At 36.0% G+C, this 144,179-nt stretch overlaps 4 protein-coding genes across 8 annotated transcripts; all 4 read right to left on the bottom strand.

Moving 5' to 3' along the window:
* Nucleotides 1-25,755: 25,755 nt before the first annotated feature.
* LOC141428648 (outer dynein arm-docking complex subunit 4-like) lies at nucleotides 25,756-46,903 on the bottom strand. Of its 5 annotated transcripts, none has more exons than XM_074088655.1 (15): nucleotides 46,801-46,903; nucleotides 46,235-46,435; nucleotides 45,151-45,220; nucleotides 43,804-43,897; nucleotides 42,923-43,080; nucleotides 41,224-41,376; nucleotides 40,178-40,384; nucleotides 37,815-37,993; nucleotides 37,414-37,537; nucleotides 37,015-37,151; nucleotides 31,248-31,393; nucleotides 30,749-30,915; nucleotides 29,314-29,465; nucleotides 26,408-26,565; nucleotides 25,756-26,082 (listed from the first exon to the last, which is right to left on the bottom strand). In XM_074088655.1, exons 2-14 carry the CDS (start codon nucleotides 46,303-46,305, stop codon nucleotides 26,418-26,420), a joined length of 1,806 nt encoding a protein of 601 aa, XP_073944756.1. In that variant the 5' UTR covers nucleotides 46,306-46,435; nucleotides 46,801-46,903; the 3' UTR covers nucleotides 25,756-26,082; nucleotides 26,408-26,417. The 5 variants fall into 5 exon arrangements, with proteins under 5 accessions (XP_073944756.1, XP_073944758.1, XP_073944754.1 ...); XM_074088657.1 differs by having other exon boundaries at nucleotides 25,756-26,079; XM_074088653.1 differs by having other exon boundaries at nucleotides 25,756-26,565.
* Nucleotides 46,904-64,368: 17,465 nt separating this feature from the next.
* On the bottom strand, nucleotides 64,369-66,226 carry LOC141428647 (dynein intermediate chain 3, ciliary-like). The gene has a single exon (XM_074088652.1). It carries the CDS (start codon nucleotides 66,204-66,206, stop codon nucleotides 64,449-64,451), a length of 1,758 nt encoding a protein of 585 aa, XP_073944753.1. The 5' UTR covers nucleotides 66,207-66,226; the 3' UTR covers nucleotides 64,369-64,448.
* A 7,365-nt stretch (nucleotides 66,227-73,591) lies between these two features.
* On the bottom strand, nucleotides 73,592-85,179 carry LOC141429086 (uncharacterized). Its single transcript, XM_074089274.1, has 4 exons — nucleotides 85,023-85,179; nucleotides 76,797-76,877; nucleotides 74,899-74,976; nucleotides 73,592-74,570 (listed from the first exon to the last, which is right to left on the bottom strand). The coding sequence occupies exons 2-4, from the start codon at nucleotides 76,855-76,857 to the stop codon at nucleotides 74,047-74,049; spliced, it is 663 nt and encodes a 220-aa protein (XP_073945375.1). The 5' UTR covers nucleotides 76,858-76,877; nucleotides 85,023-85,179; the 3' UTR covers nucleotides 73,592-74,046.
* A 56,782-nt stretch (nucleotides 85,180-141,961) lies between these two features.
* On the bottom strand, nucleotides 141,962-142,672 carry LOC141428688 (uncharacterized). The gene has a single exon (XM_074088693.1). It carries the CDS (start codon nucleotides 142,670-142,672, stop codon nucleotides 141,962-141,964), a length of 711 nt encoding a protein of 236 aa, XP_073944794.1.
* Nucleotides 142,673-144,179: the final 1,507 nt, after the last annotated feature.

The following is a 144,179-nucleotide window of genomic DNA, read 5'->3' as shown; positions in this document are numbered from 1 at the left end:
GTATTCCCAACTACGATCAGCTTCTCTAGGCTCTCATCACTCCTTCGCATTTAGTGGCCAAAATATGAAAGGATTCGTTGGTGAAATATCTTTGCGCGATAGAAATCCAGAATACGGAAATTCGCCGAAGAATTAAAGTTGCCGACATAGCTCAATAGCTATGTCGGCAACTTTAGGTGTGTAGTCTTCAATAAGACTATGCAAGTTGAAGTGGCAATGGGCGGGCCATAGCGCTCGAAGAACAAATAACCGTTGGGGGAGATTAAGTCCATGAGTAGCGACCGCGAACCAGAAGATAAAGCGTTAGCAGGCACTAGGTGTACGAGTACTAACGACACCGTGAGAGTTGCGGGCAACCAGTAAGAGTAAGTGGCGATTTGTCGTTCATTGTAGCGTTCTGGAGGGGAGGCTTTTATTGTGGACAGTCCCGGCTGATGATAATGATTCAATTTCCAAGATTGTAATGCATCATGCATGCCAGTACAATAATATAAATCTTTATTGAACGTAACAAACAATTCAGATAAATGGTAAGGACCTATACTTATTGAGAAAATGTACCAGGAAAACAAAGCAATCTCTTTAAACAACCTTTTAATAGTCTGTTCGTATATAACATAAAATATGTTGACTCCAAGTTATTAACTTTATATCCACAGAAAGCGTATTTTTTTCTCATTCTACAACTCAGAACTACTTTCAATCACCCTTTGATATTACTTATAGCAAGAAGTGTGGTTGAAGACACAAATTTCCACTGTAATTTCAATTACTGCATACCGGATTCCTGGTTACTCTCGTGATGGTCTAGCGGAGAGCGTTCAATGGCTTGGTAAATTTGTCATTGCCTCGTCCACTCTCCGTGAAATGCATAGTCCAATAGCTCTCAGCGTGCTTTACCGTTTATATGTATATTGAAGTGGGGACAAACCTTGCTAAAAAACCTTGGAACAGAAAGTATTATCTTAAAAATGCGATTATAACCAATGTTTCCCTTCTACAGTTAGGACTAACATATTATTTTATTCGTATATCTAAAAATCTTCAAATCTCTATTCATAGCTTCAAAAAATCTTTAAAGCTCTGTCTTAAAATTCTATGTGTATAAAGTTACATGCTAACAGGCCGCCTATTTTGTAAGAATTTTAAGTTATATAATAGTTTTCAGCCTTACCATAGCACATTGCAATACAAGACATGCAGAAGTCCTCAAATTTGCAACTTATACGAGTAGGTATGTATGTCAGTAGGAAACAATTTCCAAGACTGTGAAAGCCTCAAAGACAACGTTTCCGTTGTGATGTGACCGAGTTTTAGCGAGCGCTACTATATACTTGCTCATAGTTTCATACCAAACAGCGAAGCAAATACTGCGACGCTGTTAGGCAAACTTAAAACTTAATACGTGGGAATTCAAAACATGCTTTTGGTGAGGACTTTCTCTATACAATACGAGTAGTAGGTATTGTGTACATTTAAAGATATTGCTTATAAATATGAATGAAAACCCTATTGTTTCAACGTCGGAGTCGGACACAGGCTTACGCTCAGGGTGGCTCAGGCACGGAATCGCTAATGCAAATGAAATTTGAAAAACGTTGAAAAATAATAAATGCGTACCGTAAATTTTTCAATTAAAAGAACACTGTTTATAACGTTTCACGGTCTCGATTGGGTACGCAGTCACGCAATGCCGAAGAGAATAAAATAATAAATTATCATACTACTTTTTATGTATTTTGTCGTAAATAAAAGGGACTGCGATCCTATAAAACAGTGAAATTGAATCTCGCAAAAGAAAATTACATTTTTGTTTTTATTTACGCTGTATTGGCTTAAAGCGAGGGGCAATAAAATATTTGCCTTTAAAATCGCAGTTTTGTCCTTAATGAAACAGGGGGAATGAAAATATCATTCCTTTCCAGTTTACTGACAAATTTACGGTGATATTACATTAGTGTTATGTTGTTATTGTTATTATTATTGTTAGTCAGGTCTGGAAATGTGGAAGTATAGCGATAAATGTATGAGTAAAAATAACATTGTGGTTTCGTAAATAAAATAAATATCTCAGGCCAACAAAACACAAGTAGGTGTAGGTAAATACAGATAATTTACTGACATCAGGACTTAAAGATGTACCCACTATTTATTTAGTTTGCAATTATAGCCTTTTTTTAATTTACTGAGTAAATTATTAGATTGGTCAAAAATAGGTAGAAGCAATCAACAAGCCAAGCAAGCAAACAGTGAGGTAGGTAGGTAGGTTAAAGCAACTTGCACAAAACTTTTACGCGGTGACTTAGTGGATGTACTCCAAAAATACCGTAGGACTTAAGAGTCTGTCTCCGCAGGCGTTACGGCGTATGGGTCAGTGCTAAGTTTATAATAACTTCATGTAGGTACTTCGCCACCACTATCGTCGACATGTAGTCATTCTATACTTTCTGGCTGGTTGTCCCTCGAAAATGTACCTACTCTTAGCGGTGAGCCACGTGGCTAAGTAGGTAAATAAAGCGGCTGTGAAACGCGAGGAATAAATCTAGCATCCAGACCGCCATAGAAGAAGGTCAACTACTTCAACAAAGAACGAGTACAAGCACTCGCCGGCGGGGCCGGACAGCTAGGACCCAAAACTGAAAAGGAAAGAAAAAGCGATGGCAAAGTTGTAACCATGACAACACCAACAGTATCATCACGCATGAAAGAGTAATAAATGTTACATAGTAATTATTAAGTAATTTGTGCTATAGAGGTCAGTAGGTATGGATATGTGATACCGATCGACGGGCGTAATAATTGCCAATCCCTACCTCAATTCATAATTGGAATTATATTGTCAGCGCTGATTTAAACCGCCATTATGCCCTGTTGGAATAGAATCAATGACGGATAGCAAATTAGAGCAAATTGGTAACTTACCGTCATTTACCTTTCCATAGTATGCTTTATGGATGTTCAAAATGATCAAAAACTTTGCGTCTGGATGATTTCTTGTAGGTATAATGATATTAGGTGAGTTTTTGTTGCAGATTGTGTTGTTTGTTTGGATAGAGTACTGTCTGTGGAGAATGGGTTAGATGAGGGGTTTGTTGGTAGCGAAAGAGTATGGAAGAGTATGGATAGCGATCCTGAGTTGATCCCGAGTGGATTTAAAACACCTTTTACCACAGGAGAAAATACTCTCTCCAGGCGGTTGTTCAGAAGTGAATTTTCAGGATCCCAGTGCCTCACATGAACCCGTTTTTGGTAAAAAGAACAGTTCGCACCTTCACCCTTTCATCTTAAAATAAGATAAAGTTAACGGTCTCTTGAAAACCGTTACTTTGACGCAACTACTAGCACGTCAAAGGCCCATTTGTGCTCATAAAAGTCCCACCGGGTTTTACTTTGAGACTTACGTCGTGGTCAAGGTCTGTTCAAAGGTAATCATGTGTCTGTAAGCTTGGTTAAAGCTCGAGGAAGTTAGTAACATTGGATAGAACACGCGTTTTGTTTGTTGAAGTTCTAAAGGACAAGCAAATTACTAAAATTTAATGTACATACGAAATTTTATTTTAAATTCCAGGTTATAAATTATAGTAATAACGCTACGTCAGCTTTATTCTCATAGATTCACTTACTAAACGCATTAGGTGATATTTTAAAAATGCCTAGCAACTTAAAGATTCGAATTAAAGATTTTTATGGGAACAAGGTAGGTAGGTACATAATAATGTGGGTTATGTTACACTAATATGCAATAGGTGTATAGAAGGTGTAGTAATAATTATGTTTTTATATTGTAGTTTGTTTTTATCAATTTCTTTATCCAAATGCTTAACTCGTAGAGGTTGTTTTTTAAAGATAACGTGGCGATAACAGCGCCTATTAGCTGTCCTGAATTCCTATTTTTATAACTTCGCTGTACTTGTAATTTATTATAGCATTTGGAAAAGAAAGGTTCTCGACAATTTATCACGAATCTATAAATGACTAGGTGGACCAACGACATTACGAGTACGCGAGTTGTGGGCTACGGTAACGGGTGAATGCAGCTGGGAAATGGGAAATGGTCACTGTGGCGTTCTAGGGGAAACGCCTTTATTCAAACTAGACAGCTTCCAGCTGATGATGATAATGATATTTTACAATATAATGTCCAAGTAGGTTAAAATATCATGAGATTAAAACCATTTAACGTCTAAAATCTCTCCTGATTTCATACCAAACAACTGACGTTGATAACGAAAAGCTTCAAAAACAATTATGTAATTTAATTTCCTCCGAGTAAAGTGGAAACTGTGATATTTCCGTAAAAGTCCATCTCATTTTATTTTTAAACTTCGTTAATATTTAAGTTTTGGCGAAAAGCTTGCACGAGGTTAAAAAGAGTTAATCCCATTTCATTGCTGGTCGCACTTTAAAATGGTTTCCAATTTTATAGCATTTTTGAACGCCATTTGTCACAGACGAACAAGTTTTATAGCCTTTGTATTGTATTGTACCTCGATAAAAAGCGAACAAGAGAAAAGCTGTTGATGAGCACAAATACAACGGACAATAAATACGTCAATAGTGACATTGTTGCAGTCGTGACGTGTTGTAAACTGTGTAGGTAGTTTGAAATAAAAACTTTTCAATATATTTTAGTACAGTCACCAGCACCAATATCTGACAACAAGCGTGCATAAATATCTGATACAACTCTATTACTAGGGCCGTAAGGACGTGTCAGATATTTTTGCACGCTCCGCAGTGGCAGATATTAATGCTGGTGACTGTACAACATTGGGATTTTCGACAAAGGTACTATTTATTATTGACTAGCCTTTACCCGCGGCTTCAACGCGTAACATTTAGGCCTAGCAATTGAATTGAAATTCCGGGATTTCACAAAAATTCCCTTGGGAATTCCCGAAAATTTTAATCTTCTCTAATCCTAGGTTGAAAATTTGTGATTTTATCCCGATCCCTTAAGAAATTTTGAGGTATGTGCTAGTCCAGTTGCAACCATCTAGGTACCTATATAAAATTTCTTTCAAAATTCCATTATGCCCCGGAAATTTCCGTGGGAATTTCTAAAAATTACATTTTTAATTTCTTAACGTTGCATAAAAAGTCCGAACACAATTTCATATCTCAAATTGCATTTGCAATTTAACGTGCTAAGGTTACATTACAAATGTTTATATCTACAGTCGTCGTCTAGTGTTCTTAAATTTTCTAATTTTAGAATAGAATAGAATAGAAATATTTTATTCGCTACTCGCACATTACATAAAAAATAGTAAAAATACATTAAAAAAATAAAACAATAGTATTAACATAAAAACAAGCATTATGTATAAGCGAAATCGCGAAGCGACCGCAGCTCAGCATAGTGTACGAGTAATCAGCATAATTTTGGGTGCAACATTCTCGATTTTTTTTCGAAGAACCTTCTACAAAGTACGTACGTAAGTTAAACGCACCCTAGATCTACCTACTGCAATTTTAATTTTGCAATTCGGAGTTTTAGATAAATAATAGGTTTTTTTGAATTGCTCATTCAAAATATTATTGAACGATAAGATCAACCAATTATATGTTCATAAGAAATGGCTGTAAATAGAGTATTCAAGAAAGTTTTAGTCTATCATTATCTCATTTTTGCTCATGCTCATGCTCAAAAATATTCCAACAAAATACTGTAATAATTCCTTTTATTTCTACTTTGTTCTGTTTCATTTTTGTTTACTTTTAACAGTAGGTAATTCCTAAGTAAATAATTGCCACACATTCGTAACCTGAACTCAATATACCACATACAATACATTAAGATAACCATACTGGGGGCCATTATTGTTGGAGCTAGGCTTTGTGGTGGATCCTTTTGTGAGTTAATAACCTATACCAACCTATTCATATTAACCTACATACAGGTAATTCCATTCGGTCTAAATATTAAGTAACAAGTTAAAAGACTGATACCTACGATCGATGAACTGACTTTGCTACGGTTTATTCAAATGGTAATATACTTAATAATATTTTTGGTTATCTCGTAAAGTAATCTAACTATAACTGAGATTAAAGACTCGCTCTTTCCGAAAATAATAAGTGATAACATGTCATTTTGTTTTAAAGTAAAAGGTGACCAATTGTTTTTAATCGGTAATACACTTGAAAATACGAGTACGTTTGTAGGTAACTATCCACTTTTTCATACTAATTGCATAGAAAAGTGGATAATTATATTAGGGCACCGGCTGTACATACTTACCTAGAACCAATATTCAGATGAATTTTATCTTAGCTCTCTTTAAGTTTGCAGTCTGAAAGCCATAGCCGGTAAAATTTTAAACCATGCTCAATATGAATCAGGCTCCGTATTTTTTAAACGTTAAACATTTTTTCAACCTGTTAGTCTATCTAAGTGCTCTTAAGAGATCTTTTTAATCTGCTCTCACTAGTATAGACTAGCTTTTGCCCGCGGCTTCGCCCCCGTGGATTTCGGTTATCGCGCGCTGTTCCCTCGGGAACTGCATTTTTCCGGTTTAAAAGTAGCCTATGTCACTCTCTGGCCCATAAACTATCACTATGCCAAAAATCACGTCGAGCCGTCGCTCTGTTTTGACGTGAAAGACGAACAAACATGCAAACATACAAACACACATTTTCGCATTTATAATATTAGTATGGATTAGATAGATTAGATTTAATCCTGCGGGTAGGTTTACGTTGTGCATAATAGGTATCTTTGTAACACTAAGAAAGGGTTTAAGGTTTTATCAGTAAATAAATCAGTTTAGAAGCGTCTAGACATTAAGTACCTAATCTATGAGAAGCAAAGCCAATCTCTTATCACGCTAACCAACTCAATCCTTTATTAACTTGAGTGCTCGTGTAATTCCATCAAATATACTTTTTCATTTCGAATCCATATCGTTCGTTTACTTAGATGTTTCCGGCTCCGTAGAGCTAAGCATATTTACCTTTTGCTAAAAGCCGACCGCCTGCATCCGCAATCTGTAAATGTGTACTTTATACATTTTCATTTCTGTTCCTAAGTCATAAAAATAGTTTTTTTTTTAAATTAGCTACCTTTTATTTCACACAGCTGGGCAAACGCCTCTCCTCTTCACTATGAAATAAATGTTCTTATTTAAACCAACCTGACGAACTTAGTGCGTGTTTAGTTCGAAATAATTTTCCAACTAAGCTAGTAGCAGACTTGACGCCCCACTTAGTGCTAGTTCGAAATACTCGCGCTGCTAGGCAGACTTGACGCCCCACACTGCAGTCTACTCGTGACCACGGCCACTGCAATGTGGTCGAAACGTCGAGGACGTCGATTACTCGTGTGTTTAGCGTGATAGGTTCTGTGAGTTGTATTTTGACTAAGAGTAAAAATCACGAAAGTTCGTATGTAGCTTGATTTTATAACTAGCTTACTAAAATTTATTAAAGGTAATAATTGAGAAATCAAGATAAATACGAACTTATCCGACAATATACGATGGAATAACATTAATCACTAGATCTGTACGTAACAAGTAAGCTTCTAATTTTTCTTATACAAGTTAAGAAGAAATAAACTAAAAGAAATTCAGAGCAACACAACCGTACACCATGCTACCAGATGTTAGACTAGCATGGTATACGGTTGTGTTGCTCTGAAGATGAGCTCTGGTTGAGTTTGAAACGCGACAGTGTAGTGTGGTGGTGGTGATAGATGGGTTTGTGTGATGTGTGTGTGTTCTTGAGTGTGGAGGTGGAGGACTGTATCAACACATTTCTTGCATTTAATAAATGTAGCTATCATAAGGTGAGCGTGAGCAAAGCTTCAGTTCATTAATTGGACCTCCACGGCCGCAAAGTAACGCCTAATTCAATTAATTAAAATATATTATATTATTATTTACAAGAGAATTTATACAGAAATTATTCAGGTTTCCTTGCTTCTTATTCCTATACCCTTAGCGTGTACCTACAACTGCATGAACACGCATATTATGCATAAATTTAGCTATCATAAGGTTGCGGGTGAGTAAAGAAATTCTTTAAGTTCATTGATATGGACCTTCGCAAAGTAACGCCTGATTAAACAAAAATTATTTACTTATAGAAATACTTAGCTAATATGATTGTAGAGGTTTATTTGATACAAACCATGAAAAAAGTTTAGGCAGGACGGCGTTCTACTTTTTGATTTGCGAAACGTTTGACGCAACCTATTCCAAATATACCTAACGAAGTCAAATGAATGCCACAAACATTCTTGTTTACCTGGAAACAAATACGAATTCGGAAAATAAATACGACTTTTAAGCGTTATTTTATTTGGAACAAATGGCTTAACTCTAGTAAACACTATTTTAAAGCTTTAAGTAAAACTCTACCAACCTTTATGTTTTATGTTTCAAAATAAAATTGATGAAGTCAGATTAAGACACACACATTTTAAAAAAGAAAACCGTTGTATCTACTTAATGAAATCACGAGGATGATACTGTGTTTTTTGTATATTTTAGTTTGAAAGAGGGCGAGTTCTATAAGAAGCCTTGAGTAATCTTTTAAGAGCACGCTCTCGGATCTGAATGGATAAAATTGTCAGAACATGACTCGGTCTTAGATTGTATTGATTGAATGAAAATGCGAACTAAAGCTGATTAATCAAGTAAAATATCGTCTCAGTTTCGTTATTTATTTTGTTATAAACTCATAATCTTTTTATTAAATATTAATTTACGTTATATTTGGTACTATACAGATAATTTGGAAGAGTTTGGTAGTAATTAGAGTAATGTTCTTAAAAGTATTTAGTTTTTCGCCGTTTGACATGTGGGTTAGTAAAACTCTATATAGTAATCTTCATCAGTAAATTAATATTGTATATGTAGTGTATGAATGTTTAAGAGGGGGGGGGAAGGTTTTAAAGGTGAAAAAAAAAGCATATTTTTGTGAGTTTTTGCGGCGACATGAGTATAATTTAATTAAATTTAATATTATTGTACAACTTTTGAAGTATGTCAGAAAAAAAAATCAATGAAAAATATTAGTAAATAAGCCGGTGACGGTGAATCTCCAGAGGTGCCTCGTTACCGGATCATCTGAAACAAAAAAAATTATAAGCATTTTAAAGGTGATGTATTTCTTGAGGTAATCAGGAAGAGTTTTTTTTTCTATTTTTAATAACAACATTTTTCACTTCCAAGTGCTGCAAAAATTAGGAAAAAAAACTCTTCCTGATTACCGCGAGAAATATACATCACCATTAAAATGCATATCAGTTTTTTGTTTCAGATGATCCGGTAACGAGTTAGGTTATAATGTTCACCGCAAAACCACTTTTTTTTCAAGGCGCCTCTGGAGGCTCTAGAGATTCACCATCACCGGCTTATTAACGTACTCGTAAACACGGCTGCAAGCGATTTATATGTGTAAATATACTCAGTCGTGTAGGATTGATCTCGAAAACGTGACCAGAATCACCTGTACACCTGTACTTTATTTGATATTATAGTCCTTAATTCCTTTATCCTTATCCAATTCCTTCAAGCTCGCATCATTCCTTTATTAAGGTTGACATCACAGATATAGATTACACTAGATTATGCAAATGCATCTACCTCGCGTGTCCGAACCCCGACCAAACGTCGGGGTTAGCCCCATACAAAGACTGACCGCTAACTGACTAATCATGACTAGTGACTGACTCGAGCCCCACGGTGCGAGCGGGCGGCGCATTTGAATCGATTTTGCGCGGACATTGGGGAACTCACATCGCTAATTCGCTCTTGAGACGTCACAGTAGATATAAAAAAGTGACACGGTTGGTTTTCATACAGATTTAGGTGTTTGCGTTATCTAGTGTAAGTAATCAATATCTGTGGTTGACATAATATTTTGTTATCAATATATTATTCGTTATTAATAACAACGTATAACATTTGTTTTATAATAACTTGCTATTATTATGTCCCGAAGGAAAGGGTAGACAAAATATCATCATCAGCCGGAAGACGTTCACTGCTGAACAAATGCCTCCCCCTTACGCCACAACGAACGACAACTCACCACTTGCATCCACCTGCAACTCTGATGATACCCTCAGTCCACCTAGTTGGAGGCCTGTCGCATTGCCTTCGTTCGTCTTCGTTAGACAAATAAACAAAAGAAATCATTACAAGCAAATGAAAGTTCAATTAAAACTAAACAGTCGACAAACGAACTTATTTATTTCTATTCATAGGCTCTAACTCCTTTTCCCGTTTGGTTAACAATGGTCATTCCAATATAACGTATCCAGCCAACCAGCGAGGCTGCAACGTATCTCGCAAACGAAGCGCTATGTGGAAAATATCTTCAATTCCGTCGAGCTTCGGAGAGTTCGACGTCTTCAAGGCATCTCTATTATTATTGTATTTCCACAATAGAACGGGGCTCCATAACTGTTTATTTTAACCAGCCTTTGTGCAAGCGATGCGAAAATATTTCGCGTCCCTCGATTTGGAGATACCGCAGTCATTTTAAGATTGGGTTTCATCGTCTTTCTGTATGTGAGTATAGGATTACGCTCTTCAGTATGAAACTGGCTTTCGTGAACCATTATACATAACTGATTAGGTATGTCCCTTTCACTCTCGTATTAAATAACATAAGGATCAGCGGGACGGCAATATACGAAGTTAAAATTTTGCACTTCGTAGTATTGGGAGGGTGCGAAGTACTAGGTGGGGGTAACGAAATCTATCGCAGCGCTCATAGTGGCCAAAAGAAGAAATAATCCAGGCTCTGTCATCTGTCATACAAAGCAATTTGTATAGACTTTAACTACCTAATTTTAGTAATAGATGTTTGTGTTATGATGCGAGCTTGAATTATTGAACACTAGTCCTGTTTTGTTCTTAATTCCTCTACATCTCGGACATGTCCAGCAACAATTTTCCTTATGAAACGGTTTGTGGTTGAAATTTTATATTGAGTGATACTCACAAAACCGGTCTTCAAAATGATACTCATTTTGATCTGAAAACGATATTTAATTTATAACTAGCGATATAAGAACAATTATATAATTTTACTATTATTCTAAGAAACCAATAAGATAGCTTTATCTTTTCGTTTTACAGTAAAAGTACAACTAAACATGAAGTAAACAAACCCTGACATAACGAAAATAAAACACACTTTTTGAATAAATTTTACTTACCTCATTTAATTTTAATGACTAAAAATGAATTCACAACCTTTTGTCCACCCAAATTGCGGTATCACAGTAATTTTGTATTATAAATTAATTAATACGTTATAGGTTTGATTTTTGTCACAATGTCGCGATGAAATTTCAAAACGTAAGAGCATCAGAGCCAAAAAAGTTGCGGACGCTAGGTGGCGCTGATGTCGTGCACAGAACCAATAGGGCCAGTCCCGTTGGAATAACATAACGGCATAAAACGTAGCCTGTATGTTATTTCAGAGATATAGTCTATCTTAATAATAATAAGCGTTATCTAGCAATTTTAGTATGAAAGAGTAACACATACACGCACACACTCATTCACACTTATAAATATACTTAATGGAGTAGAGTTTTTGGAGGATAATAGGATTACTGGCATTGGAGGTATCCCATCTTAGGCCTCTAGGTTGGTAACGCATCTGCAATACCCCCGGTCTTGCAGATGTTTATGGGCGGTGGTGATCTCTTACCATCAGGAGACCCACTTGCTCATTTGCCATTCAGTCGAATAATAATATAAATATATATATATATTCTACCTACCTATTAAATTAAAACCGATGTTTGCGGCAGTTATTAATACTAATAGCCAAAGCCCCTTTACGACCGCGTAGTTAATTGAATGTTTTATATTAGACTTGTACACGCTAAGGGTAGGAATAAGAAGCAAGGAAACCTGAATAATTTCTGTATAAATTCTCTTGTAAATAATAATATATATTTTAATTAATTGAATTAGGCGTTACTTTGCGGCCGTGGAGGTCCATATTAATGAACTGAAGCTTTGCTCACGCGACCTTATGATAGCTACATTTATTAAATGCAAGAAATGTGTGTTCATACAGTCCTCCACCTCCACTTAAGAACACACACACATCACACAAACCCATCTATCACCACCACCACGCTACACTGACGCGTTTCAAACTCAACCAGAGCTCATCTTCAAAGCATCACACGCAAACGTAGTGATCATAAGGTCATGGGTAAGCAAAGTAATTGTTTCAGTTCTTGTAAATATAACATGTTCACTTCCAACCGGCGAGTCTTCATGTTCAATTATTCACAGCAGTTATGTTAATAACAGGCGCCGCACACAATTAGTTTCAGCATCACGGCCATTAAAATTGTTCTGGTCTCGTGAAAGTTGTGAACCGCAACATTTGGCGGTCGGAATGCCAACAGACTGAATAACATGACTGTAACATAACAGTTGAAACTCTACGCTGTGTCGGAAATGTTAAGTTTGCACAAGAAGCATAAAATATAGCGGCAAGGCGAGATTGGTTTTATTTTCCTCCCTATACTTACAGGTGGTTTTCATGGTAGGTACAAGATAACTTCTACAAGGCCATGTCGGCTGCATACAAATGTCAAATTGTAATATTCCTAACTTATACCGCTTCTCACCGCAAAATGTATTGATATTCCGGGATTTTGGTAAATTCCCATGAGACTTCCCTAAAATCACATTGTAGATTTCATTAATGTTATGTCTCTAATCTTAGCGCTTTTTCTACATTTTATCTCGATCCCGCGGGAACATCCGAAGAAAAAGTAGCCTATGTGTTAAATTTAACATAAACATTTAACGCAGATACTGAAGGTTCAACCTCCTTAAGTTCCTACATCGTTATTTCGGTAAGAAGGTCATTACTTGAAAAATATAGCAAAAAACAACTCGCGGCGCACTTTATTAATCTTGCTCTTACTGCTTATGGACGGTATTTTGTGTAATAACCCTATTTTTTACCGAGTGGGTTGACATATTTATCGTTGTTTAACACCATCCATATGACAATATTAATGTTCGAGTTATGTTTGTTTGCTCCCTGTTAGATTTAAGACCACCGTTGGTCGAGAAAATCGACGCATGGTTAGCTTGTGATACGGAGACGAGAGTAAAACCATTTAAATGGAATAAATACAGTCAGTATCTCCGTGATATAATGTGCAACCAGGTGTCTCCAATTATTTTTAAATATCTCAGCATGTGGTTGGTTTCGTCTGGCAGATAATTTTGTAAATGTCTTTCGGGACTTTTTAATTGTTAACAAATTATGAAATTGATCGGCATCAATTGGGTATTTGGTTAAAAAAAAATGCAAGCATTTTTTGCTGATTGTACTTTTGTTGACTGTGTTTGCATTATAATCAAATAGTTATTTGTGCAACAAGAGAGCAAAGTTGTTTTTTGTTGCGAGTGTTGATTTTGAATCCCGAGTAAGCGAAGGATTCTATAATTGAAACACGAGCGTCACCGAGTGATTCTAGGTTAGAATCCTGAGATCAATCAGCAAGGGATTCAAATACACGAGATGCAAAAAAACTTTGGTCTCGTGTGACACCTGCAATTTTTCACCTCAGCAGCGAGAACATAATTTAAATGTAACATAAGAATAAAACCACATATACCTACCTGTTTACAAAACAAACACATTTTTTTTAAAATAGAATCCGATTATTATCAAATATAATAATCACATTTAAAACCATAAAAAAGAGTCCAGTAGCTACAATACAAATCTCATACTCATAACATGCAACATGCATTGTAATTTGAGAACTTCTTGTACTAATGTCACACTTATTTTTTAATACTGCAAAAAGCCTCAATTTGGGGGTAATTGAAAAGGTTGAACAATTAAACCTTTAAATATGAATTTTATTAAGATTTCTATTACATAAACATAAATAGATTTGTTAAAAATTCATTCAATTTAACAAATATTTATTCCAACTGTAGAGGCAGTAGGTATACGGAATTCTTTTATAAAAAAAAAACAAGAGAAGCGGCTTTCGTGCAACGAGGTTGCATACTTTATTAAAAGATCGGGAAAATTTACATTTTGGAAATATTTCGTTATATTTTTAATACCAAAATGACAGATCAAAGTAAAGTTCAAATATTTGGAATTCAGTGAGTAGACCCAACACTGTACTCAGCATTTTAAAAAAATAATTAAAAAGTTACTTTGTCTCACGGAGTGAGCAAAATGCGATTTTGCTCACTGATTTCTCATAGCAAAACCTGCCTGTTTGAGGTGCTGAGGTGAAAAATATATTTCCGTACCATGCGGAGACGATCCTAGCTGGACCACAAGGATGTCACTACCAGATTATTGCATTGTCACCAAATTTACATAAGTATGCCAATTTTCTAGTCAATCGGACTACTGGTCGGACATTGGGTCATATTTAGCATCCAAGATTTGACCCAAATAAATAAGCAGGGCAAGCTACTTTAAGTCAAAAATGTCAATAAAAAACCTTTTCGAGTTCAGTCAAATCAATCCAAAAACTGCGTCAATATTCCGGAGTAATTTGAAAACACCTGTATTTTAACTTATGAGGTTTTAATTGATCATTTCTAAAAAAAACAGATTTTTGTTGCATTACATTCACTCACATTACAATAAAATAATATGATATTTAATGAAAATATTATAGGTACTCAACATTTGCAAAGAAATCGGAATCCAATTAATCATTTCATACAATTTCTGTGTTTCAAAAATATTAAATAATATATATATTATAATAAAAAAAAATACAAAACTGTTACAATAATTTTGCATTTAATTTTATAATTAATATTGGGAAAATATAAACTTAATGGGCATCTTGGGTTATTCTTTTTATCTTCTTTTTAACTGTTAATTTCATGTGTTTTATGCTATATTATGTATAGTTGTCAAAATTAAATATGTTATTCAATTTATTTAATGGTAGTGACACTTATTTCAACGATTTATAGGTATTGATCGATTTGTGGCAAAATATCCGTATGCGACCTTCCCGCGGTACCTAAGCCTTCGGAAAACTGGCCTTTAATCTTAGCAATTATGGGATTAAACCATTTTCCTTATACACTATACACTATAAGGGAATCTGATTAATGTAATAGTTCCTACATCTGTAGATTACAAATTGAAACGAAGCAAGAAAATGCCGATTGATTTTAAATTCGAGTCTTCTTAAATAGGTAAGCTTTTGTTAAAAAAATATTTCACGTCTAATTCTCGTAAATTTCGTATTTATGAATTCAACTAGTGAGAATTTTAAGAGCTATAAATAAAAGCCTGTACAAAAAAGATAAGTACGCTTAATAAATATGCTATTTATCACAACCGTATTCCGAATTATCTCGTTCTGCGACAACAATAACGTAAATTTCAAATGGCCCATTAATCATGGGTAAATGTAACGAATTTGTCAGTTCTGGTCGGCCGTGGTCTGACGTAGCGCGATAATAATTAATGAACCTATCCCGAAACAAGTCATTAGGACGAAGGACGCGAATTATCTGCGTTGAGGGTCGCAGTTTTTGGAGTCCCTTAAAGGTAACAGTAAACTTGTACTTCCTTTCAAACGTTTTTCTTCAAAGTCAAAGTCAAAATATCTTTATTCCATTTTTTAGGCTATAACAAGCACTTATCAATGTCAAAAAAAATCTACCTCTGGTTCGGAAAAACCACTGTTGAGAGGAATCCGGCAAGAAACTCAACAAGGTAAATAAGTATTTTTTTTAACAGATTTACTATATTATTAAATGTTATCTATACATCATAAGTATTTAACACTACTTTATTTTTACCACTGTAGGTTCGCTATTTTAAGTAAGGGATGCCGCCAATGCGGATTGGAACTATTTCCAAATATCCCCGTCCATTATAATTATATCATTAGCTTTATAATATTCCTTAGATATTAATGTCGTCTTGAAAATAGATCTGAATTTTGTATCCGTTTCATTTGTAATATTTTTTGGAATTTTATTATAAAACGTATGCAATTTCCCAGAAACAACTTTTTGGTTCTAGCCAGTCTGTAAGATGGAACTTTAAGCTTCCCTGTGTTTCTAGTAGCCTTTGGCTTATCAACGTTAGTGGGAAAATGATATTATGTTCTTCCTAACATACATGATTATTTCAAAAACATAAAGCAAAGGCAGGGTTAGGATACCAGTTTCCTCAAAAAAAGATCTTAAAGATTCACGCTTAATCAACCTTGCCGATTTTAACGAGATCTACCAAAAATTAAATATATCAAATATTAAATATGAAGTACCTATTTACGGTTACATAAATAAAAGCATTCGCCCATTTGGAAAAGAAATCATTTAGAAAAATATTTTCGGCGAAAAATTAGCGACTCATATTGGATACGGACGAACGAGTTTTTTTAAACTGTGAGTACCTCAGGATTGTTATAAAATTAACCTAAATTAACATATAGGCTTCAACAGAGTAGTAAAATATCCAGAATAGTTTACAGTTTAAAAAAAATCGTTCGTTCATATGAAACAGGAAATTAATCATTTGGGAAAAATATTTTCAACAAAAAGCCAGGATTCAATCCAACACATAAAATAAGAATTACATTGCCCTTTTTTAATTGGACCGCTGGAACATTTCAGCGGGTGGTTGGGTTAAACAGTTTAACTTAACACTCGTGGAAATGTTTTTCAAGATTTTTTAATGCGGTTGACAAATGTTTCCATACAATGATCGATGTTAAAATAGTACCACATTAAAGGCGCGATTAAATACTGATTAAAAATTTCGATGAAAACCTTTACAGGGGTGTTCAGTGAAAACTAAATCAACTGTTTGCTGAAATATTTTGGAATAATATGAGTACAGTCGACGTAAAGATATCATTACACTTTAGTACCTTGTTACTGCACGCCTTATGACAATTTTGTAAAAAAGTTAAAACATAAAGTGACAACGACAACGACGTAAAGAGTAAATAATATATCCTTAACCTACATCTACCTCTACCTCTCTTGGCGATTTTCATTCAACACAAATTTTTCACGACGAGATGTTACATTCTTTGATAAGAGAATGAAAAACTTTTGACTTTGCAAAAGATGATAATTTATTTTAGGTATTAATATCACAATTAATAGGTCCAAATTAAATTTGCTTTCATATTTCGTACACTGAATCAAGAATGCTTCTTAAAGTACAACATTTACTCGATCAAAGAATGATTTGCATATTATAAAAAGTTAAACTAAAAATTGTTTGATTTCAGATAACCTCGCCAAACAAATCCATCGGTAGGTAGGTATATCAAACGATGTGCACTCAACATTAAGCATTGATAATTAATCAGTAGCAAAAACTGTCATGGCCTCCTGACGGCTCAGTAATACGGTTTGCTCATTTTCCAATCCATTTCGAAGTGAAATCAGTAAATAACGGCGGGTAAACCAGTTGTAATGTCGTGCTAGACTATATTCAGGGACAGTGCTTCAGTTCAGTGTGGAATAAGCTTTCCAAGTGTTTATTTTAATTTCAATAATTACTAGCCTGTTTCCGCGACATCAATTATGAAGAATTCTATTATCGCAAAGAACTATAAAATTTACTGGGATCAAAACTGTCATTATGTCTTCTGGGTGTAAACTATTTCCATGTATACTAAATCTCATCATAATCGGTTGAGTACTTTAAGCGCTGAAGTGTACAAACAAACCAACAAACATACTCCCATTCGCTTTTATAATATTATAAAGTTAAGGATGTTATGAACAATACTTGCAAGTCGAAATTCACCCATTTTTTGTGATCGGAATACCACAGTCAGCAAAGCTTGCACTTTTGGACTCCGTAGGTACTTACATCAAAAGAAAAAGACTAAATCATTTTAGGATCACTGTGTGTGTATATATAAGTTTGTTTATCATAACATTTTCTCTGAATCTGGACCCATTACATTGAAATCTGGCATTCATGCGCTATCTGTGACCATTAAATCTAATGATTTATTTACATAAAAAAAGAGTTAAATTAAATAAAGCGAACCTAAACTTAAAATACCAATATAAAACAAAAATAAATTTAAATACACCAGGGTCACTTTTGGGGGGAAAAAATGCAGGTTTTCGGGGGGATCTATTTCGTTCGCCTTTTTTTCTGAGCTATCTTCATTGTACGCATACCTTTTTTAGGGTTCCGGAGCCAAAATGGCATGTCTGTCTGTCTGTCCGTCTGTCCGTCCGTCCGCGGCTTTGCTCAAGGACTATCAATGCTAGAAAGCTGTAATTTTGCACGGATATATATGTAAACTATGCCGACAAAATAGTACAATAAAAAAATAAAAATATTTTTTTTGGGGTACCTCCCATAGACGTAAAGTGGGGTTTTTTTTCTCATCCAACCCTATAGTGTGGGGTATTGTTGGATAGGTCTTTAAAAACCATTAGGGGTTTGCTAAGACGATTTTTCGATTCATTGATTTTTTTTGCGAAATATTCAACTCAAAAAAAATCGGTCAAGCCGTTTCGAAGGAGTTTGGTTACAAATACTGTGACAAGAGAATTTTATACATTAGATATATATTTGTGATTCCACTGATTAATCAGTTTGTCTGTGCCCTCATTATTTCACAAAGCCAATACGTGTCAGCTTCCAACGTGTCGCATTGTACTTGCACTATCCAATAATGATATGTTCAGTGCTAAATAGGCACTTTAACTAGAGCTTTTAGCCCAATTGGTTTCCTATATACACCACTCATAAAATACATTATATTTACCTACTAATTTTAAACCACTTTGTGTTAAGTGTGTAAGTAACATTGGGGGGAAACTGGAAAGAGGTAGGTCAGGTGCAGTACCTAATCTTAATGTCTCGTTACCTATAGGTACCTACTTTGTATTTGCGGAGGTCCTTATCAATGTACAACAACCTTTGACGTAGCAACTTACCTATATCAATATACTCCGCAAATTACGAGTAAGTAAACATAATATAATTAAAATAGTAATAAGTAGTAATAGGTAGTGTAGGCAATAATGTGTAGATTAGTCTGTCCGATTCTTTCTTTCTAGCTGGTCAGATCCATTTTTACTTATTTTTTATTATACAGGTTGTTTTTTTTGGAATATTGTATGATATGGTTGGGTAAATTTTTATCAGGAAATTTGAATTGAAGTCGATGAATGTTAGAAATCATTGGTGCATCTGCAAAGCGTATTCTCGTCTCTATAATTTGAATCAAACGTTCCGTTTTAAAAGTTTTAAAGGGCATATTAATCGAGCTGTACTGTTTCGTGAAGTGTCAAAGCATTCTGTTCAAGTCATTGTCATAATAACAAGAATGAAATAAAAAAATATATATATGACAGAAAATTGAACCAACTAGGTACAAAAAAAAACATGAAATAATTATCTACCAGTTTGAAGTCGGAGCCTCAGCACGATCCAGTACGAGTGTGCCTACCTCACCTAAGTACATACTACTCGTATGTATATTATTATATTGGGTTTCAATCACTCCGGCTGGCTCGGGCTGAGGCAACGACTTAACAAAAAAACAACCGAATTGATAACCTCCTCCTTTTTTGAAGTCTGCTAAAAATGGTTTTTCATGATGTTGCGGTAGGTACCTATATAAGTAGATATATTATTTAGCAATTGTCAGGCACGTTTAAAAATAGGAGCAATAGTAAATAGCGTTTACGTTACTAAATCTATAATCGGGGTTGTTTGCATTATTTTACCAGATATATATCGGGTATTTTATTATAATAGATGTTTTTGGATTCATGGGTTACGCATGTTGTACCTATAACCTAATTAAAAAAATCTGCCGCGTGTAGGTACATACTTTTGAAAATGAGGAAACATTTTGTAAATGTTTAATAATATTTTATTTTATTTTTAAAAATGTTAAAAATAAATAATGTTAAATGTTTTAATGTGTTATTAGAAATGTTTATGTTAACTATTAATCCCCCCATCTATCCTCCATCTATTATTATCCCTCTCAATTTGAGTGGAGGCCTGTGCCCAGCAGTAGGACGTATAAAGGCTGGGATGATGTTAATTATTAATGCTAACTATTAATGTTACTGTACTTTAGTTATCCAGGTAATACCAGATTGTATCTAGTAGCTTACCAATGGCGATCCGGTCGCAGGTCTACAGCCAAGTCTAATCTAAATTCAAATCTCATACAGCTTTACTCTAAACTCGAGCTCAGGTACTACACTAAATAATCGCACAAGGCTAGCGCTCCTACAGGTCTCATTTATTATTTGCATTTCAAGTCTGCATTTAAAGTCAATTTATAGAGCTGGTCAAATAGCCTGAAAACTTAAGCGTCATCAATTTTTACCTACAAATTAGCTTATTACGCTAGTTTAGTCACGAAAAACAATAAGTAAACACGGAGCCGCAAACTAGTTTTCGAATTTAGTAATGACCGAATGATGAGTTGAGCAGTGTTGAATGGAAGGCCAGGCGTCCTGTCACTATTTTTTGAATTTAGATCTTCTGTTGGCCGAAACGTCTAAAATGTGATTGGTAGATAGACGCGCAGTAGCTCTATCCAACGACATTTAAATGTAAAAACCTTCGATCAAAAATTAGGTAAAAACCGCCAATTTTAGACTTGTGTGGTGTTGTTAGATAAGCGACGATAGGTATTAAAAAAAATATAAAAAGCTGTTAACCTTAACAGGAAACTTAACAGTTTCGCCTGTCCTTCGGTCCTTAAATTAGGAAAAAAAACTTCTTTGACATATAGTTAATTTAATCTGCTGCATTTTTGGTACCAACATAGGCTTAGAGGTGCACAGGCGACACCGATACTTTTGCCAATATTACTACTACACTACTATTCTAATACAGTACACTTTAATATTATGTTACTACTACACTAAGGGGCAGAAGATGAGAAGACACAAACTTAACCATCAATAATCTTGCTACTTAGCAATATCATGTGACTAACTTCACTTCAGTCAGTGGCGTAACTAGGAGGGGGCGGGGGGCGGTCCGCCCCGGGTGCAGTGTTGCCAACCGTACGAGGTGCGAGAACTCTTATATCAACCTCGTTTAGATAATATGGCCATACGAAATTTTTTTTGTAATAATATAGACAAATTTAGTTTTTTGTAATTTTACTTGAGCTTTGAGTCTTGAGAAAAGATTTTTTGAGATACATAGTGATGTTTTATTTAGTAGGAAACTTACAATAGTTTATTTCATTGAGTAAAAAGCCCTAAATCCAATAGCCCACCCCCTTAGGGGTGACACCCGACAGTGAATATCAGTAGTGCCACCTATAAAAAATCCTTTTGTAAAACTGTGGCAGATTGCATAACTGCCACTAATAAAATAATTTGTATGTATATGTAACAGTAATAAGTACCTACTTACTTAATCAGTGCCTACTTGCATAGTAAGTTTTATTCATACGAGTACGAGTTTTGGGGTGACACCTACAATATCCGCCCCGGGTGCCACCTGTGCTAGCTTAGCTACGTCACTGACTTCAGTGCTTTCCTTAATTTCTTGTGCCGTTCCCGGACTATTTATTTCAACCACCCATTATTTTGCCCACAGTCAAGCTAGACACCAACACCAAAGTAAGATTGGCTGAATTATCAACCTTAGTCTTTTATCGGATGGATTCAGTTTCCGTAGTAATTTTGGTTCTGTGATATTTTTGTCAGTTTCAAGTACTCTGAGTTAAATAGTTGTTTTAGGTAGATATGTGAAAAAAAACATCAGTATGTACCTACTACATAATAATGAATAAAGAAAGTGACGTAATTTATTCAAAAATAAAAACAATACATATAGCTCATTAGCTGCATATTAGTATGACACCTTACAAATCGCTCGCTGGTTTTTTCTTCTACTTGTTAATAATGTTTTGAATAAATAATCCAGAAGCGTCAATTGGTTTTGCGGCGCCATTGCATTTTTTTAAAGCGCGATATGTCAACTATGTCTGCAGGCTAAAAAAGCTTCCAAACGTGGCTCGTATTAAAAACATTCGTTAAACCGCACGGCCCGGTATTTTAGGAAGACTATACTGCACTAAAACTGTCTCCTGCCAGCAACTACAATTACATACCAACACGATTTACATAAAGCACGCTACAGCGTGTTCTAAGCTGCTTTGTCGTTGTCGTATAAATTCTTCATGAATGTGGCGGAACGTGCAAGAGAACATTAGTGGGCCTAATGCAATATTCTAACCGCAGAACAAAGCAGAACTTGTCTTTGTTATACTGGCTGTTTAGTCATTTTGCACATTGTAGTGGTTTAATTATTATGAAAACAATGAGATTGAATTTTGTGCAGTCAGGGGCAAAGATATCGACGGTCAAAGTAACAAAAATATGTATGCACTACCTACGAATTTGCCGCATTGTCGTACGTACTGTTTAAGTACAATATTTAGAACGGTCAACAGGGTAATTTTAAAATCGTCATTTAACGTTTAACGAGACTATTTGCATTGCATAATATTATACGAGTACTATTCCCTTTCAATTGTCTAGTAAAAAACAATCGGCCACAAAAATTGGCCTACGACTCAAAATCGCACACTGCCTCAGGTGCCGTGCATTTACCACCGAACTTTATTTTAAATGATGCATGCTACTATTTTTTTTTTATTGGAACGATACTTAGTACCATACACTGAGACTTTCCGTTGCAGAACAGAGAAAATAAAGAAAACATGGGAAGTGAGAAAATGGCAGCCTGTTACAATGACGACCTCACTTACAGTAATTTCTCTGTAGCTTACTATACACGAGTTGTTATGTACAACAGCCTATATTAGATCTGACTAATATTATAAATTCAAAAGTTCGTATGTGTGTATGTATGTTTGTGGCTCCTTCGCGCTAAAGCGGTTTTACGGATTTGTATGAAATTTGTTATGTAGAGAGCTGGACATAAGGAATAACACATAAGCCACTTTTTATCCCAACATTATATAGTAATAAGAATAAGAATAAGAAACATTTATTTCATAACTATCATAATCAATTAGGAAGTAACAAATAATCCAATAACTATCTAAATACTTTTGTTATGAAAAAGGAATCCATTCAGAATTTGTCAGGCCACGGAAGGTGACGCGAGGCTGATATTATGTGAATCCTAGTTGGCATACGATACAGACCTACTAAAAAAAAAACTCACAGATAGAAATGCTGCTATAACACCCGCTACTGCCTATACTAATCTCTAAATTTCATGCGCTGGGGCATCATAAAGTCATGAAAATTAGCGCAGGTATTTTTGTAACGTAAATTAAATCCATGTTGTAAAATATTTTATAGTTCAACTGATTATGAATATGGATAAGTCCACTTTTGTACTTTTTACTTCTCTCTATGTAACCTACCTATCTGTATTTCCATTTTGTATACAATTAGGAGTTTTACTACTACCTACTACTACTACGTGTACGTTTTACGTGGCATGCGAAGCCACGTGTCCCACTAATATTAAAAAAGCGTATGTTTGTAAGTCTGTTTGTATATTTGTTACCTTATCACGTCTAAACCGCTGAACCGATTTAAATGAAATTCGGTATACTCACTCACGGGACTCAAAGTCTCGGGGAAGAACACAGGATAGTTTTATCCCGGGAAATTGAATACTCCCAAAGGAAAGCGATCAAACATTGCGGATGGAGGCGCGGGCAAGAGCTAGTTGTACGTACATAAATAGAAGACAACGGTGTCACAAAAGGACTAGCACTATTTATCGCGGCTGCCACACACGCGGCCAATTACGCGCGAGCTGCCTGACGCCTCTCTTGACACGTTTCCATTTGCGCCTATTAACTTCATGTACAGAAAAAAAGTGGGTACGTGTTTAAGTATCATTGTCATTAATATTGCAAAGTAAAATACGCCGATAGTATAATGTGACCATTGAACTTCCAAAAGTAGGATCGCGGGTTTGAGCACTTGCTCGCAGCTCTGAGTTTTTCGGATTTTAATTGTGAAATTACTTGATAATTTTAACATAGCCGAGCTTTTGGTCTATAGTAATAATGACAAACAACAAAACTGATTAGATTATAAACAAATTGTTTCCGGTTTAGTTATGTATTTTACGCCTATTGAATTTGTTCTTTTTTTTTTGAAACGGGTGGGTACTTTAAGATTTTTTATAAAAAATTATCTAATTCTCATACATACTGAAATTTGTAAAAAAAAACTTATGTTATAATAAATAATTCATATTTTTTCTATCAAGCTATAGAAAAAATTGTCATTTAGGTACTGACGTGACTAATAATGAACATTTCCAAAAAGTAGAGCATAGGAAATATCGTATTTTCTCAAATTGATAATGTATGTAACTATGGGTAATGGATTGGAAATCTACCTTCACCAATTCACTTTGTAACTGTATGGTCTTCAATAAGTTAGTGTCCATAAATAACACAAAGTGCCCCTAAACTTGTCTTCTGGCTCGTAAAATTAGTCTCGTGCAATTTTGTTTGGCAGCATTCATTCTTATCTTACCTATCTCTACAAATGCCTTTGACAAGAAGACTTACTTAGCCAACATTCGAAAGCTAAAAAATGTTTTTAGTTTACGCAATTTGAGTAAAGAACCACCACCACCATACCATGCCATTCATTGCTATGGCATAGGTAGTAAACATGTTAGTAGAATATATGAAATGAAAAAGAGGATAGGTTTATGAGTTATTTAGTGTATAGTGGGTTGGTTTTCGCAACTCGATGACTCTTTGCGCCTATTTTGCGTGATCGCAAAAAGGAGTATACTCATAGGTAGTTAGATTCATCTAGTTTTTTGGCACAATTGTACAGTAAACTCCCAATCTGATAGAAAACTCTTAAAGTCATATCATATAAATGAAGTTCCAAATCCTTTACATTTAAAATCAAACCGAATCAAATACAAGTAGTTAAAAACAATGTTGATACAATAAAATAAACAAAAGAATAATACAAACATTTCCATAAATCCGTAACTTTAGTACTAATGAACGTCGCGATGAGGAGAACAAATAAAACGAAATAACAATAACTTACCGCATGTAAAACACAAACTGTGTTGTGTCCATTAATTTGTCGCTAGGATTGCAGGCAAAACTGCGGGCCATAGCAGAGTAAAATTATCCAGATAGGTATAGATTGCAGGGTACCAAAGCAGTTTTGTTATGATGGATTATTTAAAGCCCGCAATGTATTGAAACTCGGATTAAACTCGTGTTGCGGAGCGGACTAATTGCTTGTTTCTCGTCAAGCATGGGGATTGCGTATGATTTAGGACACCTCACGCCACGCTGTGACCGTTAGCTGGTTAATTCCCAATTAAGCTCACCAATTTCAATTTGTGGTTACATTTGTTGTTTAGTGGCTTACCTTTGCGGGTTTGCAAATAGCATTAGGTGTATGTTCAGGTGTTTATTTTGTAAAGAGATTGAATTATTAAGTATTCAGTATTAACTTAATTAGAAAAACCATAAGAATTTATTCCAGTTCTTGGCATATTTTGTACCTACTCTGATAGAGAGTGGGTGTATAATGTACTGCACTGCCTTAAAATGTCTGTTGCACGGATGTAATAAAAGCCATTTAATTTAATTAAAACACAATATTTATTAATTTGCACCAACGTCAATTTCAAAATTTATCAGATTTTATAAACCTACGCATATTTACCGGACATTTCTACTCTGGTACACAAAAAAATTTTGCTCCACAGTAAACTCCAAGCTCCAAGAAGATCTTTTAGAGTCAGATTTATAATATCATAGTATTTGGAAGTATGAAATAGCTTCAGAAACAGAACCTGATGTACCAATAACCACCGCGAAGTTAAATTCGGGTTAGTTTGGGTGTTCGATCATACTAAAGTAGGTATTTGCCATAGCGTAATTAAGCAGGTACAGGTTTAACGAGGAAGTTACTAGTAAGTTTCAAACAGGAATAGGTAAATTCTTTACAAACATGTCGAGTTAGTTTGTAAATCAGGTGACTCAATAATTGTGAGGTACTCAGCCGTGGACCGGTATCTTCTAGACGGTTCCCCAAGTGGTCCCCAGCACTATCGTAGAAGCTTCTAGAACAATGTTATGGTTCAATAGAGACACTCAGCTCCAGGGAGTAAGCGACGTGCAGCCAAGTTTTTGGACCCTCTCTTCCCAGTTATCCGTTATGGATTTTTCCCGACTGCACGCCCGCACCTCCAATAAAACACCACATAGATAAGAAATGCAAAAACTAAAAACAAGTTGACAAAAGCAAGGACCTGTGTTGGCTCTTAAAGCGACTCAAACAAAAAAAATAGAAACACTCACTAGACTAGGGTATATCGTAGCAGGGTAAAGTAGGGTAGAGTAGGTACTTAAGATTCTGGGCCTAATATATAGCTAAGAACACGTTACCGAAACCAAACTAATTATCGAAGTCCTGGAAGCCAAGTGGTAGATGAGCCTTGCGAACGAGACGAGCTGGCTGTGCACCACGGGGCATGATGGATGCACGACGTCCCGCCGTTGGCGTTGTGTCTTCTGGGTGTGTCCCCGGCATTATTGAGAAGCGTCTAGAACAATGTCACACATAACATAATAGTAACAGCCTGTATACCAACAGATACCAGCTCTGCCAAAGACGATATCAACGATAGCAGCGGGAACGTAGCTTTTTGATGGAGTGACAAGCACGGATTAGTTTTAGTATTCAATTATGGTGAAACACTTTTCGACCAAAAAACTTAGAACTGGTTTTGCAAGTCTCATTATAGCCGCTGTAGCTTCCCTTTCTTTACAGCCCTTAATTGGAGGGAGGTTAGCTGTTGTTACTTCTGATATAAACAATATTCGCTCTATCTGCTATCACGCTCTGTCTGGCTAAATGGCGTAAAAACGAAGCTAAAATTCACAATCTCCGTAGATTTTACTTTTACGCTTAAGTTGTTCTGATGAAAATTCGTTAAATGTATTGTAAATAAACAATGTCTGCCGCGAAAACTGACGTACATAAATTTATGTGGCAAAAAGAAAATTTGCCTTATCGCTCAAAAAATACGCGCGAAAAATTTGTCTGTCAGGTGAAAACCAAATTGCTGGAATATATTTATCCGCTGGTAGTTATTGCCTCATTTGTATTTGCTGTCATGTCCATAATTCAGCTGGTCATATGAAAACATTGCAGTACAATAGGTAATAATTATATTGTATTAAGTATTAAAAGGCTTATTTGGTCATACCAAGAGGCAGTCATTCCTAATTTGTTTCAAATAAATTTAATAAAATGAAGAAAAAAAAAACTTCAACTGATAGACTTGGTTTACGAGTACGTAAAGCCGTGGTTGAAAGTTCGTGATTCTATAAATTGTGAAAAATCCTGAGAATCTTACAAGGCTTAATAATAAATCTCGCAAATTTTAAAATATTATGAGCACGCCGCTGAAGTAAGAACTTAGTAGAGCACTGAAAATTTTCCACGCAATAAACCGAGTTTCTTTCGAGTTCCTCGTAAATACTTGATTGTGGAGTTATTGGTTTTGTTCCATAATTTATTGTTAAAGACTTCCTGTGTAAGTTTGATGCTCCGTTAACTTTAAGTTTTTAAAACTTTGCCAAGCGAACTGTAAGTATTGGAAACTGCTTGGTTTGGCAAACGGTTATAAACGAGTGCATGTCTGAACAACTTGATAAAGTTCCGCTTTAAAATAATCGTACATAAATAATAATTGCACGAGAATGTAGCCAAGCCATATTTTTGTGTTCGGTCGGTACGAGTTTTTGAAGTCGGTTAAAAAATAAGTTTTATTTTTGTTTTATTTTTTGTTTTATTCTTTCTTTACAAAATTTATAAATAAGTTTTTGATTGATTTAAGTGTTACTTTGTGGAGATCCATATCAATGAACTATAAAAGTTTTTCTTGTTGCTATTAGCGGAGAAGCAAGGCAAAAATATTTTAGTGCACAAAAACAAACATTACAAGTGAAATAAAATCTTGTAAAAACTGTTCGATGCAGGTATGTAGCTATGAGGTTGATAATTTTAGCTCGGTATTTGTGTTCCGAATTTATCGAAAAGTCGCTGCTCTTATATTAATAACAAATTGCATGTTTTGGTATTATTAACCTTGTACAAACATACAATTTATGGTGAATAAATAAATAAATAAAAAACCTTATATGTAACGAATTTATTGAGAGAAGACGTAATGCTGCTCCGAAATATCCTCGCTCGCGACTGTATAAAGCTGATCCACATGCAATTTCATGCGATTTCTCAGGGCAGCGGCAGCGCTAGCTTTTTGAAACAAAAGGCTAAGTGAAACGCGGCTGCATCACCGTTATTGCATGCATGATGCATGAAAAGCTCAGTGTCACCGCATGTTAATCCCGACGTCATAAATGCATTTGAGTAACAAGCCACACGTCCTTACACTGTTATCTACACAATGCCTTTGTAGCGATGGTCAAAATTACGGCAGCAAAACAGTATGTTTTTATTTAATGTTCATTCAATTTGTATGGTTTGCGAAAATAATATATGGCACGCGTGCAAGTCGCAACCACTAAAAATAATTTGGACACGTCGCTTATGTCTGTACTTCGTTGACAAATTTATTTTCATCCTTTCTTCTTCTTTCTTTGATGTAAATCTTTGATGTCACGTCATATAGTCGTGCACGGAGGGTAGGCAGCGAGCGCTAGTTGCTTACCGTGCTGCGGGAGGGTGGCGTACTGCTGCAGGCGCAAACTACCAGTTGCCTACCCTGGAATTGACCTAATGCACGCCAATGAGTCAGACTACTTATGTGTTTTTCTCAAACATGACATGAAATATTGACGTAGTGTTACATATAATAGGCCGAGAAGTATCGCACTGCAGGCGCTGTGGCTCAGTTGCGTGCGCGCGGTCACTCTAGCGGTCTGCAAAGAGATTTTATACAACCTTGCAGGCCGCTGGTGGGCAATGTGACCGTCTTTTGTTTCAACGCGCGCTATGCGACACGCACGCGGCCCACACCCAGCACCACCGACCGCAGCCGCCCGCCGCCCGCCAACAGCCAGCGCGACACGCAACACCGCGACCAGACTAGCGTCCCGCCAGCTTCATTTCTTTTTATTTTATTTTATTTTATTTCATGTAATGTTTGAGAAAAACACTATACAAGCCTCGGCCGGAACCAGGGGTTGCCGGCCTCGCATCCCTATCTGGCCTCGCTACGCTCGGCCGTCTATATCTGCTTGGCCGGCAACCCCCTACTTCCCGACCTCTACAGTAATGTACTATTCTATTACTGTCCAGTTATTTGTCGCCATAATGCTACCTTGCAGCTGGGACGGTAGACATCCGTTTGAAGAGATGCTGAGCAGCCGAGCGCAAGTCATCGTCTTGCATCAAACTGACCATCGCTTTCTCTCGCTTTTCAAGAGACGCTTCGCCCGCTAAAAGTTCACCCTCCGTAGCCACCGTGGCGCACTACAAACATAGAACACCATGTAAACAAATCTTATAAAAATCACGATGCACTAAATGGTTTACATTTGTAAAAGAGAGATCATTTTGAACATGAAACTACCGTGAGACTCTCATATTACCTAATTGATATTGTCCCGGATAACTCACGTCTTAAATCGAGTTTAGCTCGACATGTTTCGGTCTAATCCGTAGCCCTTCTTCTTAGGAGCAACGTGACTCGGCGGCTGCTGCAACACGCGCACTGCGCGCCACCGCTCTGCTCGTGCGACTCAATCTCAACTCGATTTAAGACGTGAGTTATCCGGGACAATATCAATTAATATGAGAGATACTTCATCTAAAGCGCTGTGTACAATTTTTTTCAAGATTTAAAACATTGATTGTTGTTGATAGAGTATCTGCTACCGTCACTTCATTTTGAAGCTAGCAAGAAATAAATAGTACCCAAACTATCTGCTGAAATAAGTACGGGTCCGGGTTATGGACCTATAATCTACTCCTTGTCTGGCTGGTGACTATATTATACTATGCATAATATCCATGCTGTAACTACTCATAGTCGCTGTTTGCAGTATTAAAACACCTGATATGTATAAAATTAATTATATCTATGCCCCTAAATCAAAAAGGATCATACCTAACGGAGCTAATTTGAGTCAAATAATTCTTTAGTAAAATCTCCCTTAAAATCCTAACCCCGCATCCAAATGAAATAGAACACCGCAATAGAAACCTAACCAATCTACTTACTATGCGTTGTGACAAAGTTCAATAGCATAACTACAACTGAAGTGCCCGAAGCAGAAATCCAGAAATCAGAGTTGAACAGAATCAGGGTGAAGTTTGACTAGACGGAGAAGTGGTCGCTTCTTGTTATGCACACCATTGTATTACGTGCATTTAACAAACTTTGATTGTTTTGGCAAAACAAGAAAGTACAGTAGGAGATACAATCTTCTGTCATTGTGTTTTGATGATAAGAAACTTTATATGATAGGTAATAAGTACATTAATTGGAAATAGGTTGCCTGGCTAAATATGGGCTTTAAGTTTCAAGATCTAAGCTAAAATGACTGAAATAGTTTGTGTGCAACTTTGTTATAATAAATAAAATAAGTCTTGATTGAAACAAACACGTAAATAGACATAAGTAATTAAAAAGATACTCTCATCAGGAAAGCGTACTATGAGATGTTAAAACCACGTTTCATTCAAATGAAATATTATACTCATAGGAAGGTGTAGAATTTTACGAGGGAATCTGATAATATCATTTATGTTACCGTATCAAAGAACTCAGAGACGTCGTCAAACTTAAACGAGCGAGCCAAGGCTGCGCCTTCCAATAAAGCAGCCCGGCCTTCGGGACGGTTGTTCTGGAGCACGTGCCCTCGCGCCAGCAGGAACGTCGCATTGAGCAGCCACACCCACTGCCCGGATCCTCTAGCCTCTATATTGCAAGTAAATTTATGAATGAAGCTTATTGGAAACAAGCACTGCATGCGGCATTAGAATAACATCAGTACACTCAGCGTGTACCTACTAGGAATTTTTCGAAGTTCATATCCCAAATTACATTAGAAATTTACGACGAGCTTACGGCGAAGGAAAATATCGTCTAGAAAGCTGCACAAAACCTGCGCAACAATTCAATGGCGTGTGTGAAGCTCCCAATCCCCACTGAGCCCGCGTGGGAACTACAAGGCTTATTCTTGTTATTTTCCTCATTCTTTTTCTTATTTTCTTTTGCTTGAGTAGGTAAATATTGCCTTTTGGCATTACCTGCTTGGCATTTGATGGAATAGAACCGCGCTTTGTGCGCTTGCTTAGTGTCGACGTACAGTCGAGCCAATTCGTGCAGAAGATAGCAGCGCTCCGCTGCGCGTACGCTAAGCTTCAGCGCACGGTCCAGTGTGCGCAGGCGGCTCCTGCAACATGACAGTAGGTACTGTGTCTTAAGGGCGGTAAATAAGGAATTACGAACGAGTCTATTAGAAGCTTGTAAGTCAAAGACTGAGGACTGTAATGAGTCGATGATCGTAATTCCAGTAGCGCCCATGTGACAACGCCTCCCCCCGCACCCCTCTTAGCAGCGCACCTGAGCTGCGCGCTCCAGTACCTAGTAGGTACATACTTACATCAAACTCCTTACGCCCATAGGCATAATACGCAAAAACAGGTCCTTGGGTTTTAAATGAGAGTTGCACCAAATTTAACCTGTATGTTACAACACTTATTTAGGTAATTTTAAATTGAATTTAATTTGATCAATAATAATAAATTACATTTATCAATTTCCCATAATAATGCACAATAGGTTTATGATACCTGTGGTGATGGCGCTAAAAGGCAGATTTGATATCTTGATATTTCTTTTCAACTTTACTACGCGCCAAAAGACTCATATCTCTCTAGTGATTTTACCACAGAACTATTAAGAAGGATAGAAACGTCACGCGAGCCGCTTATCTGCCAGAAGCCAGATATTTATTTTCCCGGCTTAGTCTGCAACGAAGCGCCGCTTGAGTTAATTGTTCCAAAAACTGGTTGTTGCTGAGATTGTGCTTTTGCAAAATTAAACAATATAATTGGTTCAACTAACGATTATAAGTCCGACTAGTGTCGATGTTTTCAGTAGATCATTTTCAAAGGTGAATGCGTTCATCACGTGCTTTGAACCCGTTAATTAGATAGTGTAATTGTCCCAATATGTCTCACGAGAGCCTAAGTATTATAAAATGTATTACATTTTACTGCAGCGCCTTCTGTAATTTAGTAAAATCCATATACTTAAACACAGAGTTGTGTACACAAGTACGAGTATAGCAAGAGAGGCGAAAAGTGACCTTAATTAATTCTAGAAGAAAATACAAACGAAACGTGTTCATTCCTCTCATTAATAGTTCTGTGGATTTTACCTGTACATACAGTACATACGTAAGTATAATTTTCAGCGAGGGGAAAATCGCCATAGATACCGGGCGTGGTGGTAGGTACGGAGAAATACGTAACTAAGAAGCTGTGACAAGGCGAAAGGACGATCAAAGGGGAGTGGTAGAATGTCAAAGGAACAGTAACACCAGATTTTTAATTAAAGTGTCTCCCTTGTGCCCCGAATAAATTACAAGTGTCGTATACTTATTAAAAAAAATAGTCTAAGAATTACGTCACTCACTGAAAAAAACTCGTAGATCCAACCTTATTGCAAAAACAAATCCTGTTTTTTTTTATTTGAATGGATGGCAAACGAGGAAGTGGGTGTTGGGGTTATAAGTGGGAAACGTTGTAAGTGTATGTGCGCGCGTGTTCTTGTGTACTTATGTGTTTGTTACTCTATCACACTAAACTTGCTGGACGTATTTGGATGAAATTTTGTATATAGTGTAGATGGTTTGATCACGGTAGGTACGGGGACTACACATAGACATATAATTTTCGATATTTCGATTGAAATCCAAAAATCTGAATCTAGAAATATGATATAAGAGTTTTCTCCATGAGGGGTTAATGAAGACCACGATGTAAGTTTTAGAAACTCCTATGGAAATATAGCAATAACATAATGTAAATCCTAAAATCTCCGTTTTTTTATTTTATTGCTATACAATACAAATATTCTTTGTTGCACACTACAAACCAGTACAAAAATTATAAACAGACTAGACAACCATATAGTGTAATACATAAATACTTCATGCGAGTGAAACTGCGGGTAAAGGCTAATATTAATAAACACTTAACTCGACATTGTGAATGTGCATCCCGTTAGTATTTACCGGAGCTATACATTACATTATTTTACATATAGGATAGAAGCTTCCACTGGTACATGTATGACATGACGTGGCTTTGTTGTGCTCTCGACATAGGTTGTCAATCATCTATCTATACAGCCCATACAGCCCATTTTGTTTGTGCCTGACTAACTTATCTGTGACTGTAGAGGCTCGTTATAAAATTACACCTGTATTTTTTTTAAATGTCATGAAATTATAATAGTAGAAGGTGCCACAACCGTCATTCATATCAGATTATTTTGCAGTACACCCTACATCATTTATCGGTCATCCTCTATTAAGTTGTACCTCACATATTTCGTTTTGAGTAAAATGAATAGAAAAACAAAAATTAAAATAAATACAAAAATCAGAAAGACCATTTTTTCAAATTTGATAGTGAGTGATCTATCTATTGAAGAACAGCGCCATCTCTCGTTCTAGTTTAGCAGTATAAACATTATTATGTTCTTTGGAAAATGTCTTTCACCTCAAAATTTCTCCTGACTCTTCGAAATCCATCGCCATGTTAAGTCAAAGTTGACCCCTAAATTTCTAAGCATCTTCCTTTTCAAAACTTGCGGGTCCTTCAGGGTAAGCGTCCAAGCTTCACATCCGTACAGCAAGATTACCTAGTCTTGTAGCGACTCCTAGCACCATCTAGTGAGCAAATATAGAAACTCGGACCGAATCCTACAACGCGCTATCGAAGTTTCTCAACTCAGACGCATATTATACAAGTTCCGACGCTTTTCCTTGGGACTTCTTAGTCTCCATAACACCTGTCTAATCTTTCTATTGTAGCCTATCCCCCAATTTTATCGCAATACGTAATTATGTTTTCATCATACGTCAATCGGCCAATCAACTATTTTACTGACACTTTGGGTGTCTCCTGCGTTACCAAAATTGTCTCTGGCGTTACCAAAAAATCGTACTTCCAACAAGATATTTCACGGTTTAATAGGTTGAACTTACGTAGGATGGCATGAATTCATGTACACCATCTATTAAATTATAGAAAAAACATGTTTACTTCCAAAAATCTGCAATTGTTTGAAAAATGTCGCGGACAGATTTAGTGTGGGTAAAAAAGTTGATTGGCCCCAATACCTGTATCGCTTACAATGATGATGATGAATACATCGACACATTTGCATTAATGTCACGCTCCAGAAATCACGCACAATTACCTTAGTGAGACATCAGTCAACCTAATTACTCATGCGCCTTCAAGAATACAAAATAGTCTGTACTGTACGTCAACAAATTTGATTCCTAAGCCACTTGAGAACCGGGTCGTAATAAATAAAAATACCTGAACTTTTGCGTATGACCAAAGGGAGTTTTGCCCCTTGAATATTCCGCGTCCAAAACGGCTTCGATATTTGGACAAAAAGAAGTGATGAAAACATTTGCGATTCTGAGTGCGTTGGAGAGCGTTAGGCCTCTGTGGCCGTAATGTCTAACGCTTTGACTTTCGCGATTGCATTCACCATCTCGTTCAACCCTCATCTTACACCGTGTGACAAAGAGAAGTGGTGAAAACGATAATTTCTAGTGTGTTAAACAATAAGGCCTCTGATCTTAAACATAATCTCATTGTACCAAGAATCATGAACACTGTTTTTGACAAATGTCATACGAACTTCATACGAAGAACGGGTCTAAGAAAATAAACCAAACATTAAGTCGAACACAATATCGGATGTTTATTTTCCAATAAGGTACTATTATTTTCAAAGATTTCCCATAAATTTTCTGGATTGTACTAGAATAAAAAAAGTCTTCGCAATTTAGCTAGGTATAAAAACATTTTAATCCTCTGCAGAAATCTAGAGATTTGAAACTTGAAAGTCAGCTATTTCTTTACACACTTCTTGTTTATAGCATAAGCAATCCCCGCTGAGAGGGCTAAGCCGTTATTTGAACCTATTCAAGATGTTCTCGAAATCTTAAGGCGAAGTAAAAGTGGAGCAGATATAAAAGGAGCCATCAAAGCGCATAGAATTTAATCCTCTAAAATTATATAACTTTGAAAAGTTTTACTCTTTGCTCTTTGAAAATTTAACCAGTACAGAATTGAGTTATTTTTATGCATCCTGCTGTTAAAAATTAAAAATTATAAAGAAAGCGGCGAAAACTTTGCACAAGTGCTGTATTAAGTTTGAATAAGGTAAATATTATTCGTGTGCTTAGCGCGCGTGTGTGGTATTTTAACTATTATTTGACAACGCTAAACAATTGGCATACATTTTATAAGCTGTCAAAACGCTATTCCCCTTACATTTTATTTGATATTACTATACTGTGACGAACGTGTTAATCAAGCCGACTGTTAAATTATTTCAACTTATTTAAATTTTGAATAGCTCTACAAGCGTTTCAACCGCTTCTGATTCTCCCCGGGCTCTCCCTGTCGCTTATATTGAAGGAATGCCCCACATGTTGCGGAAGGTTTATATAAATCTATACAATGTGATTGCGATTATAATAGATGAAATTTAGTATGGAGATAATTTGAGACCCTAAGAAGGACATAGGATAGTTTTTATCTCAGAAAATTGCATTAGTTCTCGTGTGATAGCGATAAACGAATTCAAAGATGATGATGATGATCGTCAAATAATGTTTACATAGCATTTACGCCAAATAGAGAAGTTATTTATTTCTCACATTGAAACGAACGCCTGTATCAGGTTAATAAAAAAAAAATGCCGACACAGTGCAGATCGTTTGTAAAGCAATACAATTCTCTAGTGTACAAGGTATTGAAAACAACAGTCTTCCCGATATCCAGTAGCTACCGTCTCTTTGTCCCAGAGGACTCTACTGGCATTTGGGAACTTTAGGGAAAATAAATTGGCACAAAGAGTTGCCGGTATAGCATTGCTCTTTTTGTCAGAACTATATACTATATTTTGCGTTCATAAAAATCGTTACTGAATAAAGCGTAATGCATAGATATTGGCCGCAAAGAAAGCCGCGGCTAGATTTTGTCATACATTACACAGGATTTTATTTATCCCTAAGTAGGTACCGTAGTACAGTACGATTACTTGGAGTAAACACTTGACAGATGGGCGTGCCTTTAGTCAATTTTCAACTTTAACGTCATACAAATAAAGCCATTTTTAGTATACCGCTACCCACGTTTACAGATTATGTAAAAACTATTTTATTACTCGAATTAATCAAACTGTATATAGATTCAATTTATACATGATTGATCACGATACTCTTAGGACGAACGATATTTCACCGCGCGATATTTATTCTCCCGAATTACATATCCGTATAATATACTTTTTTTATTTGTGTTTCTATTTCTATCTAGCCAGCATACAATAAACGTGTATTATTTATTTAAATAGATACCTATCTGAAACACTAAAAATATCCGTTTTCCGTTTCGACAAAAACGTAATTTTTTTTTTGTTTGTCCTAAAATTAATCTCGAATTCTTAAGATTAGGCCTTAATTGTTTCGGTTTATTAATCATTCAACAAATTATATTTTTCACTTAATCGCATTTGTTCGTAATATGTGTGTGTGTATGGGTGTTCGTGATTTCATTTGTCCGAAGTTTCGGTTTTTTTAAACTAGGTACTCGGCTTTTCTGAAATATACTTTATGGGGACGCAGTTCTAACCTAACCTACTTTACTGAAAGCAGTTCGGTTCTTTAGGATCGCAGTTCCGCTGCTTCGTGAAAGGTGGACAAACAAACAAACATACACACAATGGCATTTATAACATTAGTGTGGCTATTACTTGGCATCCCGTGGCGGGGCTAGAGGTCGCATCCTCAGCAGCGAATCTCTGCTTGGTTCCCGGGACACCGCAATACCAAGCATTATAAAAGCCTTGGTTTCGCGATCAGCCTCGCTCATTTGTTCCGTTACACGTTTCTGTGGAAGAAATTGTATTTTAATAAGCGTTTCTGCTGGGCGCAATCGCTAGATGGCGTTAATATCGACAAGTCCGTTTGACGTTACACTCTTGCTTATGATTGGCTCATTCAATGATATAGCCCATCACAAACGTGACGTAAATGTCAAAATTGTCAACGGACCTCACGATACTGGCGCCAATTAGCGTGTCATAGAAACACTCATGAGGGAATTTAGGACAAATTTCAATCATTTGCTTCTAGTCATAATGAATACTCGCCTGGTCTAGGAAAGCTAGCCCGACGATATCATGCAGCTGCTGTAGGAATTTCTCCTTTCCAGGCAGCAATTTCGGTGGTTTGCGTGAAATTTGCTCCATTGCAAACTCGGCTTGCTCCAAACACCTGATATTTTAAAAAAATATATAGAACATCCCTAGCCGGGAGTAGGGATGTTCGATATCGATTCGATTGACCGATTAATCCATGTAAAATTATTATTATGATTTTTTCAAAGTGAAATAAAATGGGTGACATTATTTCCCGGCCGTAAAATATCGACATGGAAATACCGACATGATATTGGTGTACACGCCCATAGAAACTCTTGTCAGTTTGACACCAGTTTGTATGGGCTCATGACCCGCACCCGTTCTTTGTGTTTTTTTTAAACCAGGCTTACTTTAAAGTATCCTGTGTCTCGGCAACAGCTGCAACAGCGTGGACCAGCCGCTGCGCGTCCGTGATGTTCTGCTTCTGAGCGCGTGCAAGTTGCTTTCGTCTCGCCTGGTAGAGACGAGCACGCGCCGCTGCCTCAGACGCTCTTGCGGCGTACATAGGTCGCCTCTCACGAAGGACACACTAAAGATACTACTCTGGTAAAGATTTTGTAATAGATGATCAAGGGTAGTAAGTAGTTGTTATCCCACATTTTGCTAATAGCAAATGTAGGACAACAAATTGCTATAGGATTAAATTGTGATTAATTTTAATGAGTCAACATTCGATCATATACCCTAATTTGGTTGTAGTCTTGTATTCAAAATGTCGTGATACCGCCCTTTTTACAAGAACCGTATGTATATTTCTGTATTTTTAAATATTCTGCCGTTATGCTATCTACATTGCTCCATAACATAAATTATCTAATTTGGAGCAAAAGGCAAGTCTAATCCTAGTTGCGATATAATACAAGTTTTGCTTATTAGACTGTAAGAATTTTATGAGACAGATTCAGAAAGCAAAACATAAATAAATGCGCTGGCTGCGTCTATGTAAGCGGCATTAAGCAAACTCCATTCCTCGTAACGGATGTCTTTTTGTGCCAAAATGTTTTTGATTTTGCATCTATTGAAACAGCTTGGCAACTTGCCTCGGAATTTGTTACAGAATGATGCTAAGGCGCCCTTTAAACCCTAAACTTTCCAAGTAGACTGCCAGATATTTTTTCATAATATATATTTTCTTTTTCGTCTTTAATATAGTTAAGCCTTTTACCACCAAATTGAAATTGATTCATTTACTTCTCAAGAAGAACACAATACCTACGTTGAATTATAAAAATTATGTATCAAAATCACAAATCATTCCTAACCTAAGCACAGGTTATAGAATTGAATACCTATTGATAAACATTAAAAATAACTTTTTCTAAAAAAAAAAAATTAGAACAAGGTTTTTGCTGACTGTGCTTTGTGTTGACTATACTTGCATTGTATATCTATCCTACATATCCCTGCCTCGTGTCAGTTTGTTCGAGATAGGTACTTACATACATACAAACATGACAAATTAAATAAAATCTAGTAAAAATGTCAATAGCATGCGGATAGTGGCGCATTACTATCTACATATTTAAGTAAAGGAGCGCAGTGGTTGAAATCTAATTTTGGGTGCATGTCTTGGTAGTCTTGGTACAGACTTAACATTAAGCTTGGCTTATAACTTGCCACAATGAGAGTTCATGACAACGAACTCTGTGCATACAATTACTAAGCTAACCAAGGATGATCTGAGACATACTAGAATACCTACTACTTGATTTAAAGGGATTACAGTGTTATTGCAGAAATCGGACTCCAAGTGAACTCTATCTCTAACTTAAACAGTCTTAGCTGCCACATAAAGGACAAAATAATTTTAAGAATAACTGCTGAATACTATATAAAGTACAAATTATATTATAAACTTTAAACACGCTTAAATCATTTTCAAAATTACAAAACTCATGTCGTATGACATTACAGCAATAATACAGCATAATAGTTAGAAAAAGTTAGATCTCAGGAGGCTATCCCCATGAAAGGCCATTACAGCCAAATTAACCTAACCATCTTTAAAAATATTCCCAACTAGTTTTACAAGACCTTAATAATTTACGTTATACTATAACCCGATTATAGGTGTACGCATATACTTTTAAGATAAGTTCAAAAATTCTATAATAAAGCTCTATATGAATTTCCAGCTTCAAATAACTATCATCTCTCATTGCGAAAAATGTCTCTATTAAAATCGCTAATGCAGGCTGGTATACTTGACCGGAATCAACGCTACACAGCTCAGTAAAAATAAGTCGCCATTTTTGTTTTTGGAGAGTCTCATATGTCAAAAGACTTAAAATAAAAGAACAGTATTCTCACTAATTGCTGTAACAAAAGCCATAATTAATTAAGTTGGTTAGGGCTGGTACTGTTGAAATATCCAGTATCGCCCTGTATTTATGCACGCTGATCTCCGAAACCACCTAACTGATTTTTAATTAAATTTTTTGAATGTATATTGTATATAGTTGCTCCTAGCTTGAAAAATAGGATAGGTAGTTTTGGACCGCTGAGGTGAAATTGTTCAGGTACCTACTATTATTGAATGAGATCACAGAGAAAGAGTTCGTAAATTATAATATAGCTACTTATGTATTTACCTACGAAATTTTTTTTTGTCCCAGAAATATTCGTATGGGTGCATTTACGTTATAATTATTATTTATCACCTTTATAAATAAAGGAGGTCCAAATTTTTATTATATTTAGGCAAATTACCTACCTGCCTGTTTTCGACGTCTGCCAGGGCATTGTTGGCCAGTTCCTGCAATTTCATCGAACCTTTTTTGTTAGCAGACGCCAATCGCTCGTCCTTACACAGGTCTACGAGGAAATACTTGTCATGCGCCATACGCTGCAAATACTTTGAGGCCATCAAACGGGCCATTTGTATTTTTTTCTGTTTCTCTACTCGCGAAATTTCTTGAACCTGCAAATAAAATAAAATATCTAAAAAGTACTCAGTAAAACTCCTCAAAACAAAGAATACGCGATGCACCTGCAAAACATCCCAAAATAAAGAATACCCGACACTCCATAGCTAAGACATTAAAATGGCTTAAAACGCTGCAATGTAAAAACTCTTAGAAAACAAATAACCAGAAATAATTTAAAACTTTTGCGATTTTCACTCATATTGAAAACCACACCTGTAACTTAATTGGGACTACCTGGACGTTTCAACTACAGTCTAGCATAGTCTACTCGTAAACACGACCGAAACGTGTAGGTAAGTAATTTTAGCAATATATAGACGAGATGAAATCCCGGGAAAACAAGATTCATCATCATCATTCCAGCCTATATACGTCCCACTGCAGGGCAGAGACCTCCTCTCAGAACAAGAGGGCTTGGGCCATAGTTCCCACGCGGGCCCAGTGCGGGTTGGGAACTTCAGACGCACCATTGAAAGCAAGAAAACAAGAAAGCCTTAAATATAATTGGGTCTTCAAAGTTTACTGCTTTAAAGAACAATTTTTTATGAACAAAACTGTGTCATAACAAATTTTAACGATTAACGACTATTTACGTTAGACATATTCACTACGGAACGACGTGCAAAAAGGGTAGACCGAGCACGGTCTGCGTAAGGTTATCTACCTCCAAATTTTGGTGCTATTTCACGATATGCCTAGGAATTTCGTGATCTGGCGGATTTCACGATCGGCCGCCGACACACACACACTGTGTCGGCATATCGGAAGATCAGTAAAGGTATTCAGGGTCTACATCCCGTAGCAAATATGTAAGATGTGATTACTACGATACCTGATGCGTATCCTGTCGAAGCATACGGCTACGGCGCTTTACGGTCTTAGGTGCCAATTCCCCCGTTGAATCTCGCTTGAGGTCGTCTGATTGAAAGAGAGCTATTGCTGACTGTAACACCGGGCCGGCACTGCTTCCAGTACAATCTCTGACCTAGTATAACACAGATCACGTTTGTTCCAAAAACAAGAAAAAAATATTCAGTGAATAGGAGTGATAAATAATTCTTATTCTTATTTTTAAATGCGAGATGTCATGAATTTAGGGTAATATTCGGTGTGTGGCCTATTTGGCCACGTATTTATTGTACAATCTTGATGACTTCATTCTACCAACAAAACAATAGAACTGATACTTAAAAAAAGTATCTTTTGAAGATATCAGATACAATAAACATATTTAATATCTGAAAGGAAAACAATTTTTTACTTAAATTCCCAACATTATGCTGTTTATACAAAAAACTGCAACAACCTTAGTTTATATGAGAAAATCCCGCAAACACTCTGGGATGGTACAATTTTAATCCGTCCTATCACATTAGAATAATTCTCAACTCTCAGGCGATAAAAGGGAAGTAGCTGAAAGCAGACGGTTTATTTATTGTTATTATGCACAATGTTAATTCCGAACAGCAAAGCCTTCGACGTCAAGCCCTAATAAACTTAATTGCTGATTCTCAGATTACGCTGATAGGTAGGCAGACTTATTCCGAGTACAGCGGTAAAATAACAGCAAGATAGATCACTTGGATTACGTGACAAAGTCGTGCGAAAGGACTTGCCTTAATCTCGCTATTCTCGCTGGAAATTGATTTAGATGCCCAGAATTCAGCCTGTTATTTAACTTATAATTCAAATGTCAGTTTGAAAAAAGAACAGCAAACTCAAAATGTTATTAAACATGAACAATAGACTCCTTCTTTTATTAAATTCTCGAATGCTATAAAAAGTCGAGAGGTGTTCTATCTTATTACTTCTTTGTTTACGACAACTGCTACAAATATAACTCGCGGCGACATAGGCTGGCAATCAGAGAGTTCGTAGAACTTGTAATAAAGTTAGAATGACAACAAATGTGAACTCACGAAGGGCCCCAAGGAGTAGTCAAAGAGTTTACGCTTCGCGTTTAAAAAGTAATATCTTCACCTTGGATTTTGCTTCACCCTTTTTGCGAGAACAAGCCTTGGGAGGACCTAAACCGGGTTCACTTAAACGTCTGGCTTTTATTGAAATAGAGTAGTTCTTTTAATAACTAGACGTGCGAAGGACGTGACGCTTAAAAGACAGGAAACTGACAGAGTCAGCAAACGTGTCTTGAGAATTTCGCATTATACGTAGTACATATTTGTAGAAGTGTCTTACGAGATTAGCCTGATATACTTTTGTCATATAGTGCTACGAGTACATATTTGAAATAAATTCATCAACGCCATTTTATGGGCTTTTACAAATGTAGTCACAACATCCAAACATAACTCATATCACACAGCTAACAAATGAACGCGGTATTCGTATCTGGACAGCAAAATTAGATTTCTCTTCTGAAAACAATGTCGATAAATTTATAAAAAATAACCGCGGATGGGTAGATGATAAAAATATTCGAGCTTTCAATGTTGTTTAAGAACTTAGTTGGTTCAATATTTTTTTTAATAAGCATTCCTACCGAACTATTTTAAAATTCAAGTTCTTATTACCGTTTCTTCTGCGTGCCTGGCGCACTCTGCAAAGTCCGGTGGTAACTTCCGCAAGAATCTTCCTCGATGAGCAAGTACAAGCGAACGCTCGAAAGCGCATTTCTCATATTCTGTCTGAGCTCGAATCTGCAGGGCCGTCAGATTTTCAGGCTCCAATTCTAAAGTATACAATACGATTTAAGACTAACAAGTTAGGTACAATCTCGTGGAGGACTTTTTTCTTTGCTTTTCAATTCGTTAAATTTCAATACGTGACCTGCAATTGTTTATTGCCTCAGTGGAAACACACTGTTTATTCAATTACTTATACAGCTTTCACAAAAAGTTGGTATTCCCAAAAGGAAAACCCCTGGCCGCATTGGATCACCACTTCCTTGATAAGTTAAGGGATCCGCGTTTTATTTGCTAGAAAAGAAAATCTCCAAAAAAATTACAATATTGACAAAATAGATTTTTAAAAATAGTACCATTAGCATAAAAAGCGTTTTTGTTATAATAAAAATAACGAAAATATGGCAAATTGGAGAATCTCAGAAAGGGTATCTGCAGACAATTTTGATTTTACATTACCGTCGTTTAACTTTTATTTTTTAATTTGTGTCCTCACGTGGATATTTGACACCATTACACAATAATTTTAGATATTTTTTTCAGTCGACTGTAAAATATGTTTTTTGATTTGATATTTATTTCCTTTAAACCAAATAAATATCAAATCAATTGAGTTGAAATAAAAAATGGTGTAGCAGTTAAATAATGCCCTAATAATGCCATACAAAATGTACGGAAGCATCGCGTTTTGACAGCGTGGAAAAAGCACGTCAATTGGTGATGTGATGTGATGTCCAATACTTTAAACGTCAACAAATGATTATACAAACCAGCAGCGCGAGCAGCATCAGCCAACGCGCCTGCGTAGTACGTCGCTTTTGCCCGCGCAAGGCTACGACCAAGTAGAGAACGAACGTCAGAGCTCTGAAACAAAAAACCCTCGCAATGGTAGTGCTGGCTATTTCACAAAAGGGCAGAAAAGTGCGACAGAACAGTCCGAATGGGCGGCGGCGTTTAATAGTAGGTAGATTTGCCCAAGACGTTCGTCATATAGCCACCCAAGCCGGTACGGCGAGGGTGGATAGACACCTCGAGCGGAAAATGGATTTAATGCTCGAGTTTTACACTCTGCTTTTCACTTCGATTGCGAGGAGATGAAATAACAACAGTGGAAACATTTTCACTTACTAGGTACCTTTTATTTTTCATGCATTGCTAATAATTATAAATTTTTAGTATTCTTGATTTATTTCATTAATTTTTTATTTTTATTTGTGGTTGTTTGCTGTGGCCTGATTGCCTTGGTATTTTAAGAAGATTTTACTTTATGCATGCCGAGAACCAGCATAAACACGAACTTTACGAGCATAGGAAGTGAAAATACTTATAGTTAGGAGCCAGATAAGAGAGTCTGCGAGTGTTAGCGATTAAGTGCGCACTATCCTGCTCATGCTGCATTGCACAACCCCCTATGTTCACACGAGCCGAAACGAAACACAAAACAATCGAGCAAGAAAGGTGTTAAAAAAAGCAAACAAACCCGAAAAAATGGACTAGCGAGATTTTAATGATTCTGCCTTGATTACTGTCGGACAGGCAGAACTGTTCTGTCTTTGGCATGTGCGTTCCGTTCAAACAGTAGCAGTTACTTTATGCTGTCTACTGTTCTGCCGTACTGTTTTGCCGTATTGTTCTGCCCTCGTGTGAAATAAAGATCAGAGGTCACACCATCGACGCACAAGTATGTATAAGGATAAATCCCCATCTAGTAACTATAGGGTCTACAAATTCTTCAGTCTACCCGTGATCATGATGCTAATAGATGCGAAAAAATATCGGGAGCTCAAAAAGTAATCATGAAAGATTTTTTTTTCTAGTGGCGTGAATATATAGAGGTTTTTAGGGTGTACCTTAATAGAAGTAAAGCGATTGGAGACTTGAAGAGTCATCACACATAACAAGGGATGCGAGGGATTTTAACTAATGTAAATGATACCGATTCAGATCTCTGTTCCACTTCTATTGAACCCTTGCCCTAGATGTGGATGGATGTTTGGCTGTTCTTACTGTTTGATTGTACACTTAGTGGCTAGCACGAGAATATTTGAGCCTAGACGTTGGAGTGCTAAAAACGGCCATGAGTTTTCTTTTAAATGGCTAAATGAAGAAATACTTACGTTCCATCTCAGTGCTTCATTGTAAGATTGTATGGCTTTATCAAATTGTTCGAGTCGTTGCAAGTAGTTACTGGGAACCATAAAGGAATGCATTTAAATAATTTATATTTAGGCCAAGACACGTTAAGAAGTAATAGCTAAAAATCCTATCTAAAGCCAAGTTTAGACTTGCAAGAAAAATATTGCAAGTTGCATTACATTGCGGCACTCGATTGACCACTACAAACTCGTTGACTTTACGGCCTCGAAACGACGATTTTTCTTGCAAGTCTAAACTCGGCTTAATATTATAAATGTGAATGTGAGTTTGTTTGCTTTGGACAGGAAAGGACGTAGGTAAGATAGTTTACGAGTATGTCCCGGAAAAATACCCGCAGACAAAATAGCAGGCTACAGCTAGTTATACTATAGAGAAAAGTTGGTAGATTGGATGACGCATTTCAGAAGGATTATGGAGAGAGCGCACTCGACAAGGAAGAGTGGCGGACAAACTTGTACCTAGCTTCATTCAGATGATATGAGAAATATCACGCCAGTAATGTTACAATGCAGGGCCGCGCGGCTATGAATTTAAAAGTATTCGATCATCGACGGCAATGTACCGCATCTCACATGATATTTCCCGCGTGTGGATGTCATGGAATATGTGTAAAACAACATTATATCTTATTTCACTTTAATAACTTTCGCAGCATATTAAACATTAGATATAATAACAAAATGCATATTTTCATAATGTATAAACATTCATTTCGTATAACACTTACTTTAATATCACTTTCCTATGGACTAACAGAAAAGTAGGTTAGGTTAGGTCAGGTTAGAAATCTGACTTCATCCTTACGCATTAGTTTAGTTCATTATACAATACAAAATTGGGTATTTTTAGTTTATATGTCGTTTATTATACACAGTAAATATAATATTAAACAAAGTGAGTTCATATATATATGTAAGAATGCTATATAATTTCCTCGTATTACTGACCCATTTCTCGCACCATCTAAATAAGATTAATTATGGGTAGGTTATTATTTAATACATCGAAAATAATAGCCTCATTAAAAACATGCTTAAAACTCACCCTCTCGTTCTGTAAACCGCTACGACATTGCAAATAGGCCTCTCCTCTGGAACTAATTTCTTGCGCACCATTAGTTATATGTTATTTATGTATGTCTTGATCTATTTGTATTTATCAGATGTTCCTTTACGCCTATTTTCAATAGCGGTGACCGCAAGTGATTGAAAATATGTTAGGTATTTAATTTCAATTGTATAACATCTAAAACAATTAGACGATTTGAAGTGATTATAAATTTAAACTCGATATTCATATTCCCATTTTACCCAACCATGCCGTGAAAATACAAAATCGTTATATAACTATCTACTCGCCCCCTTTGCTGGGTGTACTTATACTTGCACTCGTTCGCTTTTTCACACGAAGATTTTTAACTTTTTTTTCATTTTTTCGTAGAAATTTTCTTTATACCTTTTCCTGACAATTGATTGGTCTAGCCGTCTTCAACACATATTTATTTACTTAGAGCCAAGCAAGCCAATAAGTTACAAAGCTTAATACGTATTATCGAAAGATTAAATTTCAAGAGTTATTATCGTGGATTAGTTTAAATTTTAAGTAATTACCTACGTTCTTGAATCAGGTTCCACTCTATAAAACATCTCAAATGCCTGTCAAAACATATTTTATATCATTATATTTTCGTCAGTGATCTAGTCGACCACGGTTTCTTTGAAATATGAATAAGCACAAAACGCGAATTGTAACAAAGTTTTCCGGCGTTCGAATTGGAAAGCTGAAAGGCAAGGCCGTATTCAAGTTACATAAATCTTGTTCGCTCTTAACTTCGCTTCGCTTCTTAAGTTCGTCTTAACTTGACCACTGATACTGAAAATCAGTTCTTACAAGGTATTGATTTAGGTAAATTCATAATATTTATAAACGAGTTATTTGATTGAATGAGGGTGTTACTATGGAGGTCAATTTCAATTAAATTAACAGAAACAGTTACCTTTTTATTCCAAGACCACAAACAGAGCGACAAATTTACTAATATATTAGTACTATTTATGAAAAATAATTCACATCCTATTCTTAAACCTACCGAATATACACAAAAAAATCATAAAAATCGGTCCATTGCCAAGAACCCAACAATTGAGTTCTCCGTTCGTAGGTTTCGTAGCAAAGGGAAAAAACGCTGCTAACGGTTACGAGTATAGCGCGTAGCAACGTGGCTACGAATGTGTCGACGCTGTCTACGAACAGAGAACCGAAGTGTTGAGTATTTACTTGGCAATACATGATTGTGCTAAGAAACAAATGAGGCAAAAAACTAACTTTTGCTACACTATAACCTATACATACATATGTAGGTTTATTAAAAATAGTGTATATTATAATATATAGGGTCATTCGAGGGTTTTTTTTTCGTAGGCACATAAAAATTCTGTTACAGTTTGTAGAATATCTAGTAGAGTATACGTTTAAAAATAATGTAAAGTAGTGGCATCATTTATTCTACAGGCCATTCATAAAAAAATGTGACCAATGTGGCTCGGCATCGTTACTACCTGCCATCTTTTGTTTTCATTCTTAGGTTACGCTTCCGCATTTGGGTGATCGTTTACAAGTAATTAATTAGTTATGTTTAGTTTTGTTTAACTTTAATAGATTTTAGGTAAGTTAAAGAGAACGGCGAATCCTGTTCCACCGTGATACAGTTTTATACTAGTACGGGGAGCAGAAGACGCTTACTCGTACCTAATGAGGCGTAAACAAATTAATCTTAACACTTGTACTATTACTTATTATGTGTCTTAAATATATAATACTAACTATGTATACTTAGCATTTTTGCGTTAATTTAGCGTAGTTGATTTGTAAGTAAGCAGTTGTTACATTTATAGTACTGAATAATGTTTATTTTATTTATTTATTTAATAGGCGGTTGAAACGCTCGAATCCCATCCAGGTCGATGCCCTTGGGCGGGTATCCATAACACTTCCCCGTTGTATTAACTTTTCTATTTAATTTTGTGGCATTGACCCCGTTCCATTGAGAAGTAAGCGCACCCCATACAGCGTCCCTTTTATAAGTCCGTAATTTTTTTGTGTTAACAAAGTTAGGGAGGGTGGCTAACAACGTAGGTCTTGAACGTGTAGAGGTTTGTGATTGCCAGTTTTATGTGCTGCTTGCCCCAAATAATGGAAGCCGTAGCCATCACATAAACCAGCCAGAATAACAAACGACCAGAAGGACTTTAACTGACGCAATCAGGCAAATTTTAAGATCTTGCACGCAAAAACGTTTGCGCAGCCAACCATACGACTTTTGCTATATTAGCTTCATTTTGTGTATTCGGTAGGGCCGCTTATTTCTTATCTTGTAATTTTCTCTCTATATGTGTACCTGTTTTCTGTATCGCTTACTATTTCTGGTGTACTATAAAGAGTCATTGTATTGTATTGTGTATGTAACGGAATCTTTCGATTTTCATTTCACCTAGTTACATTGTTTTATTGATACGAATCTTGGTGCTCTGATGATATATCTTAATATATTATAAATCTTATTTTTATAGCAATGTTTAGACTTCTTTGAATATTTTGTCGTACTTAAGATGTATTTTGACTAAGGATAAGTACCAGGCTCTAATGATGGGGCAGTCAGTTAAGCTGGCACTGAAACTCAAAGAAACAGAAGGCTTGTTTAAATAGTCTTAATGTGCATTTTGACCAAAAGTTGTGTCCATGCCATGGCCTGATGATGTATGTATGTAAAAGCCGTGGTTGTCTAGTGGTTTGACCTATGGCCTCTCAAGCAGAGGATCGTAGGTTCAAACCCCGGTTCGCATCTCTAAGTTTTTTGAAATCCATGAGCGAAATTATATTTGAAACTTCCCACGGGCTTTACGGCGAAAACATCGTGAGGAAACCTGAACAAACCCACGGAGAAATTCAATGATGTGGGTGAAGTTCATAATCCGAACTGGGTGCGTATAGGCGGGACGTATACGTGGGACGTATAGGCGGGGGTGGAATGGAGGTATAATAACTACTATTTTTCATACTGCAGCTACAGAGCTAGTAATCATATAAATTAATAAAATTTTACAGAATTTATATAAAAGTAAAAATCAATCAAAACAAATCAATAAAACAAAAAAATACAATAATATAATTTATCTGTTTATTTATCATAACATTTAAACGGCATTACAGATATACATCCAATTCACCGTAAAACTAAAAATGAACAAATCTAAATTAAAATTTAACAAGACAAGGTGAGTAGCTAACGCTCGATTTCCTTTTATCCATCTCCTCGCAAAACCTAAAGTATTTACCTACTGCAAACTGCCGACAGCCTCCCAGCTAGCAGGTCCAGTACCCTTAGTCTAAGTTTTCGGTTACAAAATATGTCTTGATCGCGTTCGCGTTAAAATCTCAATTTCTATGGAAACATTAAAATCGCAAACGTTCCGCTAGAGGCGCTGTTTGTGTTTGCACACAAATTGAGATTTTAACGCGAACGCGATCGAGACGTATTGTGTAACCGAAAACTTACACTAAGGGCACATCAGGGCTAATACGAAACTCCAAACTCGAAGTTCGTGTCGTGTTTTCCCTCTGACACTTATACTATTTAATACGAGAGCGAGAGGGACGGTACGATACGAACTTCGAGTTTCGGGTTTCGTAGTAGCCCTGCAGGTCCGACGCGGATACAGCGGCGAGTACGTAGGGACAAACAATCGCTCAAGTCTACCGACTAGCTCAGGGCAGTCCGACTCGCCACGAAGTATGCGACATGTTGTCATCAGCAGCGAGTGATTGCTGAAAACTGAGTTGGATACAAAAATCGATAATACCAATAACTTTTTTTGTATAAGAATCTTAGAAAAGCCTTCTGGACTTTTTCTACGAGCAGGGCATGTGTAGAGTCATAAGGGCTCCATATAATATAATAGACGACGATTCTAGTTTGCTTCTGTCTAAACCGGTATACTTACACTAGTTTAATAAATTGTTAGTGTTAGTTTTAGTATAATAAATTGAATGATACAGAGAAACTGATACTATTCCTTTTTCAAAAGATATAAATTCTATTGCTAACAATATGTACTAAATAGTATTATCATTTAGAACCTCAGGAGGATAATTTGTAAGTTATTTATAATTTCTTACAAATTATGATTATCTTTGGTCTTGCCTCTAATATTGATACAACTAACCTAAACTTAGGTTAAGGGAGATTTAGGTCAAAGCTAAACTTAGTAGCCAATGGAACCAAGCAGTTAAACTTTAGCACGTCTCTTGAAACTAGATTCGAGTATAGGTGTCAAATCTTATCATTGAACTAAATTCGGCTTTGACTATACAAGCCACTACAAAGTTTGTTCGTTGAGTTTGGACACCTCCTAGTTTACCGTTGAAACAACTGTACTTAATTAATGGGACTACTGACTATAGTATCAATGGTCCCAGACTACGAGGTAACCTTAAGCCGAGTTTAGACTTGCAAGAAAAATCGTGCAAGTTGCATTACATTGCGAGGCCGTAAAGCCAACGAGTTTCTAGTGGTCAATCGAGCGCAGTCAATGTAATGCAACTTGCACAATTTTTCTTGCAAGTCTAAACTCAGCTTTAAAGGTCACTACCCATTACACCATATCATTATCATGACCATTATAGCAACGTTTCAGGCAAACATGTATTCTTTGTATTGAAAAGTAGGTATAAGACTATGCCACCGTCGCCGTCGCGTGTCATGTATGTGTGCGCTTGACAATCCGTTCCTGCCACGTTCCTATTACGGTCATGATATGATACGATGTAGTGGGTAGAATTTAATGGCTAAATGTGTTTGACTATACAAGATGTTTTAAAACTAATCCGGAATATTTCAGCAGTGCTTGGATTACTTTGACTGAGTGAGACTGAACAGTGGTAAATGATGAACTTACTGTGGTAAATGTTTTATCAGGATTTATTCATTGTGATTGATCCATATTCAAAATGGGGTACATTTTGTTTACATTACTCTATTTTTTTTTTGTAAGGCCTACATTACGTAGCCTCTATAATGGCTTACAATTATTTGCAATTATCTGCGAAAGCTTTGGGATCTACACAATCAAATGAAAAAATTGAAAAAAAAGATAAAACGTAGAGAAAGCTCACTCAAATTATTTCACTGCCCTGATTTGATGCGGTGGATAAAAATTAAAAAACGTAATACCATTTTCCATTGCAACGGCAAACTCTTGTCTGTAAATAAGTAACATTGGCGCATAAACTTTCCAAGTACGCACTTCCAGCACACCCGGAAGGTAAAAAAACCTTTTTAATTAAACTTGGGAAGGAAATAGTCGATTCCCAACGAAGTTTGTTATGTTAGAAAGAAGGAATCGAGTTGGAGTCCGTGGGGAATACAAGGAAAGGAGTGCAATTCGTACACGATGACGGGGTCTGATTAGGTTTTCGTCCTTCGCCCGTTATTTTGCGATAAAGGCGGCATAATGAGGACTCGGGGCGCGAAATGGACCGCACGCTGGGAACACACTTATTTACGTTTTCCATTATGTGCTACACTACCTGTCTGCGCTGTACTCGATGGAAATAAAACCTTAACGCTCCTCACTGGACGTCAGATTGCTCTGGCGAGCGAGTAATATCTTCCAGACACCCCGTTTCATTGAATTTTGTATCATATTAGATCAACGAGGTCGTTACCCGGCATTCATTAGATTCCCATTTTGAAATTCCAAAATATATCACGTAAGTACCAAGACGTGATATATTTTGGAATTTTTGTTCAGTTCAGATTACTAATATTTATATTTTTATTGTGACTTTAAAATTTGTTAACTACTTACATATTTCACTTAAAACTCAAAGGAGACCAAATTCTTTGTACTATAATATAGTATATCGCACCCCCAGTACAACACTGTATTATGTCGAAAAATTTCAAAATTTACTTTGTATTATTACTGAATAGCCAAAAAATTGCCGCGTAAGTCACGAAGACCGGCGTATTTATATCTACAAAAATGTCCCACAGGTGGCGCTGTGACTCTCTATTGGTGAAGACGTGCTGCCGGAATTATTCCGCGAACACAAAATTATTTCCAGTTGCGACTTGTCTGCCTTAGGATCGACACGTAAAGCCTTTCTGCAACAGTGAATTATTTCGTAATAATATGGTGTTGTTGGTTGTACTACGAAAATTACTCGGAGTTATTTAGCTTTAATTCAGTGTTCGTGAATGTGCTTAAACAACGTGTTTGATACTATTTCGAAATAGTTCTGTATTGTTGACGAAGGTAAGTAAGATTTTTTGTATTATTTCAAAATGCTTCTGTATTGTTCCTAAAAGCTGAAAATCAATTAAATGATACACTATTGATGGTATATATAATTTATGCTCTAATTTTGTTGAAACCTCATAATATACTATGTTTTACCCTTAAAACTAATTTACATTATAAATTAAAATAAATGTATTAACAATTCATTTAGTTACTAATTTTTAAGAAGATATTTTTTTATTTTTTAGATAATGCACTATTGTTGAATGAATTATTTTTGCTATTTATTTTTGGCAGATGAAGCGGGGTTGCGGTCTTATGTTGCTTGAAAAGGCATCGGAAGGGACCGCAGAGGAATCCAGACACTCTGTTCAACAATGGAGCGTGGAAAAAGGTGTCGAAAATACAAGTGTTGCATCATCAACCAACGAGCTGTCAGTGGTGACAGCACCAGCCGTTGGAGTTTCAGATAGGGAGGTACCTGTTCCTGTTTTATCTGATCAGAGTGAAGAAGAAGATTAGATTATAAGCTAAACAAATATTATCTCGCCCGCTTGTAATACCTCGAGCTCCTCAACAACTTCCAGTTCATTATCGTCAAGCTCCAGCAGCTCAAGTGAATCATCTAATGATGAATCCAATAGACCAGGTTCTTTAGTTTGCAATTCGGAAATCATATCAGGTTACAATTAACCCCAGCACAAACTTTAAGCTATATGCTCACGAATGTTAAGATCCTGCAAGTAAAAGTTGTACATGTCCGGACATAGCTTTTACTAGCAAAATAAAATACTTAGGAATTATAATTGACGAATCGCTCTCTTTTAAAAACCATATCGAAGCTCTATGCAGTAGAGTTCGAAAGTTGATATTTATTTGCTTGGCTAAAACGTCACTACTAAGCCTAGAAAGAGCCCAGAGAGCGGTTTTCAAAGTTTCTACGTTTCGTCCCTATCGATATCCCACTCCTATATAAATCATGTGAAGTTCTAATAGTCAGTAACAACACCAAAATGCGCGTTTTCTTCGTCTTTTTTTCGTTTTTTTAGGTCCACGTCTTTATAATAGGTTGAATGCGTGGCTAGTCTTTTATTCGTTAAGTTATGTTAAGTGTAAGAAAAAACTCCAAGGTGCACTAGAATACAGGAAAATCATACGTTAGAAAAATTATATTTTTTGGTACTTGAAGTTTAACATATTACGTTTTTCATGAGTGTTTGTTTTATTTAAAAAAAGGGTTTTTGTTTAATAATAAATGTGCATTCATTTGAGTCAAGTTTTGTCTTTTATTTCTCGTTCAATAGGTACCATTTCTGGAACCAAAACAAATGGGTCGTTATTGTGTAATGAATCTGAAAAAAAAAACAATAGCACATCAGTGCATTATTTCAGAATTAATCAGTATAAATCGCGTAACTCGAAATATTTTTTTATTATTTCGTTCTATCACTCTGCAACAGTGAATTAAGTCAAAATATGCATTATATTGCTTTATCTACGTAGTTAGAATCATCTCAACTATTGTAAACAGATACGCATTGAATTCTACACATGCAACGTTCACGACACTTTCGCTATAACTTTGAATAACATGGATAACGGTTTTTCGTCGATTCTGAAAAATGAGCTATTTTGACTTAGTGCAGTGTTGTACTGGGGGTGCGATATTATGTAAACATAGTTTTACTGATTTTTCTGTAGATTTGATTTTGCCACCTACTTTAGTCTGTATTTGTTTCCGCATAAAATGGCTGTCTGGAAAAGATCGCTTTTGAGAGATATAACCGATAATCATCTAACCAGTTTAATTCTTAATTTTTGTTATTTCGCTGTATCAAATTTCGGTGTTAATTAATGAACTCGTAAAATTATTTGAAGAAATGTCAGACCGGAAAAATATTGATTCAATTTTCAATGTTCACTCATGCAACATGTTCCACTTAACGCCATCTAATGTGCCTGCTCACAGTACATTTAACAACGCTCTTATTGTAACTTATGCCTAAACTACGCCTTCACTTACACTAATGCTGCCAGTGCGGTCTCACCACGGTAAAATATGACCCACTTTGAGGTATTTTGTTACGTATACATTTTCAAGAAGTAGCTTCGCAGTTGTAACACCTGCTGACTTGGTCGTATTGAAGGTATACTGTATATGGGGTGGCTATTATAAAAAAAAACACGAACCCTTGGGATGGGGGAGGGAGGCCTATGTTCGACAGGGGCGTCCTACGGCTGATCACGAACCTGAATAGCTTACAGTCTTCCGTTAAACCGTCACTATTTTTTTAACGCAGTCTGCTCTATTCAAATCAGTCTTATGAGAATTTTAATAAGCTAAAACTTGAGAGCGTTAGTTTATTATTGAATAATATACGTATTAATTAAAAATATGTGATCCAACTATATATTAGACGAGTATTTGATAAGGTAGTTATTTTTTTTGTTATGATTGTCATTATAAGGATAAGTTTTATGAAAGAAAATGTTTGAAACGGACGTACAGAAAAGTGAAAATGTTGATTTGAAAATGTTTGATGACAAAGAGCTATACAGAAGATATACACCGGAAACATTTTGTTAAATATTTTATTGCTACCCAGCAAAACCGGGGCGGCCAACAAGTTATTAATATTACATTTTTGGTCAATGCTTTAAGTGCATTTGTGGGATCCAACGGAAAACAAACTATTGACTGAAAACACCACTAATGCTTGTTTAAGTTCGATAGAATCTTAAATGTAGTTGTATTAAATAAAACTTTAATAATTATACTTAAATACTATATTGAACATAGAAATATACAGATTAAGTGACTTAAATAACAATGTGTTGCTATGACGTCGAAATTAGAAAATTAAAAGTAAAATATTGTCTTTGACAAAGCTACAAATCGGCTTCATTTTGATATTACTAAAACTACCTAGGTATGTAGTCTCCTCGAATATCATTTCAAAGTCTAATGTAATTATCGCTGCTAATAATTGCCGACGGGATAGTATGTAAATCGAAGCCCTAGGTTGATGGATGGTGATTTATCGGCTCTCTATTTCTAGTGCTCTATTTTAGTGTTCGTTGCTATGGATATGTAGAATGGCGGTTCGCTGAATAGTGGAATTCAATCACGTTTACTACTAGTAGCCAGTGCCCTAATTTGTAATCATTAACATAATTTTATAACAAAGTCTTTATTTTATTGTTCTTTACTTTAGGTTGGGTTTTTGTAATGTAATTGACCATTAAGTTGAATAAAATATTATTCCTTTCATAGTATTTTACTGGAATAATGAGCCTAAAGATAGGAGCCAATTATAAAAGTAAATAAATATAAAGTTGTTGCCGCACTATCTAACGCTACTTATCGAACTAAAATGATAAACAGCACAGTACAATGTTTTTCGTAATGTGGCCAATTACTGGCGTTGGTCAATCACTTTCTCCGTTACCCTACATAACATACCTATAGTGTCTAACTTGATCTAATTCGATAATACCTTAAGAGTGAAACCAGAGGCTGTATTGCGTTACGTTTCGGACGCTCGCGATCGCAATCAATTGATAGTTTTTTGTATACGAAATCTGTCATTTGATTGCGATCGCGAGCGTCAGAAACTTTACGCAATACGGCCTCCAACCTGCGTATTTTTTTAGTTGTGTCATCATCAAATCTGTCAAACAAGATCAATCTGTCAAGAGTACCCGATTTAGTAGATTTTTTAATTTCATGCAAAAGACCTATTTGTGTAAAACTCATTTTCAGACGCCGTGTAGCACTAACTGGACTTTTGTATAAAATAAAACCGAATGCAACAGAAATTCATCATCATCATCATCATGCCAGCCGAAAGACGTCCACTGCTGGACATAGGCCTCCCCCAAGGCTCTCCACTCAGACCGGTCTTGTGCTATTCGCATCCACCGCGATCCCGCGATCTTAACCAGGTCGTCGCTCAATCTTGTTGGAGGCCTACCGACAGCTCGTCTCCCGGTCCGCGGACTCCATTCGAGAACCTTCTGACCCCATCGGCCATCAGTCCTGCGAGCAATCTGCCCCGCCCACTGCCACTTCAGTTTCGCAATTCTTCGGGCTATTTCGGTAACCTTAGTTCTACTGCGGATATCATACAACATAACAGAAATTGCGTGACAGGAAATACGCGACTCACAACTCAAAAAAGCTCGTCTGGCTTCACTCAAAATAACTTCTCTGCTAAGTCATTAATTAAAAATTAAAAGGCACTTGAACCATTTCGACAGGATTTAAAATGCTTGTATACGTACTCAGACTTTACGATGAAGCTGAAGGTGTATCTCACTGACCCGTAGCACCCCGTAGTAAAGAGCCACACAAAAGCAGGTACAAGAGGGTTGCCTTTATTTTAGAGCTCGTTACAAAAGCCACCTTCTGTGTGCTCGGCATTTCACGTAGCCCTTCCTTGCTTGTCACGTCTCTTTCAGATTTAAGTAGTTAGAAAGAGAGTTGTAGATTTTACCCGTGTAAAATTCTCTATTTAGTGGCAACCTTTCAAACTTTTAATTGTTAAATCAACGATTTGAGACGGAGTAAAAATATTACGGAAGTTAAATGAGATGATGAAAGACCTATTATTTCCGTGCGACTTAGTTTTGGAATCTAAGGCCGATCTCATACAGTAGAAATATAAATACCTACTTAATATGAATCTATGTTTTTAATTCAGAAAGCCTTTACAATTACTTCATCAAAATTACAATTTATTCAAATAAATATTTTTTCATGTGTGTTTATGTTTGTATGTGTTTAACAAAAATCGTTACATAGAACCAAAATGAAGTACCAACATAAATCCTTCATTATTTTACTGAGGGCACTCTGTCACAGAAAAATAAAAGCGTTCGCGTTTTCTCAACTGTTTGAAATTATTACTTTTTCACTAAAAATAATTATTAGTGGGCCGCATTTTTAATAATTTAAGAACCCCTGATAAAATATTTTTTATTCTTTGTTGAGAAACTGACTAGGGGCGAAGCTCTCAAAACGTCTTTATAATGCACTGCGTGAAATTTAACATAAAGCTTATATGCGGTCCAAGCTGAATTGTGTCAACCTTCATTATCCTGTCACACATAGATACGGTGAAGGATTTTGTAATTCATGAACCACCATGGAACCATTTCACAGTAAACGTAATAGTGACGTCGCATTAATTAACAATGAAAATCGTTATGATTTTTCTTTTGCAAATGTTCCATGGTGTCTCATGAAATAAAGTCCTTGACCGTACCTCCTAGTTCAGGCACCTGCGAACTGCGCCACGCTATAATACTTATGTGTTCTCTACTTAAGTTTGTAGAGGAGAAATAAATAAAATTGTATTATTATTATTATGAACGTTTCTTAAATTTGATGCACGTAATTCGATAAGATATAAAATAATGAGACCTCACCGACTTTAATCTTTGCGGATTATAAATAACTTTTGTTTTGCTTCTCGTAAATTATAACTTACCTACCCATTTTCGGTGGAAACAAGATGCGATAAAGTTTGTAAATGCTAATCTTGTATTTATGAGAAATATTGCTCTTGTTTTGGATCAATTTAAAATTAATTTTGTTATTTAAGAATTCAGAGTCAAATAGCATCTGGTGATCTGGTGATCGGGAATTTTGGTTAGCTCACACACACCTATGCTTTTAGTAATGTCATGACTAGGTTATTGATTATTATCAAAAACAAACTAATGTCTGGCAAACTAGCTGTTGCCGGCGACTCCGTCCACTTCGAATTCGTTTATCATCATCCCGCGGGAACTATGCAATTTTCCGGGATTAAAACTATCCTAATGTCCTTCCCCGGGACTTAAAGTATGTATATACCGAATTTCATCTAAATCAGTTCGAGGTTCAAATTCAAATTCAAATTCAAATTCAAAATCTTTATTGCTTATTTTTTTATTTTTAGGCGTGATAAGATAAAAAACAAACACACTTACAAACTTTCGCATTTATAATATTAGAGGGAAGTGGGATGTGATATTATCATCGATATCAACGACACTTTTCCTGCAAAGCGTATTTTTCCAGCCAGCCAGTTTAGCAGAAACATCACGGCATACTTGGTTCTTCCCCTATACGGGTGGCTGATTTAGATCGGTTAGTATGGGAAAGTCTGAAACTATAAGACATTTATTTATTTATTTTATTTATTTATTTAGCAATAAAAATTACAGCATTACAGTTAGAAAACCAATGCACTGTCAAATCAAATTATATACACAAAAAAATACAATCATACATAAAAACTCGAGAAAAACATACAAAAAAAACTACTCGAAAAAAACTAAACTAATTAGGGATTTTTGAACGTCGTTTTCGTCGCTACCCTAAGACGACGGAACACTACACCCTCCGGCCAGACGTCAGAGCGCAGGAACATCTGCTGGTGCTTGGCAGGCACTTGGAGTCTAAATGAGCAAAAAATGTTAGCCCTTTGAGATTCGAGCTGGATGATGGACAGCTCTAGCTGGGCTCACTGTAACCGGCGCTGTACCGCCTCGCGGACGTGCTCGAACACTTTCTCAGGCGTCGTCTTCTTGTCCGACCGAGACAGGACGTCCAACCTCGGTACTGGAACTTGAATACAGGACGACGCTGCAAGAACAGTCCCACGCTGATTGCGTTGCGCTTTAGACGGCGTTTCCGGTTCACTACCGGAGTGAAGCCATCATCACGTGCAATAACTTTTGCTCCTGCATTCGACATACGAAGAATCTGTTCTTGGAAACCATGTCATTGATTTTAATAAACAGAAAAACTGCATTAATACATTATAAAAAAAACTACTCAGCTCTGTAATCGAACCCGGACGTTTTGAAAAATAAAACTTAGATTATTAAAGAATATGAAATATTTATTGCTTATGATATGACCTACACTACGAATATCCAAATAGAAATAATGTACGTTTTATTTTTCTAAACGACCGGGTTCGATTCCCGAACTGAGTTCAAGTGTTTTTTTAAATGTATGAATGCAGTTTTTCTTGTTACGTACGTAAAATGGATGACATAGTTCCTAAGAACAGATCTTCGTATGCCTTCTAGTTTCAGAATTTCCCATACTGACCGATCTAAATGAGCCACCCTGTATATACGACTGAACCACAACACTGTCAGTACAAGTGTATATTTAAGCGAAACAGTAATTAAAGTACAGTATCTAAATTACCACGGCCTTTTAAGAGAACCGCCCATTATTCCACACCTGTAACTAATTTAATTTTAATTAAAATTACACCTCCACTGATACTAAGCTCATTTAAAATTAAGTAATGTTCAGTGTCATTACGCGGCACACTTCCTTGATTTCTTGCCAAGTTGCTGGGGTAGTAATTGTATAAATTAGCCAAGACGCGATCAAAGGGAGCCGGCAGCGTGCTTTGGAGCTCCCATAGAGCTAGTAATAAGAGTAGTAGAATGGGATGCGAGCAAAGCGACTATGGGGTTAAAAAGTCACGTGTAAGTATTAAATTTCCTAGCTCATTTTGTAATGAACCGTCCATCGATTTCCAATGAGTGTCGGTAAAAATGTCTCACGCTTTTCTGCTAACGCACTTACATTGTCATCCGCACCATCCACAATATTACTGTTCCAAATTTCAAGTCTATCTGATTATTAGAAGACAGCGTAGTCTGGCGGTTTTAGAAAAACTTGTTGAAATTACTTTTTTTTTAGATTTGGATGAAATTTCGTTTTCCTACTCAGAATCAGGAGCACTTTCGATTGTAATAGGAGAAAAAAACGTCCCAAGATTTTTTATTCCATTACGTTTACCGTTTTCATACATGTTTCTATGGCGGTATTGTAATGGATAACACAAAATTATATGAAAAACCTGCGACACCTTTTTCTTCTATTACAATTGAAAGTGCTCCTGATTCTGAGTAGCAAAACGAAATTACATCCAAATAAAAAAAAAGTCAGTTAGACAACTTTTTCTGAAACCGCCCATTCAATACAAAGCATGTAATTTTAGTTTTGTCGTAGGGAATGTCTTCAAGAATGGTTTAATTTAACTAGTAGGTGTAGTACCTACTAAAGTCTATGAAGACGATAAAAGCGTGTGTGGTTAGTATGTTGCACCTTTAAAATTAAACTGAAATTATTTTGTTTTTTTTTTTTTCATTTTAAAATTCAACCACATTGTGGTTTAATGAACTAAAAGAATTTCCTTGCTCACCCGCGACCTTGTGACAGACATTGTGTTTTATTTAAAGTTTATTTTGATGATTAGACGACCAGATGGCCTAGTGGTTAGGGAACCTGACTACGAAGCTTGAGGTCCCGGGTTCGATTCCCGTGTCGGGGCAGATATTTGTATGAAAAAAAAAATGTTTGTTCTCGGGTCTTGGGTGTTCACTATGTATTTAAGTATGTATCTATCTATATAATTACATTTATCCGTTGCTTAGCACCCATAACACAAGCTTTGCTAAGCTTACTTTGGGACTAGGTCAATTGGTGTGAATTGTCCCGTGATATTTATTTATTTATTTATTATTTATTATAATGTTTAATTTTAAAGGTGTGTCTGTGTATGTGCGTGTGTGTGCGTCGGTTCCAACGCACGACTGGAGTTACATTAAGTATGATGATTCTATGCAATAGGTACAGGAAAAATATACGCATCTCTTATAATAATGAAAACTGTCACATTAGTATTTCATAGAAAACGTGCGCTTTTCAGTAAACTCATAATATTAATATCCTTGTGCAAGGTCCGCCCGGATTGCTACCACCATCTTGCTCGCTACTCCTGCCGTGAAGCAGCAGTGCTTGCACTGTTGTGTTTCGGGGTGGAGAGTAAGACAGCCGGTGAAATTACTGGCACCTGAGGTATCCCATCTTGGGCCTCTACGTTGGCAACGCATCTGAAATACCCCGGCGTTGCAGATGTTTATGAGCGGTGGTGATACCATCAGGAGACCCACTTGCTCGTTTGCCATCCAGTCGAATAAAAAAAAATCTTCTCATAAAATTTCCAACGGGAATCTTATGCCTACGAACATCAATTCTTAACGAGTAAACTCCAAAAACGTTTGCACATTGATAGAAGGATAGGGAAAAGTGGCGACCTTGGTCCAAGCAAATAAAGCGATACGACTTCCGAGTAACATTTTTATTCCTCCTATAGTATTATTAGTTCTGTAGTTGCTCCCGTAACAATTATAATGCCTGCCGTATTACGTTGACACGTAGCAATCAGTTTGGTGATATTGGTCCCTTGGCTAGCGTAATAATACCGGGACAATAATGCTGTGATTGCATCAGCAATTGATCAAATTCTGAATCAATTTATTTCGAGTTGAATGTTGGTCATGTATAGATGACTGTGGCGTGAGGCATTCCATTGGCTGTCACGACTAGATGACTGGAGCCTTAATGCTGCACAGAAGAATAAAAAAAACACAGCCTTCCCAACAGTCACTTTATTCGAAGGTTTTACTTAACAATCGTCATGATTTTTCACAGATTTGTGCCTGTACAAAAATTAGCTATACAGCTTAAAATTTTGCAAACGTATTTCTAAATCGAATAACAGTCTTAACAAACCCATAACGTTTTAAACCCAGCACTGCAAGTGTAGACTAAAAAAAAATTATCCTCACTACGTGTCTTATTTAGTGTAGGGGAGGTAACTCTAAAAAAAAAAAAATTTAATTTACTGCTTTGTCGGCGTGGTTAACAAATTGAAATTGATTATACGTCCATACTAATATTATAAATGCGAAAGTGTGTGTATTTGTATGTTTGTCCGTCTTTCACGTCGAAACGGAGCGACGGATCGACGTGATTTTTGGCATAGAGATAGTTTATGGGCCCGAAAGTGACATAGGCTACTTTTTATCCCGGAAAAATGCACAGTTCCTAATGCATAACCGAATTCCACGCGGGCGAAGCCTCGGGCAAAAGATAGTAATTCAATATTTATTTCCATAATATAATAGATTTCTAACATTAAATCTCTAAGATAAGCCACAGATGGACGGACGGTCGGACATGGCGAAAATAAAACGGTTCCTCGTAGCACTACGGAATCTTAAAAATCTACATTTTATTTGATAAGTAAATAGTACTATTGTGCCCCGGCGCTAGGTAACATGTTTTACACGATGCTCAGCGTTTCTTTTTCCCTTTATTGCAATGAAATTTATGGCCAATGTTACTTGGAGGCGAATAAGCCATTCAACAACGCGTTTATTTCGCTTGCTTTGCAATTTTATGAATTTGTTCGAGTCGAAAGGATTTGTGAGAAAGCTTATTAACAATCCATCTAATCTAGGTGCTTATTTATTTGTCAGACTTTTTAATCCTACTAAGATAATGGAAACACGGAACAAGTTCGTGAGTATGTGTGTGAGGGCGACCCTGTTATGACAAAAGGATGCAACCCGGGTTTCTACTTCGGGATTCTACTTCATGCAAGCTTGTTACTAGTTCGATCCACAGTCCAGCACACAGTTCCATTGATAAGATATTGTATTGTATTGTATTGTAAAACTCTTTATTGTACATCAAAACACATGAAAATAACATAACACAGGATAATAAGATGTACAAAGGCGAACTATAGGCGATATTCGACATGACATTATACTGTAACCTCCAGTTTTTAACGAACGAACGAACTTTAAACGCCATTTACTCAAATCGACGATTTCAAGTTTGCCACGTTTTGTCATAACTGGGTAGGAGGGGGAGGAGTGAGTTAAACGTCATTTATTTTCGTTTATGGGTGAAGACCAAGTGAAGACCAAAAAGTTGCACACCGTTAAAGCTGCGTTAGCAGGTAGTTATGATTTTCATTAACCTTTTCCATTGTGACACGGAAATTATCCATACAAATCTATGATCCTATCCTATTCATGTTATATGTATAATATCGGCGGCCGATTGTAAAATCCGCCAGATTACGAAATTCCTAGGCATATCGTGAAATGGCGCCATTTCATGATGCCTTAAAGTTGGCCAGGCATATCAAGATGTGCCTGTGAAACCATACGGCAGATCGACGGACTGGACTACTGGACTCAGTACTGGACCGACGATATTGCAAGAAAAGTTACATTGACGCAAAAAATATATTCGTGAAAATAAATTATTTTTTAAATACTTATTTAACGTGCGAAATTCCAATTCCGGTCGATTAAGCGTCTTGGAAACGCGTGTACCTGAATAAGTAAGAAAATTTCCCTTCGCGGAGTAAACCGCAAGGGTTCTGAGGGTCTAATAATGCGTCCCGAATGTATTCACGCGAACAGATAACAAACAGGATACTTTGAGGTTCAAGACCGTGTTATAATGTATGTTTCAAGGAGAGGAATTTCTTAAGATAAACACTTGTGATAAGTTTTCTATAGTGAATATAGTGACGCAACGAGGTTTCGGCTCTGATTTCCGTTTCAACCATTTTCGGCCACAATTTTCAGCCGAGTCGAAGATTAGTTGTAATTTTTTTATAACATCCTAATAATCCTAAGCTCCTATTGCTACTAATATAAATGTGTAGGTTTGAGTATAAGAGTTTGTTTCTGTGTATGTTCGTTACTCCTTCACGCTAAAACGGTTCGACGGATTGGAATGATATTTGGTATAATGTAGGTAGGTAGCATCATAAGCTACTTTCTAACTCGATATTCCTACATGATCCGTAGAAAATCTCTAAATTTCAAAGACTGAACACGAATCCGCTCATAATTATTATTTTTTGTGGAATCTACACGTTTTCTACATTTAGGTAATTGGTTTATTGACTATATTAAAAATGAAACAATGTTTGTACAAATAATAAAAAAAATATTTACTTAATTAGTTAAAACCTATGATAACGTTAACTTTGACCACAAACATAATAATTATCTTCTCTGTTACTCACGTCAAATGCAAATACGGACTATTACAAAATTCAGTAAATTTATCGATGATGTTTAGGTTTTGGGATCTTAGGGATCTTAAATATATCAGCGTCTGGTGCAGCCTCAGGCGTACAGCGACGCATTTCAGCAACAACGGCTTTCATGTAGTCATCCTCAGCTACTTTTACAATTGCTTCTTCATCAACTACATCTTCTCTCATAGGCCCTGTAACCCCTTGTTGAGTTTTAAGTTTAATTTCTTTAATTCGGTTTTCTAAGAGATGCTCACGACGAGTTTCACGATCGAAGAGTTGTGCCATCAATGGTTTATCACGATCACCAGAAAGAAACAAATTTTCAGACAAAGAAAGCATGTGTAATCCTCCTTTCATATCGCCTATAGCGACAAAGCGACCTTCATCATGTACCTTTAGTTTTAATAATGGGCAACGAGCAACAGGCAACACTGCTACAGGAGCTCTGTATTTACGTAAAAAATCCCAAACACGAAACTTCCCATCAACCGAGATGCTCATATAACTTGAAACTCTTTGCGGTGACCAACATACATCATTGATTTGATAGCGATGGCTAATTCCAGTAACCATAGGGGATTGGTGGATGTCATCGCTCCAGATATGCACAGTAAAATCACCACAAGTAATAAACATTTTTGATAAAGTGGGACTTCTTTCCACAGCTTTCACAGGACCGTAATGTGCTTTGAAGAGACCAGCCATTATCTCTTGTGGTGTTTTTCCTTTTCGGTTGACATTAATTAAATATCCTGTGTCAGTACCACACAAAAATCTAGTGGGAAAGGCTTTATCAAAGTGCATTGAAGACACTCCTTCTGAATAAGCTAAACTTCTTGATTTCCCGGGAGGAACTCGAACACACATAAGCAATTCATCTGTTGGATAAGTAAGGTTACGAATATCCCACCACATGCATTTGCCATCCATCGATCCACTGAAAAACTCTGTCATGAGCCGAGAATTTATGTACACCAGGGACGTAACTGGATCTCTGTGAGCCAAATGTGCTGGACTTAATGTAACAGGTTGGGTGCTGGATCGTGTATCAAACAAACAAACTCTTCCGTCATCCAACCCACCCACCAAAAGTTGTGGTACAATAGGAGAACAAATAATTTGCCAGCAAGCATTGGGAGGATCAAATTCACCCAATGGTGCTGTAGGATTCTCTAAATCCCAAATGTAACATGTGTTGTTCAAATTGACGGGCCCAGTAACAGGATACGATCTATTACAATATGCCACAATTAGCTTGCTATCCTCTTCATAAGTCCACCCGATACATGATATTTGGCGATTTAAAGGATCTCTATAAACATTGATCACCTTTAATTTCGATTTTTCTGGAGGTGGTTGATCGCACATGTCCTTAAAATACATGTTATACATATCTATGGCATTGTTTTGCTTTATATAATGATCAAATGTTGGGGCTGTACCTAAGACAGCTTCGACGTAACTATCATCTCGCTCGACTCGTCGACGAACCCGACTTGTCGCTTCTTCGTCCCAAAACTGTACATCTTTCGCCCACCCACCTTCTGCGTGATTGACGCCTGTGTTATCGTAAGTTAAACTTCTTGTATTAACATAATGCTGAGACTTGGGATCGGAACATTGTGTCGCCGTATGAACTGGGTTGCGAAGACTATAAAGTTTCTGAATTTGTTCATCGGGATTTATAGAATCCAATAATTGAGTTGGACTTTCACAAAACATCGGTTGTCGACCAAAGTTTTTCCTTATTTTTGTGTATGTATACGTGTCGTCCATTTTCATAAAATTGAAAGAAATACTCAATAAGGAAAATAAGTCAATAACAATAACAATCTTAGATAACTGACATTTTCATTCGTTCAGATTTTAAATTGTGTCAAACAGCTGTCAGATTGCGTCTTAACATGAAAAACGTACTTAGGTAATTAAACTGGACAAGAAGGTCGGTTATTTTATATTACTCTCCCACTACATTATACAATAAAACATAGATAATAATATTTTCTACTGAACTAGTGAAAAAACCACACATAACAGAATTTACCCAAAATCTCAATAGAACAAGAACCTTATTAAGTTTTCTGACCGTGTACGCTGTATTCTCCAGGGTACCTACCAGAGCAAGCTATGACCTTCTAATACCGCCGCTGTAGCAAGGGTAACTTTAATTAATAATTCCATTGTGTAGCTACTACCGCAAATTGCTTGAAAATAGAAGATACTTTGCGCTCGCATGGTACGATATTGATACAACATTAATAAGACTTTGTTTTACACAAGTGTTTTAGTCTCAATTTAATGAACGTTGAACACGGGTAATTCAATTTATCCCAGCACTTTATGTGCATGTATATGAGTGTCGCAACGTAATTCTGCTAGATGTGAGACGTGTAAGATACAAGGTAATAACATAAAGTTGTATTGCGCGAACTTAGGATATTTGGAGACGAAGTGACGCCACGCTGACTTAAAACATTGACATAAAAACTGTTTACCATTTGGAACTTTGCCCTTTTATACCGCATTACAGAATTGGCAGATAAATAGTCAAACAAAATGAAAAAAAAAAACAAATAAGTATACTTACCCTACTAATAATATAGTAATAGGTACGTAAACGAACGTTTAGGATGTTTGGTAAATTCTGAAGCAGTTGTGAACTGTCCCAAAGTGGTTCAGGTTAACGGTAAGTAGTTAGGAACTGTTAATTTGTGTGCTAGAATTTAAACGTAGTGTTTATAATACGCAGTATGTACAGTCTATTTATACATATACCTACTTACATAATATGTATTCCGACATAATGTAAATTGTTATGGAAATAAATATACTTACTAAATGCTTCGCAGTCGAGGTCGCGGGCAACAGCTACTATATTATAAATATTTTTTATTAATTCCGAATACCTACATACTAAAATTATTTAATGCTTTCATGAGCGACACGGGATTCCAAAAAGTAAATATTAGCTTCAGGCTTTACGTAGACGGGGCTCTATCATATCCCCCACGTCTTTTTCCCGTCTATTTTTCCCATCTTGATTGCAGTACCTAATCCAGTTGAACTGCGTAATGTGAAGGAAACGTACGAGTATTTACCCACTTGGCGCCAGCGTTGGCTTCTAATGAAAATATTTCATTAGGTGTGTGAAGCCTTGTTTGTTGAGCTGTTTCCTTGACGAGGTAATTTTCTTTGTTCCATCCCAAGTCTTCCTATAGGTAGGGACTATTTGAGTTGTTAGCAAGAAAAATAGTGAACATACGGTTTGGCTCCATATTCTGAATAACTTTGAAAAAGTCTGATACTTCCAAGTTTTTATTTATTCAGGTCACAATGAGAAAGTGGTAATAAAAATTATCTATTGATCTTAATCGCTATTTTCATGGACGTACATTAAATAATAATTAGACACACGTATCAGACAATAATTTTAAAGGGTAATAATTACCTACTATTAAATGGTTACATCGAGATTTTATATATTTTATCGTAGACTACAAAAGTCCCGAGCTTTCAAATATTAGAGAAACTTTAATTTATTGAATCAGGCGCTACTTTGCGGAGGTCCATATCAATGAACTAAAAGAATAAGGTTGCGGGTGAGCAAAGGAATTCTTTTAGTTCATTAAAGAAACTGTTTGCAGTTTCAAACGGAATATGAACCAACTGAAATTGAAGACAGATTGATTCTGAAAGATCATTTTAAGACTCGTTGATGACTAGGTACATACAAGATTCAGTAGCATAAGTTTCAGTCACAGAAGCATATTTCTCGGGTAACGGGTGCATAGCATAGTATCTGTTAATGTATTTTTACCCGTTGCCTAGTACCCATAGCACAAGCTATTTATACTTAGGTACTTTGGAACTAGGTCAATTAGTGTCAATTGCCTGTGATATTTATATTTATGATATTATCTTTGATAAACACTGTAGGTGCGTAACAAAATATGTATCCACTTCGTCAGTGTTAAATATTTATCAGCCACCTTCTTCAACAAACAAGCATTTCTAATATATTTTCAAGATGCGCATTCATTACCATAATTACCAACACTAAAGTATCCTTCCCTTCGATTCAGGTAAAAGCTTTTCGTAATATATATTCGCTCACCAAAATATGTTTTGCCCAAATGGGTTAATGTTTGCGTATCATTTAGTTCAGGACTTTGCATATTACATGAAAACTATGTGGAGAAATTACCAGCGTGGTTTTAATAAATTTTATATAAATTATAAATTGCACATGCCCATTATTTGACAAGAACGTAATAATTCTCTGGTGCGGGATATTTATTGACGTCAGTGCCTGCTGGGTGCATAAAATAAATTTTATAGTTTGACACTTTAATATGGCCGACATTTTCATGAAATATGACTTCATATTATTTTAATGCTTTTAAACCTGGGAATAACGAGTAAAAAGTTTTAAAAGTCCGGATAATATGGTCAGAACACATAACTATTAAGAAGAGGAATAGAATTTTTATTCTGTGTAATTAATCTACCTAGCTTGCGTTACTAAATATTTTATTAATAGGTAACTATTGGTATTCACTTGACTTGTCTAAAAAATATTTGTCTTATTTCACGTTGTCTAACAGCTTTTACTATAATGAATAGTTTGTCTAAAGTCAATTTGTATAATTTCATTATTCATAATTTTCATTTAGTCGAATTTTCATTTTTACTAAGTACCTAATCATTTGCATAACTCTTGTTTTGTTGAAAACTCACTTTGCCGATTCTTATTTTAACTAATCATCATTTAGCCGAATAACATTTTAACTAGCATTGGATTGTCTAATATCGAATTATCATAATATTGGTTTTGCTCACTAACGTTATGTCTAATTTTGGTACCTAAATGTTTATTATAAAATAAGGTCAATTACGTAGGTTAAAATTGAAAGTAATTCGTCCATATATTTTACAAATTATTTATTCGGTTCAAGCAAATAACCAAACATAAAGGGAATAGGTATGACGACGAGCGATGCGAGAAGGAGTGTTAGGTAGAACTGCGACGCTACAGTACGCGACGCGAGCCGAGCGAGCGAAGCTAGCGTGCCGCGGTAGCGGCCGTCGATACGCCAGAACTGACTTTGTTTTAAAATACTATTTTATTTTGGAATTAACTAAAGTTAACGGAATGTATTCGGATTTACCGTGATTAGAATAAAATAAAATTATGTGACATGTATGTTAGACAAAACATAATTATGTCAGGCAACCGTTATACGAAATAAGTTTATACAATATGAAATTATGCGACATGTGTGTTAGACACAATATAATTATGTCAGTCAAACATTATACGAAATAAGTTTATACAAAATAAAAATTAGGTAATTTAAAATTAGGCGAAATAAAATTATTTAAAATAAGTAAAATGACTCACTAAAATGAAAATTAGGTAAAATGAAACATTAGGTTAAGTAATATTAGTTTATCTAAAATTAGGCACACTGAAAATAGGCAAAAAGTTGTTAGCCAAAGCAAGGTACAACCGTAACTATTTGTTATGTTGAAAAACAAAAAAAAAATTAAATTAAATTTTGCGCGTGTCAAAATCAATTTTGCGCGTCAAAAGAACTATACTTTACATTGACGCCATTAAAATAACATCAGCTACAAATTGAAATCTCTCAGGTAAAGTAACGAAGACTCGCTAGGTCCTCATAAAAAAATCATAAACTTCACATTTTCGCTTAATACCATTCGAGGCACGTACAGGAGCCCGATCACGTTCATCTTTGTTTTTTTTTATAGAATAATCTGTGATTTTTTTTGGTGCAAACCCGCAACATATGGGCTTGATAAATTGCCGACTCTCAGAAACGCCGCTGAAAAAACATGTCTATGAAAAATTGATCCGAGAATACGACTCGAATTTCTTAGCGTTTGCCCTTTCCTGTTCGTATTTTGTCCCGTATTTATAGGATATGTTTTTCTCGCGTAGTGGAACTTTCGCGTAGTGCAATATACATATTTGAAAAAAGAATTGGGAATCACACGATCTGGCACTCTATTAAATTAAATAACCGGGGAGATGTTGAGTTTGCGTTAACATTTAAAACATCACCTCCTATTCAACGCAGAACCTGGCATGTAGGCTAAAATAGAAATTGAATCTCTTAGTAATTTTTCATGAAAAATTTCAATTTTACCGTATGGTTTGGTAACGTAATTTCCATGTACCGTGACTTGTGTTCAAATCAGTACCGGCTGTCCCAAATCCCAGCTCTAATAACTTATGACAGCCAGAAATTTTCATTAGGCAAAACGAGTAACCCACGCCATAATTCCTTTTTCTTTTCGGTTATAAATGCCTCCATAGCTCGATGAATAGCAGCATGTCTTACAAGTGTCTCTTAAAAACGATGAGGATATTAATGTTGACTCAGGGTCCGTTGGACGAGGAAACGTAAATAGAACTGTTTGCGGAGGAACTACGCAAGTTTGCAGGGAGATCAGCTCTTGTAACAAGTAGGCTAAGTCTTTACCCCCGCTCCCGTGTCATGGTGATACACTATAACTCGAGTTAAAGTATTTTATGCCAACATCGATAATTGAGCCTTACTCTCGTGTATATGTTCCTATGCAAATTTACAGTTTTTTCGTCATCATAACAATAGTATGCTAAGACTCTACCCCTGCTTCCGTGTCATGGTGATACACTGTAACTCGAGTAACAGTGTATTGTACTAACATCAATAATCGAGCCTTACTCTCTTGTGTTTATGGAAATTTATAGTTTTTCAGCTTTGTCATTATCAGCCTGTGTCAGTCCACCGCTGAACATAGGTTTCTCACATGGCACGCCTATATCAATCTTCAGCTGTGTCTGCGTAGTTGCCACATATATCCGTGCAAAGTTATAACTTTATAGCATTGATAGTCTCTGAGCAAAGCCGCGTACGGACAGACAGATAGACAGACATGGCGAAACTGTAAGGGTTCCGTTTTTGCCATTTTGGCTACGCACCCTTAAAAGGCTTAAATATGTATTACATAAGCTCTCGTGAGACCTTATAGAATTAAACAGTTCATCTCATGAATATTAAAAAATACTTTAAAAGTTCTTCCGAAAAGATCGGGACGAGTCGACTTATAATCGTGTTATAATGAACCGTAACCGTTAAATTCAGTAATTTTATAAATTAATCAAATATAGGGCAGAAATAACAATTGCGATATAAATATAATTACTAAACAATTATAATATCAGATATTGTCTTTACGATACTTACATACAGTGTAGGTTTTTGTCTGCAGCATACTCTTTAATCTCGAACATTTTGCCTAACTTAAACATAATTCTTCAAAGTGTCAACTTATTTTTGTTATAGATTAAAGTTACCTATTTAATGGTCGTATCAGCACTTTCGTTCGGTATATTATCTTATTCCATACAAATGATATCCCTAATGACCCGAGCGACCTTAAAGGAAGGAAAAACTCTCAAGGTCACTAGCCCAAAAGACAGGAAGAATACTGAAAGAAATGTTTTCACGTCTTCCGATAAGGACGTCGCAGGTCACCCAGTCTCTCCATAATTTTGCATATACACGCAACAGATTCTAATTTAATATTTGTACTTTACGCCGAGCGTTGAGTGGATTCTTATTATAATTAATTTTAAACCGTTTGTTTATGTTTCCGTCACGATCTTTGCATAAAAATATTTAACTTGCGGCATCTTCTGTTTGTTTTTATAAAAGATGATTTAACCGTGGTCGATATTTTTATTATTTTTGCCGCATCCTGTTAGTAAGAAGGCTCCTTGAATGTATTTTTTTTTGATATCAGAGCTGAAGAAACATAACTTGTAAAAGTAAAACATATTTTTTCTGACATTGTTGCCTCACGAAATTCTCGATCATAGCCACAGTATGGCGGTTTTATAATAAATTTGTCTTTCGCGTGCACATTTTGTGGAATTGTAGCACGGCTGTGTCATTATGTTAAGTACCAATCTTAAAGCTTTCTTGCGAAGAAAACAGCTTTTTGGCATAACGTTTCAGGAAAGATTTTTTGTAACATTTAAATAATTTCAAATGTTTTCTTGTAAGTACTTACTTGGTATACATTTAGCTCTAAGACAACAGAACATATCTATCTATGTAAACGGAATAAAAGTTTATAATCACATCACTTTTCAATTTTTCATATAACTTTGTATGCAGTGATGCAATATTTTTGCTCGTAGGTATATACCTATTCGTCAACATTCTTGTCCTTGATTATAAAATTAAAATCACTAAATAAAGAAATGGATGAGTTCATACTCAATACGAATGTTCATACTCGAACTCATGTACGAATACGAGTTTAATATTATTGCTAATGTCGACCCCATGGCTCGCTAACGTCTTACCGTGCGATGAAAACTCCGATGCCTAGAGGTATGAGATAAAGGTAATATTGCCGTAAAGTGCATAAGCTAGAATCATTATTATTCGAACAAACGGGAGGTAAATAAATATCTTACGAAAATCAGCATTCGGAAATAGTAAATTTCTTATTTAATTAATCTTAGGTATCTGTTCTATACAACAAGTCTCGAAATTAAACATACGGTACCTATTGCGTACGGATCGATTAGAAACACTTTGTTATCCGCAGATATACTTGAGATTGTGTGAACAAATTGCTGTAAGTAGGTGTACACAGTAAAATGTAATTAGGAAAATTCCCATCTGGTATTCCCAAAGGCAAGGGATAACACATGTCTGCAATAAATAAGAGGAATGGGATAAGACGGGAGTCGAAAAAGAGGCCATGGATGAGTATGATAAATAAGTCAATTATTTCACCTTACACCCCTGGCCATTATTTCTCGCGAAATGTATGGGATATTGAATCTTATGTTTCGGAAACGAAAAGACTTTTTCAGTTAAAGTTGTAATTTACGCCACACCCTGGCCATGAGAGGTTTTGGATTTTCTTTTGATATTTCTGCTGTTTTTGTGTTGTAAAAAGTGGCAGACATTATGTGTTCGTGTAATTCGTTTTCCTTTCCCTTTTATAAGGAATACCTATACCTAGGTACCTATATTACCTTGCTAAAGCGTGTAAATGTGCGTGTGCTCTTTGTAAATATTTCTTCATCGATATAAATGTTAACATTACGGATAAGTGAGATAAAAGTAAAACAATAAGTGTTTAAATAATCAAGACTTTATTGTTTCAACGATTTTTTCAAAGATCTTCATAAAAGAATTATTAAATTGAGTTCAAATATATTACAGATAACAACAATCTATTGTACATGGATCTACGTTTACGTTTATACTTATTAAAATGACGGGATGAAATGTTATAGGAATTAACGCCAAACTTAACTTAATAAAAAATATCTAAAAACTAATCTAAAAAGCTAGGCTTTAATTAAAAATATCAATATGTACTTTATATGAGAAAAACCAGTTAATGTGAGAAAAACAATTAAAGAACACAATGTGTTTTAGCTTTATTAAACTACTGGGATCGTGTAATAGCCCGTTTCCTTCATAAAACTTTAATTTATCGACTCTGCGTTCGCTTGGTCCCGTGGCGCCTATTAAAAAAGATATTCAATTTTCCTATGAATTCACAAATCTAGACAGCGTGAAATGTCCTATCTCACAGCTGTGACAGCTATCACAACGTTCCGTCTGCTTTTACTTCTGTTTAATTTCACAGTTTTATAGCTAAATTTGTGCCTTTCATGAGACATTAAATGATTTTCTTCACTTGATTGGTTCGCTTTCTTTTTCACTTTGATCCATCTATCGTTTTTCCAGTCGTATTTTTTTCCCATGTCTTGTAAAATATCTTCGAATTTGGGCCACTTTGAGCTCACTACATTTGCTTTCTCAGTGGAAGTAATTTCTTTTATTACGTCAAATTTAGGTGCTCCTCCGTTTGAGAAAGTATTTCTGAGCGTGGATGGAATTTCGTTCCTAGTTAAGTTATTTGTTATATTCCCGATGACCGTGCTCGATACATTTAAATTGTTTCCATAGTCATTTACTTCGTTCTTATTAAAACTATAGTCAGCTGTTTCTAACGCCTTTTCTTCTCTGTCAGTAAAGTATTCGTGTTTCGGCCAATCGTCTGAATATTCGTCGTAGAAATCTTCTATTTCGTCTTCAATCTTTTCTGCAAATATAACTAATTATGAGTCACGTTTAACGTCACACCTTATCTCATTAATTTGAGCAGGATCTATTAATTTAGTTGCCGTTTATTGCAACTACCTTAAGCATGAACACTGCTTCAAGTTTAAAAATGAGTTCGTCGGTCATCTAAAAATAAATTGCTGAGCAGGTACTATTTTCATTTATGATACATATATATGTATTTAGCTCGATCATTGTAAAATTTAAAGAATATAAGGCTTTTTGTACATCTTATAAGGAGATATTTATTGAACACTATAGTATTCAGTCATAATAGATTGCTCAACTATAATATCAAGCATAATTACCAGCCATTTCCTTGAATTTGGCTATATCTTTTTGAAGATTTTCTCTGTATTTCTTCTTCCAGTTTCCGTTGCCTTCATCTATGGACATAAATATAAAAATTAAACATTATAATTTAAAAACGCACACTTGTTTTAAAATTTCATAAATCAGCTTGACTTAAAATTTGGTAGACATTACGTGGGATGACAATGCAATTACAGTCAACGCAAAAATAAACTCGGCCAAAAAAAGATATATTAAAAAAAAATTACCAATGAATTATTTCTGTATTCAATCTGTATTACAGGTCAAAATCAATATCACATTTAATGATTTTCATGTTCAAAGTTGGAAAACCAAATCTGACACCAAAAACTACCTGGCCTCCAAGTGACAGAATTTTTAATTTGTATAAATAATATGATATGAAACTATTACACGTTCAGCTTGAGCTGTTGTTTCCACTCGAGCCCAGTTCAGATTGGAGACTTTGGGGCTGTTTCACCACCTATTGATTCATTTTAATTGACAGATACATTTGATGCACTCTATTCGAACAAAACAAACAGAGACGGCGTCATATTTATCCGTCAAATAAAGTTAATTAATGGATGGTGAAACAGGGGGTTATACGAGTACTCGTATTGTTGTTTTCAGTGACAGAATATGCAAGCGTTAACACGTTCACTACGGCATTGGGTCGAATATATCCGATGTAGAACTTTCCTCCGGTGCGGGGATGAAATTACTGCTCTAAACGCTGGTGCGGGATAGATATCTCTGTATTTTGAATAAGTAAAAAAGGGACAGCTAGTGTCTTGTCAATGTTTCTTCAAATATACGCAATTTACGCAAAAAACACTCATCGGATATTTTCGACCCCATGTCGACCAGTGCGAAAGTATTTTCATCTAGTGCGTTTATCGGGTCTTAAAGACCCGATGCCCGGTGACCCGATAGCCGGACTAGATTAAAGCCTCGTTCGGCTAGTGCAGTCTAAGTGTGTAGGTGGATGACAGTTGCAGTGCGAGATAACGTGAATAAAATTATCGACCATGAAGCGGTCGAGGAAAATGTTGTTTATGAGTGAAAAAGATGAGAATGAACCTGAAACCATTAAAAAGAAAAAAGAGGCTTTACCTGCCAGAAAAATAATAATTCGTAAGCGAAATATTGCTACAAATAATGTTTACACTACAATGGGCATAAAAAACGAAATTGTTCGGGATGTTAGGATAAATTACGCAAAACATTGAATAGCAAAGATGCCGGAAATAAAGTCAAAAAAGTGAAAACAATGTGCGAAGCGTGTAAAAAAAAACATTTTGTCGCGAATGTTATAATGTATCACATAAGTTCAACGTGTCGTCATAAATAACATAACATACATGACATAACTAAAAACATTAAGTGCTGATTGTACAAACTATTATTTTGTATCCCAAAAAGTCTTATTAATTAAAATTACTTACTATCGATATCGTTATTTTATTTCTACCCCTAAAAAAATATCGATATTGTAAACAGTCAGTGCGGACATGGGGTCTAAAAGATCCGACAGATTGTTCTTTGTTTTGCCATCAAATCATACAGTGAATCTACCTGTGATTTGAAGATAGACTAGGTTGACTATGTAAGAATATGTTGTTTTAAATATGTATGTATGAATCATCATAACTACGTCGATATTCACAATTAAACAAGAGCATACCTAACGGGTCTCTTTGACCCGTTAACGCACTAGAATATAGTTATGCATCGGATCTTAAAGACCCCATGTCGTACCCAAGTAAAGTCATTTGCCGTAGTGAACGTGTTAAGCTACTTTCGACCTGAACGTAAAAGTTGTGACACTACAACACAATCTAACTTAGTTTAACTAATAATGTCTTGTAAGTCTAATCATACTCGTACATACCTATACACATGGTGAACACAACCATCAGACAACACGTGAAGTGAACGAAGCTCTTCGACATTATTAAGCTTCTGCTTGCAGCTGAAACAAATGGAATTTTTAATATCTTCGTGCACGAAGGTGCTTTATACAACCCCATCAATAATAACATAATTTTACAATTAACTGAATTGATATCTAGGTATATTTACTTTAAAATACTATAGAACCAACTGGGAATCGTGACCCACTGTGGAACCTTCTCGCAGAAAAAATCATAATGACATCGCATTGCTTGACAAGGGGATTCATTGTATTATGATTGGTTTTTTGGAGTCTTTTTGTATTTTTATTTCAACTCCAAATTTGTTACTTTTACGGGTATCCCGTGAAACCATATCGAAAATACAAACTGAGACATGAATGCACAGAAAAACCAGAAAAAGAGACCAGCACTGGGAATCGAACCCAGGTCCTCAGCATTCCGTGCTGCGTGCTATAACCCCTACACCACTGCTGGACAGGAATCTAGACACGAATTTTTCCTATGCATACATATCTCAGGTTGCTTATTTCTACTTTGCTACTTAAGCAGCAGCACTATTAGTATTTTCGATATGGTTTCACGGGATGCCCGTAAAAGTAACAAATTTGGAGTTGAAATAAAAAATACGAAAATACTCCAAAAAAACAAACATAATTTGATTGCTTAGTAGCGACATCTCTTGTCTGGGTGAGCGGTTGGTTTCGAAAGAGTGTGACGTCTGTCGACGCCACATAGATGTCGCTAGTGCTGCTGCTTAAGTAGCAAAGTAGAAATAAGCAACCTGAGCTATATGTATGCATAGGAAAAAATCGTGTCTAGATTCCTGTCCAGCAGTGGTGTAGGGGTTAGCACGCAGCACGGAATGCTGAGGACCTGAGTTCGATTCCCAGTGCTGGTCTCTTTTTCTGGTTTTTCTGTGTTTCAGTTTGTATTTTCGATATGGGATTCATTATGACACTTGTTTACTGTGAGAATGTTCTACGGTGGGTCAGGAATCAAATGGTTAAACTGCATCTACCTAAAAACGAATGAATTCAATGATTTTAATATTTTAAGCGTTTCCGCTTATCCTTTTAGCTAGAAACCCACTGACAGCGAAGGCGGAAAGGTGCGGCGCGTGGCGGACGCGGTACCGGTTGTAATATTCGAGCTAACATGAAAGAGGCCACACAGAAATAAGCGTGGCGCGTTGGTTCCTTTATAATTTTCAATAAAAATCCTACAGCCTAATATTATAATAAAACATTATCTACGACTTTAAGGGCTGCAGTGAGAGGTCACACCCCATTCACATAGTAAAAACTTTAATGAACTTCATACTGCAAAGTAGGTTAAATCTAAAACTGAGGTTGGTATTAAGGTGATAGCTTTCCCATACAAAGTAGAACGCAAACTGACAAAAAAAGTAAAATAACTCAGTAAATTACACAAGGGGAAGTTAATCAAGTGTTACATTTTAATGCAGAACTTTTGTGAATAAGTACGTAAGAAAATTAGGATGGCCGTTGGACTCACATTTAATTAACGCTTAAGAAAGAAGTTTCCTTTCTTTTTAGGGTTCTTTAGCCAAAATGGCAAAAACGGAACGCTTAAAGATTAGTTCTCTCCGTATGTCACGGTTATAATAAATGGAAACAATATTATAAGAGCTTAAGTATTTTTTTTAATATATATCAAGGTTTTTTTTTCTGCACATATTGCTGTAGTTAGGTATTTATAATACGAAAAAAAATCAAAGGAGGCATTTTATCATACTTTACTCTCTTTCAAAATCATTGGTCCTAAATTTTTTTGATACATTAAAGAAGAATATTATTATTTAACCTGCGAAAGTCGTAAAAATTTTGACACCTCGTCTAACTTTTGAATCGCATATTAAAAAAAATCGATGTCTATCGATATACCTAATCAAATAAACCATCATGCTTAAGTAATAAAGACGTTTAACGAAAATTGATTTGAACAATGCAGTTATGAAAGTTATGGAGATACCTTCTGATTATCGCCAAAACAGTTTTTGTCTAGTATAAAAGGACTTAACTGCCACTTTTTTACGAAGATGTGCTTTTTTGTGCTGACGGCTTAACAATCATTATAACGACCATTTAATTTCACTTTGATGACGGTTGGTTACGTGTGATCCGATACGCACTTGGGCGATTTGTCACATTAAACAGAACCACTTCCATATTCCCTTATTGCGGAACCATATTCTCTTGGTAAAGTTACAAGTCTGAGCTATAATCCTATAAGTACTTATACTTATAATATCTTCGGTTGGTGTCACGTAACTTTATCCACTAACTACTTGTTCTATGAAAGTTTGAACAATGAGGATTATGTCAGAACAGATATATCCAATTCACGTAGTTGCGAATTACGAGTAAATATGACATAAGTAGATGCGTGCTTAATCTTCTGCCAAAAAAACAAGTAGGTAGGTAATACCAACATTGGGCATGAGAAATGTTTAATTGTGTGCGTGTTTTCTTTTTACAAGCTTGAAATACAAATCTTGCAAGTTAAATTCGACCCACTTCGCATTCGGATTGTCTTGAATTTTGGCATAGTTATGTAAATTGCGTGACAATACAATAATCTGGAAGTGACATCCTGGTAGTCTGGCCAGGATCGTCTCCGCAGGACAGAACTCTTCAACGGTGAATGGCATCGACTTGAAATTTGGTATGCAAGTATAGTTTGGGTGACAATGCAAGTAAATTTGACAAAAAGTACCTACAGTCAATTTTTACCAATACTTTTTATGTGAGTTAGTTAGACATTATTGAGACTGAATTCGTAATCGTTTTCCAGTGACTCTTCTTCTGTTATTTTTTTACGGTCGACATTGTTGTTATATTTTTATTGTAGTTAAATTGTTCATTGTTACGTTTTCCGTTGTTTTTCGTTTATTTTTATATGAAAGGATGGATTCCGGTCCAAGTACTTCTCGGTCAAAAGACGACTTATAAGTTGTCTCTCGTAAAAACGGCTCTTTTATCGAAAATAGAAAAAAATATGGTAACAACAGAACTTTATATAATATTTCTAGCGGCCCATACCTTGCAATCCCCTGAAAAGTCACTTTGAGAATGACGAAACTTTGTATACATTTTTTCCGTGGGATTAGAAATCTGGGTTAAGCAATAGAGATGGCAGGGTGTCGTCTATTAAGCTTAGCGTATCGAGTACTCAGACGTTTACCTTACGTATATACTTAAAATTACTCAGAATCTGCTGTAAAGTAAAGTGAATTATGAAGTTCAATATCAAAGCAAGTGTATAAACTAATCTATTAAGTTGGTACTCGTAGTAACTACAACATAGGCTGTGCTCACACTTTATACTTTTATGAACTTTGTTTACTGAAGTCAATTCGACGCCTTAGGTCGCTATGCCGACCTATATATACGTCCCACTACTGGATACAGGCTGCGTCTCAGAATGAGAGAACTTGGGACGTAGTTCTCACGCGGGCCCACTGCGGATTCGGAGCTTCACATAACACATTGAATTGCTTCGCAGGTTTGTGCAGCCTTCACCGTAAAGCTTGTGGTAAATTTCAAATGTAATTTCGCACATGAATTTCGAAAAATTTACATATGCGAGCCCAAGTTTAAATTCACGATCAAATGCTTGTGAGGCCATAATATATCAAACCAATTGGCCATCATGGCTTTTTTCCAACACAAAATTAATATGGTATCACAATATGACAGGTAAATCAGCTGAAGCAAAAAAAAAGATAAATTAGGTGCGTATTCACTTGTTTATAAACACCTGTTACTATCTAACCTGACTTGGTAAAGTAAGAAAATAAATGGGTTAAGTTTAACGATCTACGTAAATAAAGACAACGAGTCAAGTAAGCATAATAACCTCTCTCTGCGAGGGCTTAAACTTTTGGGTATTACATCATCATCACCATCTCCCTTATAGGAGACGCCTATGCCCAATAGTGGACGTCCTACGTCTAATATGATGATGATGATCATCATATCCCACCTTTATGAATTTCACTGCTAGGCACATGGCTCTTCTTACAATGGCCTTAAATATTCTGTAGTTCTCACACAAGCCCGGTGCAGATTCGGATCTTCCAACACTTTACTTGGATTACTTCGCATGCAGGCAAAATCGAAATTCGTATCGTCCCGTCCCTCTCACTCTCGCATTAAATAATAACTGCGTCATCGTGACGACGGCAAGATACGAAGCCCGAATTTTGTAGTTCGTAGTATAGGGCATGCGGATACAAGCCCAGTTTTAACCCCATAATCTTCCGTTTATAGGCTTCAAATGACTAGGTTACCATTTCTCTAGAATCTATCTTTCACATAATAAAATAATGTGCACTCAACTTGAGCATATTTTCTAATGCGCGATAAATAGGTATGATTGAAATAATATTCAAAAGCAGAACCCAAGGCAGCAACTAGTGCTATTCAAATTCATCCAACAGAAGTTGGTCGGACTTTTAATTTATGTCGGCCACTTGCGCGCCTTGCGGATTAAAATGTGGACTTTTCTTTCTCTTATTCTATTCAACACCTGCTACGTTTTACTTTAAATTGCCTTTTTAATAACACTGTTTTCCGCATTAAATGCCTGACCTGGCATTGTTTATTTATAATCAGCCCGTTTTGTAGGACTTTTTATGCGTTGGCTATAACAAAATCGAATACCTTAATTCCCATTATATTATAGGTTCGAACCCGAGCTTGAAATCACGAGCTTTTGCGTGTAAGGCCGTATAAACCAGTAAACTACCACGGGTATATTAATGTACAAAGTTTTGTTTGTAATTTTACTATGGACTTTTCGGTGAGGAAAATCTTCTTGAAGTATCCTGCATACATTGCGAAGGAACTCTTATGGCGTGTGTAGGTCCTAATCCTTGTCCAAGCCTTTTCATTCTGAGAGGAGATTTATGGTCAGCAGTGGGACGTATAGAACAAAGCTACCTCATAGAGTATAGATTCTCTCTAAACCTTATAATTATAGCAGTGTGATAAGCGTAGTTGCTTTTTGTGAAGCTTCAATACCTACTAGTTCTAAAATGAGTCAAAGCTAGAACATATTGGAAAATAAGAAAATTATAGCTTGGCTTGGGAATCAAACGCGATTCCTAATCTTTTTTTTTCATAACGGGAATGCCATAAAAATAAAAAGAATGAGCCATACGTGCAAAGGATTCCGTACTAATATGCGACAAATTTTCATTCTTACCTTCGGTCGACTAGGTACTACTCGTTTACTTAATAGTAAATACTACTAAGCTCTGATAGTTTTTCTTCTAAATTCGTTATATATACTACTATCATGCATTTATTCAGATTTTTCAAGCCAAAGGAGGGGGGGGAACACTTGATTCAAACAATATTTTGCAAATGGATCTCAAAAACGATCTTAGCATGCCTCTAATGTTTCTGAAATACCTATACAATGATAGTTCCACGACGGATTTAGACAAGAAAAAAAAACCATCCTTACTTTACGTGTGGGGGAGGTACTTACCTACTTCAAAGACCTTAACATTTTGTCATTTTGTTGTGTTTGTTGTTTTTGGTCTCACCTCAGAACTGATTGTTACGTAGGTATACTTAGGTACTCAATGGCAACAAATTATTTCATTGAATTTTATTTAAGTAAATAATTCTTGATTTGCATTTAATCTACAGCGTTTGAGTCTCAGCTCACAAACTTAATTTATTTCAAATTAAAGCAACGCTGGAAAATAAGTGAATCACGAAGTTTTAACTAAATACCCGAGTTTTCTTCGGACGGTGCACTATTTATAAAGCCTGCATCTTAGTGGCGTCATAAACTTTAAAGCGACTTTAGGGTTGCGTACCTACCTCTTAAAAAAACCGGCCAAGAGAGTTCCGTACAAATATTTTTATTATATGATGTAACTAAAAATGTATGCTTTTCGCAATTTTTCCTTTATCCGTGCTATAAGACGTTGCTTCCGAGTTCACGGGAAGTACCCTGTAGGTTTTGGGGTGCCGTTTGAAGGATACAACAACAATTGATAAAATGCTACCATTGATATAATTTTTATTTAATATAATTTAATTTATCTTAAAAACCAAACTTATTTCTATTGTTATTAATTCGATTTGATGTACTTTGGGTTAGGTCAGGTTAGGTTTATTTTATAAAAAAGTTCAGTGAAGCTCCTATCTTTGGAAATTATATAAAATGTTGTTATATCCGTTATTCCGTACAAATATTTATATTATATATGATGTAACTAAAAATGTATGCTTTTCACAATTTGGTCTGTATCTGTGCTATAAGACGTTGCTTTGTACCAAATTTCAAGATTCTGAGTTCACGGGAAGTACCCTGTAGGTTTTGATTCCCTTGCGAGTGTCGAAAATTTGCAGCATAAACGGTGTATATTTTGATTGTGTTGGCTTAGAAGTTTGATTTTTTCACAGCTCCAAGAGACAGTAGACCTGAGTATTTGATATGAATTTCAGCTTGATATTTCCACGCGTTCCTGAGAAAAAGGGCCTTGACAGACAGACGGACAACAAAGTGATCCGGTTCCGTTTTTTCCTTTTGAGGTACGGAACCCTAAAAAAACTAAAATAAACCAAACAAACAAGCTTGTACCTACTATGGGTACTACGCAATGAATAAACATACGTTTGTAAATAAATACAACATAATTATACATAATTTAAGACTCGAGGTCCAACAATTTTTTTATTATGGTTCAGATCCTGAGCCCTAGCTCAGACTTAAGCTTAATCCTTAGCAAAAACAGAACCCTTAAAGATCACTTCGTTGTCAATCCGTCTGACTGTCAAGACCTTTTTTTAGGGTTCCGAAGTTAACTAGGAACCCTTTTCAATGTACCTACGCGTGGAGGTACATCGCATATGAAATCAAAAACTGTCGTAACTCAAAATTTGGGGCTTTTGAGTTAAGTATACAGAAAAATAGAGCATTAAAAAAACATTTATTTCAGACCTTATAAAAACGATCCGTAGTATGGTTAGTAAAATACAGAAATTATTAAATTAATTGTTAGTAAAAATACAATAAAATTAAAATTATACAATTTATTGAATCAGCGCTACTTTGCGGAGGTCCATATCAATGAACTAAAAGAATTTCTTTGCTCGCCCGCGACCTTTATGATAGCTAAGTTAATGCAAAATATGCGTGTTCATGCAGTTCCTCCACCTCCACACTGTAAGAACACGCACAAATTACACAAACTCATCTATTACCACCACCACACTATACTGATGCGTTTCGAACTCAACCAGAGCTCATCTTTAGAGCAGAGTTAGATGTCTAACATCTGATAGCTTGGTGTACTGTTGTGTTGCTGTGTGTGTTCTTACAGTGTGGAGGTGGAGGAACTGCATGAACACGCATATTTTGCATAAACTTAGCTATCATAAGGACGCGGGTGAGCAAAGAAATTCTTTTAGTTCATTAAAATTATACAGTTAAAAATTTAAATTAAATATAATTATTTGATTCTGCCTTTAACAGTCTCTACATAATAATTTATTAAAGGGCAGTCCAGTCGTTCGTTTAGGCAACACCTTCAGAAGGCTGTTATTACTACTTCGCACTCGTCTCAGCAGTGAGGCGGCTCTCTTTCTCCTTACAGCATTTGTTCTCGATTTTTCTGTATACTTAACTGAAAAAGCCCCAAATTTTGAGTTACGACAGTTTTTGATTTTAAGTGCGACGTATCAAGCTAAAATTTATATAAAACTAGCGGACCCGGCAGACGTTGTCCTGCCCGAAAAACCACTAGCTACATTAAAATTATGATAACATACCAACAACAGCGCCATCTAGCGGGTTCAATTTATATAAATACGTTCTTTAATTTGAGGGGAGAGTTACCGTGTCGACGGGATATTGATCAATAAATCTTCACGGACGGACAGACAGACAGACAGACAGTTAGACGGACAGACATGGCGAAACTATAAGGGTTCCTAGTTGACTACGAAACCCTAATAAAAAACAAAATAAATAGTATACTTACCCGTTCAAAGCCAAGGTGGGCGGTTAATTGAAAATAATAATAGCTTTTCGCTGCTACCATACTAATTGCAAAAAAGGAAATTGTAAATTGACCATAATAGAAAAGTTTAAGTAAGTATCTGTCTATTTTATAGCATCTAAACAAAATTCTTGAATCAATTTAAAAAATTACGAACCTTTTAATTTCAACGAAGCACAAACCTCCAAGATTCAACTTGAATGCGAATTAGCTAATTTCAGAGTAAACTAGCGTTCAATCTTAGCACGAAACTTTGTTCTACTTTGTTACGAATCTCGTCTCGATAATAGAACTACGCGTGGTCTCCCGCTGAGAGTTCGTAGCAGACTAAACCTGCGAGTAACTCTATTCAACCACCCCTACCTTTTATTTTGAATATTTGCGTCACGCAAAGCAGAGACCTTACATTGCGCGTTTGAAATGGAATATTTGACAAACCGCTGACTAGAAGAAGAAAGGGATTTGAAGCGTGTTGAAATTTCCTCTGAATCCCTTGGTTTCGTTTGCTTTTCCGGCTTTCGTAGATTTTCCTATAACCAAAGTGCTTAAGCCTGTATTGCATGTTTGCAGGGAAGGTGGGCTTTTCAATCAGATGCGCTGCCCTACCTACGACCTGTATGGGATACCTACCGTTGCATGTGTGGGGCTGCATTCACGTATACGGAAGTTAATTAACTCGGAATTCGCAGTGCCTTCTACGAGATAAGATTTCAATTAAACGTATTAATACCTATATACCTGCGCTATTAATCCTTTAATGTTCCGAGTCTCGCATATTTAATGATGTGAATGACACACTATTTTCAGCCCCGTAAGTAAATACCTGCGTGAATAGCGACATTAAATTGATGTTGCGTTGAATTATAGAAAAAGTGAATTTATAGCTACTAAAGAACATAAAAAAAATTTTTTTTTGCTGTGCTTATTTTCAGCTCTTCCACAGTTTCTCTTTACAAGTAACTTGTTAAGATTAAAAAAAAAACTTATTACAGTCATGCCTATGTACATTTTATGCTGTATGTATTATAATACAACAATCATTGATTTTAAACCAAATAATAGTATATTTTTAAGACGAGAGAAGTGTCGCTTTGATAGACATTATTTAAAGCTTTCACAAACTAAATTCACCACTCACATTCTTCAGAATTAATCCAGACGTAACCATACTGTCACTCACCATATTTATTTATGATAATCTGTGCTATTATTTTCTCATTTACGTCGGCTGACCATTTATTATCTCCGGCACGGGAAAATAAAACGAAATCATTAAACGCGGTGGCCGTTTTAACAAAAATGTCCATTAGTAACCCTTTTCAAATTCTACGTAAGCCCCCAGCTTTGTTTTTTTCGTGATATTTTTGTTCATGGCTCTTTTTAGAGTTGGTCGACTTTTGTCGTGATCCCCCGCGGTAGGTAAATTGGACATTGCGTTCGCCCAAAATGGTTTATTATTATTATAAGCTTGTAATTTGCGTTGCGAGAGCTTGAAGGGATCAGTGACATAAAAAAGCTTTTGTTTTTTGGAATGTTTCCACACAAATACCTAGAATAATTATAAGGATTATTATTATCAACTACTTGGATACTACAACTTGAACATTGTAACTTATTTTAGACAAAAAGACCAAAATTTATTGGAAGCAATTTAGAAAAGTTCAATGAGTAAAAAACTTTTTGTAAAATGACGATCCGGCTAATAGCATAATTTATAATGAAGGTAAAATATACTTACCTTTTAAATATTACTGAATATACTAGTGTAAATAGTACCATAGAAGTGTCGTACTATTTGTTTGTACAGATTATGTTCAACCGTATAATATGTCCTCAGAAAATATGCAGTTTTTAGTGTTCCGTAGCCTCAATGGCAAAAATGGAACCCTTATAGTTTCGCCATGTCTGTCTGTCTGTCTGTATTTTTTTTAGAGTACCTCCCATAGACGTAAAGTGGGGGTGATTTTTTTTTCTCATCCAATCTTGTAGTATAGGGTATCATTGGATAGATCTTTTAAAACCATTAGGGGGTTGCTAAAACGATTTTTCGATTCAGCGATGTATTTGCAAAATATTCAACTTTAAAGTGCAAATTTTCATTAAAATCGAGCGTCCCCCCCTCTAAAATCTAAACCGGTGGGTGGAAAAATTTGAAAAAAATCAGGATGGTAATAAGCATATCAAACTTACAAGGAATACTATAACAGTTAAGTTTTCTTGAGAATTATTAGTAGTTTAAGAGTAAATAGCAGCCAAAGGTATAAAATATACCTAAACTTGGAATATTCCGTACAAAATACGAAATTCTTAGAAAAATATTACTTATTTTTTTCGTAATGACTACGGAACCCTATTTCGGGCGTGTCTGACACGCTCTTGGCCGGTTTTCTGTAATGCATTTCGTTTTCATATGAAACGTATGTGCAAATTTATTTATTTATTAAAGTTATTTCTATGCAAATTATTACATATCCGTTTAAAAGACGCAATAAATTCAGTTTACTATACATTGCTAACTCACAAGCCATTTTAACATAATATCCGTTAATGTCAGATATACGCTGATCCTTTACTAGACACAGAATGCAGATTACTAGGTTCGGCCGCTTGCCAGTTGGCACAGCTTCTTCGCCTCTTTATCCTTACGTATTAGGGCCTTAATTATAACGTAGGGGCTTGAAATGTCCCCCGCTCCATCTTGGGGCTCCCCCAGGGCCCAGACGAGGGGCCTGGGTACCTGCCCGGACGCACGCAACGCTCCGTGAGTTGAATTTCGCACGTTATAAATCACCACATTCTGACATAAAGCATAAGATAGATATACTGTTATTTATAGGGGAATAGCCGGTCATCGTTACTCGGCTGTTTTTCTTATAGAAAAAATAAGGTCATATTTGTATTGTTTAATTAGGCCGATATTTTTGATATCGGAAATTAACTGATAGTTTTTTATCAGTGCGGAAGCATCGATCATTATTCATAGCTTTAATAGGAATTTAATTTCGAAAGTTTCATTAAGCTATAGTTATGTATAGTTGCATTATGTTTCATTATTGGCCGCTCCGAGCCATTATTAGATTAGTATTCCTTAGGGAAAGTTTGCTGTCAGCAAACAATTAAAACACATTCAAAATATTATTGTCATTTTCTGACAGAAAAATCCTGTTTGCGATTGTTTAGATGTCTGAGTCGTCCTCTAAGATATAACCTAGATATAACTTAAGATGTAAAGATGAAAAAACGTGAACATATCTTTGAAATCGGTGTACCTGCCGACAAACAATAGCTACAGGCCTGAAAGGTCCCTCATTTTGCTTGGGGAATTGAAAAATGTCGACATCAATATTTCTTACCTTTTCGTTTCGCTGCTGAACTTTGAATAGGGATCGTGAAACAGCGTCGTCCAAAGACGAGATATTTAAGTTCTTCACATGTTTAAATTTAGATGTACGGCAGTCGTATTGATCTGTACAGGTCCTATTAAAGACCTCGTTTGTGCGATGAATCTGTTTTGTCGTTGAGAAATGATAGAAAGGTTGTAAGATCTATTTCGGCTAATTGTAGCTAAAATATACGGGGTGGACCCTCTACCAGGAGCAAAAAATTGACGTCCTGGATCCCCCTGGTCCTCATTTGAGGACATAGTTATACTAATATTAATTTCCCCACATTAAGTTGGAAATCCGAGGGAGAGGCCTTTGCCCAGCAGTGGGACATAGGAAAAGGCTAAATAAAATAAAATAAAAAGAGACACCTATTAATTCGTTTTTTTTAAGAAATACCAGTTCGCAAAATCACCTCCGTATCCAGGAGAAAACACAGGTTCCGCTACTCAAATGCAACTACTTTAGTTATGCAACCTTCAAAAATTAAGTAATTTTATCATTATTTTTATTCTTAAATTAAATGGTATTTTCAATGTACTGCAACTAATAGCCTAAATGACATCGCCTGTTACGTAACAAAATGGCGGATTTCGCAATACATTGCTGGTCCAATTAAACTTTGAATTATAATAAAAGTTAATTTCAAAAGTTGTAGAACTAAATTAGCTCAAGATGAAGACTGGATGCTGCGGTTTATTTTTTTGCTAATGTTACAGGGTTTTATATAGCCTCGTAACAGGAAAATGCTTTTTACGTTCTAGCAAATCTAATAAAAACAAATGCAATATTATGAAATAAACAATGTACGATCAAATTGAAGAAGTCCTATCTATTTCTTTTATATTACCCATCACATCGTTAAGGATCCTATAAACCATCTGGGCACGGTTACGTCATTCGAGCCACAGTTTGAAGTTTCCTTTACACGTATAAGAAGAGTATCATCCGGTGTCTGTGAAATTACTTGGGACTTTCATGTCGTATAAGAAGACAAGGCTCTCGAAAACTATCTCAGTTGGCGCCATCTGTCTCACTTGGTCTCACTATCGTGTCTCCACAAACGACCAAAGTTTGAGTCGAGCGAGACCCACCGGATTCGTTATTTCTTAGTCACTCAACTTACTTATGCTTTGTTGTGTTTTAATATTTACTATTATTAATTTACACTAGAAAAGGAAATACGAAATTTACCACGAGCTTTACTACTGGAAACTACAATTAAGTACAGATTTTTAGACGAGCTCTGTCCCCACCAGCGAGGAATGTGTAGTGTAGCCTGGAGATGGATTATTATTTTTGATTCATTCATTTTGTAAGGAAATAATAGTCCATGAATTTTTTCAAGTATTATTCATATTCTTTGGTTCGCGTTGGATGAAAGCCGCTTCCAAGTGAAGCAACTGGAAGTCTATGGGGGAGGCCTATATCCAACAGTGGACGTCCAATGGCTGAGATGATGATGATGATAATGATTCATATTAATGGTAAATACGTGAAATTTTAAATATTTCTTAGCTAATGATTAATAAATTAAAATTATTTTTAATTGGTTTTGGCGATAGCCGAGTTTTAGTGGTTTGATCAAGCAATTTTTCACAAGCCAGCAATTCAACTAATGAATAGGACTTCCACTCCACCCACACCCATTTCGTTTTATGAATGTTTTTAAACTCTTTTTACATAAATACGAGGAGTTAAACTTTTACTTTGGTTCATTTTTAAATCGCTAATTTGGATCACAAAAAATATTTAACTCAAAGCGCTATATTCCATAATTTCTATACGATATTTTTAGTGTGCCGTACCCTCAAGGGTAAACACGGGACCCTATTACCAAAACTCCGCTGTCTGTCCGTCTGTCACCAGGCTGAACCTCATGAACCGTGATAGCTACACAGTGAAATTTTCACAGATTATGTAAACTTATTTCAGTTGCCGCTATAACTACAAATACCTGCTAAAGATAGAATAAAATAAATATTTTAAGGGAGACTGCCATACAACAAACGGTTTTTTTTTGCTAATGTAGAATGTTGTATAGATAATGGTACAGAACCCTTCATGCGCGAGTCCGACTCGCACTTGGCTGTTTTTTTTAACAGAACTCGTTATAGCCTACTAAGGTGTAGGACAGCGCGGTCTGATAAATTGATTGAAGGGAATTAATATATCATCTCAGCCTATATACCTACGTCCCACTGCTGGGCACAGGCCTCCTTTCAGAATAAGGAGTCTTGGGAGGTAGATCACTCGCGGACCTAGTGCGGATGGGAAACTTCATACACACCATTGAATTCGTCGTAAAGTTCGTGGAAAATTTCGCGTTATTTCGCACATAAATATCGATAAACTCGATAGAAGCCCGAGTTACTACTTGAGAATGAGGAGAATGTTTTGACAACACTTGAGGGACCGTAGGTTAAACCACTCCACACGGCTTTAAAGGGAACAAATATAATCAATATATTCAGTCTAATTAACAATCATATTAAATGATAATGTAAGGGATAACTCACGTCTTAAATCGAGTTTGCCTCGACATGTTTCGGGCTAATCCGTAGCCCTTCTTCATAGGAGCACGCGATTCGGTGGCTGCCGCAACACGCGCACCGCTCTGCTCGCGTGACTGCCCGACAAAACTAACACCGGCGCGGTTCTCTATCGTTTGCCCGAATTTCATATGCCCGAATGTATCGTTTTCACGAATTTTCATTTGCCATAAAGTAATTTATTTCTGAAATAGTAATTTCTTTAGAGTTGATATTAAACTAACCTAACCTAACCTACGGCATTCTATATGATGACATTTAAAAAAATCCTGAAAACAGCACGGTTCTATATATTATATGGCAAACGTTGGTATGGCAAGTGAAATTCGGGCAAGTGAAGGTAAACGCACCGGCGCACAACTACCCGCATGTCGAGCTAAACTCGATTTAAAACGTGAGTTATCCGTTACAATATCATTTAATACGAGTATGAGTGAGTCCCACGGTAGTTTCATATTCTAATTAACATTTATTATATCAGTAAATAAAAGCTCTACGAAGATACCTACTTGAAATTGAAACCTAAATTAAGTACCGTACCTACATTAACAACCTTCAACAAACAATACACAAGTCCGGACAAGGCTATAATACTTTTATGATATTCGAAATCAGATTTTGCTGGGGAATTATGAAAATTACGATAAATGTGGGCGGCAAAATATAAAAGCTTATTATACCTTTCACCCATCACCTGCCCCTTGTTGTAATCAAGAGCTCTTAAAACATTCTGTTCTTGATTACAAAAAGGGTTTCCCTTAACAATTCCTTTAGGCTCGGTGGAATAATTGCCGAAACAAATAATCGATAAATTGCCGCCCGCTTCAAAATAAAGCATAATAAATGAATCAATTACTGGAAAGTTTCACCTAAGACAGCTGACAAAGGACTTTCGAGTTCGCGGCTTTTGAATAGGTATTTGCTGCTAATCACCTAACTTTTAATTAATGACATCATTCGGTGAATAAAAGTCGGCCATCGTCGTAACGCTTACTTTAAAGTGGAACCGATTGTTCCACACTTAACCCTTTAATCTTCTATTAAAGCTAAGACGTACTTAGAGGTCTTTTTTAAAAGAAGGCGCGGTTTCAAGATTTTGAATGCATTTAATCCCTTTTGATTCAGAAATCAGGGAGATACCTACGTAGCGCATATTTTTAATGGGTATTGTGTCTAAAGATCGAAGTTCTTTAAGTAGAAAGGGGAAGATTCTTAAATACCAATGTATGAAAATAACATTAGAAATTGGTGACAATCTATAAAGGTAAAGAGTTAGTGCAAAATTAAGAGGAGTAGATAATTAGGTTATTATTGCTTGCCTTGTAATTTATTCACTGTGTATCTGTTTTCTGTATCGCTTACTATTTCTGGTGTACAATAAAGAGTCTTTGTATTGTATTGTATTGTTATTATCTTCTACTCGACTTGCATTTAACGCAGATAAATTTAGTATTTTCTCAACTATGATTTCCTAAGATTTATGATTTTCGGCTCCCTGAGCACAGGGCGGCCACGCCATACAAAATACGCGTTCTTGAATCTACATAGGCACGACGACGTCTGTACACGCGTCAATGTGTGCGTAAGACACACAGGGCTGACTATCGCAAAACCCTAGTACTATAGGGTATGTAGGTATGGCATAGATGTGTAAATAAATGTAATCGTTAATCATATATTTTATTTAAACCTACTTAAAATGTGTCTGTCTATGTATTTAAGCATTATTATTTTACATTACAATAAATATATGACTACAAACTTGAACGAATTATTCGGTACCTAATTAGTTATTTCATGTATTAATCGCGATACTTTTAGACAATTTGTTATATAATTAGTATAGTGTGTGTAGATAAGATATATATTGGTCTATTGATAGGAGAGAATTAACAAATCAATTTTACAAATACCTACCTAAGTACTAATATAAGACGTCTATTTATACATTATAGGTACACACTTTTAAACCTAGGTATTGGTTTTTTCCTCAGTTACTAATACTAAGTACATTTACTAGTACATTGTACATGTTGATAGTTAAAGTTGGTTAGGTACCTTACCTACCTTTTTTCGTCCTTCGGAAATCGAAAAAAAACTCCTTTTCTTATCTTTGGCTGTTGACAAACACCCATACAATGCACAGTATATCACCATTTCGCAAAGTTATTGCTCCCGAACTTAGTGCCGTGCGACGGTGCAACCGACATACATCGCGTTGCGCATCCGACTGCTTTCCTGCGGTTTTCCTGCAATCTGCGCTTGAGGGGTGGGGTAACTCGAACCGGTGCGGGGCGACGCGTGGCCATTCTGTACGTCAGTACTATTATATATTCTGTGCCCTGAGGCCAATTTGTATGTTGTTAGTTTCAATTGCGAATTCCAAAATAAATGATAGGTTGCGAGCCTTTTGTTGACGTATCCAACGTTGCAGCTTAAATTTTCCCGCTCAACAGCTGCCAATAACTGCAATACGTTCATCCTTTTGACAGCTGAGCCGTCTCTGTGGGGAAATTGGAACTGCAACATTACTATGCGGAAAGAGGTAACTGGCAAGTGGCTATGAACGATTTGATCGACAAATCAAGTCATCATCATTATATTTATCAGCCGTAGGAAGTCTACTGTTGGACATACATAGGCCTTCCCAATAGACCTTAGCACCCCCCCCTAATCAGAAATCACACATAAAAGAATATTATAGGTAGGTACTTTATAATAGTTGATTATAAACTGCAGAACATTTTATGTTAAATGGCAACATAAAATGAATTTTTACTTTATGAACTCAAAATAATAATAATAAATAAAACACCGCTCAGCCAACCACAGCAACAACCGCCGCCGAACCCACCACTCAAACCAACGTACCTGATATGCACTTGGCTTAGGCCCGTGCATAACAGTACACCGGTGCAAGCCGAGAAAAACAAAATAAAAAGAAAAATAATAATAATACAATTTATTCAAATTAATTTCGGTACAAAACTGAATCATTGAATTCAAAACAAATATTTGCTACATCTGTTTACAAAAAAATAAATATGCATTTGGATGACAGACAAATAATATTTATTTATGTTTTATTTAACAAAAATAATACTTAAATAAAAAATATACTTAATAAAATAATAAATAAATAACAAAAATAATAAATAAAATAATAAATAACAATAACTATCTAACTTTTTACAGCGCGTAGTGTTTAAAACAAACTTTTAATAATATTATTTACTCGAACTAGATTCGAATTTTCCTTTAAAAATAAACTTTCTTCGCACTTGAAATATTTGAAATGCAGAAATTAAATAAAAAAAGTTATAGTTGATAATAGTCCCTTTGTAAAATCATTCCGTTCTAGTTTCGTTGAATTAATTAGTAGCCATTCGATTTCATTTCAGCACAAATTATTAATACACTTCCCAAATCTGTGATATTTAAAGCTGGAAAACTTAATAAAATATTAAAGTAAAATTTGCATAGTATCAGAAACTTTAATTTTCTCACATGCAATTAATGCGCACAAAAGATGGTCTGAAACCTGTTCCGTTTTCCAATTCGCCCGCTGAACACAAAAAATGAAAACAATACGCTCCTCTCGGGCATAATTGAATTTTGCTGGGACGGTCTCTAACTCTCTATATTTCTCGTTAGCCGCTGTCGCGTTGAATCATTTCAGCATAACTCCAGTTGGAACGTCAATCTATTCCGTAACTTCGTTTTCACGTTACAGATGGGAATGGGTTTCAACTGCACTGTACAGTTAGTTGTAGTGAGCCTAGTGAGCCAGGTTTCGATGTGAGTGGTTTCCGAGTGACAATATTTATATATCACGCGGATAGATCGAGTAATCCGTAAAAGAGCAGTGTGCTATGAATGAACCGAATGGAAGAGGACACGCGTCACGTAATCCGTATTTATTTTGACATGTTCGTATGCTGTCATTCGACACTTGTTTGTACTTACGCAGAATTATTATATAGTGTGGAGAAACGAAGACAAGTGCATTAATGTGACGCGAAAGTGTTCTTAGTTAAAATTTCGTATAAAAATCGAGAAAAAACGGATTGAATTCATAAATAGCAACAAAAAAACAAGATGAAAAAAAACTTTTTTCTTATGGAAATCAATGTAATATTTAAAGGATATCTTTACTTATATTATAAATGTGAAAGTATGTTTTTTATTACGCTTTCACGCTTAAAGTACGAACCAATCATGATGAAATTCGGTTAGATTAAATTTTGAGACGGTGAGAGCCGAGAAAGCCTTACGCTAGGTTTTGTCCCACAATATTGTATAGTTTCGCAAGCACGTGTTAAACGAATTATCTGCAGACGAAGTCACGTGCAGCAGCTAGTATCTAATAATTTTGTCGTTTGATAGTCAAATCTAAAACAACAAGTTATTCTTCTTTCTCTTCGCTAGCCTCATTTGGAGAAGCCAAAAATATTACAAAGAAAATTAATATGTTATCTGCGTTTAATTAATGTCTACCAATACTTCTTCTGCTACTTTAAACCATATGCTTCACCTAACACTGCATTCGCTACTCTCAACATAACGAACTCTATAGTGCTATGTATATATGCACTATAAAGTGTGTATTTTTTGCTGCATAAACTTAATTTAGCAAACACAGCCAGTCCTTCTAAATAAAGTTTTGTTCTAAAGCTTATGTTTACAATTTAGCAAAGCGTCAAACTAAATAATAAAGTGTCAAGGGGGTTCAGTGTGTCTTCAAAGACTATGCTGGAACATCTGGAACGGAAAATTTAATATAACAAATTGTTCCTTGAAACCCAAGAGTCAACCGTAAATAATACAAAGAAACAGTAGGCCAGCTTACAAAATATTTCGATATCTCCTTTAAAGCCAATTCATTTCGTAAATCAGCGCAGCTGTGTTTAATTAACGTTGACTTTTGATAAAAAAATATACTCAGAAACAATGCCAATGGGTCAAATTTCTTAAAGACCCTTTCAGATGCTCTCCTCATATAATTTGTAGGTTACATTCAAATCCTCATGAAAGTAAACGGATTCATCTCAAGTCTTCCACTCATGTTACTTTTTTTTTGACATTATTTACAAAAATTAAGAATTATCTTAATCTAAAAAATTATATTATTTTACATAATTATAATTATGTAAATTATAAATATATAATGTCGCCCAGATCACTCATTATCGGATCGAATGCCCTAAGGCTGGTTTCGAGCCTTCTCATAGAGGGCAATGTATGGTTGTGGGGCAGTTCAGCTTCTATTTTAAGTATTTAAAATATTTTGAGCTTTAAATCCCCACCGGCCTAAAATGCTCTACAGTAAAATTTGCAAATCTCTATAAGATACACATATATAAAGGTAGAATTTATTATAAGTATCGATACAAACGTTTTATATTGTGAGATTTATTGATACCTATCTGACGTAATGAGTTATGATTATAATGGTTTGTGTTCCGTTCTGACGTATCTCAACACAAAACGTCAGACAAATTGGCTTGCTATAAGTGTAGGTACGGGATTCGATTTGTAGCATTCGAACATGGCGGATGTAGACAATATCTAATTTTGCTATTTCAGTTTCTTTGGCTAGTTGAAGTATAATTTTGATAGTGTTTTATGCGGCGATTAACCTTAACAGTGAAGTGATCACAAAATTCTATATTTCTCTCGTGTCTGACATTTTTAATGCGCAAGTTGTGTCCACGTGGTTTCTGGAATTTTACTATCAAGTTGCAAAAACTACAACCACCGTACAACGTCCCTCTCAAAGAGAGTTTACTTTGACACTGGCGCAATTGTCCTATTAATTAGGACAGAAAAGCCATATTTTAAAAGAGAAGAAAAAGAAGTGTAGGTACTTCTGTTTTTGTATGTATAAATAAGCGCACGTCGCGACTCCCCGAGGCATCCAAACAATAATTTCCCTAACTCACCCCTGGCGAGCTTAATTCTCTTCTTCGACGCAACCCTGTAATCCTATTACAACATAGACGCGCCGCATAAATCTCTTCGAGACGTCTTGCGGGTTTAAAATGAAATTTAATTTACGACCCGGAATATGACGCGTACTTGTAAAACGAACGTCTCGTTATTTATAATGGTTTCTTTGGAACTACCGCGAAGATTGCTCGTTCCTGGTTATCTTTTTTCATAGTTTCCACGTGGTTAACCAATACTTTGTAAGATGCTTTGGCGACTTTTAAAGTGCCTACCTACTTTTTCGTAATTCTTATAAGGTTTTATAAATCTTAGCACGTTCTCAGATCGTACGTCGAAAGACGTAAATTATAACCCTCGTGATATGACGGCGGCTTAAATTACACCAAAAGTGGAACTACGTCCATGGCCGGATATTTTTCATAGCATTTGTAGTTGCTGCTTTACGCTGTAACACAAACCGCTAGTGTCACAACAAATACTCCTACTTTTACACACAAAAATACCTCGTGCTGGTGACACTACCTACGGCCAGATACTACGTACACAGTCTTCGTCTATGGCCGTTTCAAAACAAAACAATATCAAAATCCGTCCCCATCCCCAGACGTGATAAAAATTTGTATGGAAAATTTCTGTGCGATACTTATCACGAATTATTGGAAGCGGTGTTGTGTCCTGAACGTGTTAAACCACTTTCACAGAGGTCGGCTTGCAACTTGAAATTAGGTTTCCATATTTATGTAGGTTTGATGACACTAACAAAGCATTTATTGTAAAAAAAAATGTCTAAACTATCAAAGCTTCTCAAGTCTCGAAAATTTTAAGTGTATTCAGAACTTCACAGCTTAAGCCAAGTTTTAGTATAACCCTTTTAAAGGAGGCCTGTGTAAATGCAAGTTACGTGTAAACCGCGGACTTATAGGAGTTCTTTGAGCAAACATAACAACTATGCGGCGAAGATATAAAGCTGGAACTTTTAACACCGAGAGTTTTAATGGCGAAAAAAGACTAACCACACGACAGTCAAAAAGTTAGCATGTTACTTTAAGTCCTGTTTGAACGCAGAAAATGGAAACCCTTCTTCTCGCTCGAAGAATTGGGATTTTTTTAAACATGTAAAGATAACCATTATTTTTTTTTCTAATGATAATAATATTTTTTGGAAGAAAGAGATAAACTTAGAAAAAAGCCAAACCAGCCCATGATGTAAATACATATATTGATGCTTCTCTTCGTCTGTAACTCCTCTGTAACTCCTAACTAACACGACGGCTGATAAACATTATCTAAAAATTCTCAGTTCCTTAACAGGATCCCCCATGAACATCTATTTCGTGTGCATAATAAATTAATTAACCCTTTTCATTTGCGGCGTGCGGGCGAGATTGTAATCGACCTGGCCTGATCCGAAGTTACGAATTGTAAATTAACATCGTGCCATTGCACTCACGCTAATAGTGTTTAATGGGAGAGTGATTGAGACGGCATGGTTCTAACTTCTAATTTCGAACTTGGAAGTCGACCCCCCTGTTAGTGCCACGTCGGGGATATAACGTTAGGTATTTCTAATTCCTTAAAGGGGCGCGTCGCACACCTAGAGATAACTTTGTGTCCTATCTCTTATTTTAACTATGATCGAAGGGTCACGTTGAGCACCCTTTAGTTCGTGTCTGCAGGGCTACTACTAAATTTGAAAATCGAAGTTCGTATCGTACTATCTATCTCACTCTCGTATTAAATAATATATGTGTCGGCGGAACGGTACGATACGGGCTTCGATTTTCGAAACTCGTAGTAGCCCTGCTGACTTTTCCCACCAAATTGCGATGAACGTTACATTTTCGCATTTTCTTTGACACAATATACCATTAAAAGCCGTGGTGGCCTAGTGGTTTGACCTATCGCCTCTCAAGCAGAGGGTCGTGGGTTCAAACCCCGGCTCGCACCTCTGAGTTTTTCGAAATTCATGTGCGGAATTACATTTGAAATTTACCACGAGGTTTGCGGTGAGAAACCTGCACAAACCTGCGTTCAATGGTGCGTGTGAAGTTCCCAATCCGCACTGGGCCCGCGTGGGAACTACGGCCCAAGCCCTCTTGTTCTGAGAGGAGGCCTGTGCCCAGCAGTGGGACGTATATAGGCTGGGATGATGATGATGATGAATATACCATTAATATAATATTATAATATTTAATATAATAATAATATTTAATATATTTTTTTTTATTTTGCTTTTTTACAGCAAATTATTTTATAAATTTAATAGCATTTTGTGTGTGTGCGTAAATAGTACCTAATGTGACATGAGCTAAAAATTAAATCTCGAGGCACCTTTTTGGCTAAAAAACCATATACCTACTCATATCTAGGGGGTATGAACTCGTTGACTTATATCTTCAGTTATATGTCGCCGTTCAAGATCTTTACCATACCAGTGGGTACCATAGTTTAGTAAAATCTATGCAAACACAAAAAAACCGCAAACAATCGCTAAAATTTATCTACTATTTTTTATTACTATTTCTGTGACTCATAACTAGTTCTCCGTCTCAACTTCTATTCCCTCTCTCTCGTCTCTTTATTCATATTTTTGCCTGGAAAAGATCGTTCTGAAATGATCAGGCCACCTATTGGTTACCTTGTAGGAATTTTTCTCTCTGTGTTAGTGTACACTTGTTTTCTGTATCGCATACTATTATGATGTGAACTAAAGTAAATACAATAAAATGTTATTGTATTGTACTGTAATATAAAAGGCCGACGCTAAGTCACATGCAAAATCTGGTCCTGAAATAATTACTTACTGATATTCAACTTAAAATGTATAATGACAGCTTTGCAGCTCGTTGGCTAAAGTTTCCAACAGTGCTACTAACTTCTGCTTCAACTGCAGTCCTCGCTGAATAAAATAAAACTTACCCAAATTCAGTGAATACGAATTATTAAAACTTCAAAATGTTTATTCGTTGTAAGATATAGTTTTCGTGCGACTCGAAGTGGTTTTTGTCTTAACTAAACTTCATTTTTTTAGCAATATAAATAAGAAAATTATTTGTGACCTGTCTTTTTATTGAAAAGTATGTACGTTTACTAAACAAGTGTCAATTAAGTATATAACATTGCACTATTGTCATCATAAGCTGGACGTCTAGTGCTCAACAAAGGCCTCCCCCTTAGAACGCCATAATGAAACCTGTCCAACAACAAAGGTACCTACCATAATAATAATTTAAGTAAATAATTAAATTCTGTCAATGATTGAAGACCTTTAATCATACGCCTAAAGAAATACTAATGAAGAAAAACCACAAAACGAGTGTGACACAATAGCCGTCGTACATGAGTAGGCGCAGGTTAAATAACGTTTTTTTTCGCTCAGGAAAATATAACCGACATCGCCCGAACAATGGTTGAGCAAGGTAGGTACTTCAAGTAGGCTTTTAAGGGGCAATTTTGGAAAGCACTTGAACTGATTGCCGAGGCTCTGATTTCGTTGGCGTTCCACTTTCATTTAAGGTTCTTATAGTACTAAAATATTGTGTTACTAATATAGATAACTTCAATAGAGATGATGACGGTGTTTCTTTCTTTCGCAGACAGAAATTTCATGGAATTTCATTTCGCAGAATTTATTGTTTAGGTAATCGACTATTTACTCGATAGAAACATACTTTAAATTGTACAATTCATTAGTTTGTTCTCTAATAAATAATCTTTTTCTTGTTGTATGACAATAGCTACAATCGCTAGCCACTTATTTGCCAACTTAATCAATAAACAAAAAGTAAATTCACAGAAGAGAATGAACATTAAGCAGACATAAACACATAGTAGTAGTCAATAAAAAAAATAATGCATAGTCATTGCAAGAGTGAAAATTGTCTTGAAAATTATCAAAATAAAGAATTTTAATAATGAAACAGAAACACTTTGTTAGGTATATTGTGAAAGTTCAGTTGTGGCTCTCACTCTTGACTATGCGTACTGAATCGAGTACTTACCTACATACGCTATCACAGTCAGCGTCAAAAACTCTACACCATAGTGTTATTTTTTTTTCACCGATTTCATTGAGCAAACGTTCTGCTAATAAAAACAATAGTTATTTGTGCCAAAATGGTGTATTTACGGCGAGGGCTTACATTGAATCCAGAATGTTGCGAAGGATTCTACAATAGAATCCTGAGCGTAGCGAGGGATTCTAAAGTAGAATCCTGAGCGTAATGAGGGATTCAAGTGTTAACACCCAAGTTGAAAATAATTTTGCTCCCGAGTCGCTCACACAACTTTTCACACCGAGCATTTAGAAACTTGAAAAAAAAAATCTAAATATTTATAAAGAATAACCAGCATAGAAAATGACGTGGCTTTTCAATTATCAATTTAAAAAAATGGCATTTTCAATAAAACACTTAGAAAAGCCTTAAACAGAAAAGTTGCACTTTGCTCCCTCTCGTCAGGGAGGAAAAGTTACTTTTCTGAAGGAGAGGTGTGTAAAATAACTTTTCTTCTCTTGGCGGTACGTACCTATTAGTTCAAATTCAAATATTAATAGCTTCTGTCATCGCCTTAACATCAAGTAAATATGTTACGGTATCGATATACTTATGAATCGCTGGCCTAATATTCCTTAATAAACCGGGCAGGTTTTTAAGGGTCGTTAACCTCGAGTGGAATTTACCAATTTTATATTAGCAAGGGAAGGCATACGTGTACACACAAGAGCTTGTTACATTTGATTATAATTATAAGTAATTAATCGCTTTTTTTCTTTTTTAATCGACTGGATGGCAAACGAGCAAGTGGGTCTCCTGATGGTAAGAGATCACCACCGCCCATAAACATCTGCACTCAAAGGTTGACTGGTACAGATCCCTTAAATAAAGGGATAAGTTCGCCTTTGTACATATATTTCATTGTTTGTCATCTGTCTTTGTTTACTTATTTTGTACAATAAAGAGTTTACATACATACATACATCTGCAACACCAGGGGTATTGCAGATGCGTTGCCAACCTACAGGCCTAAGATGGGATACCTCAAGTGCCAGTAATTTCACCGGCTGTCTTACTCTCCACGCCGAAACACAACAGTGCAAGCACTGCTGCTTCACGGCAGGATTAACGAGCAAGATGGTGGTAGCAATCCGGGCGGGTCTAAAAGCTCTCGTAAGACATACCTATTATTATTTTGATATAATTACGAAATTAAAAGTTTCGTATAACTAAAAGAGAAAAAAACTAGTGGAAAAAAAGGAGTCGTACTGTCGATGACTTATATAGTCGTGAGTTGAATTCGTTTAATTTTGTAACTTTATATAAGTAATTCGATACAATACAAATATTCTTTTTTTTATTGCACACCATAAATCAGAACAAACAAATTTACATTGACACAAATTCAGGGTAGACAATGGGCGGTAATCCATACTTAATAATATTATGCTAAAGTGTGTGTGTTTGTGTGTTTATATATGTGTCCGTCTTTCACGTCGATTTTTGGCATAGAGATATTTTATGGACCAGAGAGTGACATAGGCTACTTTTTATCCTGTCAAAATAGCCGAATTTCATGCGGACGAAGCCGCGAGCAAAAGCTAGCAATATTAGTAATTAAGCGCTTAAATTGTTACAGCACGATCTTTAATTTGTGATTTACTTTATCATTATCATCAATCATCATCCCAGCCTATTTAAATCCCACTGCTGGGCACAGGCCTCCTCCTAGAATGAGAGGGTTTGGGCCGTAAATCCCACGCGGGGCCAGTGCGGATTGGGAACTTCACACAAACCATTGAATTACTTCACAAGTGTGCGCAGGTTTCCTCACCGTACCTATAAAGCTCGTGATTAACTTCAAATGTAATTTCGTACATGAATTTTGAAAAACTCAGAGGTGCGGGCCGGGTTTGAACCCACGAACCTCTGCTTGAGAGGCGATAGGTCAAACCACTAAGCCACCACGGCTTTTGATTCACTTTCTATAAAAAATCTTTTAAATTGTCATACAAGACATTCGATCTCGAGTGGATCCCAATTCCCAAATTAAAGTGACTGTATTATGCAGTAAGCGCGAAAAACCATCGTTAACAGACAAAGTTTAGTAACATAATGTTAATTGGAACTCCGAACCAAAATTGGCTATTGTCCTTAAGCCATAGAGGAAGTAGCCAATAGAATGGTACGGGTCTATTCTGCAACTCATTAGTCGCATACTCATCGTTTTGCGGAATCGGTTAACTTATTTGTTATACTTTATTTCGTAAAATCCCGGAATTTCAATACGTACCTACGCTAAACCTAATGATTCACGCGAGCAAAGCTAATTATAATGTACTTTAAAAAAACAGTGAACTTTATTCACCCACAGAGGATTCCACAAGTACTTGGTGGGCACCGCCACTGGGGAACGGCCGTCGACAGTGAGGCAGACCGAGAAGGAGGTGGCGGGACCATTTGAATGCGTAGAAAAGGATTATGGAGGTCAAGAGGAAAGGCCATTGTCCAGCAGTAGAACGCTACCTATACCTACCAAGCTAGTAATTAAAGTAATTAACTGATACTAGGTACTTGTCCAACTCTAGAGCTCTGTTTGACCTTGAGCGGGCTAATAGGAGTGCAGCAATCACTCCAATGGTGTGTTATTTTTTTTAATAAATTGTATGACCGATTGACTCTATTGCTAATTCCTCTATGCCTAAGGGTGACGTAGGATTAGCATAAGTAAATTGTCCGATACTTTCGGGGACGAAACCCGTTTAGGCGGCTGTTTCAACCGGAACGCTCACTTAATTGTTGTTTCTTGTCACTTTTTTTCAGAAACATCTTCGGTATTTTAAGGAAGGACAAAAATTTTCCATTAATTCTAAGAATTTTTAATGGCATCCTTTACAACATAATACCAAAAATTATCGTTGAAGAATTCACTGTTTAAAACCAAACATGTTTACTCGACAGTGGCAAAGCAGAAAAAAGGATTAAGATTTTAAGAAATAATCAGAATTACTTGGCCGAATTTGAGACATGTACGTTTGTATGTAATAATGAACAGAGGATCTAAAAAATTTGAGGGAAAACCGTTGGGAGAGAAAAGTCCTCGAGTGGAGACCATGAAACGGAAGACGAAGCGTTGACAGGCCTCCCACCAGGTGGACTGGTGACATCGTGAGGGTTGGGGGAAACCGGTGGATACAAGTGACAAGTTGTCGTTCATTGTGGCGTTCTAAGGGGGAGGCCTTTGTTCAGCTGTGGACGTCTTCTGGCTAATGATGAATGATTAATGTACAAAATTTAAATTATGACGCATGTACATAATATGCGAATGTCTCCCTTCAAATGATATTTACCAGTCAAGTTTTAAGTCGACGAGCATGTGAAAAAGCGGTGTCATTTTACTTACCTCCACCAAGAAAATCATTATAATTATATCAACCATTACAATAAACAAATAAACTAATGGGAAACAATCTTTTCTCTTTTTAACCGACTTTAAAAAGAGGAGGTTATCAATTCGGTTGTATTTTTCTATGTATGAAGTAAGAAAATTGAATAGCTGACTGATTCGCTGATTGATCGATCAACGCACATTTAAAACCACTGGGTCTAGAAAAATATGTTTTCAAATTTTTTTTCGTCAATGACATATTAATATGTGTACCTACCCTACATGGGTGCATGCATATATGTTAAAACCAGGGCTGAACTGAACATTTCATCAAACTTGGTGAATTTTGAAATTTGAAATCTAAAAAATGTCTGAACTCATGGTTCAAAACAAAACATTACTGTACCACTATTTAAAATAATCTTATACTTTCAAACGAGCAATTCTTGTTTACTTATTTATTATTATATACGGTGTGCTAGAAAATCAGATGCGGTTATTTTAAGGATCGATTATTTGCATCGTTGTTAATTAGTTTCAATTAAATTAAATTTAAAAAAAAACAGTTAATGTTAAAGCAAGGATTATTATTTTTGGACGAATGGTATTTTTGTATGAAACAAAAAAAATATTACCACACAATACTTAAATAATTTATGTGTATAATTGATTCATAGGTTATTAATTACATACCCTGAAAATATCCGCACCTAATTTTCTAGCACCTTATATTTTTATTAGTTTATATATTTCCTACCAACTAGACCACAATCGTTCAGCGTAACCGAAAACTTTTTATTTAACAGTCTAAATAAGTCAATAGTCTTGATAATTTCACATACTTAAACTCTAGTAAGGTTTAACAGAGCACTGGTACAAAGTGTTATTCAAGTTCTTAAAGACTTGGACCGATTGTGATTCCCCGATAGCCAGCTTTATTGCGATCTTAATGAATAGAACTTGTTTAAAGTTTCTTGTATCTCGATTGGATCGGTTCGTCGAAACAGAACGAGGCCGACTTTAATGACGTTGTATAGCAAGGAGGTTAACTTCCACCTTTTTAGGGTTCCGAAAAGTACAAACGGAACCTTATTGCTGCCATTTTCGTGTCCGTCTGTCTGCCACAAAGGTTTTACAGCATCAGTGGTCAAATTTTTATGGTATGTATTTATTTATTACCTTTGGCTCATGCAAATTGTTGATCTAAAAGCTATGCAAACTGTGAATAAATATTTTTTTATTATTTATTTACAAGGTAGCCTGTTGCCCACGACTCCGTCTCCGTAAAATACGTTTATCGCTATCCCACGGAAACTTCGCAATTTTCTGGCATAATAACTTCTATGTCCTTCCCCTCAAACCCCTTCAAACTATCTGTATACTGAATTTCATCTAACATATACATAATGTTTTAGACTATCGCGGTCATTTGGCTCCACGTACCTTGATTGTATCAAAAAAATTAGAACAGCGATTTAGACGATGATGTAACAAACAAAGTTACAAGCTTTTAGATTTATAATTTAGTGGGATGTGATGTTCTTAAGGTAGGCTCCTCCCGTCTAAAGAAGGGGCACGTAAAAAATGTTTACCTATCAATCGGAATATCGTTGTTTAGAGCTCCTTGAGTACATCATCATCAAGATTGGTTTTTGGAATCTATTTATATTTTGTATTTCAATTCCAAATTTTTGTTACTTTTACAGTCATCCCGTAAAACTCATATCGAAAATACAAACTGAAATACAGATGCACAGCAAAACCAGAAAAATAAGACCAGCGCTTTTTTGGAATTGAAATAAAAAATACAAATAGATTCCAAAAACCAATCTTGTCCGGGTGAGCGGTTAGTTCCAATGGAGTGCTGAAAGTTTCTCGATGAGGGCTACAGCATAGGTGTGGCTAGTGTCGCTGCTTAAGTGACTAAATAAGAAACAAACAGGCTGAGATATATGGTGCATAGGAGAAATTCGTGTCTGTACCGTTGTCCAGCGGTGGTGTAGCGGTATAGCACGCGGCACGGAATGCCGAGGACCTGGGTTCGATTCCTAGCGCTGGTCTTATTTTTTTGGTTTTTCTGTGCATCTGTATTTCAGTTTGTATTTTCGATACATCATCATCATCCTAATAGCAGCCTTTAATTCACCCGTTATCGGATATAGGCCCGCTTACCATTTCTCCACGCCTGACAAGCCATTACCATCTGCATCCATCCACCACCTGCCTGCCAGTAGATGTCGTCCTTACATATCATTGGTGTTTTTCCTCTGCTGTGAGTTAATTTAGTAGATAAGAACTGTATTTTTTAAATGATCAGAAAGCAAATGAATAATTATGATAAGCCACCAAAGTTAGTTTTTTCACAAAAAAAATGCACCTAAGATTTTTTTTTTACTCCCATTAACCTATCAACATGAAATTTGATGGCAATGTTTATTATTAATAGGTATTTTTTACCAACAAATACCAAAATTTTGATCATCATCATCATGTCAGCCGAAAGACGTCCACTGCTGGGCATAGGCCTCCCCCAAGGCTCTCCACTCAGACTGGACTTGTGCTTTCCGCATCCAACGCGATCCCGCGATCTTCACCAGGTCGTCGCTCCATCTTGTTGGAGGCCTACCGACAACTCGTCTCCTGGTCCGCGGACGCCATTCGAGAACCTTTTGACCCCATGGGCCATCAGTCCTGCGAGCAATGTGCCCCGTCCATTGCCACTTCAGTTTCGCAATTCTTCGGGCTATGTCGGTAACCTTAGTTCTACTGCGGACATCATCATTATTTCGGATAGAATCAGAAAATTTTGATAAATAAGATTTTTTTGAAATTATATCATTCTTTTATGTTACGTACAATCAACTTAATTTAGTGGCTCACGAATCAACCGATAAGATTGAGCAATAAGTATAGCTTATTATTTTTATTCTTACTAGTGTAGGTAAATGCCACTGGCGATTTAAATAATGAACCAAAATCAATCTATGTATATATTAAGGACTTTTGATCGACATATTAAATTAACGTTGAATACCTGCTAGATACAACGAGTCGAAAACTATTTACATGTAATGTCCCGATTAAGTGCAATTTCCTATTAAATTCAAAAAGATTACTTGTTTCTAAGTAAATTGGAAATATTTGTTACCCGACCGCTAAACCCCTATCGCTCAGGTGTCGGCTAATAGCCTAAATAATTCAAAAGGGAGCAATATATTTTCGTTTCAGGAGTTCATCAAATGCGCTAAAGCGCTCAAGCCCTAACTTTATGAGCAGTTTGATGAAGGTACTAATAATTGACACTTTTATTACCCTGCCGGACCCTTTTAAAAGTAAGTACACGAGCTTCCCGTAAAATAGAGCACTTTTATGCAGGGATCCCTCATTCGACCTTGCGAGCTACTTATTAGATCCTTTTTAAATTATGTATGAACGTGTTCACGTCCAAAACCTGTAAAGTGTTTCCAAGTTTTTCCACGCCTTTCGCCGTATTCAATCACTGCTTAAGTAACATGTCTGCGACACACGCGGGATTACTGCCGCCGGCGAGCGCCATTTGCGCCAAGGCCAGCGAAAAAGAATCACCATTAACTTAATTGGCAAAAGGTCTGCCTTATCAGTTTTCCGCTTCACCGACTGATTAACGATTTACGAAAATAGCTTCGGGTACGCCCTATCGGACAATATTTTCCGCTATCTCCGGCGGACGATGCTAACGCGGCAAAATTTCGCATTCATGTTCAATTGCAATCAGATATTCAGCCGACAGCGGATGACGTTCGATGGATAACTTCTTTATCGGAAATTTTGATTCGGTAAAATCTTTACGCGGCTTAATGATATTATGGTAAGGGGCTTAACTTGAAATATTGTAGAATCAGCAGCAAAATTCTGATTTAAGGCTACGGTTTTAGTGGAAGCGAGTGGATTATTTTGCCAACATTCTAGACAAGCTTACGCAAAGACTTGACAGTTAAATGGGTTTGATCCTAGCTATTATAGCTTCTCAGTTTATTAAGCCAGAGTTCTAAAAGGCAGCTACAATATACAAAGAAAACAAGTCAGTGTACAGTTGAGGGCATAAATATCTATACAGCCATCGAGTCAAGTCGAGTAAACACTAACGTTATGGTTAGTGGCATAAAGGCGTGTAGATATTTTTGACGTCTTGGTAACGTAGGTATTTATATTTATGATCTTGACTGTACTACATTCTTACAATATGAACTCTGAAAATCTAATTATTTATATCATAGGTACTTATCATAAACCCTCTATAATGATGCGTTCAAAAACCGGTTATAATGACCAGCATAAAAATATTATTACTGCAAAATAATAACATCGAAGTTGATTTTATTATTATTATTTCATTATCATGTCATTATCGTTTTGGCAAGTACCTATTATTAAAAGAGATGATGCTCAGGGGCTCAGGGTTATATTTTTATGAAAGCCAAACAATACCGATGCCTAAATATAGCGTGATCAAAACGCCTGCAACTTGTCTTTCCGTTGTGCTAATATTCACCCTTCTAAACATATACCTAGGTATTTTCCAAATATTTAGGTAGGTAGGATAAAAATTAAAGATTAGATAAAATAAGTAGATTTTGTGGCTAAATGAAAAATCGACCGAGCGAGGTCGCTATTAATCACATCATTCTCGTAGGAAATTAAAATTTTACGATCGACTTGAGAGTTGGATAATTTTATTGTGACTCGGCGTAGGTAATTCTTCTAAGTTTTGAGTAGACGATTAATGACAGCGAAGGGTAGATGCATCTTAAAAATTACTCTCACAAAATAACTAAAACTTACATAGTAAAGTTGGAAACCCCTGCTTTCCGTTCCTCAAAAGGTAAAAACGGAACCCTTATAAGATCACTTTTTGTGCGTCTGTTTTTCTGTCCTTATTTCCTTTGTTCTTTTCTTTCTTGTTTGTTTTATGCCCTTTTTCTCAGGACTGGTGGAGGTATCAAGCTGTAATTACCATAAAATGCTTAAATACTACCCCTTGAAGAAGTAAAAAAAAATTACTTCGAAGTAACGCAATGAAAAGATATCATAATGGAAAAAACCTATAGGATTCTTCCGATTGTTCTAGAAACTTAAAATTTAGTTCAACCAATATTATAAGGGTCCGGATACACGCCGCTCAATCATATGTTTTCCTTTTTTTTCTAAAAAGTTAAGATTTTCAAACTTTTTCATTGATCCCTATATCTTTATACCAAATTTCAACTTTCTAGGTTGACTGGAATACTCTATGGGCTTAACAACATCTTCAAACATCTCTTTTCAATTCTATTAACAAATTAATACACGTAGCTTGAAGCAGCAGTTTGCTGTAAAACTTACGAAAATATGGCGCCGGGCAAATCGGAGATAACTCCGCAAAGTTCATGTCCGGGTTTTTACCCAAACCGGGCATCCCGCACCCTGTGACATATGGCGGCACTTATCCCTCCAAACTACAGCAGGGCTACTACGAAACTCGAAACTCGAAGTTAGTGTCGTGCGGTCCCTCTGACACTTATACTATTTAATACGAGAGCGAGAGGGACGGTACGATACGAACTTCTATTTTCGAATTTCGGAGTAGGCCCTCTGTAATTCCTGCGATCTAATTTAGAGATTGAGTTAGAAATGATATAATGGTACAACGTTGGTATGAAATTGATTTTGAGAATTCCCATCAAAACTTTTTTTTTTTCACAGCAATAGGCTTGTGTTTGATCACAATCACGCCATCAGGCAAGCCATCAGGTAAGCGAAGATGTGGATTAAGATGAGGCACACTTGCTTAATGCCATTCGGCCTAGATTTGAAGACGGCTAGATTGAATCGATCGAAGGCAGGGAATTCCATTCCACAGCTTTTTCGTTGTCTCTTCTTTGAATAGGTCGCTCTGCTAATTCTTTGTCTGAAGATGTTTCCAGATCTTCGTCCCGCCGTGACTCCAATAGCCTTTTATCTGTAAATCTTGACATACCTACCTAACACAAACAAAGTCATTTCCCGCCGTCTGTACACTTAGATCTTTTAAACTAAGCTTTACGCAAAGATTAAAATTGCGTTATTAAATTGTTTTAAAAGGTTTTAAATGCGTTGCCATCTGTTAGATAATTTTCACGGAAGGATTATACTAAATACTGGCGACGCGCCTTGGATTCGTGCGGATCTAATTTTTGGGAAATGGAGCTGAGAAATGAGAAGATCGTTTTTGCTAAATTGTACCCGTACAAAGCTGGGGTGGGTGGCTAGTTTACATTAATTTGAAGTATTTATCAATCTCCTCTAAGTTTCACTTGAAAAAGAAAATTACTTTACAATAAGCAGCCAGTGTAAAAATCTTCAAGGTTTGTGGTATTCAAAGTGTTTTAAAGGTTTCTCAGGTCTCGAAAGGTCGACGAAGTTTAAATATTTAAAAGCCATTTTGTGAAATTCACCTGTTAACTATCTTGGGAGGGTAATGAATTGAATAAGAAAATACGAGGATCGGCCCATGCTGTCTGTGGGTGCAAACGATTTAGTTGTATACTTTTTTTTTTGTTTTTGCTTCTAGATGTGTAAAATTTACACTGTAAATATAATAATATGAAACATTACAAGTAAGATAATTTAAATTAAATAAATATAAGCCTCTTGATTTTATCATCTATTCGCTTGGATGATATTAAATAATGTGTTATGACGTGAACAGTCATAAATAAGAAGTATTAACTATTAATGTATAAAGCTTCTGTATGTGAAGTCAGTTAACTTGCTTCCAAAATAAAATTTGTTTACACTTATTACAAAACATGAGCTACAAAAAGCAAACCGAAAAAGTATTTATTTCACTTGTTTTTTAATTAGTCAGTTTTGTGCCCCACTGCTATGGGCAAGGGCCTCTCCATGCTCCACTCTCGCTTATCAATCGCAAAACCCCCGCCATCCTACGCGATATGTATCTAGGTCTCACAATCTTTGCTTCGGTATGCCTCCATTACGATTTTTCTTCCTAGCGATGGACATCGTTATAGAGGCAGACCAAAGCGGACATGGAGAACTCCACTTCACTTTAAAAAACAATAACAATAACAAGTTCTGAATTCTTTATCACCAGCAACTATAATTTAGGTAGGTATTATTTATTTTTTCAGCAACTATAGAAAGGAAGATTTTCAACTTTCTTTAGCATCACTTTCTTCTCAATGCGCATTTAAATGCTAGACGCAATAGTATAGATAGAGAGAGCTAGTTGTGTATACGTGTAAGGATCTTCGATATTTTTTATCATTTTTTTCTAATATCTTGCAGTGTATGAGAAATGTCATGCGGCAACACATTGAATCTGACAGTTTTATTAAATTTCTAGAGGATACTATTAATATTAAACACCTGAAGATTTTCACAGAGATATTGTTCAGTGAATGCTACAAATATTAAAGCCGTTAGTAATATCGGAGTTATCTCCCGAAGAAAGCTAAGTGAATATTTCGAGTAGGTTGAAAAATAATGAATGGTTCTAATCAAATTTAAATCGCTGAGTGGTCTCAACTTGCTTTGTTTTATTACTGAATTACGTAATCCATAGTCTAATGGAAATTCTGAACAAAAAACTGTATAGATAGATATACAAAAGACGGGGTAGGTAAGCAATTTATGCTTGTGAAGTCTAAAGTGTTAACTATGCTAACAATCAGACAATATTAATTTCAGTTCATTCTTCTCATGCAGACGATTTTGGAAATGTGAACATCCAAATATACTTATTTAATTATATTATAGGTTAGTGTTTTATAGCACTAAATAATCCCAGCCTATATACGTCCCACGATTAGGCATAAGTATTTTAAACGCTTTAAAATTAATTCTAATATTTTTTTAAAAGCGAAAAAGATTTCTGGGTCACCGAACGCTTCCATAATCCATATCCATACTTAATAATAAAAATTCGAAAGTGTGTGTTTGTACGTTTGTCCATCTTTTTCGTGTTTGTACGATCGAAGTGATTTTTGGCATAGAGATATTTTATGGGCCAGAAAGTGGCATAAGGCTACTAACTATCCCGGAAAATGCACAGTTCCCGAGGGAACAGCGCGCGATAACCGAACTCTACGCGGGCGAAGCTGCAGGCAAAAGCTAGTGCCATGATAATACGAGAACTATCCATTTTCAAAAACATGTTTTACAAGGTTTGTTTTTTAATTAGAGTCTCTTCTCACTCTTCTGCCCTTTAAAAGCAATAAGTTACAAATGAAGAGCAACCTATTAACGAATTCAATTAATTTAACATGATATTAACTAATCGAGCCGAGCTCAAACGGGGTGTGTGTGCGAAATACTTCGTTTCGTGCCAAAGATAAAAGGCTTGTAATAAGAGAGGAGCATCTGGCGCTGTGTACCACTTAGCTCTCTGATTACAAACAACACAACATTAATTATGTTTTTCCTCCGAAGATACTTTGGGAATTTAAGGAATATTCGAGGCAAGGAGTTTTTAAAAAGTCTCTGGCAAATGTTTGAAACACCAATAAATAGAGCGAATATCATAAATTTTATGATAACGTGGATGCCTGACGTTTGAATCGATAACTTTAGTAAAAAATAATCCGATTAAAAAAAGCATTTCAAGTATCAGAACACTTTTTTTTCGTGTTTAGTTGGATAGTATAACAATAAAAAAATAAAAAATTAGGAAAGCCTTGCTAGAAAACACTTTAGAAGTGTTTCATTTCAACGGTCTCCTGAAAGAGTTTTTATTGAATCGTGACACTATCCAACTAAAGCAGCGAATTGCTTTCCGGCTTTAAAGCATTTTATTAATTCGAAAGAAACATTTTGTTCTTTTAACAATGCTGAACGTAGAGCAAAGTGCATGAAAAAAGTATGACAAAACAAGAAGTTATACTAGTTTTAGATCGCGCATCCAATAGCTCTCTGCGGGTTGAATCGACGCATTTCCTGGTCCAAATATCGCAGCTAACCCAAATTGAAATGCCAATCATTGTGCCACGAAAAACCTTGAATTAAAGGACTAAATCGTTTAGGCTCCTTTATAGGTTGAGGCAATTTAGAAAGTACAGTTGATTTTTGGTAGAAACTTGGCTTGGTGATTACTGATAACAATTATAATTGCTTTTACTGTTACGCGTCATTTTTTACAGAATTGATAACGAAATGGTGATAAAGCAATAGGTATGTTAATTCACTATTTTCAGGTAACCATATATTGCTAAAATTACTTGGATGTTTCGGTCATATTGCAGGCGCTGTGGTCACGAGTAGACTTAAGCAGGTAGGTTAGTCTACTCGTGACGTGACCATAGCTGCTGCAGTATGGCGGAAAAGTCTTATCGAAGAAATATATCGTCTTGAATAATGTTTTGAAAATTTAATAATGTTTCGTTGCAAGATATCGCTAACTTACTTCCCCTTAACCATATCTTGCTTTCCATGTTTTCTGATAAAACTTGAATTAATATTAAGATCGCGTGAAGTCTAATCAGCCAGGCATCTACATAATACTTAGTACTAAATAAACAGAAGTAGAAATGTTGTAAGTTTCATAACATAAATTAAACTTTTTATGCCAGAAATTGGGCTCCTTACTGTAGATAATGTTTAGCTAAACTAACTTAGAAAAGTTGGAAAAACCCGGGAATTATCATTTGTACTGTAGTTTTAATAAATAAATTTCAAATTACAATGTCGCACAAACGTCTGAACCAATTTTAATGAAACATAGCTAAGGACCACCGCAAGGTGATTTGCTTTCACGTAAAAAAACGCATCGAAATCGGTCCATCCATTTGAGAGCTACGATGCCACAGACAGGCAGACAAACAGACATTTACAAACTTATAGCACCCCTCTTTTTGCTTTTGAAGTGAAAAAGTACCTACATAATAATATCTTAAAAGCTACAATGTATTTAACCACTTTAAATGTTAAAACCGGAACAACGGCGAAACCCAATTTCGCCGCTTATCAGTTAAATGCAATTATTTTATTGTAGTGGCATATGTTTTATTTATTAATTCTCTGCTATTTAATAATATGATATGCTATATTACAATGCTTCTAACACCCTGTTTGAACCTGACAACTTATGTACGATTCTGTAAAATACGGCTTTCATGATATCAATTAGTTAAAGCACGAAGCGATGAAAAAGGTTTTCTTTTATATCCCAATTCACGCTCGTTAGACTCAAAATGAGCGTTCAGCAGATTTAAAATCATTCGGAGGGGCATCGGAAAATTTTATCGGGATAAAAAGTTACCTAACTTAATAACGTTTGATTTGCACCTGCAATTTCTCAGTGATTGGATCTGAGTGAGGCGTTTTTCGAAGCGTTTATCATGCTTACCGCTTATTATATTATTACTATTATTATATTATTACTTATTGTGCTATCCACGAAGACGCGTGATTTTCTCAAAGTTAGACATTAATGTCATTGTAATAAGAACCACGGCACGCGTCATCGTGAATGACTCTACCTATATGTTGCAATCACAATCAGAATCGGTTAGGGATTCAAAAGTTGTCAAACGAAAAGAAACAAAAGAATCATATGATTTATTTTTAATTTTTAACTCACAAGGACGTCTTGAAACGGTGTGGATACATATTTTCAACCCGTCATAAAAAGAAAACGTTTGGTCCCCAAACAGCTTAGCTTCTTCTATTTTAAAGGTTTTTTTCGGACCTTAGACCTTTGTTTAGGTCTATTTTAGCTATGGCTTAGCCCAGCATCTACTCAGAGCTTTGGCAGATATTAAAATCGTTTTGTAATTGTTCTATGTGGTAAATCGAATAAATAACTAAACATTTCTCTAAGTTGGTTTAGGCCACCAATTATAAAATAAAATATCGTTGATTGACCAAAATAATTATTATACATTAAAATACAGTGTCTAGTGGGCCCCAAACTAGGCTTAGCCTGTATCTTGGGGTCCGAGAGTGCAGTTGACAGTAATAGTTTAACAGTATAGGACTACTAAATTACACAGAACAAATGACAACAACATAATAATAATATATAATTATCATGACAGTAGCTTTGCGAAAGCTTTATTAGTTCCTAGTCTGTGTGTGTGTGTCGCTCATGGACACGATGCAATACGAGGGATATTCATTATCAACCAAAAAAATAATTAATAATAATAATATCAAGGTAAGTATATCAATTAATTTATTGAATCAGGCGTTACTTTGCGGAGGTCCATACAAATTAACTAAAAGAATTTCCTTGCTCACCCGCGACCTTACGATAGCTAAGCTTATGCAAAATATTAATGTTTTAATGTTTATTTGGGTACAAACGGTAAAATATGGCTGATTACAAATGAAAACTTAGCTAATACACCAACCAGTAAAGTTACCACAGGTATAACCTTAGGAATAAAGTAATAACTAATAAAGTAAAGTAATAATTTAAAAATGTGACATTACTTTATTATGCTTGTTCACGCAGTTCCTCCACCTCCACACTGTAAGAACACACATAAATCACACAAACCCATCTATCACCACCACCACACCACACTGACGCGTTTCAAACTCAACCAGAGCTCATCTTCAGAGTAACACAACCGTACACCATGCTACCAGTTATTAGACTAACAAAACACAACCATCATTTTAATTTGTCACTGTAACTCCCCAAGTACCCACAAATAAAGCATAAACATTATTTTTGCATAAGTTTAGATATCGTAAGGTCGCAGGTGAGTAAGGAAATTATTTAGTTCACTTAAGTATATCAAGGTTTCGATTTCAAACTCCACGTAAAACCAACTTGTATCAGACTTAAATATTACAATATAATCCATTTAGAACACGTTCCCCGGATTCATGGCTACATTCCTGCAGGGCTACTACGAAACTCGAAACTCGAAGTTCGTGTCGTGTGGTTACTCTGACACTTATACTATTTAATACGAGAGCGAGAGGGACGGTACGATACGAACTTCGAGTTTCGAGTTATTAACAAACGGTATCAACACAGAAACAGCATCTAGCATGTACAACTTAATTAGTTACTTCTAGTTTATTTACTAGTTTGCTCTACTAGCGAATAGTTGTAATAATTAACTAGAGGTCATTTAACTCACAAGGATACGTAAAAGTTACTTACAATTTAAACTTTAAAGCTTATTAACCCTCACGTCACGTCAAGTGGAAACTGAACTCAATTCCATAGTCAATTTAATAAATTCGGTCAAGCAGAGTTGACTGATGTCAATGTTTAATTACTTCCAAAACAAATAATAATTATGTATAAATAAATCAGTTCAACAATTAAGTCACATTAAAGGTGGGTGTATGACAATAAACAACTTCAGAAAAATGTGGGATTTAACTAGGTAAGAGGTAAGGACGTTCAAAGTTTCAAAGTTAAGTATAAACGAGTGGTTTGATTTATGTCCTCTCAAGCAGAGCTTGGTGGGCAAAGGTGGGCTAATTATTGGTGGGTGCCGGAGAACAGCCAGCGACGTCGAGGCAGACCAAGAAGAAGATGGCGGGACGATTTGGACACGTACGCAAAGGCCTTTACCCAGCAGTGGGCCACTATATAAGCTACTTAAAAAAAAACAGACTTGTATATAGGTAATTGCTTCCTTTAAAATTATTACAATATCAAGTTGCAATATCAATCCGTCAGTCTGAGAAGGTTACACGGTAGTAAAATTCTGTCATCCTCCTGACCAGAATGATGGTCTGAACTGACACCAGAATGAGCGTATAATTGATGTCTTACTCATAAATTATACTCATTCATTTATTATTTATACGTAAAATAAAAGTATTAACCATCACCACCGTATTAATTATGTATAATACAGGATTGATATTAATTAATATGGTACCATCAGCCAAATAAGTGGTCTATCAATTTTTAAACAAGTTCCTATCAAACGAATATGACGCTAAAGTCGAACTTTCAAGTTGACAGACACGTCTATTGGCATTATTGTTTTATGACATGCAAACGATTATCAACTTTAGGGTAGACCACATATTTGGCTGATGGTACATACTTAAAAATAACTAAGTGACTAGTTTGCTATATCCATGGAGCATGAGAGTTTCAAAATGTATTTTTCACTTCTCATGCTCTAAAAGTAGGTCAGGCTATATCCTTACGAGGCGGAAGTAAAGTGAGTACTTTAGCCCCTAGGGAGTAAAAGTTATTATTTTTTTAATTTACTTCGAGTAACTTAGATAAATTCAAACCGCCAGTTGGTACTTGCTTAGTTTTTGGCATAAAATAAGATTGTGTGTGGTCGATTTTCATGACGAAAATGTTACGTTCTTAGTCTACGTGGTCTTAGTTCTATGCTTTACCGCATAGAAGGTGGCGCCATTATATTTATTCCAGTTTGTGTATGGACCATTCGTTTTGTTATATCTGTGTCTGGTTGAAAAAAAATATTTACCCGCTAAAACTTTGAAATTGTTGTAGAGCGTAAATCATAAACGATTAAAATAAATTTATTTTTCTCGCAATTGAAGTGAAAAATAGAGTTTTCACCTCGAGACTAAAAGTCAATATAAACCCTCGGATAAATAGACACCCTCGCCAAAGCTAGGGTGGCTAACCGCCTCGGGTATATATTGGCTTATTTTAGTCCCTCGATAAAAAATATACTATTACTTTTCTATCATTAAAGTTGTAAAATGAGTAAATAGTTACGAGTTTGTAATACAATATTTTTTTTCACAATTTAGCATTTCAGTATTAAATAATTGAATGAATATGAGTAAGAGTTGAATTTTAACGTCGGCTCCTTTGTTCATTTTCATCTCTCCGTGCTATAAAAACTCCGAACCCTGGTTATAAGCACAGTCACAGAGCATAATATTTTCACCTATCTACCAAATAGAATAGAACTATGAATAGAATCACTACATGACAACGATAGCAATAGGGAAATACTCAAAATAATTTATTGAATCAGGCGTTACTTTGCGGAGATCCATATCAATGAACTAAAAGAATTTCCTTGCGCACCCGCGACCTTAAGGACCTTAAGGTCGCGGGTGAGTAAGGAAATTCTTTTAGTTCAGGGAAATGCTCAGTCATACCGAGTGACAGAGCACTGTCTGAACCTAATAAAACTTTTAAGCACAATTAAAGGCGTTACAAATTATGACAACCTTACAACAACAAAGTTTGAAAACGAAGGTACCGTCTTAAATCAAACCATTAATTAATAATGTTGATGTCGGTGCTTAGACGGGAATTGACGAACTTTTGTGGCAAACTTCAGATTGCTTGCGGTAACCGACTGTCTGTCGCCGGGACCAGCTAATGAGGTTTAGGGACTTAATAAAGATTGCTTAGTTATATACCCGATTAAATTCATTAAATTCAGACTAATAATCTAAAAGTTTATCTGAAAACAATTTGACACTCGCTTTTAATTCATTCATTTTAGCCTAATTTCTGAATATATTAGTGAGTGGTACCTACTAATACTTAAGTTAGGTAAATTTACAGAAACGGATGGAAAGGCTGCTTTTAATTGTTCTCACTCTGTACCTAAGTATCGCAGCCCCGTTAAATTAACTTCAAACAGTTTGAGTTAATTTTGATACTTACAGCTTACAAACTTAATCTGATTCTATAAATCCTGTAAATTTTTGCGATCCTAAAATTAGTCCTAAAATTAATTTAATCTAATAATGACAATTAACAAAGTTCACCTTTCTATATCTCGAAAACGGCTTACGTGTAAATTTGATGAAACCTATTTAAGAATCAATTCGATTAAAAACAAAAACGCATCAAAATCGTGGACGTCTTCCAGCTGATTATGATGATGATGGTGATGATGAATTCTTGGTGGCATCGCATGCACGCAAACACATTTTACTAATTAATTATGCGGATCTAAGGTATCTAAATAAAAAAAGCAACCTAAAACATAATACTGTCCTCTGGTTAGATTATGTAAAAATAGCTGGATACATATCAAAACATGAAAAACTCTTTTCACTAAGGGCTCTTTTTAATAAGGCTAAAATTAAAATTTTCCACACGTACAACATAGGAACATAATAAAAATCCCTCGGTTAAGCAATAACGCGCTGTTGTGGCAGCAAATTGCAGTTTTTATGCGATCGGCAGCCGGCGCTGGGCAAACGCTAATTACAGATTAAGCGGACTGTACTGCACTGTATGCCAGATAAAAAACCCAGCCATTAATGCTACAGCCTTTTACACTAATGAAGGATTAAAAAATGCATTATCATGGCCTCCTGCTTCATCGGGGCTTCCTATTTGGGTGATCTTCGTCATTAATCAAAGCAGATGGTTGATCTCATGAGCAAGATAAAGATGTTAAAAGTATTTCGTTTAGGAAATTTGGTTTTATTAAATCTTACACAGACCCTATATACGTCCCACTGCTGGGCAAAGACCTCTCAGAATGAATGGGCTTAGGCTGTGGTTCCCGCGCGGGACCAGCGTGGATTGGGAACTTCACACATGTGTCTGTTTTTTTTTCACGATGCTTTCCTTGATCGTAAAGCATTTCAAACTTAATTTGGTACATGAATTTAGAAAACTTACAGGTTACAGACGATCCTCTTCTCAAGAGGCCATAAAAAGGTCAAACCACTAAGCTACTACAACATTAAATCGACTCTGATCTGATGTTCTGTTATCTGTAGCCTGTAATATGTGTTAAGTTAACTAAGGTTTTCCATCCTTACCTTACCATTTTCACTTATCTTACCCATTTTCTTTAAACCACAAAGATTTTTTTAGCACAAAAATATATATCAAACAATTTAGAGAAAATTGTGTATAAGGATAAATGTCTAAGTTTTCTAGGTAATGCTCAGCCTTGCAGTAGGAGAACCAAAGTCATCGACATAGCATTGAGACTTGCCAGACTTAAGATACCGATGAGGCAATAAGGTTCCAGTGTGGCGACCGCGAACGAGCTGAACCGACGATCTGGCAAAGTTTGCAGGAACAAGTTGGATGCGGGCAACGCAGGAATTATTGCTGTGGAACCTTTGGAGGAGGTTTTTTTCCAGCAGTGGGCATCTTTCGGCTGATGTGATGATGACATTATGCTTGTCCCCACCATAAACTTAAAAACTGGTTTCGAAGAAATCCTCTAACGTGAAATTGATATCTTAGGAAATTAAATACCTACCTCGTTTGTGTAGCGAAAACGTACCTAAATACCTTGCACGTGTGGCAGTATTATGACTATGTGGAATCGGTAAACACAAGCAACATTCGTGTTTAGGCCGACAACATTATGCCAGGGACCGTAAATCAGCAACACTTTCATAAACGAAGTGGTGCGATAAAGTGAGACGCTTTCTTCGCTAGTAAATTGCCTCATATCGGATGTTGCCCGTCAAGGTTTTGAGATTTATACATTAAAGCTTCATTTAGAGAATACAAGGGAATATCGTGCGTCTTTTGTTACATTGCTAGGAAGCGAGGCTATGCATTTATTACTGTTTGAGCGCGAGCAGCAATGTACTGCAACGCACACAATAGCTCAGACATTCTAAATAAAGCTTAAGATTGTGTCGAGAAATGCTCGTAAGTTATTAAAACAGTTACGTATAGATAAATAAACATAGAAAACAGGAGGTGCTGGAACATGCATGTGTTTCTAAGCGAGTACCGCCTTTTCGCAACGTAACGTTTGGCAACCTGTTTCATTTCGCAAACTCTAAAACTGTAAATATTTCAGGATTTATTTCAGGGCCATCGTGTAGAACCCTTTAGGTTAGGTTAGGTTAGTTTTATAAAAATCCTGAAATATTTACAGTTTCAGAAATATTAAACAGTTGGGAAATGAAAAGTTGCGAAATGAAACTGGTTGCCAAACGTTATTCGCCAAAACATTAGTAAACCCCCTACTTATTTAATTTCCAGAACATAACATTTTGAAATTTACTTTCAAGCGTTTAGTTTCGAGTGTTGGGATTCAAAATTATAAAAAAAATATAAAAATAGATCTTAGTGACATTATGGTGATTGGCCTGGGTACCTCTGTTTATTTTCGAGTTTATTCGTCGTCCGTTTTTTTTCATCATAAATTAACTGACAGTAACTTAAAATCAGAAAGTTACAATAAAAATTGAATTGACGTCAAACCTTTGAACATGAAACTCTTAGGTGTTATCTCATTAAATATGACATCAAATCGAAAACTATGTAGTCACCATCAGATATTTCGGAGCGGCCAAGGTGGTCAGAAATATTGGCACATGCACTCTATTATAAAGGTAATAGAGTTCATGTTTCGATATTTTTGATCACCTTGGCCGCTTCGAAATAATTAATGGCGACTGTAAATAAAATTAAATTAAAAGAACTTACCTGTTTCAAAGTTATCTTTAGGAGTCTCATAATATGTTTTAGGCTGTTTTACAGATTTGTTTAATTTGAAAATGTAACTAACTGATTTTCTTAGCCAATATTTTTGAAGCATCAAGTTCAGTTTCACCGTTCAAGAAGAAATCTTCCGAGAGTTAATTTAGGTAAGTACCTAACTTGCTTTGATGTTGTTGTTGGGTCAAATCTTACAAGTTCATTTTGAACCTCTTCCAATGGTTAGATTGACTTCGAATTTGGACATAAATGTAAGTTGGATGACTATGCAAGGACAGACAGTAAAAACCGGCCAAGTGCGAGTCGGACTCCCGCACGAAGGGTTCCGTATCATTATCTATACAACATTAGATATTAGTAAAAAAAGGCGAAAAATAAACAAGTTTGTTGTATGGGAGCCCCCCTTAAATATTTATTTTGTTTTAATTTAACTATTTATTTTTAAAGTGATTATACAACAAAATATTCTGTGAATATTTCAAGCGCCTACCTGTTGCCGTTATTAAACTTATTAATCGAGCAAAAAACGGCAACAAAATCACGTCTGTTACATGGGATCGAGCCCCACCTAAATATTCATTTTATTCTGTTTTTAGTATTTGTTGTTATAGCGGGCACAGTTATACATAATCTGTGAAAATTTAAAGTGCCTAGCTATTACGGCTCAAGAGATAGAGCCCTGTGACAGACGGACGGACAAACAGACAGACAGCGGTGTCTCTTTAATAGGGTTCCGTTAGCACCCTTTGGGTACGGAACCCTAAAACGTACGGTCAACAAAAAAAACTTGTGTTAAAAATTAAATTTTTAACTGAAAGTGTCTTTTCTTAGGGATTGTAAAATTTTCCCATAACATAACATAACACTTTGGACGGTTCCAGTTTTTACATCAAATAAATGGCAGTGGTCATTTTGTATTCCCTGGACCATTGTCCACTGTTGTCCGTCTCTGATGGATGGCCGTCCGAGCGTCCGCTTTAACGCCCCTAATCTCTTGAATATCCAATCCGTAAGGGTCGACCGCAATCCGAACTCCAGCAATTTAGGGTAATTTATTCCGTGCAAACTGAAGCGTTTTCATATTTTCGCCTATAAAGGTGGTCTATCCCAATTTCATACCCCATAAATTTAAGAGATAACCCCTTCGTTTTGGCCACTCTTTTAGTGTGACCGCTAAATTATATTTATTGAGCTGTACGTCGGCGTTTACTATAAAACTGACCACTTCCTAAATTTTTTCTGGAAGATTTTAATTATCAAATTGTTTTTTTATAAATCTATCCAGCTCTAGCTATAAAGTTTCCGAATTTTTTTAATTTATTTTGGATAAGTAAGCACACATTTAACATGTTTTCCAAAATGTCATTTTATATTTAAAGATGCCTATTTAATTACAAAACAAATTATTTTCACTTCAATGCAGAATCAATGACTAAATTTTAGTTTGTATTCTCTTATGCCTTAATATAGACCTATAAATTATAGCGGGAAAGGGTACGATACTAAAACACAGCCAATAAATATTAAAAAGTATTTTTAATGAAAATATAATTATAAAAACTGCATGCTTACCGTTGAATTCGCAGATCCGCATGGTATTCCCTGAAAGCCATTTTGTTCTATGTGGAAATTTAATTAAAGTGAATATCTGAAGCGCTTTGAATTCGTTTCGTTTTCCATTTAATATTCCAGACGCGCCTAACTAGTCGTAGGTACTTTGGAATTTATACGACGTCATTATAATCCGTTACCGCCGTATGGACGCAAATGTCCGTAGTTCACAACTACGTGGAATAATGAATAACATGAAGTGAAAGAAATGCATTGAATTTATGGTATTTCATAGCACCTATTTTTAAATTTATTTCGGCATCTGAAAATCGTCAGTAATTACTTTTTTATTGGTGTATCTTAACACCAAATAATATATTTTGGGTAAACTGATCTACTTTTTTTAAACAAACTTAATTTTCGTAGCACGTAGCACGTTCGTAGAGATATGTAGCAGAGGGTGTATAAGGCTTAATAACAACAATTGTATGGTGGTATGGGACCGTTAATGAGTGAGTACGACTCGCAATTGACTAGTTATTTTAATGTGAATTATGCCAAGTTCATAAACAATTACGCTAATGAAATAAGTAAAATCTAATGAATACCATTTTTTTTTACTTTTTGCATCAAATCACAGCTCTGCTCCTGTCATGCATAACGTTCTTCAACCGCTTAAAAAATGATTCCTTATGTTATTTACTAGTAGATAATTAATAGTACCAATTGTCAAGTTTGCTTCCTTTCAAATTCCTCTACATAATTAATACATACTTACCATAACTCCGACACACTTACTGGAATATTTGACTTCTTACCTACTCAAGACTCAAAGATTAAAGTTGATTGGTAACAAAACAAAACTCGTAAAATTCCAGGTGTGTAAGGTCAAAAAGATTTTAAGTTAATGAGTGGTCAAAAGTGGCTCAAAATGGTTTGCGAACTTGAATGATACACTGCCGTGAGCCTAAATACTAATCAAACAATGAGTAAAAGTACTAAAAAACAGGAAAAGCTAAATTTATAAATTAAGTACTCGTAGGTAATTATAAAGTATCTCAAAGAAAGCCAAGAAATTCTGAATAAGAATAATTTGCAACGTGTTGTCTCCTTCAAAATAATTCTAGGCGTTGCAAAATGCATCCCCTCATGATTACAGTAATTAAGTTTCCAACTAAAAGACAAAATTGCTAATCAGTCGTGCTTCATACAGTTTCAAAGAGAACTGGATGCTCCCTGAATACGTTAGAACCGCGTCTAATCAAAGCAAGTGCTGATTAAAAGACCGAGGAGTCTTAATTGCACTCGTGAACTCTGCGGCTTGCATGGCATTGTGGGGAAAGACGTCACACTAGCTTGAACAAAGTCCTTAATGGGTTGTGGAAGCGATTGAGTGGAGTGTTGAATTGGCGAGGCAGCTTTAGATTGCAGCATTTCGTTTTGTTTATTGTCGTTTGTCTACTGAGAGGCGCTTTGAAATTTCTTTAGCCATGTCTTTTGGCCCCCTTGGGCGTCGCAGCCTTGTGGTTTCGGACTAGAACCACTGTTTTTTTTTTTTGCAAAATTAGGTGCATTTCAAATTTATTGTGAGTTTTCGGTGATGGAAACTATCTTGAGGAAACCTGTATAAAACTGTGTAATTTATTAGATCCGGCAGTTGAATTGGAATACCAGATTTCACTAAATTCCCATGGGAGTTCCCAGAAATTACATCGAGATTTTTATCAACACTGCATAAATCATGATGTCAATGCAATAACAAAACAAGTACCGTCAGAAAAAAATACTTGTATCACACGAAATATGACGAAAAATGTACTTACTTCTATTCCGTGCTGACATTTTATTTTAACCTGGAAGTAAATTTGAAACAAATTTGCATTTTAATCCCCAGGAAAAGCGGTCTTTTGAATTTAACTCTACATAAAATAATTAAACACAAATACAAATCCTTAGTAGGTACGACCCTCATAAAATACTTTGGACTGTAAATTAGCTCGACAGAAGGGCCGCAAAGAAAAAGTAAGGGTTACAAAGGAATGAGTTTCATTATCGCCCACTAAGCTTTGTAATTTACTATCATGCCACTGAATAAGTTCATGCGGGACAAGAAGATACTTTGAATATAAATGCCCCGTCTAATGAAACTTGGTAAAACGAGGACAGACGCGGCAAATGCGCTTAAAAACTGAAGGGAATCTAATTTGGCTCCCAGTTCAACTTCATTCCTTATGGACCCGTGAGACTACCGCGTGATATTCACGAGAGTAATGAAAAGAAGTAAAGGTCAGAAGGGTATCTTATTCTAAAGCATTGAAAGGTCCATTCGTTCCTGAGTGTGGAAGCCCCTTGCCTGAAGCGACGTGACGCGAAACTCTTCATTAGGTAATATCGCTTCGAGCCAGTGCAGGACGGACTTACCTGAAAGAGGGTAGCCGCAACGTATGCAATCAGATGGCTAGGGTTAATTCAATATTATAAGTACCTCCTTCCGACCGCTACGGGAGAACGAATTTAATTAACCTTCTTATGAATTATTCGCTCTTGTACCGCTGTTGAGTTCACTATCCCGAGTTTTAATTATAAAGAAGTTTGCTGAATCGGATTTTCCTGGAAACAACCTCAGTTTATTGTATGAGCAATTCCAGCAGGAAAGATAGCTATAAATAATATTATTGCCGGTCTGCTTGGTTTAGACTAAGAGTTGCTTTCGCACTTTGGGCACGTAATTTTTTAAATTTACGGAAAATCAAACAATTTTCAAAATAAACACGATTTGTCGCGGTATAATAATGGATTCTTAGGAATCTGCGGCATATTTTAATTAGTCCAGTACCTAGACAAATTAGAACTTCAAAAATTATATATTTTTTTGTTTTTAACCGGCTTCAAAAATGGAGTCTATTATCTCAGAGCTAACGAGCTAATAAAGTTTTTTTTTGTTATTTGGTCCTATTAAAATTTGAAAGGAAGTTTTTTGCAGATTTTTTTTATTATTGATTTTGTTAGAGCTGTTTAAAAGCAGCTCAAGCAATGTTATGTCAATATGGATCGAAACACTGAGCCAAACAACACACTTCTTGTTTTAGACATAAACATAAGTGACAATGGGATACCGAGAAATTCTGCGTTTAGTTTTATCATTCCGAAACGTACAAGCACAGCGTTTTTATAAGCTTTTATTTAGTTTCACCTGTCCCGTTGTCTGTTTGTCAGTCTGTCTGTCTGTAATCAAATCTTGCAAGTTAAATTCGACCAACTTCAAGTAGTTGGATTGACTTGAAATTTGGTATAACTACTTATGTAAATTGCGTGGCAATACAATAATCTGGTAGTGTCATCCTGGTAGTCCGGCCAGGATCGTCTCCACAGGACGGAACTCTTCAACGGTTAATGGTATCGACTTTAAATTTGGTATGCAAATGTAGTACAATACAAGTACAGACAACAAAAAGTACAACAGTCAGCAAAAAAGCTTGTATTATAAACGAAATTTTTAACAAAAACTTATTTCTATAGTGATAATGCTGTTAGGCCGTCGCAGTGCACGGAGCTTATACTCGTATAGTGTATGCTGATGCAGATCATTTGCAATGCAGATAAATGCAGGAACTGCTATCAAGCGTCCTCATTGCGTACTCGTAACTCAGATCTAGCTGATAGGGGATTAGGGTGAATCTAATTTCTCCTATACTAGACTATAGTGGCCTTACTCTTACTGTTTAATTAAATGATAGTCAATAATTAAGATTTAGATAACTGATAAGATAAGCAGCTGGTCTAAGTAGCTACTGGTCTAGAAAGCAGCTGGTCTAAGTAGCAAGTGGTCTAAGAAGCAACTGGTTCTAAAGTGTTTTTGTCGATAACTTGATAAAACATAGGTAGGTTAGGTTAGAGTTGCGTCAAGGCGCGAAGCGCCTCAGCCACGCGGAATAGGAGCTCTGCGAAGCGGAGCTCCGACGACTTTCAGTCAAAGAATTTTAGATCACTTGATTCTTTGACAAGTTGCTACTTAGACCAGTTGCTTCTTAGACCACTTGCTACTTAGACCAATTGCTAATTTGCTACGTAGACCAGCTGCTTTTTAGATGAAATGATACTAACCCAAATTTTGTTTGTGGGGTATCGGGAGCAAACAATCGAGCTAGGTTGGTTTTTATTCCTGAAACTCTGATTTTAGTTTTGTCGCCCAGTTATTATTTCTTCTGATTGCGAAAATTAAGAGGTTGTATGTACCTAGTCCTGCTGATTGAACGTAGTTGACTGTGTATAACAATATGTAAGTTCGTGGACCAAACAGTACTATATAGCTTACTAACTATATAGCATATAAAATTTTAAACCACCTAAGTAGTTAATATGCCACAACAGATGTTGATTTTTTTTATGAATGGAAAATTAAAAGGTCTCAACTTAGTTCTAAATAAGAATTCAGATAATTATAAAATATGTGTATTAAAACGGTACAATATGCAATATAAAGTTTATCTACGTAAACTTCAGTACCTACTAAGTTTATATTAAATGGTTGTTTTACAACACAACCAAGGGCAATGTTCCGTGGGAACATTAATTAAAAATAGATCTTGTTGAAACTTAAAACTTAAACTATTAAATAATTAAAATTTTATTAGCAGAGCGACACACTTTTTGGCTTGTGTTAAATGTAAGAGAGTGACAAAAATTGCAGAAAGAAGATAAAATGAAGCCATAGGCAAAAGTAAAGGCATAAAGCCTTGTTCAGAATCTTGAACAGGCAATCAATGCCGCAACATATTGAATTTATTTCAAACATCTTGTCCGTTTTGCTAAAGCATTAGCTATCGTGACTATATAATAAAGTAGGTACAGTTTCTTTTAGAAATATAATTTTCATTCAAAAGTATGCCAGTTAAATAAAGCTCGCAGCGGCCCTTTTTCGCTTAACTGTTTTAAATGCTCCCTCATCTTTAAAATATTACGTCGTTACGTAGGTTTAATGAGTAGTCGTTTATGATTTTTTTAAAGAACCCATTCAAAAGGACCTGGATTTTTACTGAAAAACAGGTTGGAAATCTGAGGATAATTATGAAAACAAAATGTGGGGGCATTCGTAATTAGAGACCATTACTTGAATATTAACCTGTTTTCTCATTAAAAATATGTAATTGTAGGTAAATAATAAATGAAAAAGAAAAATAAATAAAGTAAGTATAATAATTATTTCCAAATGTCTAGTCAGAGGAACATTCATAACGTAGAGTCGAAATATAACTTTGCTAAGTAAATTATATAGCATTAGCTAACAAACGCACGAATCTTCATGTTTATTTCATAATCTTGTATTAACAAAGTAAACATGAAGTTTAAGGTAACATTTACTTTAAATATCTTTGTTTCGGTCAAAGAAGATTTCCCGACCTAAGCCTAAAACATCTGCTAAGAAGGTTAACTTGCGACATTGTGGTAAATTCAAGTCGGGGCTGCTTACTTTTACCACTTACTTTCACTAAGCTGATTATTTATCTTTAACAGGGAGCTTTGAGCTTATTCTTTAGTGGACAAAAACTAGAAACTAAGAAACTTTAAAGCTTACATAAACGTCTAAAACGTCACATAACTTTAGCATAAGCAGCATTGCATTATTATAGTTACAACGTTTGTTAATCAAAATCATTTATATAACGTGAAAGAAACGTCCCTTCTTACCTTGATTTCAAGACAAGAAAATAAATTTGATCCTAACGAAATGGATTTCATTGTATTCAAAAATCGTTTTTCGCGCGTACATAAATCACAAGATTAAAAAGCAGCAAACGGGAAGGGGATCGGGTCAGCTATATATCACGGGGAAGGTTGGCCAGCGATCTCGAACAAGAATGAGCTCGAGAAATTGTCTCGACGCCATCTGTTCAGATTCCGTGACGCCGCTTTCGATACTCCGATCAATAAATACATGTTTTCATGGGACAATGTGAAGATAACACGGATGACCCTATTGTAAAACAAAGGCAACGATACCGTTGAAGATTATAAAGCAAACAGCTGACTGTCTTATACCCTGACAGACTTAAAAATAATCTTATCGTATAGGACTTTTTAGAATCGAGAGAACGAATTACCATCTAAAAATTTTGATGGTAATTGGTTCAAAGATTTATAGACAAACTTAGATATTAGCTGTTCTTTCGCATTTATAATATTAGTATACTATAGTAGGGTGTTATTACGTGTGTTTCTTTTATGAAACCGTATGAATATGAAATGAAATGAAATGAAATCGAAATGAAATTGAATTTATTTGCATTAAGCGTGGGATTACATTAATGTCAGTTATTCGTATTATAGAACACACACTTAGCTATTTTAAAGCATATATGCAAATTGGTTTTCCTGTAGGTATAGTGAGAGATGCGTATATGCATACAGGTATTTTCGTTATCGAATCAGATTCGCCTACTTGCTACTTACTTGATAAGAAAACTAAGTCTGAATTCACATCTTCACTATACTTTTAAACGTTAAAAAAGAAACAGCATTTTTAAATTGTATAAAGAAAATGACCAGGTCCATCTATCTTTTCTTGTTAGCGGCACAGAAGGGTTCAACATTCGTATAACACATAAGTGCACACCTAATCATTTGGCCTCGAGGCGGGTGTAATTTTCTCTCATAGGCAACCACTGTAACAAGACATTACCTCCTCCCCTTGCTATTATACCTCCAACATCGATGTAAAGGGTACGGCTGAAGAAACTGCGGATCTTTCTCAACTAGTTGTGTTATGCGACTGTTTGTAGACTATTGTGTTACAGGCACTTTTTATTACGACCCCGTAAAGTAAAACAAACAGCTGGGCCACAAATTACGCGCGAACTCGTAGACGGCAATAAAAACAGAATTTATATTAACCACTCGAGGCGCCAACTCAGTCTTAGAGCCTTCTAAGCCCTTCCCTCATCCAGTAAACAGTTAATGAATATCTGCGAAGTATCCCATTAACAATAAAAATGGATAAGAGAGTAATCAAAAGCCAATTTTATGTGTAGATGTGTGTTCTTTATTTTTTCCAAAACGAGCCATTGCATTGTTATTACGGATTTATAAGTAAGTTATAATAATTACGAAGTTTCCTCAATACTCGTATACAAGAGTTGAACTGGGATCCCGCAGGAACTCTTCAAACTTGTGTGGAAGTAATTTTGCAAATCGCTCCAACAAATAGGTACGCACGACTCGAAAGTTCGAGAAAAGTTTAAACAAATGGCGCTTTAATGCCCTCTTAGCCCTGAGTTTGTAGGGAAATTGATCGCAAATTCCCTTATCAAAGAGTGCGATTAAAGGAAAAAGTTGAAAAAAGTAAACAAGCTTCAAAGTTCTGGTGCACAGCAATGTTGTATTTAGACGATAACGGTATATTTAACAAATAGATATATTTATAATCGAATTACAATACAAACTTATTTTTTACTAACCTAGCTTAAAATAGAACAAACAACCCGCCATGGGTATTATACCGACTGGGTGACTAAATCACTGATCTCAGATATTCACATGCCTAACTTGGCTGAACATGTCATGTGAAGCAATAATACTACGTATAATATAACACCTTATCTAACCATAATTATGTTAATTGAGAATTAATAAATATTTTATTTCATTTCATTTATAAGGCAAACACGTCGTCGAGAAACGTCACTTCTACAAAACGCAGGCCGCATTATGGATTTGTTATTTATTCTTTACCTATGGAAACCATGCAAAACTATGTTTACGAACCATTCATATTTTCAACATCATCACCATACGAGTATCAACCGCAGGATGCTCACTGTGAGACAAAGGCCTCCCCACGTACCCCCAGTTGCTACGGTTGGAAGCAGCCGTATCCACTGTAAGGAGGCGATCGAGGGACAAGTGAAACACATCTACCATACCATCTTGCACTGTTGTGTTTAGGCGTGGACAGTAAGACAGCCGGTGAAATTACTGGCACTTGAGGTATCCCATCTTAGGCCACTAGGTTGGCAACGCATCTGCAATTTCCCGACTGTGAAAACTGGCTCGTTAAGAGGCTCGATGCTTCCAACGATGTGACTTTTAATCCCAATAGATGCCGCAAAACGTTCGGTTATAACTGTGCACCCATCTCCTATAAAGCACCTCATATAAATAAAAAAAAAACTTGTAACAAGTAAGTAAATAAAGAAAATTGTTAACAAAAAAGTAAAACCGACTCCAAAAAAAAAAAAAAAAATGGAACCGACTACAAAACCCTTGAAAATATTTTTCTAGGTACGTGCTAGTTCGAAGTCGGTGCCTCAGCACGAGCCAGCAGGAGTGGGACAATAGTCGTCTACCTCACCTACATACTATGGGTTTCAATTCCTCCTGCTGGGTCGTGCTGAATCACCGACTTCGAGCTAGTACGTACAGTCACCAGCATTAATATCTGCCACAACGGAGCGTGCAAAAATATCTGACACGTCCTTCCGGCCCGAGAAATAGAGTCGTATCAGATATTTATGCTCGCTTGTTGTGTCACATATTGGTGCTGGTGACTGTACCTAGAAAAATATTTTCAAGGGTTTTGTAGTAGGTTCTATTTTTTGTTATTTTTTTGGAGTCGGTTTTGCTTTTTTGTTAAAAAAATTCTTTATTTCTCACTTTTTAGTGATTCGTAGCCAAAGTACCTACATCTCACAACGATTCCATTAAGCCCAAACACGACTTAGTTGCTTTGTTTTATAACAGAGTTCCGTTGATACCTTCTGGCTTCAGGATCAGATCAGTTCGAAAGAATCATTAACTTAAAGCTTCGTCTTAGTCGTTTATCTAGGTATATTTTAAAATTTATGACGGTGGAAGCATTCTACACTTCCACTGAACGTAGATATAGTTTAGATATAGTTAGTGTTTAGTATTGTAACTAAGGGACCCCATACATCCCTGTATTTTTATTTTTTTTATTATTATTACTTTTTGTATTTTTTTTTCTTTAATTGTATTTAATATAGTTTTTAAGTATTTTATTTACTTTGAAAAACGGTTAACAATTGACTGAGTAATCGGTGAACATACATAAAAACAAAATACAAACTTTGGAACATAGAACCTCCTCCTTTTTTGAAGTCGGTTAACAAAGGCAAGCACCTAGTGTCTTTGGCCCTTAAGGCGATGTGCACCAAAAAAACTGAACAGAAGAAGCTCGTTCGCTTATAGTGAGACAGAGAATACAAAAACAATCCTAATAAATTGGCAAGTAAGCTAATAATTTAGGAACATACTACTTTCATTCCACCTCGAAGAAACCCTTCCCAAAATAAAGATACGGGCATTATTCTGGGAACGCACACGTTACGCCATACCTACCATAACACTACACAATCGAATCATTCGCTATTGTTTGCCTGAATTTCATAATATGCTGTATGTTTTCTATTTTTTTCATGTCATGCATGAAGCAATTTACTTCGACAACTGTATTATTGTCAGTGTCAGAATGATTATTAAACTAATCTAACTAACCTACTGCATTCTTATAAAACGTAATTTATAAAAAAACTGCAATATTTTAGTTTTAATTTCTTCTTTTTTACTTAATCTTCTTGTTTTGTATGTGTGTGGTTTTTTTGCATGCATATCGTTAGTCAAAATATTATAATTTTATGGGAAACGTTTGGTATGACAAATGAAATTATAGGAAACGAAATGATTCGCTACATAAAACTTGACCTATTGCTAAAAGTGCACAAGAAACATACTACATACGTTTATTATAATCTAGCTGTGCCCACGACTTCGTCCGGTGGACTAGTTTGTCTCAGAAAGTTAGTTTTGACTGCAGAAATTGATACCTAAGTATGTGGCAGTTTGCAAAGGATAACTGCCTTAAAATTATAGTTACCTGCGACTCCCTCCGCGCAGAATTCGTTTACCGCTATCCCGCGGGAACCATGCAATTTTCCGGGATTGAAACTATCCTATGTCCTTTTCCGGGACTCAAACTATCTGTATACCAAATTTCATCTAAATCGGTTCAGTGGTTTAGACGTGATGGAATAACAAACAAACAAACAGACTTACAAACTTTCGCATTCATAATATTAGTGGGATACTAAACTTGTGGCACCTTTGGTTTCCGTAAAAAATATGTTGGTACCTACTGTAACATGCGGATAGACAGACAACTAGACGGATAGGACGATGCTTTAAGGATTAAATTTTACCATTTTGGCTATGGTATAAATAATCAGAATAATAAATATAATGCTTATTCTCGATTCTCACTCGTGTATGTATGTGTATGTAATAAATTTGTCAGTTTCAAATCTTGCTATTCGAATTTCTTCCCTTCTAATGATCGAATCGACGTGAAATTTTGATAAAGATTATGTAGGTATATAGGTAAGTACAAAAAGTTATTTTTGTAATGTCATACACAATCATGCAGTCTTTTCAAGCATTAAAATACCTACTCCAAAGTTAATTAATCTTGAAAGTGATTTTTGTAATTTAGGTAGGTACAATACCTCCGTTTATTCCCATAATTTATCCATCGCCTAAAGGCTAGGTTACACAGTGCGAGCTGGCATGCGAGCTGACCGAGTCGGTTACCGAGGTGCAGCTACTCGCACCGTGTGACCGAAGAGTCATACGAGTTACTGTCATGTGCGAGTGGGACAGTTTCTCGCGTCTGCAGTCTCAACTTTGGAGTAGGTATTTTAATGCTTGAAAAGACTGCATGATTGTGTACTTACTTCAACATTTTTTGTTTTTACTCGCTACTCGCCTTCCGCCACCATGCCATAAGCATCGGCTCGCACGCCGCTCGGTCATCAACTCGCACGATTTCTTCATAGCTGGGCATTAACTCGTTAATCCGTTAATCGTTAATTAACGAAGTTAACATTTCGGTTAACGGATTAACTTTTAAGTTAACTTCAAAAAATGTTAACGGATTCGTTAACTTCCGTTAAATGTCCCTAAGTCCGTTAATCGTTAATTTGGTGCCTACAATTTACTAAAGATACACACCCGCCGCGCCCTTTGAGTATTCTACTAAAAGGAGATGGTATCGCTCACGGGTTCCTAACCATTTTTCTTTATAAACTCGCGGGGGGAGGGGCAATGCACTCCCACATTATGCAATTTTACAAAATAATGAAAAAAGCACAATGTTCGGACACACGCATACAAACTGAATTCCAAAACACAGCAGTAATTTTCATTCACTCAGTAAGATCTGTAAGTCACACATTGACAATAACGTAAAATCAGCTAGGGCTTTGACCATCGATAAGAATGTGGAGCAATTAATCGTTCGTACATTCAGTCATTCATTAAATCCTAAAAATTTTAAGAGAAAATACGGTTTGTAAGAAATGTGTTTAAAGCAGGTGTGGCCACCCGGTCGATCGCAGTCAACCGGTCGATCGCGACTATTAGTCCAGTCAGTCGTGGCAACGCAAAAAATATTAATAAATATTTAACTATGCTGTTTCATTTAAGATTTCAAGAAGTATTATAATTGGTAGATCGCACAGGGTTTCGTCAGTAAACAGAAGATCTTGGGTCTAATCAAGTTGGGCACCCCTGGTTCAGAGTATCTCTAATGAAAACTGATACTTGGGTCTATCAGAAAATGTATATATAGCAACATTTTTACATATAAACTACTTTTTTGTAGACGTAAATTTATAGGTACATGATATCTTTGTATAGTTTTGTTCATTATTCCGATAGTATAGGTATACAAAGTAAGTAATACAATAGGCACAGAATGATGACATTGTCTAAATATCTCGTTATATTATTTAGTGAAACAACATCTATTTAACTTATTAATGTTCATGAAGGGGACCCACATTACGCTAGATAATTAAATACATACTTCAATTATACACGTCTTTTTTTTGTTCTTAACCTATTAACTTACCCAAACCAACGCAACTGTATGAAAATGCAATTTTTATCAAATATTAACGGATTAACGATTAACGTTAAATCTTCTGACATGTAACACTTTAATGTTTAAGGAAGTTAACTTTTTAGTAGTGGATTAACGAAATTAACTGTTTGATTAAAGGTGCCCATCTATGGATTTCTTTGCATAGTGAGTGAAGACCAAAAAGTTGCACACCGTTTAACTTTTTCCATTAATGACACGAATCATTAATCATACATTTTGTATGGATAATTTTCGTGTCACAATGGAAAAAGTTAATGGAAATTATAACTACCTGTTAACGCAGCTTTAACGGTGTGTAACTTTTTGGTCTTCACCCTAGTGTGACCGAGCGAGGCGAGTCGAGCTACTGCCATGCGAGTACACAGGCACAGTAGCTGTCTACTGTCACATCAGCGCCCACACTGTGTAACCTCGCCTTAATAGTGGAGTTATAATAATTAAATTACGTAATTTTAGAATCTTAGACAGACGATCGAGCTCGGGTCGGAGTCTACGATCCTCTGCTTGAGAGGCCATAGGTCAAACCACTAAGCCATCATGGCTTGCACGTTGACTCTTAAAAGATTTAAAAACAAGTAAGGTCTGTGTAAAACTTAAGTGATAAATACCTACATATGCAAATGTTTTGAAACATTGGAATGAGGCCATAAGCTAGTATTTCTGAGAACAAAACGCAGCCATTTTTTACAGACGTTCCCCCATCAGCGAGCTTTAGAACAGATTTATCACCATTCAGACCGCTATTGTTTTAACCCGCTAGCTCGGCATGTGGTTATAATGTAGGTTCAATCACAGTAGAGAAAAGGAGCAGTACACCGTCTTCATACAAACGGCCGGAACGCAAGTTATACCTACGCGCCACGAATTCTCAGCATACCTCGGCAACCATCAGTCGCGAGTGCTCAGCGGTTACGTACGGACGGACTTACGCGCATTTTTTACGTACCTTAATATGTCACAACGATATAAACAGTATCGTTCGGTGTACGGATCTAATATAATAAAACCCGGTTTTTTTATCCCACCCCACGGAAAAAATTTAAACAAAGTTTCGTCATTGACAAAGTGACATTTCAGGGGATTTCAAGGGCCCTCTATAAATATTATATAAAGTTCTGTTGTTGCCATGATTTTTTCTATTTTCGATAAAAGAGACGTTTTTACGGGAAACAACTTACAAGTCGTCGTACTCGGATCGGAGTCCATCCTTTCATACAAAAATGAACGAAAAACAACGGATAACGTAACAATGAACCACTTTATTACAATAAAAATATAACAACAATGTCGACAGTAAAAAAATAACACAACAAGAGTCACTGGAAAACGATTTCGAATTCAGTCTTGAATGTTTAGTGCATTGAGTGACGGTTCGCGTCAAGCGGCCCACAGCTTAAAAACCCGGGTGTAATACCAGGACAATAAATAAATTATGCATACGAAAACAGTACTCTTTGTAAATTAATATATCAAAGCGTAGTAAATGCCAAAGTAAAGATTTTCATCAGTAAATTAAAATATTTTATCTTGATTAAGAAATACAGTTTTTTAATGGGAAGTCGATTTCTGGCAAATGTGGGAAGAATAAAATATCAATGAACTAAAAGAATTTCCTTGCTCACCCGCGACCTAAAAAAAAATCTTTTAGTTCATTGATATGGACCTCCGCAAAGTAACGCCTGATTCAGTAAATTATTTAGAATAAAATATATTGAATTCTGAAAATGTTCTTTGATAAACGGAACACCTTTGTTTACATTTTTTCCATGGGATTAAAAATCCGGGTTTAGGTAGGTACAATGTTTGTTTTTACAATTACGTCTGCAGTTCATATTTATTCAAAAAAAAAACAAAATTATACAAAACTTATGCGTATATTATATTGCATGTAAAATGGCAATAACAAAGAAACAGTAGTAAAACAAAATTTACTTACAGCTGTGCTTACAGTCTGACCGTAAAGCGCTCAGCTCAAGTACAACATAGGGTCTATATATTAATTCGGATAACGTAATATTCCTAATTCGAATTGGCATAACGTTATTTCGAATAACACAACATTAATTCGCATAACTGAACTGCCATAATGTTAATGGGCATCAATTTTAAGTCTTATGCTTATTATTGTAATGCCAGTTCAATACCAGTTCAATGTGTTACCTACTTATGGCAAATCCGTTATGCGTTATAATTTTATTTAAATTAATTTAATTAAATTTAAATTTATGTTTTTTACAATAACTACTAATCACAGATATATGTAGATTACACTAGATAACGCTAACACCTCAATCTGTATGAAAACCAATCTGGTTACTTTTTAGGGTTCCGTACCCAAAGGGTGCCAACAGGACCCTATTACTGAGACTTCGCTGTTTGTCTGTATGTCTGTCTGTCTGTCTGTCCGTCCGTCTGTCCGTCTGTCACAGGGCTCTATCTCTGAAGCCGTAAAGACTTTTCTAATTTGACATTTCAAATTTTATTTTTATTCTCGCTGACAATTTATTGTAATAAGATTTATTTTTTTGTATACATTTGACGATCCTTTTGTGAATTTCTTGTAATTAACTGACATGTGTTTATAATGTATTTTTTCAAAAGGTAATAAATAAATCTAATCTAATCTAATCTTGCTGTACACTGATTAAACGATGTTGATACTTAGATATTATTTAAATTTTCCAGATATTAAATTATACACTGGAAGCGTTTTCTGGTAAATTTGGAAGTAAAACACAGCGTATCAAATGCAACGTGTAATGGCTGGTTACAAACTGACATTTGTTCTCTTATCAATCTACCCGCTGTCTTAAAACACTACAATCCCTCCACCAATAGCTAAGTAGTCCTAAGATAAGACATGAATAGGTATAAATACAAAGAAAATAGACATGATAGGAAAAATTCATAGTCCTGCTTCGGATTTCAGGTTTCCCTTAAAGGGAAAAGTCGGGACTGCTGAATTGACTCCATAAGCGTTCCACCATTCTCAGCAGGTACATCATGCCCTGTATTGTGTACCGTCGATGATGTACATAATGTGGTTGGTGAATTCATCACAGTATCTGGGCTTGGAGAAACAGGTCCAGGGGTTGGCATCAAGGACTTGGTCAGCGGATGATTTCAAAAGATCAAAACGACAGCGCAACGGGCGCCCCAGCAGCAAACGCGCGGGAGAGAAACCGGTCGTGCAGTGAGCCGCATTGCGATAGTTGAATAAAAATGCATTATTCTGATTTAAGATTTCTGAATGGGATATATGGTTTTTAAACCTTTTTTAACCTGTCCTCTCCCAGAGGCACAAATTTGTGCCCAAATTCCTTCGATCCTGTTATCCTGGGAGATGACAGATTATTGGTGCGGACACTATTTTCTGCTTGTCCATTTGATGCTGGATGGTAAGACGCAATCGTAACATGGTCTATGCCACTAGCTTTATAAAAATCTTTGAATAAAACGGAGGTAAAATTTGTAGCATTATCGGTCACAATAGTTCGGACTAGACCAAACCTAGCGAACATGTCACATAGTTTGGCTATAATACTAGCGGAGCGGTACTGGTCATGAGATAACACTCAACCCACTTGGAGTGCGCGTCGACCGCCACGAGCAGCCGGCGGCCCGCCAGCTCGGCCATGTCCAGGTGCAGGCGCACACCGGATCCCCATACATGTGCTACAAGAGCCTATTTTCTGTTCGATATTGGGCCACCACATATATTTAGGTCGATATTGGGCAACCACATATATTTAGGTCGATATTGGGCCACCACATATATTTTCGAGCGACACTTTTTGTCTTGACAACTCCAAAATGTGAATTATGCAATTCATTTAGTAAACGCTCTTGAAAAACTCGTGGTATAATGATTTTATGACCTCGCATAATGCAACCTTTTTCGATGGATAACTGTAAACAACAATTAAAATAACATTTGAGGTTCGCGAGGTGCGAACCTTCCGGGGCCAACCAAGTAATATGTAATTTGACACTTTTTTAAGATCGGGTCATTGATAGTTTCACGTTTTATGTCATCGACGGTAAAATACATAAAATTTATGAATAATGCTTCGTCCCCGAGAACATTATCGTCTTCCGATGGAACTCGTGAAACCTTAGCACGCGAAAGAAAATCGGCCACGTTGTCCCCGCTCTTAATATATTCAATTTTTAAATTATACGCAGATAAAAACAAAGCGTACCGTTGTAACCTATTCGCGGCTAATTCTGGTACTCCTTTTTTACTACCAAATATAAAAATTAGTGGCTTATGATCTGTCCTCGGTATAAAAGGTTATGACCGGCCATACAAGTAGTGGTGAAAATTTTTTATACCAAAATTAAAAGCGGTTGCCTCTTTCTGGATTTGGGCGTAGTTAATTAATTTCGCTCGCGGATAACGACCGTGAGGCGTAAGCGACGGCGCGCTCGCCGCCGTCCGGCTGCGCCTGCGCCAGCACCGCGCCGAGCCCGCCGGGGCCCGCGTCCACTGTAGGATGGTGGGCAATTCGAGGTCATAGTGGGCCAAAACTCTGTCAGACGCTAATTCCTTTTTAATTTGCTCAAACGCATCGTTTTGTTGACTACCCCATTTCCACTTGTACTCTTTTTTTAATAAAAGGTGTAGTCGACTTAAAATACTTGATGCTCCATGGATGAACGCTCTATAATAATTCAACATGCCTAAAAAGGACTTTAGTTCAAATTACATTCTTTGGTTCAAAATAGAATCGACTTTTTTATTGACTTGTGTAACCCGTTTTTATCGATAACAAAACCTAAATATTCCACGGATTGTTTAAAAAAATCAGATTTTTCCTGCTTAACACGTAAACCTGCCTCTTGTAGCCTACTTAAGACTTGTTCTAGGCACTCTAAATGAGTCTTCCGATCCGGTGCAGTAATCAATAGGTCGTCTAAAAATATGCAAGTACCCTCAATTCCGGCTAATAATTGGACAGCGTTATGCAATAAGCGATCAAGCGACAATGAGTTGAAACCGAGAAAATGAGTTTGTAAAATTTTAAATTTAAATCAGTTGCTGTAAGTGCATTTTTTGAGTTAAAAGTACAATTTTTACTGTACAGTTGTAGAAGCGTACATAATAATTACAAGTTAAAATAAAATTGCGATATGTATTTAAGTTTTTAAATTATTTACGTTTTTCCGCTTAATTCTTTATGGCACTAAATCTATGATCAGGCTAATTTATTTAGTAATAACGTACTATACGACAGAATTGTCGCTTGATTCTTTAATGCTTTTTGTTTAAGGTGGAATATAAAACAGAATAAGATTATATCCAAATATTTCAATACACTTTTTTAATGTAAGTCAAATAAATACTATTAAATGTATGATTTGTAAACTTAAAAATCTCCTTCCGACAAATTTTGTGAAAAGCGTCAATATGGCTTGGTTTTAAGCCAAAAATAAATATACACAGTGATTTTTAATTGGTGGCCAGAAATATGAAAAAGCGATAAAGACGATCATACTGAATAACTTTTGCCAAGGGCCCAATACGAAAATCAGCTATTCCTCTGCAGCGGGGAGTTAGACAAGGAGATGTGATCTCTCCGAAACTGTAGATCGCTGCATTGGAGGATGCTTTTAAGGTTCTGGACTTGAAAGGACGAGGCATCAACATTAATGGCGAGTACTTCACTCAACTTCGGTTCGCCGACGATATTGTAGTCATGGCTGAGACCATGGAGGACCTCAGTATGCTCGCTGACCTCATTTATTTATTTATTTAATGAAATTGCACAGTACATACATGTTACATTAGTACAACCCAGTAAGGGTGTTGCAGTAATATCTAACTGAGTTGGCCTGAAAATGAACATGGACAAGACGAAAGTAATGTCTAATGCCCATGTTAATTCGATATTGCGTTTTTAAAATAACGAGAACGGTAAAACCAAAAGAATTATGGACAACTTTTGGGCGCTTCATTCGTTATTGAGATTATAAATATCTGTTTATTTATTTTGTAAAAGTAACTTTGTCGCATGATTCTTTTCAACATAACGAATGTTTGCTTAGGTTCATACAAATTTTGATGTGTCGCTTGATTCTACCCCTTATAATAAGGCAGTAGAAATCATTTTTGTAACGGAAAATAGTCGAGTACATAGTTTATCATGCTTAGAATCGACCTGCATTCATAACTTTTTTTCTTCGATTTTGTCGCTTAGGTCGTTATTGCATAACGCAGTCCAATTTATCTATACTTTGTTGGAAAATACACGGAGCATTTGATAAACCAAAGACAAATCTTGTGTAACGGAACAAGCCCTTGTGGGTATTTATGCACGTTAAATTACGTGAAGGTTCATCGAGCAGAAACTGGTTGTATGTTCTAGTTAAATCCAATTTCGAAAATTCCACCCTCCCCGTGTAATTTCGAAAATAGATCCTCTATTCGCGGTAATTGAACGTATACATTATGAAAATATGCATTTTGTGCCATATGACTAAGACCATTATGCGTTGTAACCATTATATATTTTGACCACTATGCATTTCAAGCTTATGCGTTTAGAACTTATGTCAAATAACTTTATATATTTTGATGCATTATATTTTATAATTTTCGGTATTTCAACTGTATGTATTTCAACCGATATGTATTTTAAATTTATACATTATAATACGTACCCAATTTTACTGCCATCGTAACAATTGAGCCTTACACCACACTTGCGCAGCGCATGATTTTGCTTGAATAAGTTATTGTAAACATCAGCCGGTAGCACGGACACGGCGCTGCCGCTATCCAGCTCACACAAAACCGGTTCCTTATCAATGCGCACTGTCTGCTGCATCGGCTTGCCATTTATAGATCGTATTGAAAAAAAAAAACATAAATACCTTCGCAGATGTCGTCAGTGTCTTCAACTAAGAAATTAGCAGACCTCGTTCTTGATCTACTCGGTTTAAATGTCCTTTTTTTCAGCACTTTTTACAAGAATACTCGACGAACTTGCATTGCTGCTTAGAATGATTATAGTAGCCGCAAACACTGCAATTCACTTTTTTACTTTCGGTAGCGGCCGGGCTTAGCGCGAATACTTCCGAGGTCGCGCCGACGCCGGCGCTGCTGCCGCAGCTACTGTGGATGGCGAGGCGCGCACAATGCACGCTCTGGGCTATCTTCAACGCCTCACTAAAAGATAATGTGCTTGTGCTTTCTGCGAAAAGCTTTTCCTTTTCCTTTGGATTTTCAAGGCCAAGCACGAAACGATATCTAAGGGCCATTTCGAGTTCACTTGTGAAACCACAAAATTGCGCAAGTCTACGCACTCGGGCGGCCCACTCGCTCATTTCTTCGCCGGGTCGCTGCTCCGCTTTGTAGAAATTGTACCGCTCGACAAAACCACATCTTTTGGTCTCAAATTGTTCATCTAATTTTTTTATGAGGGTAGCGTAAGCGGTCTCCTCTAAAGCGGTCGGTAACGCTAAATCCCGTGCGACTCGGTAGGTGTTCTCCACCAGCGCAGAAAGTAGGATTCCTCGTCGTTTAGCTCCTGCTTTATCGGTCTCTTCCGTGATGTCATTCACCAAACAAAACTGGCCAAAACGACTTTTAAATATCGCCCACTCCTGCGAGCGGTGATCGAACACCAAACTGTTCATGTTACCTATAACACCATTATTGCTCATGTTGCACTATATTTGTGATGTGTATAAACACAAACTTAACAGGCGTAAGGTAAGGTCTCGTCGCCACTGAAGTGTTTTCAGGTAAATTTGGAAGTAAAACACAGCGTGTCAAATGCAACGTTGGCTGGTTACAAACTGACATTTGTTCTCTTATCACAAATCTACCCGCTTTCTTAAAACACTACAACACTGGACTCCACAGATTACTAATATGTAGCTAGCTGGACTCTTCAAGGTGCATCAAAATTCATGTAGCTTAGTCTGTGAAAGTTGACTAAGCACTTTAGAAGTCCCTTGGTCAGTTTAATGACCTTACAAAGGTGCCCATTTACGTACAGCCCAGACGCATAAATTTTTGGACCATTTTGACCAGATTGGCATTGAATATTATCTTCTAACATTTTAATTCTAACATGATCTTATAACATTTGCATTTTAAGGAGTGTAGGAGGTTGAATTAAACAAAAAATAATTTATTTATTTCTTATTAGCAGAAGTATCAAAATTATCTAAGCCAGGCTAGAATGACAATATGACAATTTTGACAGTCACAAAAATGATACCAGATGAAAGTTTCGTAAAAAATGCATGACAGCTTTCGTTGGCCAGAGTCTAGCTGTAAGTGGAGGTAGGCATGATCGCCAAATATTTTCCAAACCAAAGGGGGACGCGTCCCGAAAAAGTTTGAAAAACACTGATCTATATAAATTATCATTAAGTCTTTATATTTTGTTTCGCTTTCCCCCCCTGCTTAACTTAAACCCGCATAGATCATCACAGTCATAACAACTTAAGGCAGGTGAGCTTTCAAGTACTAACACTGGAATAAGCCCGTCTAAGCCTTTAAACTTAAAGCTGACGTGTATTACTTAAAACAATTACTGGGACTTCATCGCACCGAGTCGGCTAAAGTTTTCGTAACGAATTACTTAACATTATTGTTGTTTTCTTGGCGGATTAGCTGAAGTACTTCGTTAGAGCTGTTCCTATCTCCATACTATGCTAACAAGCTTTGTTCCTTCCGGCATGATATTAGCACAGTATTACCTTGATAGTTACATTGAACCCGTACACTTTGTTATTCCAAAGTTCTTGTGATACAAGTTACATAGGTATTTGCGACTATTCTAATAAGACTTCTTACTCTCTCCATCGAGAAACCTGCAGTAATAATCTTTATACTTGTGCATGTTTTCAGAGACAATACAATCAAAAACAAAGTTATATCATAATTCAGAGACTATTCTCGTCTTGAATAACAATGTCCCAAAATTTATTACTCGATGAACAGTGAATTTATATTTCTTGCTAAGATCCTTAGGGAGAACTTGCAAAATTATGAAACGATTTGGGGGTCAGGTATCGGGGCGGAGAAAATTTCGATTGTCTAAAGAAAGTTTAAGACGTATCTTTGTTCATTACGATGTTTGGATACCAGACTAACCTAGATTAAACTATTTAGTTTCTTTGCATAATAATTGCGGGTCTAAAAATAATCTTATGTCAT

The sequence above is a fragment of the Choristoneura fumiferana genome, chromosome 6, assembly GCF_025370935.1.
Source record: "Choristoneura fumiferana chromosome 6, NRCan_CFum_1, whole genome shotgun sequence".
NCBI lineage: Eukaryota > Metazoa > Arthropoda > Insecta > Lepidoptera > Tortricidae > Choristoneura > Choristoneura fumiferana.
Note: the sequence above shows the minus strand (reverse complement) of the source record. Positions and strands in the feature narration are given on the sequence as shown.

What these genes read in the sequence shown, in the direction of transcription:
- LOC141428648 (XM_074088653.1), bottom strand. Translation starts at nt 46,305, where the DNA reads ATGGTGCGCAAGAAATTAGTTCCAGAGGAGAGGCCTATTTGCAATGTC. An exon ending in TGATGCTGCTCGCGCTGCTG is followed by an intron (nt 43,081 to 43,803) that starts GTTTGTATAATC and finishes TGTATACTTTAG; the next exon opens with AATTGGAGCCTGAAAATCTG. An exon ending in GAGACACAGGATACTTTAAA is followed by an intron (nt 37,538 to 37,814) that starts GTAAGCCTGGTT and finishes TTAAAATATCAG; the next exon opens with GTGTTTGGAGCAAGCCGAGT.
- LOC141428647 (XM_074088652.1), bottom strand. Translation starts at nt 66,206, where the DNA reads ATGAAAATGGACGACACGTATACATACACAAAAATAAGGAAAAACTTT.
- LOC141429086 (XM_074089274.1), bottom strand. Translation starts at nt 76,857, where the DNA reads ATGTCGAAGAGCTTCGTTCACTTCACGTGTTGTCTGATGGTTGTGTTC. An exon ending in TGTGTTCACCATGTGTATAG is followed by an intron (nt 74,977 to 76,796) that starts GTATGTACGAGT and finishes TTATGTCCATAG; the next exon opens with ATGAAGGCAACGGAAACTGG. An exon ending in CAAATTCAAGGAAATGGCTG is followed by an intron (nt 74,571 to 74,898) that starts GTAATTATGCTT and finishes TTATATTTGCAG; the next exon opens with AAAAGATTGAAGACGAAATA.
- LOC141428688 (XM_074088693.1), bottom strand. Translation starts at nt 142,672, where the DNA reads ATGAGCAATAATGGTGTTATAGGTAACATGAACAGTTTGGTGTTCGAT.